The 136,297-nt window shown below is 59.3% G+C and overlaps 7 protein-coding genes across 17 annotated transcripts in view; 3 read left to right on the forward strand and 4 right to left on the reverse strand.

Annotated features, from left to right (window-relative positions):
• Positions 1-4,926: 4,926 nt before the first annotated feature.
• On the forward strand, positions 4,927-13,585 carry TMEM222 (transmembrane protein 222). The gene is made up of 6 exons (XM_074926195.1): positions 4,927-5,054; positions 7,388-7,472; positions 8,202-8,233; positions 8,906-9,002; positions 9,169-9,299; positions 10,318-13,585. The coding sequence occupies exons 1-6, from the start codon at positions 4,942-4,944 to the stop codon at positions 10,403-10,405; spliced, it is 546 nt and encodes a 181-aa protein (XP_074782296.1). The 5' UTR covers positions 4,927-4,941; the 3' UTR covers positions 10,406-13,585.
• A 5,891-nt stretch (positions 13,586-19,476) lies between these two features.
• On the forward strand, positions 19,477-24,632 carry SYTL1 (synaptotagmin like 1). Its single transcript, XM_074926127.1, has 15 exons — positions 19,477-19,638; positions 20,609-20,905; positions 21,247-21,392; positions 21,467-21,572; positions 21,893-21,926; positions 22,228-22,327; positions 22,531-22,625; positions 22,843-22,965; positions 23,045-23,211; positions 23,286-23,388; positions 23,500-23,661; positions 23,736-23,814; positions 23,889-23,988; positions 24,067-24,272; positions 24,377-24,632. The coding sequence occupies exons 2-15, from the start codon at positions 20,658-20,660 to the stop codon at positions 24,514-24,516; spliced, it is 1,809 nt and encodes a 602-aa protein (XP_074782228.1). The 5' UTR covers positions 19,477-19,638; positions 20,609-20,657; the 3' UTR covers positions 24,517-24,632.
• Positions 24,633-24,664: 32 nt separating this feature from the next.
• Positions 24,665-34,645, reverse strand: MAP3K6 (mitogen-activated protein kinase kinase kinase 6). Its single transcript, XM_074925848.1, has 28 exons — positions 34,253-34,645; positions 32,894-33,033; positions 32,189-32,212; positions 31,588-31,775; positions 31,302-31,470; positions 31,066-31,172; positions 30,747-30,917; positions 30,334-30,446; positions 30,028-30,187; positions 29,739-29,889; positions 29,433-29,540; positions 29,311-29,360; positions 29,096-29,191; positions 28,714-28,798; positions 28,499-28,632; positions 28,298-28,425; positions 28,072-28,208; positions 27,774-27,879; positions 27,435-27,592; positions 27,136-27,316; positions 26,893-27,052; positions 26,493-26,658; positions 26,235-26,420; positions 26,044-26,149; positions 25,608-25,842; positions 25,238-25,493; positions 25,040-25,116; positions 24,665-24,917 (listed from the first exon to the last, which is right to left on the reverse strand). The coding sequence occupies exons 1-28, from the start codon at positions 34,554-34,556 to the stop codon at positions 24,665-24,667; spliced, it is 4,149 nt and encodes a 1,382-aa protein (XP_074781949.1). The 5' UTR covers positions 34,557-34,645.
• Positions 34,646-35,973: 1,328 nt separating this feature from the next.
• On the reverse strand, positions 35,974-41,920 carry CD164L2 (CD164 molecule like 2). 5 transcript variants are annotated; one of them, XM_074926096.1, is made up of 6 exons: positions 41,700-41,920; positions 39,986-40,090; positions 39,231-39,308; positions 38,984-39,052; positions 38,112-38,277; positions 35,974-36,485 (listed from the first exon to the last, which is right to left on the reverse strand). In XM_074926096.1, exons 1-6 carry the CDS (start codon positions 41,782-41,784, stop codon positions 36,479-36,481), a joined length of 510 nt encoding a protein of 169 aa, XP_074782197.1. In that variant the 5' UTR covers positions 41,785-41,920; the 3' UTR covers positions 35,974-36,478. The 5 variants fall into 5 exon arrangements, with proteins under 5 accessions (XP_074782197.1, XP_074782195.1, XP_074782194.1 ...); XM_074926094.1 differs by lacking the exon at positions 35,974-36,485 and adding an exon at positions 37,325-37,629 and having other exon boundaries at positions 38,984-39,049; XM_074926093.1 differs by lacking the exon at positions 35,974-36,485 and adding an exon at positions 37,325-37,629.
• A 1,880-nt stretch (positions 41,921-43,800) lies between these two features.
• GPR3 (G protein-coupled receptor 3) lies at positions 43,801-45,649 on the forward strand. Its single transcript, XM_074926168.1, has 2 exons — positions 43,801-43,873; positions 44,608-45,649. Exon 2 carries the CDS (start codon positions 44,624-44,626, stop codon positions 45,608-45,610), a length of 987 nt encoding a protein of 328 aa, XP_074782269.1. The 5' UTR covers positions 43,801-43,873; positions 44,608-44,623; the 3' UTR covers positions 45,611-45,649.
• A 6,324-nt stretch (positions 45,650-51,973) lies between these two features.
• WASF2 (WASP family member 2) lies at positions 51,974-85,407 on the reverse strand. The gene is made up of 9 exons (XM_074925956.1): positions 85,293-85,407; positions 68,369-68,522; positions 64,312-64,446; positions 63,630-63,783; positions 62,404-62,521; positions 61,157-61,287; positions 59,457-59,612; positions 57,166-57,686; positions 51,974-56,672 (listed from the first exon to the last, which is right to left on the reverse strand). Exons 2-9 carry the CDS (start codon positions 68,496-68,498, stop codon positions 56,515-56,517), a joined length of 1,503 nt encoding a protein of 500 aa, XP_074782057.1. The 5' UTR covers positions 68,499-68,522; positions 85,293-85,407; the 3' UTR covers positions 51,974-56,514.
• Positions 85,408-97,042: 11,635 nt separating this feature from the next.
• The window catches only part of AHDC1 (AT-hook DNA binding motif containing 1), a 53,683-nt gene continuing 14,428 nt past the window's right edge, over positions 97,043-136,297 (reverse strand). For 5 of the 7 annotated variants that reach the window (XM_074925931.1, XM_074925937.1, XM_074925936.1 and 2 more), the window contains 5 exons: positions 106,662-106,824; positions 105,542-105,582; positions 100,050-105,131; positions 99,282-99,938; positions 97,043-98,062 (listed from right to left, as the gene is read on the reverse strand). In XM_074925931.1, the coding sequence (XP_074782032.1) occupies positions 100,093-105,131; positions 105,542-105,582; positions 106,662-106,824 (5,243 nt within the window). In that variant the 3' untranslated portion in view covers positions 97,043-98,062; positions 99,282-99,938; positions 100,050-100,092. Of the gene's footprint in view, positions 98,063-99,281; positions 99,939-100,049; positions 105,132-105,541; positions 105,583-105,691; positions 105,808-106,661; positions 106,825-133,394; positions 133,417-136,297 lie in introns of those variants that run through there. The other 2 variants (XM_074925934.1, XM_074925935.1) reach the window with 2 other exon arrangements.

Here is a 136,297-nt window from a genome sequence, read left to right on the forward strand (position 1 = left end):
CTCTGGCTTGGTTTAGAGCTAAGGCTGCAAACGTTGGGGCGAGGGTGAGAAGGGCTTGCTGGGGAAGAGGAGTGATGCACGCATCTTAGGGAAAGATAAATGGTGCTGTAATGGAGTTAGTTTCTCTGAATCATGTTTTGTCAGTGTGGGGGTTAAAATTGATAAAATCCTTGCTGAGTCCCTGCTGAACCTTGGAAGTTTGGGTGAGTGAGGGGGAGGCAAAAATCTGAGTAGAGAGAACAGTCTATCCTTGCCTTTTAAGCTCTTTTTAAAGAGCCTCTTGCCCTGAGGTGGCTTAGTCGGTGGGGCAGACCCAAGGTCAACCTGCCTGAGTCACCACATTACTGACTGATCTTCTGAGTTGTTTCCGCTGTCAGAAACAGCGCATTTATTGCCTTAAAGTGTCTTGCACTCCATGTGGTGTGCAGGACAGCACCACGTAGACCCAGAGATGATCCTGTGCTAAAGAGTATCACAAACTCACTTTCTCCTCTGGGCTCCTGCTGCAAAACCTCCCAAATACTTTCCTGCCCTCCAAGCTGCAGAATGCCAGGCCTTAAGAGTTAGAAAACCGGTTTGCTATTTTCAGAATCCATTTGAACTCTTCTCTTAAAAATTCCCGTTAGACACATTTCAGCTGAAGGCCTTTTGAGGCCTCTTCATTTCAAATCCTGTCTGATATAAATTATTGCTTTAAAAGACAGCTCTGCTCTAACAAAGCAATGTGCATCCACAGCTGGAATTGGCAGTCAACTAATTAGGTCAGATCTTGGACTGAATGGTTGGACAAAGAGGAAGCGTGGAAGGAGAAGCTGAGCATTGAATTGTGGGTGGAAATGGCTAGAAGGACCCAGAAATTGAGTTTTATTTGTAATTTGGGTGAGGGAATTGGGTTGAGGAGGGAGAGGAGCGATATGCTCTGGGATGTGGGGAGAGGAATGCTCGCAGCCCTAGTGATGAGTTCACTTTTCTATGATGTAACTGTTCTCGGTGCCAGGAACGAGTCGGCAAAGGGCTCAAGATGGCTCCTGTCTCTGAGCAAAATGGGAGCAGGATGTCAGAAAATTGCCTGCTGTTGTTGCAGTGAGGAATTCAGTCCTCTGCCTGTTACGCTCCTCGTAGCTTGTTCAGGCCTTACTGCTGCAGGAGAGGAGACTGATCGGGACCCCCTCCAGGGCTGGCAAGGAGAGAAGGTGGGCCTTTTTGTGGGTTTTGTAGCTGAGAAATCGTCGTGACCTGCACTTGGCTCTTTGAGCACTTCCACCTTGTGCCCCTTGTCCCTGAGAAACTGGTGGCTTTTCCTTTAAACATAAAAGTTGCCCTGTGGGTTGGCTGTGTCTGTTGGAGAGGGAGAGAGAAGGAAATGCAGCTTTCAACTGACAGAGGAAGCAGAGAAGACCTGAAGGTTAAAGCTGAGGGGTGAGCTGGCTTAGGGGCATGCTTTTGGGGTGGGTGGCTGAGCCTGCGTATGTTCTTGCACTTGTGAGTAGCACCATCATCAATACAGATGAGAGTGACGTTTCTGGTTCACGCTGAGCGATTAGAGGCTGTCACATTGCAGCAGGCACAGACCACAGGAAGGGGAACAACAAAAAACCGCAAAGCAACCCACCTCCAGGGCGGAGGAAGGACGCCTTGGTGTCCTCCATCAGCCTGTGCCTCGGTGACATTTTAAATCGACTCCTGCACGCGGTGTTGCCTGCTGCTGCCTCGGTTGTCAATGTCAGAAGGGGGAGGGGATCTCTTCCTTGAGTGGTTTGGTTCTGGCAGTCCCTGTAATGTTTGAGCTGTCACAACAGGGAAGGTTCCCAAGGAAGCTGCTTACTGAACAAGAGCTGGCTGGGTGCCTGCTTCTTTCAGGCTCAGAGATGAGCTGGGGTAGAAAGGGGAGGTAACCGAATCCCTTCCAGGCCGAGCTCCAGCTATAGCCATGGTGGTGAGCGCCTGGACAAACCCAAACTGCCGCTCCCTGCAGTGGCCAGGCTCTCCTCTCGGAAGGGCTCTGCAGATCCAGGGTGTGAGTGAGGCACCACCGGCCCTGAGCAGGCAAAGATCCTTGTCCTGAGGACATTTTGGGCCGGTGACGGGAGGTAGAGCTGCTTCCTTGCTGACAACAGGAGAGAGGAGCCACCAGTGGCAAGGCGCTGGCAGAAGTGGGAGCGAAACCTTTTGTTTCTCGTCAAAGGAGAGATTGCAAAAAACAATGATGGCAGTATTCCTGCTCTGTACATCGATCCAGTGTTGTAGTCAGGCAAGATAGCTGCAATAAAAAGCCCGGCCTTTAATTTTATGCATGGAGAACTTCTTACCTGCTATCCCCTCCCTGTTTCCCCCCCCCCCCCCCCCCCCCGCAGTTTCTTTTCCAACTGCAGCTATTTTTCCCTGCTGACTTCAGGTGTTTTGTATTCTGCTTAGATCAATAGCAGTAGAACAGCAGCAGCTTTCCAGTTGTCACTAGGAAGACCCTGCTGTCAGCTACAGCTCACCCATTTTCTGCCAGTGCGGTACTGGGGATGGAGAGCCCTTCTGCTTGCCTGACAAACACAAAAGAAAGCTGTGCAGTACAGGAGCGCTGTATTGATTATTTTAATTTTATTTTGTTTAAATCCAGCCTGGGGAAAACAATGTTCTTCCCATGCTTCAGCAGCTGGGTTTGCCTTCCTGTACTTGGTTTAAGAGGGAATAAACTGGGCTGTCTGCAATGCCCCTGCCCACGCGGGAGGGGAGGGTGTGAGGCAGCACTGCGGGGAGCCGCGTCCTGCTGAGGCTGCCGCTGCCGTCTTTGCTGCGTGGCTCTGCCAAGGGAGCTGGTCCCTGGTGATACGCTGCTTAGCAGCCCCCGAGACACAAGCAGGAAGAGCAAATCCATGGCCTAATCCGACAAACGTGCCAGGACCACGTTAGCTGATGTGAACATTGGCCCCCATTCATAGATTTTTCAACAATCTCTGATATTTATGTTAGCCTGGAGCAAATCAATGCAAGTATTTTTCTTCATCAAACAAAAAGTGTTCACTGAAACACATACAACCTTTGTGCACATCTTCCATCGAAGTGCCAAAGTAGGAAATGTCTGTTGGAAACCAACACACCAGGCATGGCTTTGCTCTCAAGAGTGTCTGTATTTCCTCGGCTTTCTCTCTTTTTGGAACCAGACTGTTTTATGAATTCCCTCACCATCAGATTCCGAGGAGCACAATTTCAGCTCTTGATCAACTCTTGACGCAGTGACACGTGCTGAGACGATGCCCATGCTCAGCTCGAGCGAGTGCCTTGGTGGATGGTTCTGCTTCCATCCAGACGACTTGGAAGCAGCCCTCCCTCTTGTTGGGGCTATCCTAAAACATGCTCTAGACTAGGAAACGCGGTGGGATGTTAGATGATCTCTTGAGGGCTCGGTAGAGGTGAGGTAATGTAGTCTTCAGTGCAGTACTAAGCTAGTTGTGTTGAAGCCCAAGTACTCATATGGCAAGTTAGCGTGTATTGAGGGTGGGTAGGACACCTCCACACTAAACTGTTAGCTGATGCTTTCTACTGCCGTAGCAGCAACTCCAAATTTGTGTCCCCTCTAACTTGTCTCTGCTGTGGGCAGAGGTTACAGATCTCCTGGGCTTTCAAGCTGAAAGCTTCACTAGTCTAAAATTCAGTGAGCGTGTAAGTGCTATTCTGTCCCCAGAACAGAGAATGCATTGATAAATGTGGAAGGCTGGACTCAGTTTAATTATTGAGCAAAGGCAGGTAACGGCAAGCGGAACGCATAGAGATTAAGTCTTTGATGAAGGAGAGAAATTCAGTAAGAAGCGAGGCTGTGATGTGGAAGCTCTGAGTTTGTGATGACCATTGGGAACGTGGCTCTCGCCATCAGCAGGGTTTGCTAACAGCAGAAGCCAGCACCTCGGTGTGCTGGAACCCAACCATGTGCAGGAAGGGGCCAAGACTGTTTAATTAGCAAAACCCGTTAGCAGCGTGCTGTGTACCACCACAAAGTGCTGGAGAGCTCTGGTAAACTGTGGGCCTTGAAGGGAACTGCAGCTCAAGGTCTCGGTGTGAGGAGGAAACGAGCGGCTTCCAAGGAAAGTGTGGAAGGATGTGAAGAGGAGAGCAGGGGCTGGACGCGTGGCAGCTCTCCTGCACATCCTGGGTCTGCTGGGCTGTGGCAAACGATGTCCTCCCTGTTCTCCCCACTAGTTCAGTGCGTTGTCACTCTGTATTTTGCCGAGCGTGTTGTGGTGGGTGGAAATCTGGAATAAACATATTTCTTCTTCAGCTTTCTCGTGTAGTTTGAATTAAACTTCCTAATAAAGCAATTGTTATTTTTCTAATCCGATTCTCCATTTGTAAATGCTGTTCTGCCCCTTGCAGTACCTTGACCTCCTCCTCCTCTCTGGTGGGGGGCTTGGTGTGATGCTTATTTCTGCTTTTTGCAATTTCCTGAGGGGTTCTACCTGCCAGCTCCTGGGGATGACTCGTCCTCCAGCTTCTGATCTTTGTGAGGGCAACAGGGAGAAGTTTGCTGCCGAGGTTCGTGCGGTGAATCTGCCCAAGGTAGGTGCGAGGGGGGGGGAGGTTACCTGCCTGCAGGAGCTTCACCACAGCAGAAGGCTCCGCTGTGAAACAACTCCCGGCCCTTCTGCGCCCCGCGAAGCCGCTGAGGCCCTGGGGGAAGCGGGAAGCTCAGCTCCCCGGGGCAGGGGGGAGCAGCGAGCCAACCCCCCGCGGAGCTGCGGGCTCTCCGTCGGGGCTGGGTGAGCCGCGGGGCCCCTCCCGCCGGGCTTCCCCCTCCCCAAACCGGGCAGGGGGCAACGGGGGGGGCGCTGGGCCCGGCAGGCCGGGGGGAGCCTTGCCCCCTGTGCCGCTTCCTGGTTACCGGCCGTACCCGGAAGCGGGCGCGGTCTCCAGGAAGTGACGCAAAGGCGGCGGCGCAGGGGGCGGGCCCCGGTGATGGCGGAAGCGGAGGCCAAGATGAAGCAGTTCAATGGCGGCGGGGCCGGGCTGGACGCCGAGCGCGGCCGCTTTCCCTACTGCGTGGTGTGGACCCCCATCCCCGTCCTGACGTGAGTGCGGGCCCTGCGCTCCGGGCGGCCGGGCCGCGGCTGCCGGGGGAGGGCCCGGCCCGGGGCAGCCCTCGCCTCTCCCAGGGCCCGGCCCGCTCCGGGGGGTGCCTGGGTGGTCAGCCCGCTGCGGAGCTGGCGAGGAGCCCGGCCGGCTCGGGGGGTAACCGGGGGCTGGCCCACGTTGGGGCGGGCGGACCGGGGGAACCGGCTGCCTGGCCTGCTCCGGGGAGGGCAGGGTGCCCGGCTTTGGGGTGCCAGGCTGCTTCAGTCCCTGGGGGAGGGCTCTCCTCTCCCCGCAGCAGGGGCGTGTGTGCGGAAAGCTTTGCGGTGAGCGGGCTTGTCCCCGCAGGAGCCGGAGTGGAGGGGATCCAGAGAAACGTGGGAAACCTTTCATGCTTTGGGAGGAAGGGTTTGGCTGCGGGGATCTTAGACCACCTTATGCCTTGAGGAGAGTCTCTGCGCTTCGCTTTTAATGAGTTAGAAGTTTATTTGCCTTCCCAGTCTCGTCGGCCAAGTGTAGGCAGGCTCCGAGGAGAACTTTTGAGTTTTTCTCTGGTCGTGGGAAAATGAAAAACTGTAAAATGTGGCTCTGGGGTTAGTCTGGGAACACAAAGGCTTATTTTTATGCCTTCCTCTTCCCCTCCGGTTCAAATCAGGTGACAATGTTTACTGAGCCAGAGGTGAAAGTCAGGTAGAAGACGTGGTGTGGTCTGTGCCAGGATCGGGAATGGCACCACAACTCCTCGGCGAGGGGAAGCTGCAACTTTCCTGCTGCTGCTGCGCATACAGCTACAAACCAGCTTCGGTTTTTACCTCTTTTCTTTTTTGATCGCTTCAAATTTCAACCTTAGTCTTTTCCTTGAGGATTTTTCAAAGCTTTTAACCTTCTTGTCTCCCACTGGGACTGATGAAGAGATCTGTCCTGCTCCCAAAGTCACTGCGCATCCATATTTGTTTGAGGGTTCATTCCGTGATGAATAGTGGCATGCTCCTGTGGATTTTGTTTTGCAGTAGAAATTTTAGTGGTGTTTGGTAAAATTTCTCCTTAGACTCCACATTAGCTCCATTTTCTCCCTCTGACGTTTCCTGTCATCTTTGGAATTGGACACTTAAAAGCTAGTCAGTGCTGAGAGAATTAAAAAAAAAGGAACAAGTGTCCAGACCTTTGAAGGGGCAACGCTATGACAGTGTTATATTCAGCCATACCTTCTGGCTGATAAAACACTGCCCAGGTAGCCAAATTGTTTGGTCGCTTTGCATCAGACCAGATAGGAACATGGAGAGGGTAAGTGATGCAAGTGCAGAACATAAACCTTGCGGAGTCCTTTTTCTGCCTCCCAGAGTTATGTTATCACCGGGAGCCATATGCTGTTTATAATCTCAGCTGTGTTTATCGGTGTGTAGGGCTTGTCTTTCCTCATAACATCCGACCGCCTCGGTCCCTTTGTATTTTGATAGTTTTAGAATTTCTCTGATTGAGCCGTGACTTGTGAATCTGTTTCTGATTAGCGTTGCTGTAATCTCTTCTGAGATATTAGTTGCTGCGTGCAGTCCCTCAGGGAGAGAGGAGTGAGAAATTGGAGAGAGGTCAGCAAACCTGAGAATGCCGGAGGATGTGGGAGAGAGCTGTAACTTGGCCTGAAGTATTTACTTCTGAGTGATGATGATGGAAGGGGGTTGGGATATAGATTTGCTGCTCCCTGGGGCTGTAAATATCCCATGTAGAGGAGGAGGCCTTTGAAACAATGGGATCATTTAGGGGAGGGAATGCTTTCTGCAGTCAGGAGCCCCGTTTTCTGTCTGGGGGTGCTTAAATCTAGTTTGCTGCAGCGTGGATGGGGAGATGGGCAGGGTGACCTTATTTTCAGCTGTTGAAGCAGAAAGTCTGGTTTGATCTGAAGGCAGTTTCTCCTGGACCTGACCTTTTTGCTTGCATAAACAAATGGGTTGATTCTGGGAGAGCAGGGCTTGCCCTTCCCCAGCCAGGGACGTGTGTCATGCAGGCCTTCGGAGTCTTGCGCTCTCCATAACTGCCACCGCTCATGGTAAAACCCCAGAGCCTGACTGCCCCACGGATGAGCTGGCTCTAGGTATTCCCTGCATGTTTTTCTTTTGCTTGTACCTCTTCCGCGTCTCTACCGGCCTTTGCCTGGCTTTGGTTCACCTGCTTTCATCCTGCAGCCGCGTAGCACGCGCTAACTGTCCCTGTCTGTCCCATGCTATGCAGTTGGTTGTGCGGCCGCTCCAGCAGTCTCCTGGCAGCATGTTGCACGTGCTCGGTGTGAGCGGGGGGCAAATAGCTCAGCCTGACGCTTGGCTTGTTGCCTCGGTAGATGGCTCTTCCCGATCATTGGCCACATGGGTATCTGCACATCGACCGGAGTCATTCGGGACTTCGCGGGGCCGTACTTTGTCTCGGTAAGTAGATGATGGATCCAGGTGCTTAAGCAAAATCTGTTCTTGGTCTAGTTCTCACCCTCAGTGGTGACTTTTGAGCCATCCCCTGCCATCTGCAGCTTAAAGTTCTGCAAAGTAATGGCTTTAGATGTTTCTGAAGATCTTTGCTATTACTCTGTGGGCCGCTGCGCAGTGGATGTCATCTGGGGGATATGATAGGCAGTGGCTAGCTTGGTTTAGTGAGCAGAAGGGAAAAAATCTTGTGGACCTAAATTCTCTTACAGTAGTCTAATTCTGAGCAGCAGAAGTTGCCTTCCAACTTCCTCAGCATGCCTGTTACTGTCATGCTGCTTAGCATCAGGTATGTGCCAGTCTTCTAAACTGCTTTATAGTCAGGGGAGTTTTAAGTTGGGATAATTAATGCTCTTAATAGAGTGGAACATTTACAACTTTGAGTTAACAAGGTATTAACAGTTAAAAAAATAAAGGAGGGGGAACAAGGTACTTACACCATACAGCTAGATTATTGCACTGTGTATAGAGTATAAATATAGTCATGCCCAGAACAGGAATATGAAAACAATTGAAATCTAAATCCAGACACACAAATAAGATTGGTGTCTTGAGACTGCTGAGGCAATGTGACAGTTTTATCACTAAGCGATCGCAGGCTGTGAGACCTTCCAGCAAGAGGCACGTCATGAATATTGTGTGGGTTTATCCTCTTGAGACGTTTTTCCTTTTTTGTAGGAAGACAACATGGCATTTGGGAAGCCAGTGAAGTAAGTGCTCTTGTTAGTTTTTATTAAAGGACGTCTGCAGGTCAGTTGGTTAGTTTAATTCACGGAGACAGACGTGCTATAATATTGCTTTTCTTGTTGTTCTGATGCCCTAATTCAAGTGGATGGTTACTGTGTCTCTGCTTTTCAAGAAACCACATTAAATTAAATCTTTTTAGAAGTGTGACAGCAATGTAATGGTATTAATAACTAGAGTCTTTATTAAAAATAAAAGAAAGGCTAAAACATTTTAAGAGAATGTTAACAACAAGTGCTCCAAGTAAATACTGCCCGTGCTGGACTAATGAACTGGCATCACTCGCATCCTGTTAATGATTTTCTTGGGGAAGGAGGAGAGGTGTCTGGGTTTTGTATATCTGTCAGATCAAGTTTACGTTTTGAATGGCCGGAAGGTTTCATATCGCGGGACGTGAAAGCAGTTCAGAGTTTTGTCTGTGCCCCTGAGGTCTGTGGTTTCTCTCTCTGGAGTGCTGAGGGTGCTGAGCAGTAGTTCCTGCTGCCCTCTGCAGCATATACTTGTCTTGAAGAGCTCAGCTCCGTGGACTCCAGAGGTAGTGGATTTCTGTAAAGCCTTTAAACATCTTCCTGCTGGGAAGAGCAAGCAGCTGTGAAGATGCAGCAGTAATGTGAAGGGATCTGTTCTCATCCTTCCAGGTACTGGAAACTGGATCCCAGCAAAGTATACTCCACCAGTCCCAATGCTTGGGACACGGCCGTACACGATGCCTCGGAGGAGTACAAGCACCGAATGGTAGGGCTCGGGTGATGAAGTCCTGTCTGTGCGTGGAGGAATATTTCCCCAGAGTTTGGGTCCTTGCTGCAGGAGTGGGACCCGTGGCTCTGCACCAGCACAGGGTGCAGAACTGGGGAGCCTCAAGACCAAGATTCCTAATCCCCTGCCCCTTTTTCTGTTCCAGCACAACCTTTGCTGTGATAACTGCCATTCTCATGTGGCTCTGGCCTTAAACTTGATGAAATATGATAACAGCACCTCCTGGAACATGGTGAAGCTCTGCTTCTTCTCACTCCTGTATGGGAAGTATGTAAGGTGAGCTGAGGAGCAGTCTAGATTCAGCAGGAAAAGGGGCTTTTCATTCGTTTTTCCTATCCCTCTAAAGCTTCAGCCTGTCCTGTGGAGAAGGGAGAACTCTCCCACAACATGTGGGTGTATGTTGCTGGTAGGTGGTATTGTCACTGCCTGCTGCCTGTTCTTAAGAAAAGAACCGAGAGTGCTTGTTGGGTTGCCCTACATGCTGCTCCCAAAATACTGTATCTGGCAGCTAGTTTAGGGTGCCTGGAATTTGGGAAATGCTAGCTGAAGCAAATTGTGCTCTGTGTTGTCTTGTGGCTGGGTTAGGTCAGAACATAAGGTCACAGAATGGCTTGTCTCCAAAGATTACTGCTTTCTCTTCCCTCTCTTGAATCTTGTTTACATGCAAGACAAACTAATCAGATTTCCCACTGCTGTGGAGCTTCCAGTTTGAGTGGAGAGGGAAACCCTGAGCTTCCCTTACTAGAAAGGGCACTTAATCTCCATTTCAGCTCCTTGTGCCTGAAGAGGAGATTCTATGAGGAATGCCCTGCATAAAGCTTCTGAGTTGCTCCACTTATGTTGGGTCTTTCCTGTTCTGGAAAACAGCTCTCTACCAGGTTTAGTCCCTGTCATCCAGTTTTAGACAGGTTTAGTCCCTGTCATCTTGGTTAAATACGGCAACAGTCTGAATAATGAGGCCTGCAGCAACAGGGTTTCATTTTTTTTGTGGTCTCTTGTCACTGCTCCTGTCTGTGCAGGTCTGCCACGTGCTAGTCTTTGACCTGAATTTAAGCTGGAAGGAGAATCCAGCCCTGTTGTTCATGATATATTTATTCATGGACCTGATTTAGTCTCAATTTTTATCACTGACTGAATCTCCAGAAAGTGATGTGTGGCAGTGCCAGCAATGGATAAGAAAGTCAGAATGGCATCTGTCTCCCTCTGATTTCTCCAGTTATTCTTGCATCCTTCTCTCCCTATTGTCTTTCTCTGCTGATTTCTTTAAACCCTTCCCCTTTTTTCCGTTTTGCAGCATAGGAGGATTTGTGAAGACCTGGCTTCCTTTTGTCCTCTTCTTGGGGCTGATCGTGACCGTTGTTCTCACACTTCATTTGCGGTGATGGCAGCTGTGAAATCCCCGTTCTGGGCACACGAAGGAGGAAACTGTGACTGATCCAGCGGGATGGAGGCATGGGACTCTGGGAGGCGTTTTCCAGGGAAGGTGGCAACTCTACTCCATTGTAACAGCTCATCTTTGTTTCCTGGAACTGGCTTCTTTTCCTTCTGTTTTTGTTCTGTCGGTGGTGTCTCCCAGTGTCAGGGGTCTTGAAGCCTCCTGCTCTCTCCCTGAATATGCTCCCTCTCTGCAGTTTGGTAGGTAGACGCGCGATCAGGAAAGGAGAGGTGTCGCACCTTTCCTCTCAGTGCCAAGTAAAAAGCCTCAAGGAGCACAAGCAGATAACACCTTGTAAGGTTCTCTCTGATCACCTGGTTTCTTCCTCTTGGCAGACTTCATCAGATGCTTCCTCAGATTTCCTGAGTCTCCAAGAAGTTGCTCTTTCCCCGTTGGACGACTCTCCCATAGCACATGTTTCACAGTGGAGGTGTGGGGTTCCTCCTGGGGACGTAGAGTGCCACAGCACTCCCTGACAGTCTCCCCAGTAGCGACGGAAAGGTGTTGACGGTGCAACACTCCTCTTGAAGAGACACACAGAGGAACGCTCTGTGGCAGGGCAGATTCATCTGGTCCTGCTGGTGAGCCCAGAAAGGCAGGAAAGGCCATCGTCTGGCTTGGGGATGGCTCATGGCAGTCTGCACACTTTCAAGTCTGTTGCAGAGTTGGGAGTCTACTGCTAAGTCCCTTTTAGCTTGTGCCAGAAAAAATAGAGCTTCCCTGCTTCTCCTTGTGCTCTGAATATCTAAAACTGTCGTTAAACTTCTCATGAGCCACTCACTTTCTTTTGATCCCTAATACTTTATGTGGCGCAGCGTATGTGAGCCTGCAGAGGTGGCAGCAGCAGGAGGAACATGTTTCTGGGGCAGAAGGCTTAATGTAGGGGTTTGAAAGCATCCATGAGTGCAGCTCCTGAGACCTGAGTTTAGTAGGGCCATCAGAGATTAAAAGAAAAGGTGAAGGGACTGGAAAGCATCCATGTTCTGGTTGGGCTTTGCAGTAGCAAATGGATGCTGGCTTTCTTGAATCTGGTTCTGGGATGGTACACAAGGTCTGTTTATTTCTTTGGTGTGCTTTGAAGAGCACACCTGGGGTAAAAGCGCTTTGCAGGACTGGTTTAGGTGTGAGAAATGCTGGTCTGGCAACGTTGGTGGGCTTGGTGGCCCCTTTGAGCCCTGAATCGGGCAGGACGGGTAGTAGGGGGTAGGTTGTTCTTGAGTGCTAGGCAGGAAGTGAATTTGGACATGACCCAGAGCCTCTTCCAGGACGAGAGGTCCAGGTCTGTGTTTGCTGAGGCTCTGGCCTCCAGATGCTGCTTTCTGTGGGGCTCTGAGCCAGGGGCTTCTTTAAAAAGTGTGGCTGAAGGGTTGTGTGCAGTTGAGCAGATCCCCTCTGACTGCAGCGGAAGATGAGAGTAGCTTTCCCACTCATGCCTTGAAAAACCAGCTCTTTACTCCACAGCCTGATGGATTTCAACCTGCTTGTGGCCAGCAAGAAAGCTCTTCTCGACTACCTGCCATTTCCGTGGCTCCCTCTGACTGGGAAGCCCCTTCGCTGTCACCCCGCTGGCTCTCAGGCCTGTCCTTGTGTGCCTTTCCATCTGCTTCCATCTCCAACTCCTCTAGCCACGTGGGAGGCTTGGGGACTCCTCTTGGGCTTCTCGATTTCTGCGGTTCCTCCTTTTCCTCAGTCACTTTTAAATAACTCCTTTAACCTCTCCCTTTTCCTAGTGTCCAGTTGTCTCTGTCATCTGGTTTTCTCCTTTCTGGGAGGGGGCAGGGGGGAACTGCACAGACCTCGGTGCCCTTCCACGTCTACCTGGGACTGAAATAGTCGGTGTCTGCTCTGTACAGTCATCTCGAGCCTGTGTGGAGAGCAGGCTGGAGGCTGCTGGGCCTGGGGCTGATTAGAAAGCCACAATCTTGATCAAAGAGAACCTTACGATGAAAAGGATGGTGTCTTACCGAGCTACCCTGTGTTGCTGCAGTCTCCGCCCAGCGAGCCTGCTGGATAACGTGCCCTAGGACAAGCCAGCTGAACAGGAGAGATTAATCCTTTGCCTCTGTTTTTAATTTAAGTATGATTTCTCGGAGTGACCCGCCAAGGATGCGCTGGGAGTCCCTGGCCCCAGGGCTGAAGCCAACCTGTCTTACGCAGTAGCAATAACCTAGAGACTCTTAGGCCTGTCTCACACGTTGATTCAGTGTTTTATCGACAAGCTATACAAGCGTTGCCAAAGCTGAGACTTCAAGTTGTCGGGAGAGGCCGGGAGCGGGGCTGCTGGTCACAGTCCCTGCTCCTGGGACTTCTGAACATGTTGAGTGCCATTTCCCACCGTAAAAATCCTCGTCGTTTGCTCCTAACACTTTTGACCGCATCCGGGTTTTGGATAGAGACTTACTGTGAGCAGCAAACGAGATTTGTAGTGGGTCGGAGTGCTGGCTGAACAGCCCACCCGCTCCCACCGACGGGGGGTGGCTCCGGGCTTCCAAAGGAAACGTGGCCAAGGGGAGAGCAAGGCCCAAAGCTGAGGTACGGCCGGGCCAGCCCCCCTGTCCCTGCTGGCCACGCCAGGCTGCCTGCACTCCCACAACACGGGACGCTGCCCGCAGCGGTTGGATGCTGGGAGAGGCGAGTGGTCTGCTCAGATTTACCGTTTTCCTACGCTGCGGGAGCGTCAGACCAGTGCCGTGGGGAGCGGAGGAGCCCCGGCGTGGGGTCCCCGTGGTGCTGCAGCCATCAGCTGTGGGTGGGTGGGGAGTGGGCTGCTTCCTCTGGGCACGGGAGGTGGCAGAAGGGGTGGGTGGGGAAGGAATGTCCTCTCCTTGCAGCTTCCTTCATCTCACTACCGGCTTCTTCGCAGTGCCCCCTTCGACTGGCCACATCAAAGGTTCACCCCATCCTTCACCTTTCAGATGCCAGTTTTGTGCTCCCCTCCTCTCCCCCTTGCACGTGCTTGTGCTGCAGAGCTCCGTGCTGCTGCTCTCCGGCGAGGGCGAGCCCTCCGTACCCTCATCCTTTGTTCTCTTCATCTCTGTGGGGCGCTGGATTACTTTGTAAATATTTAAACTCTGCTTCTGTGGTTTCATAATCCTGACGGTAGGGGAAATAAACTTATTTCTGTGGATGTCTCCAAGCGCAGCAGCATCTCTTATAGTCAAGACTCTTTCTTTCCTTCTCCCAGCCAGGAGCTGGGTTGGTATTCGCTCTGGCCCCTCTCCTGCCCGCAGGCAGCATGTCTGCCTGCCCGCAGGAGCTGGACCCCAAAGCTCCCACGCTTTTTACTTTATGAATTTGCCCTTTGCTCTGCTCCAGGGCAAAACTCACAGCCCTGTTTTCAGACCTGCTGCTGAGAAGGGGGTGTTTTGGGGGCAGGAGAAACCCGGTTGCTGCAGCGTGGGAAGCGTTTGCAGGGTCTCAAAGGCAGGGACCTGCCACTGGCCTTTGTTATGTTTGGGGGGAGAAGGGGCTCTGCCTGCTCTTGCTCTTTGCTGATCCTCAGCCTCTGCCCCAGGCAGCCAGAGCCTGCTCTGGGGAGGAGGATGCTTTTTTAGATGCTCAGCCCCCTCTTGCAGGTTGATCCCCTTTAGCTGTGAATAGTTTCCCTTTCCCTTGAGTCTCTGATGACTGTTTTCTTGGAGGCTGGGGGCATTGGCCTCCCAGCTCCTTTTCCCTGCCAGCACAGAGCCCCCATCTTCCTGCAGGCTCTTGGGGAGGGGACGCGTGTGCTGGGCCTGGGGCTGCCGGGAGCTACTGAGGAGCGGGGAGCAGGGCGGGATGGGAAGACTTGGCTTGGTTTCCCCTCTCCCAGCAGGGTACCACTGCCTGAACTGGGAGCGAGGGGCGCTGGGGCTCTGCTGTCACCATTGCTAATGCAGCGGCCGATTTTCTGTTACATCTGATATCCAGAGGCCAAAGCTGCACCGTGGGGGAGGTAGATCAGCCTGAAAATTAGCTTGTGTACAAGGCTCGGGGATTTAACAGCGCAGCCATCTTACAAAAAAACCACCTGGATCCTCTCCTGCGCAGCCCCTCGAGCCAAACCACGCTGCTCCTGCGGATGCGTTAACTCCAGCCCCTGCTTTGGCTCCGGGGCTGCAAATTGGCAGCGCTGGGGCTGCGGAGCAGCCTCTGAGGGGTTTGTCTGCACCCCTCTGTCGCTGAAACAGGAGGTGAGGATGCAGAACCCCCCCCAGGAACGTGTTCTGCCCAGCCTGCATGGTTCTGTGCTGCTGTAACCATCCCGCTGGCTCCCTCCTCGCCTCCTGAGCATGGCAGGGTTTTTCTAACCCACTTCTGCTGCCCAGGGAGCTGCGGGGACTCGGGCGGGAGGTGCGTGGGAGCTGAGCCGCACGATTCGGGTCATGGTATTTGGGGATTAGATGGAAGCAGCTGGTCTGAATGTGCCAAGATAGTCACACTCGGGTGCCCAGGGTGATCACAGCCCTCCGGCCGTGGCAGGAGGCTGGACTGTACAAACCGTGCTCTGCGCATTTTTTCCTCCTCTCAGCATGGCCAGCCCAGCCCGGGGAGGGTCGGAGGCTGCTGGGAGCCAGAGAGGCTACAAAGCGCAGTGGCAGGATCCATCCCAACCTGGCAAAGGGCCTGAACTGAATCATCAGAGGGACTTTGCTGCCTCCCCCGCCTCTGCCCTCACCCGGGATGGCCAAGCATGACCGACCCACCCCACCCCTGGCCACGGTGCGGGGGCTTCTTCAGCACAGGGAGCGGGGCTGGGGGTCCCCGACCTCCCCGTGGGGACGGGGGAGCAGACACGGGGCTGGTGTGGAGCCGCCTGTGAAGCGGGGTCACTTTGCTGCAGCTGGCCGGAGGGGAAGGGGCCCCCGTTTCTCATCCCCTTAGCAGGGTGGGGGGGCACATCAAAGGGCTCCCTGGGGAGCAATATCAAATTGCACTTGAGCACTTGAGCATTTGCACGGTGGAAGCTTTTGAAGACGCCAGCGGTGGTGGCTGGGCTGCCTGCGGCCGTGGCCCATCTGGGCTGTGCTGCCTCCGAGGCTGCGGCTCCCTCCTCATCCTCGGCCACCCTGTTGTCTCCCAGGCAGGGGAGGGGAAGGGGGGGAAAGAGAGAGCCAACATTGGGGGTCTTGATGTCTGCAGGCCTTGCACATCATCCCCATCCAGAGCTGAAGGTGGAAATGCCACGAGGTCTCTATTCCAGGGATTAAAAATTTTAAAAAATTAAAAATGAAGGGGGGGGGGGGTACCTCCCTGCGTGCCCGGGGAGCGTTTGAGCAGCACATCAAAGGCACTGGGAGGGCAGAGGGCACAGGGAGCCGAGTCCCTGGGAGGGGGGACATGGCCAGATGGCCCCATCGCTGAGGGGGGGACACGTGGGGGTGTAAAAGTGATGGCAGAAAGGGCGGGGGGAGGCAGTTGGGCCTGGGGGCGTGTCTGTGAAAGCCCCCTCCCTAGGTTTGCAGAGATGTTTGTGTCGTGCAGCCTGTGGGGGGATTTAACATCTCCTGCATCTCCTGTCCCAACGAGCTCCATGCGTCAGGACAAAGCCTTCAGCGTTCCCAGGGGAGGGACCCCCACCCCTCCCAGCCTTCTCCCCACCACTGTTGGGGGGGTCAGCACCTCCTGGCTGAGGGGACGCGGGCTGGGGCCGTCCAAGACCCCGGTCCCTCCAGAGATGCTCTTGGCAACTGGAGGCGTGGAGCTCAGCTCCCACAGGAGCCTTCACGGCCCCCGTTTCCCTCGATGCCCCCCCCCCAGCCCAGCAGCCTGCCCTGTGGTCCCATGGGTGCTGCCCACCCAGCCAGGGCACTCACCCAGCCCCACTCCCCCACCTACAAACCCACTGGTGGGTGAGAGGCTGCTGATGCTCCAGTGTATTGAAGGGTCTGGAGCACAGGTCTGCTGGGGAGCGGCTGGGGGAACTGGGGGGGTTCAGTCTGGAGAAGAGGAGGCTGAGGGGAGACCTCCTGGCCCTCTGCAACTCCCTGCCAGGAGGGGGCAGAGAGGGGGGATGAGTCTCTGGAGCCAAGGCCCCAGCGCCAGGCCCCGAGGGAATGGCCTCAAGCTGCCCAGGGCAGGGTCAGGCTGGCTCTGAGGAAGGATTTCTGTGCAGAAGGGGCTGTTGGGCGTTGGAATGGGCTGCCCAGGGCAGGGGGGAGTCCCCGGGATCCCTGGAGGGGTTGAAGAGTCGGGCTGAGCCAGCGCTGAGGGATCTGGGGGAGTTGGGAACGGTCAGGGGGAGGGTCATGGTTGGGCTGGAGGAGCTTCCAGGGCTTTTCCAACCCAGATGATTCTGTGGGTCTGTGATTTTACATGCTCCCTGCCTCAGTTTCCGCCCCCCCCGGGAGAGCCAGGCTTGCCTGCACCTCCTGAAGAACAAGTCCTTGGTGGGGGGAAGCCGGGCTGGGGAGCGGGACAGGACTTGCTTCTCGCCCCCGCTCCCTCCCCACTGCCCGAACACCCAGCGCAGAAATGAGGCAGAACCTGTTCTGTGCACCCACAGGATGCTGCCAGCACCCAGCACCCGGCACCCAGGGGACAAAAGGGGGGGTTTTCTCCTCGGATGCTGCTTTGGAGGTGGCTGGAGCCGGGCTGAGGGCCGTGGCAGCTGCCTGCCTCACTCCACAGTCTCTGCGAGAAAAACCATCCCCCAGGGCTGACCCAGCACCTTGTTCCCGGGTGTCACCGCGGCTGACACAGCCTCTGGCCACCCCAAGGCTGAGGGAGGCACGGTGGGAGGCTCGGCTCCACGGGCACTGCAGTGCCACTGCGGCTGAGACCCAGCAAACTCACTGCCCCTCCGAGTCACTGGGGATGGGATGGGGATGCACACAGCAGGATGTGACCCACTGCTCCCTCACGCTTCCAGCCGTGGGGTTTGGCTCTGTCTGTGCTCAAGGCTACCCCGAGCTGCCTGCCGGTGGCCCCAAGGGGCACTGTCCCACTGAGAAACCCATCACCGGGGTGTTGGGTACTGTCCGTCCATCCCTCCATCCATCTTCAGGGATCCAGGAGCAGGGGATGGATACTGCCACATCTTTTCCCATCCTGGCCTCAGCTGATAAATATTTCTCACTCTGGACCTTGCAGGTACAAAGGGTCTGGGATGCACAGAAAGGGCTCGGAGCCCACCCTGGGTGACCCAGAGCTGAGCCACTGGCCCACAAGCACCCCTGTGGGGACACAACAGTCCCCAAGCCACCGTGTCCCCCCCCGCCGCTGCATTTCCAGAGCATCCATAGCCGGGAGCTCGTCCACCTGGGGCATCTCCCCACTGGAGCTGAGCTCTGCAAGGGGAGGAAGGGGAGGGTGGCCGACAGACAGACAGACAGAGCTGTTGCTAAAGTCTCATTTCCTTAGAAACCACGCTAAAAATAATCCCCTTTTCTTGCGGTTCTGTGCTCGGTGTGTGTGCTGCCAGGCTGCTGCTGCTGCACCCCACTGCAACGCCTTCCCCAGCAGCGCTCCCGTCTCCCCTTAAAGGGTGAGGGCTGGAGCCTGGGGGGGAACCTCACACACACACACACACACACACACACACACACACACACACACGCACACCCCAGCCACTCACCCTCCCGCTGTGATTGAGGGAAACTGAGGCACAGGGCCCTGCTGTGCCAGGGAAGGATGCTCCTGCCCTGGGGGCTGGTTGCCGCTGCCAGGCCCTGCTGGCCTCATCCTGCCTGGGCTGAGCACCCAGGTTTGTCCTGGGTGGTTGGGAGCCCTGACCCTTCAGAGCAAGATGGGATTGTGCCGGGCAAGATGGGAGCTGGGGGGGCTGGGGGGTACCCATGGGATAGGGGATGGGAGGGGGTCTGCAAAGCCCCAGAGACCCCGCACCACCCACACTGGGCTGCTGGGGGAGTCTGCCCAGTCCCCCCAGTAGCTCTCCCAGAGCCACTCTGGATAAGGCACCTTGGGGCCACATCCTGCCCCCCTGTGTGCCCCCCAGAACCCCCTGGGTAAGGCGGGGGGGTGGGGTGTGTGTGGGGGTGTGTGTTCCCCCACCCCATCCCCATGCTCACACCTTTGGTTTCAAGCTTCCACTAAGTTGGGGGGGGGGGGGTGTGTGTCCCACTACCCTGGGGTGCTTCCCCTCTGCACCACCCCTTCCCAGGCTGCCTGACACCTCCCAGTTAAGCCCAGTTCAGCCCAGTTCAGTCCCGTCCGGCGGGTGTTGCTGGCTCCAGTCCCTGCTTTCGTGCCGCCGAGGTGAGGAGGCGCTTGCTGCCTGCGGTTGACTCAGCTCTAGGCCGCCAGCACCCAGCCGAGGGTGGGGACCGGGGGCCACCCACAGCCGCAAGGGTCCCTGTGGGGTGCTGGGGGGGGTCACAGGCCACCGTGACCCCCAGTCCTGGGCAGGTAAGGGCGGCCGTGGAGCCAACACCACCACTTGCCCCATGGTGGGGCTGCACCAGCACCCTGTGGTGTGTTGGGGAGGGGGGGTTTGGGGGGGGGGTGTGTGTGTGTGTCTGACTCCCCTTGCTCTGTTTTGGGGGGGGCTGCAGCTCTGCACCCCACCGAGGAGGGCTGGGGTGGGGGCTCCAGGACCCGAATTTCTGCGGTGGCTTTTATCGTCCCCACTCTGTGCCAGAGGCCTGGCCCGGCCGGTGGGGCTGGACGGGGTCTGAGGCCACGGGGATGGGCTGCAGGGCGGGAAGGAGTGGGGGCGCTGGGGGGGGGGTGCAGCCCTGGGCTGTGGTGAGGGAAGCTGGGGCTTGCCAGTCCCTAGAGGGCTGAGGGGGGGTCCCAGGGGGGGCTGACCCTGAGCCTGGCTGAATTGAAGGTGGGGGGGAGTGTTTAGTGCCATCCATCGCCGCTACCCCCCCCCACCCCCCCTCAATCGCTGCTTGCAAAGAAAAAAGAGGGAGATGTGCACCCCCCCACCAACTGTGGCTTACTGGGGAGGTTTAACTGGTTTGACTGGTCTCCCGTGCAGAGTGAGGGGCCGGGTGCCCAGCTCCCCTCTGCACGTCGGCGGGTGCGGGACGTGGGTGCTTGTTTACCGCCCCCCCCCCGAGCTGCACCCACCCGCGGGGGTCCCCACGGGGGCCTGGGAACGGCGGCAGCGCCTGGGCCAGACCTGGGTGACTTTTCCGGGGTGGGGGGACACCCCGTCTGCCACCAGTAAACAGGATACGAGCGGGCTGCGGCGGGGAGGCAGCGGCAGCATCGTCCCAGCCCCGGTGACAACCGGTACGTGTCCCCCCGAGACCCCCCCACCCAACCCCGGCGCAGGGTGCTGGGGGGTGTCGCTGGCTCCCCCTGCCTAGGGTGGGGAGGGGGGTGCTGGGGAAGGGGGGGTCCAGGTGGTGTGGGAGGACCCTGGTATGTGATGGGGGGGTCCTGGGGCGGGGGGGGGGTGTGTTGGCACCCAGCCCACCCACCGGCACCGGTGTGCTCAGATCCTGCGCTGGGTGCTGGGGTGGGGTCCCCAAGGCTGGGGCATGTGTGAGACGCCCCCCCCCCCGGGGCTGGGACAGGGTCACCCATGGGGTTGGGGGCAAGGCCCCACGGTGGAGGTGGAACCCCCACAGCCGTGCTGGGGTGCAGCCGTGCCGGTGCTCTGGTCCTGGGGGGGTGCCCGGGGAGGCAGGGGGCTGGGGGTAGGGTGGGGGGGGCAGCAGGACTGATCCTGCCCCACCGCTGCTGCAATTTCCTGCCCTCAGCATCCCGCGCCGGGCAGCGCTTTCCCAACGCGGGGGCCAGGAAGGGCAGCGGTGAGGCAACACCGGGCAGTGGGGCAAGAGTCCCTGCTGCACCCTCTGCCCCGGGAGCTGCGATGAGCTGAGTACAATCTCAGCCCGTCGTGGGTGCAGCCAGGCTCCCTTTTGCCACCCGTCTCGGTGTGGTGGCACCCGATGAAACCCGTGGGAAAGCAGGCAGGGGCAGAGCCGGCCCTGGGCAAACACCCTTCGCAAACACGGGCTGCGGGCAGGATCCCGGCAGCGGGCAGGCAGGGCTGGCCCTGGCACAGGGCCGGCAGCGGGGCCTGGCAGCAGGAGGAGCAGCAGGGCTTCCCTGAGCCTGCCTGCAGCCTGCCCGGGGGCTTGCCCCTTGGCATCATCCACCCCTCAGTTTGCCCCTGTTGAGGCTCCCGGCGGTGTTTTGGGGTGCAGTGGAGGAGGGTGTGTGCATGCTGAGCTTCCACTCCATCTCTTTGCAGAGGGTCAGGATGATTCCCACCCCAAAGCAGCCCCGAGGTCCCTCTCCAGATGCTGGCATCGCTGGTGCATGCCCGGCACGCTGAGCCCCCCTGGCTGCAGCCCCCCACTTCTCAGCACTCACCTAGGCCAGCGCCCAGGGGTGCCCCCACCGTGCCCCCCTGCCCTGCCATGGCGCTGGAGCTGGCGGCCGAGGCGCTGCTGGACCTGAGCTTCCTGACGGAGGAGGAGCGGCACGCCATCGCCGAGGTCCTGCGCCGCGACTGGCAGCTCCGCCGGCGCGAGGAGGGGCGCATCAGGTGAGGTGGGGGGGTCCCTTACTCAGCATTACTACCTGGGGACAGCATGAACCCCCTAAGAGCAGCCAGCCTGTGATCTATCACCCCTGGGGACAGAGCAGCCAGGCTGGGGGGGTGTCTTCTTTCCCATTGGGGTTGGGGGGGCACCCATTAAGCCCAGCCAGGGTGAAGCCCCCACGATGGGTGACACCGGCATCGGGGTGTCCCAAACCCCCTGGGAGATGGTGCCTGGTGTCCCCAGGGTGAGTTGTGGTGGCTCCACACCTCGCCGCCTGGGAATGGTGACACAGGGGCTCGATGGCAGCATGGGGGGGGAGCCAACACCGCCCTCCTGCCCCCAGCAAGCTCCGCAAATCGGTGTCGGACCCAGTGCGGCTGCGGACCCTCACCGGGGACTGGTTCTGCGACGCCCGCGCCCAGCGTCACCGGCACCACTTGGGCTCCGACCTTGTCCGCGCCTCCATCCGCCGCAGGAGGTGGCCCCGGGGTAGGCAAGGGACGGGGACGTGGGGTGACACCGGGGGCCAGGGCTCAGCCCGCTGAGGTCCCCGATGTCCCCAGGAGTGGGGGACCCGGAGCGTGGCCCCAGCCTGGGCGAGCTGGAGGCCATCGGTGAGCCGCTGGCGGAGAAGGAGGATGAGGATGGTGTGGCTGAGGCGGAGCAGAGGTGAGGGGGGAGCGGGTGCCCCAGGGCTGGTGGCATCTTGTTGGTACCCTGCTGGGGTGGCATGGCCCTGGGATGCCCGTGGGGGGGGAGATGGAGGTGGGGAAGGGGGAGCAGAGCCTGTGGTGAAGGGGGTGGCACAGCCAGAGCTCCACCACCCTGCCCGTGTCTGTCTGTCCAACACCCGGGGGGGTTCTGCAGCCCTGCCAGACCCCGGCTCTAAAAATAGCTGCAGGGATGTGGGGAGGGGGGTGAAAAAGTGCTCATTAGCTTAATGAAGGCAGAATTAGTTGAGAGAAACTAATTACCGTCTTTTCTTGCAGCCCCCCTACAGCAGAGGCAACCGCAGAGCCCCAGGTTGGTGCCTGGTGGGGGGGTTGAGCTGGCAGCCGGTACCTGACACCCCGGTGATGGGCTTGGGCGGTGGGGGGAGCACCCTGCAGCCTGGGTCACCCCAACTGCCGTGGCCCCAGAGCTGCAATGTCACCCCAGGGGGGTGCTGCCGTTGGGGCCAGCCTTGTGCATGGTCTTGCAAAGTCTGACCCTGAACCCCCGCGGTGGGGACCCAGAGGGACTGGATGGCGGAGGAGCAAGGGGCGGGGAGAGGAGGGTGCTGGGGGTGCCCGTTTTTACCCTTTCCCCATGGGCCACCTCGCAGCCCAGCCCCGCAGGCCCGGCTCTGGAGGGGACCCCAGTGTCACAGCCCCTGTGGCAGGGTGACATCCCGGCGAGGGAGCAGGACATCCCAGCCCAGTCAGGTAACTGTGGGAGGGGGGGACAGTGTTGTTGAGATTTTGGGGGGGGTTGGACCCCCCCCCAGCACCACTTACCAGCCTCCTACCTCCTCCTGGGACCCCATCATGGCCCCCCATCCCTCTCTTGCCTGGTCACTCCTCTTGCTGATAAAAGGGTCCCCCCTTGCTGCATCGGCCCCCCCCCTGCCCACACTGTGCCCTTGCAGGTGACACAGTAGGTGGGAACCCCTTTGGCACATCCAGCACTGAGGAAGATGAGGAAGAGCCCGACTCTGCACGCAGCGGCCCCAGTGCTGGGCAGGTGGGACAGGGGGGGTCTTGGGGGGCCGTGTGGGGCTCTGTGGGGATGGGGGGGTTGTTATGGGGCTGAGTGGGGTGTTATGGGGCTGTCTGGGGTGTGCAAAGCCAGCACAGCACAGGCTGTGCCTGAGCTCTGGGAGCTGAGTGCCCTCAGGAGCCTGTGCTGGGGGTGGGGGTCTGGGGGGGGGTACTGACCCCTCTGTGCTTTGCATTTCCAGGGGCCGGGGACCCCCCAGATGGATCAGGCATCCCTGGGCCGGGTGTCCCCCCAGAACGGCCACGTGCCCCCACGCAACCTGCTGACCACCAGCTCCTCCGTGTCCAGCCTCAGCTCCTCCACGGTACGGGGCTGGGGGCTGGTGGGGTGTGAGGGGGTCACCTCTCCAGCCCCCCCTGACCCTCTCCCACCACCCCCCCCAGCTGAGCGGCAGCCTGATGAGCCTGTACAGCGAAGGGGAGCTGGGCAGCGTGGCCGTGCGGGGCTGCGTCCAGTTCTCCCTCCGCTACGACCCAGCCAAGAAGGAGCTGCAGGTCCACGTGCTGCGGTGCCGCGAGCTGGCCGAGGCCAAGAAGCAGCGGTCGGACCCGTGAGTGGCCCAGCCCCGAGCAGCGATGCCCGGGCGATGCCCACGTTGCAGCCACCCTCATTTTTTGGCTCCAGGTACATCAAGACCTACCTGCTGCCAGATAAGTCCAACCGCAGCAAACGTAAGACCACAGTGCGGAAGAGGAGCTTGGATCCCATCTTCAATGAGACCCTCAAGGTTTCTAACCCCACTTTGGGGTGGTTTTGGGGGGGGTTCCTATGGTTCAAGGGGGAATGGATGAGGGGGGGGATGGATACCCTCACCCTGTCTATGTCCCCTCCCTGTCAGTACAAGCTGGAGAAGAGGGACCTGCAGGGCCGGACCCTGAACCTCTCGGTGTGGCACCACGACAGCCTGGGCAGGAACCTTTTCTTAGGGGAGGTGGAGATCGCGCTGGGCACCTGGGACTGGGCCAACACAAGCCCCGAGTGGTTCAGCCTCCAGCCCCGGGTGAGTCCCCGGCCCTCCCACAGCCCACTCCCCCCACCATCCACTGCCCCACATAACCCCCCCCTCCTCCCCAGATGCCCATCTCCTCGGACGGCCTCGCCAGCCGGGGCAACCTCAACTTGGCATTGAAGTTCATCCCCGCCGGCTCGGAAGGTGAGAGGTGCCCGTGGGCACACGGAGGGGGGTGTTCAGCATGGCAGGGTGCCCCTGACCCCTCTCACCCGCAGGTGGGGGACTGCCACCCACGGGCGAGCTGCACATCTGGGTGAAGGATGCTCAGAGCCTCATCCCCCTGCAGAGCGGCACCGTGGACGCCTTTGTGCAGTGGTAAGGGGCTGGGGGGGGGGCACCCAGAGGGACTCGTGTGTGTGTCCCCTGCTGCCTTCACCCCGCTGTCACCTCCAGCTACGTGCTGCCGGACGACAGCAAGGCGAGCCGGCAGAAGACGCGGGTGGTGAAGCGGAGCCTCAACCCCCTTTTTAACCACACCATGGTCTACGACGGCTTCCAGGCCAAGGACCTGGCCGAGGCCTGCGCCGAGTTCACCCTCTGGCACCACGAAGCCTTCTCCAAGCGCCAGCTGGGCGGCATCCGGCTCAGCCTGGGCACAGGTGAGGGGTGGGGGGACCCCAGGGTACCCCCCCCCCCCCCCCCCCCCCCCTTCATGGTGGCAGTGGGGTGGCCAGGGGGGGTGACAGCGGTGGTCTCTCGGCAGGGAGCAGCTACGGGCTGCCAGTGGGCTGGATGGACTCGACAGTGGAGGAGCAGGGGGTGTGGGGGCGACTCCTCCAGCAGCCCGGACAGTGGGTGGAAGCGCTGCTGCCCCTGCGGACAAACCTCGTGCCCCGGGCATAGCCCCCCCCTCCCCCCCTTGGTGCCAGCGGGACCCTGGCAGGGATGGAGCTGAGCCCAGAGCATCACTGTGCAGGGCTGGGGGCTGTGCCCGGCCCCCCACCCTTTTGGCAGCAATGAAGTGGCACCGGAGGGCACATGTGGCAGCTGTTTATTGCTCTGGGTGCTGTACCCCGACTTCTTCCTCTGGGGTGGGGCTGGAGCCGCTGCAACCGCCTGCTCCCGGGGTGTCCCCTCTGTCACCATCCTGCCAGCCCTGCCGTGGTGGCAGCCCCGAGGCTCCACTGGCTGGGTTCCCCGGGGCTGTGTCACAGCCCTGGGGTGGGGGTCCCCCCCGCTCCCGCTGGGTGAGGGTCTGGCGATGCTCCAGGATGGTTGCCCAGAGGCGGTACGCTGGCCCGCGCCTGCTGGGGCAAGGAGGGTGCTGGTGGGAGGGGACCAAGCTGTGACCCCCCCCCTCGCAGTGCTGCCACCCCACTCTCCCCACCCCAGCCAAGCCAGGGGGAACAACGCAGCCGGGGGGTACCTGATGCCCATGTAGAAGAGGTCATCAGGGGTGGCACAGCCCAGCAGGTCCCGGAGGGTGAAGTCGTGGGAGAGGAGCTGTGGGGGGTGGAATGGGTGTCGGGTGGCAATGCTGGGGGGGTGCTGCCCCACTCACACCAGCGGGGCCTGACCCCCACGCCCCTTGTAGCTCCATGTGGCCAGTGGCCATGGGCCTCACCGTGGCCATGGTGGCCGCGTCTGTGCCGTGCCGCTGCAGCCACTCGAGGAGGAGGGGGTCAGCCCGTCCCGGGGAGTGCTGGGGGCTTGGGGATGAGCAATCCTGCCCTGGGGTGAAGCACCCTGGGGGGGCCTCCTCATGCTCCCCACCGCACTGGGACCGGCTGGGGACAGCGGTGTCATCGTCCCCTGAGTGAAGCACCTGCTGCATCAGCCGCTGCCACTCCTGCTCCTTCTCGGCCAGCTCCTGGAGCAGCCTGGGGGAGAGCGGAGCACCGAGTGGCACCCGGGGGGAGCACGGACTGGCACCCTGGGGGGGGCACAGATTGGCACCCCGGGAGATGGAGGCACGAGGAGCAGTGGAGCCCTACCTGCCCGTCTCCATGCGGAGGTGGCAGAGCTGTGCCACCAGCGCCGAGGATGCCTGCAGGGAGGGCAGGGGGTCTGCCCAGGTGCTGAGCCCCGAATTGGTGCTGAGCCCCGAACTGGGGCTGCCCCGCTGGGGTCGACTCCTGGGGATGGACAGCCTCGGTGGCACGGGGTCATCCTCGTCACTCGTGCCCTTGGGGCTGTCCCCTGCCAGGCAGCTGGCCTTCGGTCCCAGGTCTGTGGGGGCAGAGGCAGTGCTGGGCACAGGGAGGTGCCCGATGGCCTCAGAACCCAGAGCACCAGTGACAAAACAGGGAGCTGGGCCCAGTGCGGGCTCCCCCCTCACATCCCTTTCCCAGCACCCCAAATTCCCCCAGTCCACTCTGGAGGGGTGATGGACCTGGATCCATGTCCTGGCCATCCCCCAGTGCCACCCACCTCTCACCAGCATGGGGAGAGCTGCCTGCACCGCCTGGCTCACGGCATCATCCAGCGCAAACATCCAGTGGGGTTTGATGTGGTGCCGGCGCAGCACCCGTCTCACCTGGAAGGGGCAGAGCCGTGCCAGGGCATCGCCGTGCCAGGGCATCACCCACACAGCACCCTACCGTGCCAGCCGGGGCACTCACCGCTGCCTGGAAGGCAAAGAGGGGAGCCTGGAGGTGGGGGAGGCTCAGACCCTCTTCCCGCAGCCGGCTCTGCAGTGCCAGGAGGTCCTGGCACAGCTGGTGCTGGCTGGGGCACTGGATGTAGCTCCGCAGGCAGCTCAGCAACTGGGCGAGATGCTCCGAGTCCAACCTCGCCCCCGCCGTGCTCTGGGTGGGCAAGGGAGATGCTCAGGCGGTGCCACCGTGCCCACCCTCCGCCCCTGGGCACCCAGCACCCACCTGGCTCTCCTCCAAGGCAGCGATGATGCCCGGCGCCTCGGCGGTGAGGACGCGGTGCAGCGTGGCCCGGCGCTTGCTGTCCTTCCGCAGGAGGAACCTGGCCCCGCTCTCCTCGGGGGAGGACGAGCGCAGGCTGTGGTCGGAGCCAGCCGAGCTCTGGGCAGTGCTGGGGGGAGATGGGCAGGGTTGGCACTGCCCCCCCCTCAAAACTTGGGCATTTAGGAGTGTGGCCTCGGGGTGCCAATGACCTGGCAGAGGGCATGGGGGACCTCCTGCAACCCCCCCCAAGCGGTAAAGGCGAGGGATGTGATGCCCTGGCATGATGAGGGGGTGCAGTGCTGGATACTATGGGAGGCAACCCCGGGGTCCCTGCATCCCCCCCACGCGCGGGACGCCCTACCCCAAGGAGCTGCGGCTGGAGGCTGCCTTGCCGCGGTGGCCCGGGAGCAGGGGGCTGCCCGCTGTGCCCCTCCCCGGGGCGTCCTGCCTGGCCGAGGAGCCTCCCCTGCTCCCATCGCTGCCCTCCACATCCCCATCCTGCCGCCCGACGTGGGGGAGATCTGCCAGGGAGATGATGGAGGTGGAGATGGTTATTTTAGCAGCTCATGTCAGGCTTCCCCCATCCTGCCCCCCCAGGACTCACCCCCCGCTGGGGGCACGGGCCGGCTCCGGGCCCTCCTGGCACCGGCGAGGAAGGGCTCCTGCAGCAGCGCAGCGGCCGTCGCCCGCTTGGCCGGGTCGGCCTGGAAGCAGCGCAGGATGAACGCCTTGGCATTGTCCGACATGGACTCGGGCACCTCCGGGTGCATCTTGAACATGCCCACCTGGAGGGGAGGCACTCGTGGGGCTGCAAAGGGACCAGCCACCCTAAAGAGGGGCAATTTCAGGGTTGGGGAACACCCCCCCACCCCACCCCATCTGCTGCCCCAACCTCACAGGTACCTTGAACATCGCAGCCTGGGGGCTGCCCAGCTCGTAGAAGGGGGGCTTGCCCGTGGCCATCTCGATGACGGTGCAGCCCAAGGACCAGATATCTGCTGGCTTCCCGTAGCCCCACGGCCCCTGGTTGATGATTTCTGGGGCCATGTACTGCAGGGTACCTGGGGAGAGGATGAGGAGGGGTGGCAGGAACCTGTATCCGTCACCCAAATTCTCCCAGGGTGGGTGCTCCTCCTCCCCACGCCGGCTGCAAGGATGCAGATCCCAACGTCTCCTGGTCCTCAGCATCCCACTGCCCCCAAGTTGGGGGGAACCCACCCCCCAGCCCCGGGCTGCCCTTACCCGTGAAGGTCTCGGCGCTGGGGCTGATGCCCGCCAGCCGCTTGGAAGTACCGAAGTCGGAGATCTTCAGCACCCCGCTGTACGTGTTGATGAGGACGTTGTCTCCCTGGCGCGGGAAGGGCACCCCAAAATAAAACCAAGCCACAAAAAGCTCCTGGAGCTCGAGCAGAGCTGTTGGGTATCACCCAGGGGTTTTGGGTACAGAGTGGCAGCTCCTGGCTCCCCAGTGCCCACCGAGATGGGGGTCAGGGGTCAGGCCTCCTGCCCCCAGGATGGGTGATACCCCCCACCCCCTCACCTTGATGTCGCGGTGCACGATGTGGTTATCGTGGAGGTAGCTGAGCCCGTCGAGGATCTGGCGGGTGTAGAAGACGATGGTGGGTTCGTTGTCCTTCAAGGGTCCCCACTTGGAGCGCAGCAGGGACGAGAGGCTCCCTGGAGAGGGAGCACACCCCCATTTAGGCCACACATACAACCATGTGTCCCACTTTGACTCCCCAAAACCCGTCCCCAGCGCTGCCCACCTCCCGGCACCTCCTCCATGAAGATCTTGATGAAGCCATCCTGGCTGATGGAGCCCAGGTACTGCACGATGTTCCTGTGTCGCAGGTGCTTGTGCAAGGCGATCTCCTCGTGCAAGGGCTGTGAGTACCTGCGTGGTGGGGGGACACCGGGGTGAGGGGCTGTGCAGGGACCCCCCCGGGTCCCCCCCGTATGGCACCTACCGGCTGTCCCGCTCTGGGATCTCCTTGATAGCGATGCGCACTTGGTTGCTGAGGCAGCGCCCGGCGTAGACGACCCCGTACGTCCCCCTGCCCAGGACCACCCGCTCGCCCGCCTCCGAGTACTCGTAGCTGTACTGCGGGCAGAGATGCGGGGTGGCAGCCTGTGCCACCTGCTGTCCTCTGTCACCCCATGTCACCCCGTGTCCCCATCTTACCTCCAGGATGGGCTGCGTGGGGCTGGGCACCTCCTCGCTGCCCGTTGCCTGCTCAGCCAGGAGGGACTGGATCTGGTCACAGAACCTGCCAGTGGAAGGATGATGGTCCTGAGCCCCACGGAGGGTGCTGGGGACCCACCGGCCCCCTGCACAGAGGGGATCCTCCTCCTCCTCCCAGTCTGTCCCCCACCAGTGGCACAAGGGGGGCCTGTGCTTTGTGGGACCCAGCTGCAGGGCTTGTGTCCCTAGGACACCCACAAAATTAACAGAGGGAAGAAATTGCGTGTTCCCATCCCTCCCTGCTCACCAGGGCAGGGGCTGAGGGTCCCCATGCCCCCACCAGCAATGTGGGGGTCCCTGAGGCCCCCAGCCCTCCACTCACCACTGGCAGTGCTGCTGGGAGGGGAAGTAGAGCTGGAAATCCTCCTCCGCGTGCATCACGTAGAGGAAGCAGCCTCGTTCGTCGGACTTGCAGATGCTGGAGGGAGAGGACCCCCCTCTCCGTCAGCACCGGGGCTGGTGGGATGGGCAGAGGGGCTGAAGGGACCTGGGGGGCACCCTCGGTCCTGCTGGCCAGGGGACCAGGGACACACTCACCTGACACCCCGAATGTCCGTGGCCGTGAAGGTCCAGCTCGATGCCACTTTCTGCAGAAAAGTGGGTTGGTGGGGACCAAGGTTGGTGGGAACCCTCCAGCCCCCCCCCAGCCCCATCCCTACCTCCTCTGTGGGGCAGAGGAGGGCAAGTGTCAGGGTGGGCTCCTCCGTGCCACCGTGCAGTGCCAGCCGGGCCGGCCGTAGGACCTTGCTGAGCTCCAGGACCAGGACCTGTGGCAGCAAGGGGATGTGAGGTGAGTCCTGCCGCCCCTGCCAAGTTCCCAGCCCACATCCCTGCACCCCCATCCTCCCACCTGGGTTGGCACCAGTGGGCTGCTTGATGCCTCCCCAAACCCCCGGTGAGCCTGGACCACTGGCTGGTGGCTGGGGGTCCAGACAGGAGGGGGTGGGCTCCGAGGGGCCCCTCACCGCGCAGTGTGACGTGGCAACGAAGGGCTGGCACGCCTCGAGGAGGAAGCCCAGCCAGAAATCAGCCAGCTCCTGCCGGGTGGAGGGGACCTGCGGGCTCCTCTGGAAGTGTTTGTAGAGCAGGAAGGTCTCCATGACCGAGACCAGGTACCTGCAGGGACGTGGGAGGCGAGAGAGAAGAGAGAGATGTCCCCAGCGCCCCCTAAAAGCCCCTAAACCCCCTCCTGGGGCACAGACACCAGGGATTGGAGACACAGTCTTGCCCAGGTGAGCGTGTGCCGTGCCGTACCAGCCGGGTGCATTGAGCTTGTAGAGCTTCTCAGAGGCTTGGATGACTTTGCTGAGGTCGTTGGCCAAGATGCCGGCTCCGAGGCAAAACCCCACGTCCCAGTAGTAGCGCAGCTCCCCTGGGCTGCCCTTGCGACCCTGGAGGCAGCTCAGCTTCACCCCTGGACACAGGAGCAGGAGGAATCCATCACTCCTCCACCAGCAACGGGGTACGACTGCTCTTGGGATACCCCAATGCCAATGGACCCCAGTGCCTGGTCCCCATCCCCGGTGGGTCCTTGTCCCCGACCTGTGAGTGGGCACCCACCGATTTGCCGCAGCTGCACGGAGGTTTCAAACTGGTGACCAGCAGCCACGAGGAGGACGGCAGCGTTGATGCCTGCATGGAGGCTGGGCTCCACCTCAAAGGCTTTGTTGTACCTGGGCAGAGATGCTGGGTGGAAGGCACAGCCACTGCCACCCCCCGACAGCCAAAACACAGCTGCTTTAGGGTCCTGGAGCTGCCCCCTATGATGGGGGAGTGCTCCCAAACCAGAAAAAAAACAAAAGAAGTGAAAAAAATAAAAGCCAAAAGGAACTGGCATCACCTGCCTCTGCGTTGCTGCTGGAGGGGATTGAGTGTGGGGCTGTGCTGGTCAGAAACCCCCCAGAGCTCCTGCAAACCCCCCCGGATGGGGGCATGGGCAGGCAGGTGGCCCCCAACCCTGTCCCCAGCCTCACCAGTACAAAGCCCGGTCCCTTGTCTCGGTGTCGGTGAGGCCGGAGCCGATGAACATGTCCTTGTAGATGCGACCACACAAGCAGAGGAGGTCGGGCGCAGCCCCCTCCCCGCGCTCCACCACGGGCAGCAGCACCGACAGAGCCTTCTCCCGGTCCCCGGCACGGTTACGCCTGCGCACACGCGTCCGGCGCTTGGCAAACGGCACCACCAGCACGGCCCCTCGATCCCCTGACCCCCCCCTCAGCTCTATCCCATCGGGATGTTCCCGGGTGAGGGCGGGGGGTGGGGGTGTCCCCACCCCGGCCCGTCACCGCTCACCGGCTGAGGGCGAAGGCGTAGTGGAAGCGGACGTTGTGCTGCTCGGCCACGGCGCAGGCCGGCAGCGCCTGGAGGGTCTCCACCAGCGAGACGATGGCATCGTAATCCTGCGGGGACAACGGCGGGGTTGTCCATCCCCACCTCTGTGGGGTGATGTCCCCAGATCGGACAAGCCCTGGGGGTCACAAGCTCCCCTGGGATGCTGATATGGCCTCCAGAACCCCCCCAGCCCTGACCTGCACGTCACGGTAGGAGAGGAGGAGGTTCACCACGATGTCCAGGCTGAGCAGCTCCACGCTGTCCAGGCGCTGCTGGATGCGGGCCAGCTCCCGGCTCAGCTGCTCCCCCCGGTACATCTCCCGTGCCCGCCGGATATCCCGCTGGATCAGCTCCCGGAAATACCCGCTGGGGATGGGGGGCAGAGGTGTGGAGCTTTTGGGGTGGTGATGATTTTCCGCCAAGCCCTGCCAGCCCAGCTGGGCACGGGGGTTTGCCCGCAGCCGGAGGGGTGGGCAGCAGTACCAGGAGTTGGTGGGGATCCCCTCCAGCAGCTGGATGAGGCGGGCTGCCAGCGGGGTGAAGGCAGCCTCCGGCTCAAAGCTGGGCTGGAAAAGCTCCGTCAGGCCCTTCGTGGTCCCAGTGTCACAGCAGATGACCTTGTTCTGGGGGGTGACCGCATAGGGGATGAAGGTGTAGCTGCCGCAGAGGTCCTGAGGGAGGGGAGAAGGGGTGAGCAGCTGTGCCAGCCAAGCTGAGAGCCCCTCTACTCGTGTCATGCACCAGCCCTGCCTCCCCAGGCCTGTCCACACTGCCCGGACCACACAGACCGCGCTAACACAGCCACCCATCAGGCATTAGCAAGGAAAGGCAAACCAGCTTTATCTCTGAGTGCCATCATTACGCTCCAGAACGAACACTCCCGGTTCTTTCACGACCAGGTAGCACCCTCCATGCTGCTGTGCTATGAGGGAGTGACATCCCCCCCCAACTCAGATTTAGGGAGAGGTCTCGCTCCCTGTCTGCAATGTCCACCCTCTGAGGCTGAAGAGAGGCAGCTCAGGGGGAGAGGGGGGCTCAAACCCCCCCGGCACCGCGGCAGCGAGTGCAGGAAAAAGAGACGCACCGAGTTCTTCTGGCAGATGTCTTCCTGGGGAGAGAGGGGAGGAGGAGGGATTTAATCAGAGTCCCTGGCAAAAGAAATCAGCTGATTTCAGGCTCAGGGATCCGAGTTACCTGGAAAACAGCCAGGGACAGCAAGGGACACCAGGGCTGAGCCGCGAGGGCAGATGGTCCCCCCCACACCATGAGCGTCGCGTGTGGACCCCCCCACCCCGGGCAGGGCTGCAAACAGAGCCCCACCGCCGGCACAGGAAAGGGGTCTCTGAACGGGCGCCTGAGGCTCCCCGGGGTCAGGGCCGTGTTTGGGGACAATTTGGACGAGCTCCCAGCCACATTTTTTTTTTCCCTCGAGCAGTGAGAATCCTTCCTGCCAGCCCCCTCCGTGCGGAAGGTTTCGCTTCCAAGGAATCATTTTTCCCCAGGGAAAAGAGCCCGTTCCCAAATTCCTGGCCAGTTGGGGCCAGGGGAGCATCCAGCACCTCACACCCAGCTCTGGGGCTCAGCGGGGTCCCCAGCCACCCCCTCCTCATCCCAGCCAGGCACGGGGAAATCTCTGCCAGAGCAGGATGCGGCCGTGGGAACGCAGAGCAGGGGATGGAGATTCCTCCACTTGCCAGTGCGGTTGCTCCAGGTGCTTGGGGCTATTCCCACCCTGGAACAGCAGCACCCGGGGGGAGGCCGAGGTGTCCCTGTCCCCATACCCGCTGACCTGCAGGGCCTGGAGAGGGGGCAGCTCGGCCTGGCAGCACAGCAGGACATTGTGGGACATGTTGAAGCTCTCGCGGACGCCCAGGTGGTAGAAGAGGGAGGGCTGGCAGATGGCGTCGCTCAGCTCCACCACGGCCACATCTGTGGGCAAGACCAGAATATTCCAGACCCTGAATTAATGGAGTAGAGGAATCAGCCCCCCTCCCCAGGTTTGGGGGGGTCTGTATCCCTACTGCCATCACAGCAAGGCCACAGAGAGGGGCACCCGCTTGTCCCCCTGGCACGGGGTTGAACCCTGAGCAAACTCTCCACGAAAACCACCCTTCCCGAAATCCCACGCGCGGGTTTAACGTCAGGGAGGAAGACATCCCGGCAAACAGCCAACCACCCTGGAAAGTAAACAGAAGGAAGGCAGAAAAGCAAACAGCAAACCACCCGAGCATGCAGCCTCGAGCCACTCGGGGCTGAGGGAAAGCCTTGGCCCAGATAATCCCGAATAACTGGGATAACCAGGAAGAGCAGAATCACAGAATCACAGAAACATCGAGGTTGGAAAAGCCCTTGTAGATCCTCCAGTCCAACCATGACCCTCCCCCTGACCATTCCCAACTCCACCAGATCCCTCAGCGCTGGCTCAGCCCGACTCTTCAACCCCTCCAGGGATCCCGGGGACTCCCCCCTGCCCTGGGCAGCCCATTCCAACGCCCAACAGCCCCTTCTGCACAGAAATCCTTCCTCAGAGCCAGCCTGACCCTGCCCTGGGCAGCTTGAGGCCATTCCCTCGGGGCCTGGCGCTGGGGCCTTGGCTCCAGAGACTCATCCCCCCTCTCTGCCCCCTCCTGGCAGGGAGTTGCAGAGGGCCAGGAGGTCTCCCCTCAGCCTCCTCTTCTCCAGACTGAACCCCCCCAGTTCCCCCAGCCGCTCCCCAGCAGACCTGTGCTCCAGACCCTGCCCCAGCTCCGTTGCCCTTCTCTGGCCACGCTCGAGTCATTCAATGGCCTTTTTGGGGTGAGGGGCCCAAAACTGAACCCACCCATCGAGGGGCGGCCTCACCAGTGCCGAGCCCAGGGCTCAGATCCCTTCCCTGTCCCTGCTGGCCATGCCAGTGCTGACACAAGCCAGGATGCCATTTGCCCTCTTGCCCCCCTGGGCACACTCTGGCTCATTCTCAACCCCCCCAGTCCCTCTCTGACCGGCAGCTCTCCAGCCACTCCTCCCCAGGCCTGTAGCCCTGCTGGGGGGTGTTGAGGCCAAAGTGCAGCACCCGGCATTTGGCCTTATAAACACAGCCGCAGGAAAAGGGGGAAAAATCAATAAATAATAATAAAAAAAGACTCATCGGAGCGGGTCGCGTCCTCACCTGCATTGTAGAAGCGGTCGAGGGTGCCGGCGTGGCCCAGCGCCAGGGCGTCGAAGCGCAGGGCGTGCAGGCGCGCCCGCAGGGGCCGGCAGGCCTGGCGCAGGCAGCGCAGCGCGGGGCAGGCGCCCGCGTCCTCCCGGCCCAGCACGAAGACGACGCTCAGCGCCCGCCGCCCGCCCGCCCGGCCCCGGGTCCCGCACACCGGGCGACTCGTCGTCCCCGCCACCACCAGCGGGTCCTGCCAGCAGCTCCCGGTGACTGGGGGGGGCCTGGGTACCTCCGGGGTTGGGGCAGGCTGATCCATGGCGGGGCGGGCTTGAGCCGGTATCCAGCACCGGTCCTTACCGGGACACCCCACACCGGGATGCCCCCCCGGGGCTGTCCTGCCCCGGTCCCCCCCCGCACCGTCCACGGGAGACCTCGCCCCGGGCCGTGCCGGTCCTTACCGGGAGCGCTCCCTTAGGGGCCGGCTCGCACCGGGAGGGTCCGTCCCGCTCCGCGGGCTCCTCCCCGGGCTGCCCCGCACCGGGCTCCGCTCCGCCCCGCTCCGCCCCGGGCACCGGGCGCTGCTTCCGCCTGGCCCGGCCGTGAGTCAACGGCGGCTCCGCCCGCACCACCCCCCCTCCGTCCCGGGACCCCCCCGGGCCGGATCCTGACCCCCGACGGGCACCGGTTGCAAAGGGCCGGTTGCAAAATGGGAACAAGGGGAAGGGGAAGTGGGAGGGGGGGGACGGGGACACGGACGGGGGGGGGGTGTGGTCCGGGGCTGGTTCCCCTTCCCTGCACGTGTCGCAGCCAAAATAACGGCCCCGAAGCCGCCTGGGTGGTGGGAGCGGGGTGAAGTGAAACCGGGGTTCACGGGGGGGGGGGGGGGCGCAGGGCTCGGCAGCCCCCACCCCGTATCCCCATCGCATCCCCCTGGCCGGGGTGGGGGCCGGGGAAGGTCCCCGGGGGCCAGAGGTGGGATGGCAACAGCTGGCGGGCCCGGCTGGGGAGCCGGGAGCTGTGCGGGCAGGGCCGTCACCGGGGGCTCACAGTGGAGCGTCCCCGGCTGGGGGGGACTGGTGTCTGGGGGGAGATGCAGGGGACGGGCTGGCGCAGCACCCTGGGCTGGGCTGCCGGGCAGGCGGGGAAGCCACTGCGCAGGCAGACGAGCCACTATGAAGGCAAACAAGCCACCACACCAGCAAAACAAGCCACCGCGCAGGCAGACGAGCCGTCCCAGGGCTGTTTCCCACGGCGGGCCAGGCCAGCTCAGATGCTCGCCACCGCCGGGGGATGAGGGGCCTTAGCCAGGGCTGGATGTGGCCACTTCCCCCTGAGCCCCCCCCGGGCTGGCCCACGCTCGCCCCGAGCTGGGGCGCCCAGCCCAGCAATGCCCCCAGTCCCTCCGGCCCCTGCTGCAGCCCCCCAGGGCCAGGCAAGGGGGTGCCACACAAAGCTGGACATCACAGGGTGAGCCCCCCGGGACAGGAGGGGACCATGTTCTGTTACTCCATCCTCCAGCATGGCATGTCCCCTCCCCATACTGGTTCCCCTGCCCTGGTCACTGGGAGGACTGGAGTCACTCAGGGCCACCCACCAGCTTGTGGCCAGGATACAGCCACGTCCCTTTGCAACCAAAACACCCCGGGGCAGCACCCGCTGCTCGGGCTCCAGGAATGACGGGTGACAATCACACAGACACCAGGAATAAGAGGAAAATCCTTTATTGGGTCTCTGTCCCCCCTGCACCGGCTCAGGCACAGCAAAGGGGCACCCCCACCGCCAGCCCTGGCCACGTGTCCTCTGACCCTCTGGGGTGCCCTGGGTCCCCCGGGGTACGGGTGAGCACAGGGCAGGGGGACCCCAAGGCTGGGATTTAGGACTGGATGGGCCCCCCCTTGCCCAGCTGCACCCCTCCACCCTGCTCTGGGCCCCCGCTCGGGGAGCAGCTGGAGGGTACAACCGCAGCCACGCTGGGTGCAACCCCCCTGCCCCGGAGCACCCCCGGCCGCACCAGGGACAGGGGTCAGGCCTGGGTGACGTGTCCCTCCCTGGTGTCCCCTGGGGCAGAGCCAGCTTTGCATAGTTGTGGTGTGGGGCCCCTGCAGCCACAGAGGTGGGGGGACAGTCCGGCAGCGGGCAGGGACACCAGCAGCGGGCGGGGACACCGGCAGCACTGGCCTCTTCGCCTGCCCCAGGGAGGTCGAGGGCAGCATCTCCCCAGCCCGGGGCGCGGTGGCCTCAGATCCTGGTGCAGCGGACAGAGAAGAGCGCGTAGCAGAAAGGGCCCAGGTGGCTTTGCCCTGGGTGGGGGGTGTGTGGCCCAGCCCCTCGTAGACCCCAGGGAGTGGGGTGCAGGGAGGGTGTCCCCAGTGCCCCCCCCCCCATTGCACCTGTGTGGGTGGCAGTGCCACAGGGAAGGGTTGACCCCACACCTGGGAGTTGGGTAGGAGCTACTGCAGGGGAAGGATGGGGGGCACAGGCTTTCTGCAGCCATGCCCCCCTCTGCACCCCCACCCCAGAACACCCCCCACCCCCGGACATGAGACAGAAACCACCTCGCAGAGTTTAATTGGGGCAGCCCGAGCTACAAGTCTCACCCCACGGCACACAACACGCACCCCGCTCCCCAAAACAACACACAGAAAGGTGCAGGGAGGGGGGGGGGGGTGTGCTGGGGACACACCCCCGCCCTTACACCCCCACGGCAACACAGAGGCACAGCAAAAGCACACAGCAAGGCCCTGGCTCCGCTCCTCTGGCAGGCACAGAGGCTGGGGGGGCCGGGGTGGGCAGGGGCTGGGGTGGGGAGGGGGGAGCAGGGGGCTGGGTGCTCCAGCCAAAATGCTGAAAGAAAAATCACCTGAGAGCCCACTGGGGGAAGAGGGGACCCCAAGTCCCCCCCCCACCTAGCACACCCCGAGGCTGTAGGGAGGCAATGGGGCAGGGGGTGCCTAGGGTGGGGAGGTGGCGCTGGGTGCTCTCTAACTGGGGCCAAACTGGGCCCTGCAGCTCCCATCCTGCCGAGGGTGCTCAGGGGAAAGGGGGGGGGGGGGGGCTGCACCCTGCTGCTGTGGGGCTGGGGGGGGGGTGGGAGAGGGGGTTGGGGGCACCTCGCCCAGGTGGCAGAAGGGGCCGTGCATCGGCTGCATCCTGCCAGGGGCTCCCTGCATGAAAGGGGGGCTCGGGGGGGGCACCCCTTTCCCTTCCTCTGCTAACAACTCCCAGGAAAACAGCAAACCAGCCGGGAAACCCCCTTCATGCAAGCCAGGAGAGAACCACCACGCCATCCCCCCCCGGGGAGGGGCGAGGGAAGGGTGAAGCTCTCGGGGTGCAGGGGGGCAGCCCCCTCCCCATCGCCACCGGCACCCAGAACCTACTGGTTGTCCTCTCTGGCAGCGTGCAAGGAAAGAGAGACGGGGCACAGCCCCCCACGTTAGACACGGCGAGCCCCATGGCACATGGGCACGAGAAGAGCACAGGCCTCCACTTGGCTCAGCCTCAGAGGGACGGACCTGGGGGGCCCCCACGCTCCCCACAGGGCTTGGAGCCAGGATCCAGCCGGGCAGCAGCAGACAGAGGTGGCGGCAGGACAGCCGGACACCGGCGAGGGGACAGGCAGGGGAGGACGAGCCCCTCCATCTCCCAAATCCTCCCCCCCCGCCGGGCGAGGACGGACCGGCACAAACAGCCACGAGAGACAACACTCAGCTGCAGGACAGGACACGGCCAGACGGGCCACGGAGCCCCACGCACCGGGGCTGACCCCCATTTTTGGCTTCAAGGGTGCGTCTGGCTCAAGTGTGAGCCAGCACGGGTGTGGGGGTGTGTGTGTCCCCCCCTCCAATCCCAGCCGGGGGTGCGGGAGCCTTACAGCGTTTGGTAGGTGCTGTCCTTCGACTTGATGAACTTGATGATGAAGAAGACAACGGCTTGGACACTGAGCACCAGCACGATGCCGCCGATGAAACTGGCTGTGTCAAAGCCGGGAGGGTGAAATTCGGGGCTGCCTGTCAACGGGGCGCTGGTGGTGGTGGTCCCTAAAAATGGGGCAAGGGGGTTATGGGTGCTGCTGGCATCCCTGGGTACTGATGCTCCCGCCAAGGAGAGCGGAGCTGGGGGCGGCACAGGGCGGAATGGCTGTTTCCCAGCCCAGGGCTGGGGTGTCCCCACCAACACACAGATGCCGGGACAGGCTCAGCCCCTTCCCATACCGGAGCAGCCGGCACCTCGTGGGAGAGGAGCCAGCGGCAAAAAGATCCCAGTGGAATAAATAATTCAGAGGGCTCCGGGCTCCGGTTACCCGCTGTAATTAGCCCAGTGCTCTCCAGTTCCCGCTTCCTGGAAGAGGCTCCTTCTCCGCTCCCAGCCCCTGTTCCAGCCTGGCCGGAGATGGCACTTCCCAGCAAGGATGGCAGCAGGGCTGGTTCTTGTGGGGGCTGCAGGGTGTTACGACCCCCCCAGTCCCACCCTGGCATCACTGCAGCCCATGGCATCATTGCTGAGGGCAGGGAGGGGGGACGGGGACAGAGCTGTGACCCCGGGGACAGCGCTGGCACCTCCTGGGGCACAGCCAAGGGTGAAGCTCCACGGGTGCAACCCCGAGGGCAGCTCTGCTCATCCCTCCCCAGGGATGCGAAACACGAGGGAAGCGGCTTGTCCCATCCCACTCATCACTGTCCCCTGGGACACCTGGACCCCCCCCCCCATCCCAACACGTTCTGCCCCCCCCCCCGACCCGCTCACGTGGGGAGTGTGTCACCGGCTCCTTGCTATGGGACCGTGGAGGCTCTTCGGTGGGGGACTTCAGCGCTGCTGGAGGAAGGGGAGAAAAAGGTGGTCAAGGGCCATCGCCGGGCACCCCCCACCCCATGTCCCTGTCCTGGGGGTGGGATTTCATCCCCACGGCCCCTGTACCCACGGCAGCACCTCTGTCCCGAAGGCTGCTGGGTGTTGGGGGACCCGCTCTCACGGTGGGGGGGAGCGGGGTTACCTCGACACAGGGTGCTGGTGTTGTAGAGCACACAGGTCTCCCGCGCTGCCGCCCCTCTCTGCACGCAGCTCCCCGTCCCTGCGGGAACAGGGTTTTCCCAGGGAACCCCCCCCCAGACAAACCAGCCCATTTGGGCTCAGGGCTGCCCTGGGCACCCGAGGGTTTGGGATGGCGAGGACTCGTTCCCAGTGGTGGGCACCCACCTGAGGGGCTGCGAGCTGGGGCTCGCACCCTGCCCAGCCTCCTCCTCATCGCCACCCCCGGGGGATGAGGGGCCTTAGCCAGGGCTGGATGTGGCCACAGAGGTTCCCCCTGAGCCCCCCCCGGGCTGGCCCACGCTCGCCCCGAGCTGGGGAGCCCAGCCCAGCAATGCCCCCAGTCCCTCCGGCCCCTGCTGCAGCCCCCCAGGGCCAGGCAAGCGGGTGCCCCACAAAGCTGGACATCACAGGGTGAGCCCCCCGGGACAGGAGGGGACCATGTTCTGTTGCTCCATCCTCCAGCATGGCATGTCCCCTCCCCATACTGGTTCCCCTGCCCTGGTCACTGGGAGGACTGGAGTCACTCAGGGCCACCCACCAGCTTGTGGCCAGGATACAGCCACGTCCCTTTGCAACCAAAACACCCCGGGGCAGCACCCGCTGCTCGGGCTCCGGGAATGACGGGTGACACCATACTGGCATGGCCCAACCCAGCAGCTGTGGATGGGGAAGGCTGGTGGGGGGCCCTCCACGCATACAGCTGAGCCCCCCCCTCACCTGGCTCTTCGGGGGTCCCGCAGCCCACCCAGACGCAGCCGGTGGTGTTGTGTGAGGCGGTGCTGGCCGTGCACGTCTCACAGGACCTCAACTCATCGCAGCCTCCTGCCAAAATGGAGGGAAAAGGGGTGAGGGCAGGACCAGCATCCGCCCCTCCCCATCAGCCGGGGTCGGGGCTGGACTCCGCTCCAGGGAGGAGGTTTCTCCGGGTACAGCGGGAGGGATGAAGGCACCTCTCCCAGCACCAAACCCACTAACGGCCCCGTCCCGCCAGGCTGCGGGGGACTGGAGCACCACCAGCCCTCCAGAGAGGGACCATCCCGCACCCCACAGCTCCCAGCACCCACGGCCACCCAGGACACGTGGAGCTCACCCCACGGCCCGCGCAGGATGAGCCCACCCCAAGCCGGGATCTTTTGGTGGAGGTTTAAAAGAGACGAGGCAGCAGCACCGGCCCCGCTGCTCCCTGCAGCCTGGTTGGGGTTACCCTGAGCAGCGTCACCCCTCTGCTCCCCCCAAAACTGTCCCACAGGACAACACCCCCAACGCCACCCAAGCTCCCCATCGCCCCGGTAATGGCGGTGAGTCACTTGGGTGCTCACGGAGCTGCTCTGCCACGAGATCTTCCCCCACACACGCACGCTCATCATTAATTTACAGCGCTGATGGCAGCGAGGGAGGCTGCGCCCGGGCCCTGCCTGCACCCCCTGCACCCCACACCCGCCTCTCCACCACCCCGGGAAAGAGCCGGGAGCCATTTCCCACCCTGAGACATGTTCCCAGGCTCTTGAGGGACAAACAACCCCCCCCCAGGCCTTGCGAGGAGGGTGCTGGGGGGTGGCACCCCCCCAGTTTTTCGGGTCCTTGTGTTCGGCTGGTAGCAGAGGCTCTTCCCTTCTCCCAGTGCCAAAGCAAAGGGGGTAACTGGTGGCGTAAGGCACCAAGTGGGATGCCTATTGCCATGGTTACGGCGTGGTGGGCACGACGCCGGAGCCCCCCCCCAGCATTTCGAGACCTGCGGGGAACCAATGGGAAAGTAGGACTTTGTTCACAAGGGTTTCAGGCAGGTTTATAATTTAAGTTATTTTTATCGCGGCAAGCACAGGAACAGACGTTTGAGCCCGACGTTGTCAACTCCCGCTCCTGTCGTCAGGTGTGGGGAGGGAGAGGGGAATAAAAGGGGGGGCAGCCCCATCGCTGTGGGTGCTCTGGGAACACGCGTGGCTCCCGCGGGGGGGGGGAAATGTCTCCGGTGAGCAGCGGGGGGTGTGGGAGATGGGGAGCACAAACAAGCCTGGGGTTTGCATAATGAACGCCCGGAGTTGCAGGAGCCCCGGGCAGGAGGGGGACGGCTCCGCTCCCCCCCCCCCCCGCCCCGGGAAACCGCCACGAGTCACCAGATTCCCCCCCCCGGCAGATCAAACCTGCACCCCGCTTGCCCCGCAGCGGCTCAGGGCACCTGTCCCGGCCCTGGGGGTCCCAGCCCCCCCGGTTGGGAGCAGGAGCAGGGCCCCCTCTCCCCGCAAGCCGAGGGAACGGGGCGGGGGGGTCCCAGCCCCATCGGGGGTGAGGGGGTCCCGCGGGGAGCGGGGGTGAGGGGAACACTCCCCCTCCCAAATAAAAAAAAAAAAAGTTCGGTTGCCCCAAAGCTGCAAAGTCCCCTCGCCCCCCCTTCCCCGCCCCGGCCGTGTCCCCCCCCGCTCCCCGGCCGTACCTGCGCGGGTGGGAGCGGGCCCCTGCGCGCACAGTAACGCGCAAAGCAGCGCCCAGCGCAGCGCCCCGGCGCACGGCGGGGCCATGGCCCGGCCCGGTTACGCTCGGCTCGGCCAGGCTCGGCTCAGCTCGGCCCGGCTCAGCTCGGCCCGGTCCCGGCGGGAGGCGTCGCGCTGCGGCACCGCGGGGCTCCCGGGAGAGCGGAGCCGCGGGCACATGCGCGCCCGCGGGAGGCGGCCCCGGCGGGGGGGGCGGGCAGGGGCGGCCCCGCCTCGTCCCGCCCCGCCCCGGGGGTCCGGCCCTGGGGGGGCCCCGCTACCGACCCGCATCCACCCCCCGCCCCTCCCCGCCCCCTGCCCGCTGCCGGGGCTGCCCCGGGCTCGGGGGGGGCGGAGAGGCGGGAGCTGCGCCCCCCCCCGCAGCGCGCACGGACACTCTGGATGCGCTGCGCTCACTGCAGACACTGCACCCCCCCGTGCTCACTGCACCCCCTGACCTCACTGCACCCCCTGCACCCCCCCGTGCTCACTGCACCCCCTGACCTCACTGCACCCCCTGCACCCCCCCGTGCTCACTGCACTCGCTGCACGCTGCCTGTGCACTGCACAAGCTGCACACGCTGCACTCACTGCACAGCGTACAGTGCACCCGGTGTCCTCACTGCACACACTGCACACACTGCACTCACTGCACTCACTGCACACACTGCACACACTGCACACACTGCACTCACTGCACACACTGCACACACTGCACACACTGCACACACTGCACTCACTGCACACACTGCACACACTGCACTCACTGCACTCACTGCACACACTGCACACACTGCACTCACTGCACACACTGCACACACTGCACTCACTGCACTCACTGCACTCACTGCACACACTGCACTCACTGCACTCACTGCACTCACTGCACACACTGCACACACTGCACTCACTGCACACACTGCACACACTGCACTCACTGCACACACTGCACTCTGTTCACACCCTGCCCTCCCTGACTGGGCCCTGCACCCCCCCGCCCCCATGCCCACAGCCGGTTGAACACCCCCCCACTGCACACACGCCCCCCCCCGCAATCCCAGTCCCGTGCCCAGGGCACCGCGACCCTCCCCGGGGCTGCGGCGGGTCCCCCCGCCGGTCCCCACCCCCGTGCCCCCCCCGCCCGGGCCCGGTGCCGGGGGTTCAGCGCCGCGGACAGCTCGGGCTGGGCCGGGCTCCGGGGGGGGGGGGCTGCAGCCGTGCCCAGGGGCACCGGGATGCGCCGACCCCCGCGGGGTCTCGGCAGCGCCGCAGCCCGACCCGGACCCCCCCCCGGGCCCCCCCCGCGCTGTGACAGCGGGGCCAGGACCGGCCAAACCCCCCCCCCCCCCGCGGCGGGGGCAGGTTGCCCGGGAAGGACCGAAACGCACCGGGATGCGCGGAACCGGGGCGGGGGAGGGTCCCGGGGGGGTGCACGCCTCCTCCTCCTCCTCCTCCTCCTCCTGCCCCCCCCGGGGAGGAAGGCTCCCCGCCAGCCGCCCTTCCCGCAGCTCCCCCCCCCCCCCCAGGCCAGCCCTTCCCGCTTCTCCGGGCCATGAATTATTCAGCCCCGCGTGGGAAAGCCGGACCCGCCGGGGGGGGGCTGCGCACCCCCGCCTGTGCGGGGGAGAATCCAGCTTCACCCCCTCCCCCCCCCCTCCCCCCCCCCCCCCGCCCAGCGGAGCCCCCAAACCTCTGCAGTGGGGGGCGGGGGCCCCTCCCTCCTCTGCATCACGGCCCCGCAAGGGCGGGGCGGGGGGACCCGGGCTGAGGGGGGTGTCCCGGGGGCGGTGTGTTTTGGGGGGGGGTAGGGGGGGGTGTCTGTGTGTGTGTCAGTTTTTTATGAATGGGCTGCTCCATCCCCAGCGTGATTACTATGCGGCGCGCGCCTCCGCGGGGCGCTGATTGGCTCCGGCACGTATTGACGTCACGGCGGGGAGAACGATGCTACGGGGAGGGGGGGGGGAGCGATGGTGAGTCACACACACCCCCCCCCCCAACCCTACACATACACCCCACACACACAACCCCCCCCACATCATCCCCCCCCCCCCCCCCCCCGGCGGGGCTCGGTCACTATAACTCGGCGGCGCCCATGGCTGCGGGCCCCCAGCGCAGCCCGGGCCGAGCATCCCGGCAGGTGAGTGTCTGGCACCGCGGCGGGGGGGGGGGGGGACACACCGGCACCGGGAGGGGGACACGGACACCGGGGTGGGGGGTGAATCCGCTCGGGCAAAGCACAGCGCTGGGGGAAAAAGGGTGAGGGGCAGCCGTGCATCCCCCCCCCCTCCCCCCCCGCCAACCTCAACGTTGCGGAGGGGGGGAAGACACATACCCCCCCCCAAGGCAAGAGGGGGATCCCCCTGGGTGGGGGATGTATGGTGGGGCCGGGAGGGCGCCTCTCCCCACCGGGGTGCTGGTCCCGGGGCAGCAGGGCCACCCCCAGCACCTGCTGCTGGGGCAGCCCCGTTAGCTTGGCCCTTGGGGGGTGGGGGCGTGGGGGGAGCCAGGGCTGGTCCCACTCCCCGGTATTTACCCGCCGAAATCACGCAGGGTGCCAGCCCCAGCAGCTGAGGCAGGCAGGAGCGGGCTGAGCTTGGGTGTCCCCCCCCTGACTTTATTCCCATATTTATTTATTTTTCTTTGCTTGCGAAAGAATTGAAACCAAACCACCTTGCCCAGAAAAATCCCCTCGGAACAAAGATCAAGCACCCTCTTAACACACCCCTCTCTGCCCCTGCTCCCAGAGACAACTTTGGGGGGGCGGGGAGGCAGGATTGTCCCTGGCTGGGGGGCATGGGGACAGCTCGGGTGGGTGCCCATTGCGGGCAGCGGGTGCTGAGGGGGGGCTGCTCTTGCTTTCGGCTGCGGCAGGTCGGCCTCCGGCAGCATGATGGAGAAAGGGCCCCCCAACTCCAGCGAAGGCCCGCAGGGCTGGTCGGCGGCCAGGAACGGCAGCGGCGGCTCCTTGGACCTGGAGTCGGTGGTGCAGCCCCTCGCCCTGAACCCGTGGGACGTCGTCCTCTGTATCTCCGGGACCATCATCTCCTGTGAGAACGCCGTGGTGGTGGTGGTCATCTTCTACACCCCAACTTTCCGGGCTCCCATGTTCCTCCTCATTGGCAGCTTGGCCACGGCCGACCTCCTGGCCGGTTTGGGGTTGATCCTGCATTTTGCCTTTGTCTACTTCATCCCGTCAGAGGCCATCAGTTTGCTCACGGTGGGGCTCCTGGTCACCTCCTTCACGGCCAGCGTCAGCAGCTTGCTGACCATCACCATCGACCGCTACCTGTCCCTCTACAACGCCCTCACCTACTACTCGGAGAGGACAGTCACCAGGACTTACATCATGTTGATCCTCACCTGGGGAGCCTCCATCTGCTACGGGCTCCTGCCCATCATGGGCTGGAACTGCCTGAAGGAGCCCTCTGCCTGCAGCATCGTCAAGCCCCTGATGAAGAACCACCTCATCATCCTCTCCGTCTCCTTCTTCATGGTCTTTGCGGTGATGCTGCAGCTCTACGTGCAGATCTGTAAGATCGTCTGCCGGCACGCCCACCAGATCGCCGTCCAGAGACATTTCCTGGCCAGTTCCCACTACGTCACCACCCGAAAAGGCATCGCCACCTTGGCCGTCATCCTGGGCACCTTCGCTTCGTGCTGGCTGCCCTTCGCCATTTACTGTCTCCTGGGGGATTACAGCTACCCGGCCCTCTACACCTACGTCACCCTCCTCCCCGCCACCTACAACTCCATGATCAACCCCGTCATTTACGCCTTCAGGAACCAGGAGATCCAGAAAGTGCTGTGGACCGTGTGCTGCGGGTGCTTCTCCGCCACCATGCCTTTCCGGTCCCGCTCCCCCAGTGACGTCTGACACGTCCTCCCCTCCCCAGCCTCCCTGCACCTTTCACTTACCGATTGCAGCTGGAGGATTTTTTTTTTTTTTTTTTCCCTCTCTCCTTTTCATTGCCAGAGACACATCACAGGAGCTCTCGGAAACAAGCAGCTCTTCCCAGCCCCGTCCTTTTGGGTACAACCCCTTCTCTTCATCTATTTTTCCACTTTTTTGAATTTACAGGGGAGAAAAACATATTTTTTATCCATAATATAATCTATATTTATGCGTGTGCATGAGAGAGAGAGGGGGGGGGGAGATCCTCATATTTTCTTTAAAACTATTTATGATGCTTTATTTTTTTAAGGGAGGCTGATACCGGGAACGTTCACTCCCCTTTTGCTTTTTTTACAGCCTCGTTATTTACCTCAGATAGTTAAAATATATTTTGTACGTTTGGGGAAGGGGAGGTGAGACTCGTGTGCTGGAGGAGGAGGGACTCAAACCCACCCCCTTCTCCCAGTCGTCCATCCGTTCATTTATTATTTTTTAATTATTATTTAATATGATTTGAATGCCGCCCTCCCGCCGGCCCAGCGCTGGGGCTTGCTGCCCTCTAGTGCTCGCTGCCGTCGGGCAGAGGGTGCTGCCAGAGGCTCTGTGCCCCCAAACACAACACCTTGGGGGTCCCCTGGGTGCTGCCCCCCCCTCACCGTGGCACCCAGGGCTGTGTCCTCCCACCCCCCAACGCCTTTCTTTGCACAGGGACTGGATTTGCACTTTTTTTTTTGGGGGGGGGGGGGGGGGGATGGATGCAAAGAGGCCCCTTGGGACCGGGACCCCTTGGTGGGTGCTGCAGAGCAGGGGGTGGGGGGGGCTGCTTCTTGTTTACAACCGTGAAGGGGGCGAATAAAAGTAATTTGTGGTACGAGGTGCGGCTGTTTGATGCTGGGGAGGGGATGGGTTGGGATGGTGCCTCCCGGGGGGGGGGGGGGGGGCAGGTTGAGGTCACCCCGAGTCCAAGCAGGGCCTTCTCCCCGCTCCGTTTCCCTGCGCCCGGGTAAGAAATCCCAAGCGACAGCGCTGCCCCCACCCATCACATCCTGTTAGCAGGAGCCGGCCCTGGGGGAGCAGCACCGAAGGCCCTGGCCATCCTCATCCTCATCTTCCCGCACCCAGCAGGCAGAGGGGCTGTATCCAGCCTCGTGCTGTTCTTGCTGCCTCCATCGCAGCAAGATCACGGGCAGCTGCCTGCACCCCAGCCCCTCTCCGGGAGAAGGTGGCACAGGGTGGGCTCAGGGCTCTGCCCAGGCCCCCCCCGCCCTGCACTGAGGTGTCCATGCTGCAAGAGCCCCCCCCCAGATAGAGTCTGGGATGGCCATTGTTGCTGTTGCATGCAGCGCTCGTCCCAGGGAAGGCAGGGTTAACGATGGCAAAAGCTAATTAGGGCAGCTCGTCCCCTCCGGTAGCAGGGCTCTGCGCCCCGAGAGCCCCCCGTGCCCCTGCCCACCCCAGTCAGGGAGCAGCAGGTTTCTTACAGGCATTTGTGCATCCGCAGACACGCCGGGATGTGGCAGAGCCCAGGGCTGAAGAGCAGCCAGAGCCCGGCCGGGTGCTGCGGTGCGGGCGGTGCAGGATGCGTGCCGGCCCCCGAGGCTTGGCTTCACCTTGGGCTCGGGGACCTGGTGGCAGCCCGGAGGGTTGGTGTTGTTTATTGCAAAGGAAATAAAAGATTTTCCTTCCACTTCTCGGCCGAGCTGAGCACTTGGAAAGGGGTTATGGCAGCAAGCGTCGAGGGGAGATGGGGCTCGGGAGAGGCTGAAGGACTCGCAGAGTGACGTCTCCCGCTCTCCAGGGGCTGGGCTCAGTGCTGGAGAGGGGGTTGGGAAATTTGGGGTCCCCCTGTTAAGCCAGGGGGAAAGGAGCAAAGCTGGGGGGGTTGGAGACGTCTGTCATGGCCCAGGGCTGAGCTCAGGTCTCTCCATCCCTCAGCCAGGGAATAATTTCTGAGCCTACCTCCCTCGGCAGTGAAAAATCTGGTAATTCCCAGCCCTGCTTTATTCATGGGCAGTTTATACCTGGTTGTTCTTATGTCAACATCGTACAGCAGCGTAAATAGCTTTTCCTTCCCTTGTGTTTCCCCTGCTGATGTCTTCAGAGGGAGCAGCCACAGCCCCTTTGGTTCTCCATGGCGGGCAAGCCCAGTCGGTTTGTCCTGCTCCCTGGGGTCCCTGTCCCTTCCCCGGGGGGCAGGGTGACACGCTGGGGGTTGTTGTGGGGTGTGCAAGCATGTGGCATAAAGGCAGCCCCGTGCAGGTCTGTGGGACCCCCCTCAGTGTGGGGTGGGCACAGGGCTGCAGCCCCCAGCTCCTGGCAGGGGTGTTGTGGTGGGATTTGATGCTGGACTGTCGCTGTGAGCTCACCCCAACCCAGCAGCATCACACCACATCAGGCTAAGGGGTCACTTGTGCCTGGCTCCCACCACAACCAGCAATTTGGGGAGCCCTCGTACCCACCACCATGGGTCCCCTGAGAACGTCACCCCTCGCAGTCCCATCCCCTGCTGCCACCAGACACCACAGTGGCCATCGCTCAACGTGCGGCTTCCCAGCTGGGAAACGCACCCTCTGGCTCCTACCTGTGTCCGAGTCCCTCCTGCCAGGATGGATGAGGAGAGCCGAGGGGCTGGAGGAAGCCGGGACCCCAACCCTGCCGCCGTGCTGGTTGCTCTCTCGGCACACCAGCGAGTCCGGAGATGTTCCCGGCTGCTCCAGGCCTCTGAGGGACGGAGCAGGCGCCACTGAGGGGGGAGATAAACAGCCCGCAGCAGGGCCCAGCCTGCTCCCTTTTTTGGTGGAGAAAGATGCAGAAAGCGGAGGTATAAAAAATAGTCAAATCCATCCAAGAAGGCGCCCGAGTGCCGAGCAGCCACCCCCACGCCGTCGATGTGCAGGAGAGGCTCGGGGGGGACCGAGGGGCCCAGCTTTGAGGTTAAAATATGAGCTAAGAGACTGTGAGTGGGATAAAGGCGTGGGCACAGCATCGCCCCAGCTGTGCACACACATCTGGCAGGCCCAGCCCTCCCCAGGCACCCCCTGCCCGGCACTGAGGCTCCCAGCAGATGCTGTAAACCACAGGCAGCCTCTTGCCTCCAAAGCCTGGCTGTGCTGCAGCGAGGGCAGGGGGCTGCGGGCAGGTTTTTCTCCTCTTCCCTCCTGCGGGCAGCCCCTGCCCCGTTGGCAGCAGCCAGGCTCGGTTACAGCTCCAAACCCTTTGCCACCTCGCCGGGAGCAGGGTCACCGGGCGCGAGCGCTGGCAGGAGCCGCGGCAAAGCCAGGGCCAGGCCCCGCCAGGCGAGAGCCCTCCCTCCCCTCACCCTGGTGTCAAAGCCAAGGGGGCTTTTGCCAGCTCGGAGGACAGAGGGAGGTCAGCGCTACCCCTAAAACCTCCCAGCAGCGCCCTGAATGCCGACTGACCTGCCTGGGGCAGAGCCAAGGGCTGCCCATCGCCCACACCACAGCCCAGGGCCAGGTCTCTGCTCCCAGTGGTTTACTGGGGTGCCCGTGATGGGTCCGTCCCAGCGGGGAGCACAAGCCCCAACATCCTCCCTGCGCCATCGGGGCGGGCAGGCTGGGAAGGCCGGGCCATGGGGAGGGCTGAGCAGCTCTGGTTATTGGCCTGGGTTACATTTAAAATGAGAAACCTCAGCCCTGGCTTGGGGGATTTTGTTTCCTTGGAAGCAGGAGCAGGCAGGAAATGAAGAAAACGCGGCCTTGCTCGTAAGCATTTTACCAAATGCCGAAGGCAGCAGGAGGCATTTCCCGGTATGGCTCGGGCTGCGGAGCATCGGCCCCGGCCACCACGGGAGCCACGGCTCCAGGCGGCATCGGCCGGTGCTTCCCGGGGAAAAGAGCCCGTCCCAAGGCGCTGCTCTGGGTGGGAGACAGCAAGCAGGAGGGTGGAAAGCGGGTCTGTCTCGAGCATCCTGCAGCCTCCCAGCTTAGCAACAGCCGATGCAGCAAGCAGCTTCACGCCCCTTTGGGTGCCTGGCTGGGGTGTAGGACCCCAGGGTGGCAGCACCCTCTGCTCGCCCATGGCAGCTCGCAGAGGAGCGTGCTCCCACGCTGGCTCAAGGCTGGGGCTTTGTCTAACTCAGCCTGGCCTAGAGACAGCACTGGGGAGAGTAATTTGGCCCTGGCCGCAGCCCCAGCTCTGCGCCGGCTGCCTTAAGCCCTCCACATGCAGGCGCTGGCCTTTGCGGGAGCGGATGAGCCCAGCGCAGAGCTGCTGCCCTGCCAGACTGCAGAAACTTGAGCTCCAAATACATAATTCCTCTGGCACCCCGTGGTTATTTGTGAGCTGCTGTGAGCAGATGGAAGAGTTACAGATAAAGCCATCCGCAGCACGGGAGCCGCTTGCCTTCCCCACACAACCGCGTAGGCAACAGCAAAGGCAGGGAGGAGGGAAAAAAAAAAAAAAAAAAAAAAAAGGCAGAAAGAGAGCGAGAGAGAAGGAGTCAGCCATTTCTACAGGGGCTGAGCTGCCATCTCAGCACACCTACGTGCAAGAAATGGGGACTCTCTGCTGGCAGCAGGCCCTTCCCAGGGAGTTGGAAGAGGGTAGTGCTCTCCCACCACCCATGGCTGCTTGGCGAAGGCAGGCAGCGCGAGTCGGGGGTGACATTGGCACGGCAGAGCGCTGCCACACACTGGGAGAGCAGGCTGTTAACGCTGATCAGAGCTGGCAGCGCCTGCACTTGCTTGGGTCCCAGAGGGGGAATTAAGGGAGAGAAGCTGACGTCAGTGGTGGAAAGGACACGCAGCCCACTCGTCCAAGGCAGCCGGCAGCATCTTCTGGGTGTTGCTAACACCACCTTGAAGGAGAAAATTAAATAGGTCTTTGGAGACGGGGGCTCCTGTGAAGCCAGAGCCCGGCCAGCTGTGATCCGGTGCCGAGCCCCATGGAGGAGACAGACAGGCAAACACATCAAAGGCTGGGGCCAAGGCCAGAGCACCGAGGCACAGCCGAGCCCCAGAGACTGCCCCAGCTGCAGCAGCTCCTCCGTCGGAAACTGCTGCTCACAGAAAGGGCTCTGGCAGCGCCCGCACAGGATTGAGCCCACTGCTGGGCTTCTCCTCCCTGCACTGAGCTAAACCCTGGGCCAGGGAGCAGCAGCAGAGGGGGGGTCCTCACCCTCCAGGAGCTCCCTCGGCTCTGTAGCTTGCTGGCAGAGGGAAGTGCAGGGGCCTGTGGTCTCCTCACTGGGGGCAGGCAAGCTGCCCGGGAAAGCAGATCTGGGATTGAGATTCCCCTGTCTTTTAGGGGAGTAAACCAGCACAATGCTCAGGAATACGCCGTCCCCCCACTCCCAGATGATTTTCAAGGGCTGGTACCCCAAAAAAGCAGAGGCACCAAGTCAGCCCTAGCCACAGCTGCGCCCCTCCAGACATCCCAGATTCACGCTGGAGCCAAGAGCCAGGACACGCACCAGCAGGGAGTGTGGAAGCCCAAGAGATCCCTCCTTCCCCTGCCCTCCATGCCCCAGCACGACTAAAGGGCTTGCTTGTTCAGAAGCTGGCAAGGCCAATTAATCTAATGAGGTTTTGCAGCCAGGGACTATTGTCAGCCAAGAAAGGCACAGCGCTGCAGAGCGAGCGCACGGGTGTCTCTGAGAAGCCAAGGGAATTTGGCAGAGCAAAGCTCACGGTAAAAGCAGGGATGAGGAGCAGCAGGGACAGATCCTTTTGTTGCTCTCCACCGACCGGCAAGAAAATACACCCGCACAACAGGCTCACGTACCAAGCCCAGACAAGGCACCTGAGAACAGGGCCTGGAGCCATCGCTGCTGCGGCTGGGGCCAGGCAGATTAACTGCAGAAGGGACCTTGAGCAGCTGAAATGGAGGCAAAAAAAAAGCAGAAGCAGCCCCCTCCCACCCCAGCTGCAGCGGCTCCGCTCTTGCAAGATGGAGCACGGGCTCATTTTGTATGGCAGGGAGCACACACCGGAGGCCGGTGGCTCCTCCTGGAAGATGCTTCCTTGGCACCGTTGCCCACCGCAGGCAGCACTAACCACCACCATCGATAATCCTCAACCCACCCGGGCACGGCTGCACTTGGGTACTGGAAGAGGCTTTGGCACGGATGGCGTTTGTGAGAAGGTTTGGGACCTGCTGGCTTTCTCCATCCCTCTGCCCAGGCACCCGCAGACAAGATACAGCTTGGGCGGCCTCAACAAAACACCAAACAGAGCCAGGCTCCCCCCGTGACACCCCAGCAGCCCCCTGAGATGTGCTACTACAAGCTGCACAGGCACAAGCTGCTCACGTAGCCCAGCACCATGCCCTGCTCCTGCAAAGTCACACACCAAGGGGCAGCACCTTCCACGGGCAAAGGATCACACTGCAGCCCCCCAACACACACCCGGAGTAACACACGCAGGCAGGGATTGGATAGAAAGGTTTTATCAAGTTTACCGTTTTTAAAAAAGGATCAAAAAAATTATCTCAATTTTTTTTTTTTTTTTTTTTTTTTTTTTTACACGTACATTACAAAAAAAATATTCGCAACTGGGATCTTCATCCAGGGGTTACGGAGCTGATTACAAAACAAAAAGAAAGCAGCAGGAAAGCCTGGCTTACACAGCGACTGACAGGGAAAAGCACAGACGTTACAGGGGAACAGGGAAGGCAGCGAGGCTGTGCCGGGGTGCACCCGCATGGCCCTGGCCCCGCTCCCCCAGCAGCAGCTGCTTTACACCCGCTGCATCCGCACACACGGGGTGGCAGAGTCTGGCCATCAGTGTTTATTTTGCAGGGGTGAGAACAACCAAATCTACAGTATTTCTACAGTATTTTGCTCATGAGCTGTGGGTTTTTTTGTGCTTTTTTTTTTTGTTTGTTTTTTTGTTTTTTTTTTTTTTAAATCTAAGCAGAGTTTCACTGCTGAAACTCCTTTGGTCTGAAATAACCCCCTGCACCCTGAGAGTAACCGTCAAACATCGCCCTTCTGACCCCCAGTCAGGCTGGGTCCTCCAAGGGCACGTCCCCTCTCTCCTCCCACCACATCTTCTGCTCAGCAATAAACCCCTAAGATACAAGTGTAATAATTATTCTTATAAATATATTTATATCATGTAGGAAAATAAGGCACTTTAGGAGGGTTACAGCTCATCTAATTCTATGACATTCTAATCAGGAAGAAAAATGGGTTAGTTTCTGAAATGAATTAAAACGATTGTTAATACAGTAATAAAAACCATCGGATCCACTTCCCACTTCAAGGCTTTGTTTAAAAAGGAAGAGAAGAAAGCACTCCCCGAAATCCAACAGCAATGAAACCTGACCTGGGGCAGCTGCATCTGCCCCACGCGAGGCCCTGCCAGCTCGCTCCCTGCCAGAGCCCACCAAGGGCAGGTACTTTCAAGAGAGGCACGTTAAGTAAGTTCACGGACTGAAAACAAAACAAAAAGTAAAAATAATATATCCTTTCCCTGAAACGACACTCCGCGCAGTTTCTACGCCATCTGGGATCTCCAGGAGCCCCTTTCCCTGGATCTGGTCTGGTGCTTTGGGCCTGATAAGGAGAGGAGAAAGCAGTGAAGGTCACCGACTGCGGCTGAGGCTCCAGGCTGAGCCCGGGGAGCCGGGACGAGGCTTTCCCTGCGAGCGCGGGAAGGGGGGCGGCGGGGGAGAGGCTGCCGGGAGCAGCAGCCAAGCACTGCGGGCGAGGACACCGGGAGAATGTTTAACCAGGAGCGCGGCGCCGGGAAGGGGAAGGCAACGGCGGCCTGCCCAAACTTGCACGCCCCGAGCAAACGGCTTCCCAGGCCGGGTGAAATGGCTGCTCCGGCTCTGCGTCTCCCCATGGACACAAGTCGGGCTGGAATGGAAAGACGGGGGCTCCTCCCGGGTAGGACCCCAGCTGCTAGCTCCTGCTTTTTGGCTTTCTGAAATGTTTTGAGGTTCAACCCAGCCTTGTGCAGAAAAAGGGGAGGAAGGAGTAAGTTAAGACAAAACCGACAAAGATGGCAGGGGAGTCTAGCACAGGCCCTCAGTCTACATGGGGCAGCAGCCCTGCAGTTACAGCACAGCTGCTCTGTCTTGCAAAGGTTGTTTTTGGCACCTCTCCTTTTCCCCTACTGGTTTAAGAAATATTAAGCTTACTTGGTGGCCCAGTGCTCTGCGATTTTGCAATGATACTCTTAAGACGGTCGCTTTACACCAGTTGTTTCTCAGGGATCTCCACGCCAGGCACATACCACTCCTTTTTGCAATCAAAGAGGATTTAAAAAGAAAACAACCAGCCTTCGCTACCTGTCCACAACCCTTCTGCTTAGGATCCAGCAGTTTTCTTACCTCGGGATGCGAGTTTGAAAGCAGAGGGTGGTTACAGCAGGCTTGCATGGACAAAGCAGCGTCCCTCCCGCTGCCAGGAGGGCCGCGCAAGCAGGCGAGGCAGTCGGAGGAGCCGACTCCACCCGTGGCCATGCCGGATCGCCCACACAGCATCCTTGTGCAACAGGCAGCAGTGGGGCAACCGTGTCCCTAACGCCCCGAGGCAAGGCCCTGCCTGACAGCCCATCCAGCTGGGGCATGGGGAATATGGCACTTTTCTGTATTTTACACGACAGGAACACTCACTCCCCTTCCCCAACAGGGGCCAAGTCTAGTTAAGGCAATTTAAAATTAACCCAGCTTTGGCATTTGCGAGCTCCTCGCTTCCCTGTGTGATAATGCTGTCAACCCGGGTTAGCTTAAAGGTCCGCTGTCCCCAGGAACCTGTCTCCGAGAGAAGCCAGAGGAGGATGCTTAAAGAAAGAGCAGAAAAACAAGAGGCAGCGATTCTCCTCTAGCCCCCCTTACCCAGCTTGCAGCAATAATCAGTTTGCATTTCCAAGTCCCTCCACTGCACAATGGCTCACTGGCACTCGAGGGGTTTGTTCCCTCTTCCAGAACCTGGAAGAAGCACGGCTCAGATGTTCCCAGCCCATCGGGATGCCTCACCGTCTATGCCCTTTGCATCCTGCCCAGCAGCTGATTTGCAGACAAAAATCTGATGGTGCAGCGGTCCAGGAAATCTCTCAGGGTCGCACTGGATCTCAGCTTGATCTGCACCCCTGAAAAGCCCATCCTCCAGGCCATCATCTGCTCTGTCCGAGATTAAAAATGCGCACGCACACACACACAAGAAATCAGTAAGAACTCAATGGCACAAACTGAAGCCATCAATCAAACCCCAAGAAGGATTTTCAGCAACCTGGCAGCCTCGGGCTGGGCCTGGCGTTCCAGGTATCAGCAACATCATTAAATGAGGCAAGCCAGAGAAGAAAGAACAGGCACAGGCTGGCAAAATACTTTACAATAGAAAGGCAAAGAGGTTGGAGACTTGGTCTTAATGGGACATGCAGCTGGTCTCACCCTGCAACAGCTGGACCCACCGTCTCCAAAGGGCTTTGGAATTACTTTCCTGTGACACCCTGATGGAGAGCCATGTCCCAATTAAAATACCAAAAGCACATTTGTAGCACTGGGGGTGTTTGTTTCTAGATTTCCAAGATATGCTTATGTTCTGTGTAAGGTAATATTAAAAAAAGCAATAAAACCTAGGTCAGCTAGTTCAAGTTTGCCATTTTCTCCCCCTGCCAGTACTGTATCCATAGTGAGCAGCCTGGGAATTCATAGGTTAGTGAGGAGAAGAAACATTTTCTTAAAATTAACTAATGAATTATAGCAACAAAATTATAGAAACAACGTAGGTTAGGTCTGATGTAACTGATGGGCAACTCAGTTCACACACAAGATGTTTAGGCACACAAACTCCTCTCCATAGGTGGAGGGGAGGAGGAAGCAAAGGTAATACCAGCATTTTTTGCTACTCAAGTCCCTGTGCAAAAAAAGTACGGTCACCCTGCTAGAAAAAGCACCTCTTCAAATTGACTGCAGCATTGCCCCAAACAGGCCAAAGATCAAAGTGCCTTATGTTCAGAGAACCCCTCCCCACACCATCTCCCTGCTCTAGGCACTTTTAATTTTTTTTTTTTTTTTTCTTTTTTAAACACACTCTCAGCATGAATTGGAGAAATCGGCAAAGCAGAGTTTCGCCACTGCTCAGGGCTGACCACAGAGATGTGTCTCAGTGGGGCAGCAGCTCTGCTCTCCCAGAACCAGGAGAGCAAGCAACCGTTCTACCCTGGCTTTGCACCCCTTTGTGCATGTCTCTTTTGACAGACTTGGCAAAGCTGTCCAGGAGATCTGAGGAAGGTAAAGGCAGCTTTGAACATAAAGTAAGTCCCTCCTCACATTGCACCCAATGTACTTCACAGCCCTAGAGCCAGGAAGCACATCCCATGAAGGGTAGTCTGGAAATAATACTAGGGGGTCAGAGGGGAAAGAATTGTGCACTGTTGCCAAAAACTGATTACTTGACAGTGGGATGCAGCAGAGAACTGACATTTAAAGCCCATTTTCTTGCAGCACTACCAGTATTCACTGGAAAGGAAGAGCCATCAGATCAACCGTCTGCTTTTGCAATGAGAAAACTAGCTGAAAATGTCCTTCATCTGAAAGGCCACGCGGCCGCAACAGGATCATCCATCTTTACTTTAAAAATCCCTCAGGATGGAGGGTTTATATGTGCTCTGCCTGGTGGCAATCAAGAATCTGGAGGTTTAGCTCTCTTTTAAATAAGCAACCGTTGCAGCCCCTCCGGCTAAATCCCAACACCGCATCCTCAGCGTCCGTGAGGAGACCTTTTGGAAAGGCAGAGCACAAAGTCCTGCCAAAGCCGGAGGGGTAGGGAGAGGGGAGATATGCTGCTGGTTGTCTGAAAACCCTTGGCACATCTTTGGTTACGGGATGAAAAAGGAAGTGGTGGAAGGTTTGGCCACACGATTCTTTAAGATGTTAACCCAGGAGAGAAGGGGAAGGAGGAGATGGGACGGTGGTTAATCCGACCATTCGTCCTCATCGAACTCCGAAGAGTCGTCCTCAGAGTCGCTGTACTCCACAGCGATGCGGCGTGACAGGATCGTTGCCACATCATTGCCCACAACGTCCCGCTTCTCCTGTTCCCGCTGCTCCTCTACCTTGCGGAGCTGGAAGCCTGTTGGGAAGAAGGCAACGGAGGGGATCATGCAAAGGCTTTGGTCACACTGAAATCTCCCGAGCAGCCATCCCTTTGACACAATCCTCTGAACAAGGCAGCCTGTCCTCTGCCAGCGAGTATTGGACACGCTGTGGGATAACACTGATGGTGACTGACAGCCAAGACAGGCTGGGTGGGCAGGTGGAATGGGAAGTGAATCGTTTCCGTGCTCCTCCGAGGGGTTAACACACCACTGCTGTTCAATCCACTCGCAAAACCTGGACCACGGCAATGCAATTCCAGCACTGCCGCGTCTCTCCGAAGGTGCAGGCGGAGCCATAAAACCACGTGAAGTTGTCACCAGGGTGTGCAGACAAGGAGGGACCACAAGGGACGGGCCTCAAGCAGCGAGGCAGTCACACCACTGCTCATGAGACAGCTCCCACGTGCTCTCGCTTGGATACAGCGGGGTTTTTCCAGAGGCAAAGTCGGTATTAAAACAAAACCTTACCTTGACGAATAGCTGAAAGCAGATCACTCCTGGCATCGCTAACGGCAGGCAAGGATGACTTGGGCTTGGAGGCGGAGGTGTCTAAGGGTGGAGGAGGGGGTGGGGGACCATCCAGGCCACTGGAAGACAGCGGCGGTGGGCCTGGGGGTGGCGGTGGTGGAGGGGGTGGTGGAGCACTCCCACCGCCCGGCTGCGGCAGCGGAGGGGGGAGCACGCTGGCATATTCGACTGCTGGAGGGGGCGGGGGTGGCGGTGGGGCAGCAAACTCGGGGTGAGGAGGGAAAGAAGGGGGTGAGGGTGGTGGTGGGGTTCCCGGGGATGGGAAGCCCATGGGAGGTGGTGGAGGGGGGGCGCCTCCCATCAGCGGGGGTGGCGGAGGAGGCGCCGGAGGGGGAGCAAAGCCCGGCCTGGCTGCAGAGGGGGAGCCGATTGGAGGAGCTGGTGGCGGGTGACTCGGGCTAACCAGGCTGGATCGTTTGGTCCCTCCAGAACCAGAACCTCTTTGGTTGTCTACAGGGTAGCTGTTGCAACAGGAGAGAGAGAGAGAAGTAAAGTTGTGAGGCAGAGTAGACTGTACAATCTCAACGTTAATGCACATCATGTGTGTGCTGCAGTCCAGACAAACATCTAAGTTCCAGCTTTAACTGGTGTCTCCATGAGACCTCAACTCCTTGGTTCTAGTTCCCTTGCAGTGTTTGTTTTGGCCTACCCCACCAGAACAAAGGAAAGCTTCTGGGGACTGGCAGAAACGCTATCATCTGTCCCATCTCCCAGGCTGACAAGAACACGAGCCATCTCACCTCTCCGCCAGAGGCCAGGCGTCACATCTGAGCTCAGAGCAGCCTCCTGGCTTAAGAGCTCCTGCAGCAACACAAGCCACTACCCCTCCATGCTGAGGCCAGACTCACGACACACCAAGCAGGGATGTCTACTGTGATAAATCGCACAAGGACTGGGGGGTGCGCCAGGAAAGCATATGCTCTGAGCACCTGCTAGGAGCAGATCTCTTCACCGGATTCCACGGTGCAGAGCTGGAGTGCAGCAGCCATGTCTCATAGCTTGCCGTGGGGAGTGAAGAGGAAGACATGGAAACCCAACATGCTCTTAAGGAAAACACCAATTCAGGAGCAACTGAATCTCCCATTTATGGAAGCTGTGTTTATACCAGAAAATACTACTGCCCATAAAATACAGTTAATATCCTACGTACGTGTAAAGGAAGCCCTAAACTGACATCTCCTTCCACAGTAAGACAGAAATATAAGGTACATTTGCTGCAAAAACATCACAATTTTTAACAGTGAACAGTGCTGATCCAAGACAGACTACTGGAGATCAAACTTGGCTCCCAGGGTTCTTTAAAAAACAACCACCAAAACAAAACCAGAGAGGGGAGATCTCTGTGGCTAGGCAGAGATCTGAGTAGCTGCATAAGGCAGTGTAAGCTTCATCTGAAAGCTCGTTTCCGCTCTGCCCTAGAGGAACATGCTGCAGAGTGGAGTGCTTGGTCTCTTTGACACATCAGAAGAGCCTTTTCTGCAGCATTGCTGTCTTTGGATAAGATGGGAGACAAGCTAACGCAGTCCTGTATCAGACATACTTCCTCCTGTTACTCTTGAATCTGTTTTACTGCCTTTAACAAAAAAAAAAAAAAAAAAAGCTACTCTCTTGTTTCCCCCTTTGTGTCTTGAGCCACTGCTAGACCGTAATTCTCATCTCTAGAGGTGACTGGAAGTCACCATTTCATCTGATACAAAGCAGCTGCCCTGAACTTGCACTGAAGTCTTGGGGAAGAAGTCAGCTGGTGTGCTCAAGTCCTTTAAATTTAACTACATCTGCATCTTCAGTGCTCACATTGTGCATTTGTCAAAGATCACATGGAAAATGGTAACAAAAAACAGGAGGTGAAAGAAGCCATTTGCTGCACAGTTCCATCAGGAATGTAAGTCCACATGCTCTGGAACAACTGCACTGGAAAACCCACGCAATGGAGTCAGACCATCAACTGGGACCCCACTCTTCTAGAAGGTGAAACGAGCCTGCTCTAGTTCTCATCCAAGCCCCTTCTCCCCTTCCGCAGGGGAACAACAGCGGTGGCTGGGATTTACGGAGAGCTGCGCTGCCTGTGCCTCTGTCCCTGCCTGCAGTTGCACTTCCCCTCCAGACAGGAGCATTCTGGTTCCCCTACAACACCCGTTAGGAAGTTATGCTGAACTATCTCAGCCTGTCTCATGTCATCCTTTTACACCACCTACTACTCCTTGGTGACAGAAGGGATCCCGTAGGCTTACCTAAATTCCACCGGGGGTGGAGGCAGGCTGTCATCTGGGAATGAAGGAGGTGGTGGCACAATAGAGTCAGTCTGCGGCGGTGGCGGGTAGCAGTTCACGTCCATGCTTTCGTTTGAACCGATGCTGCCGTTCTGATACACCATGTTAGAGGGGTACCTGAGTGAAAGCAAGACAAGCAATTTATTTAAAGAGTTCAAGGCAATGTCTAAAGCTCATTTTTCCCCCTCACTCATAAGAGCTTTGCCTCCTGGAAGGGTTACAACAAACAACTGTGCAGCAGTTCAACCACCAATAGATCAACCTGCAAGATTTAGAAATGAGGTTTTCCAGCAGGAATGGCTTTTCCCGGCACAGTAGGACCTGCCTTTAGGTGGGACCTTATCAACCACCACAACAGGACACACAGAACAAAACCTTAAAGCAACATTAAAAAAAAAAAAAAAAAGGAGAAAGAAAAAAGGTCTCTTTCTCAAAGCATCCTAGATGAAGAATCATGTACAGCTGTATTAATTTGCTCTGCATAATTCTTTGGCTAGAATTTGCCCAGATGCTCCCGTGTTTGTTTATTGCTACCGCACACCAGAACAGCATGGGTATATATTTTAATGAAGAAGAAAACACCAAAATAAAAACCAGGTTTCTTAACATTTGATTATAGAAAGCCACATTTATAAGAGTGTGTTTTGACCAGTTTGGACTTTGAAGACTCCCAGTTACATTGGCTATCATCAGTGACAAAAAAAAAAAAAAAAGGAGGTACTTAAAGATGCCAAAAAATAAGCTTGAGAATAAAATATCAAGAATCACCCAAGAAACAGCGATGCCATTAAAAGCAAGCATCCAGAGCTGAAATAGTATTGAAGGAAGAGATCACTCTCAACTTTCAATGAGCTCATCTCACCGTGGGGTGGTGGAACCACCCCGTTCTTGGGGGCTCTGGACCTCAAGGAAATTCAAATGTATGAACATGCTTACACAAGAAAAGAGAGGAGCAAGAAAATGGTGCTGTTGTGCTGCTCAATTCCTCTGCTAGAAACCAAACCTGCTCTCCTATTAAACTAAAAGCAAGTTTTATTTTTAGCTGAAGAGTGTGATTTAAAGAGAGATTTTTCTTATATGAAAGGAAGCTGCAAGGAGCGAGCAAGCAAGAAGTGCATTGTGGGGAATTCGGTCTGCTTCCAGCCTCGCTGGTGTCAAAAGTTAAATGAATTCCCAAGCCAGAAGCGCTAAAGAGAGATCTGTAGCTTGAAATACTTGGATGGGGACAGCCCCCGCTTCAACTTTAGGGTGTGAAGAGCCATTTGTGAAATGTAACAAAGCAATCGCACAATAGCGCCGCGATGCCACCCCGCTCCTCAGCGTAAGGCCCAGAGGCTGGGTGTGAGGGGAAGGGCACCGCCTGGGGTAGGGAGCCAAAGCTCTCAACACTTCTGTGCCCACAAGACAGGCAGCCGAGAGCAGACTTGCTACTGAAGCTGTTCCTGCCACCTTGTTCAAACCGTGTAGCTCCCTGATTTATTTAGCAAATTTTAAATCAGCAGATGGATTTACTTTGGAGAATCTGATTAGTGGCAGTATCGATCCGCACTGTGCAGCGGATCTGGAGAAGCTGCAGAGCAGGGTGAACTGCATTACAATCAACAACGCCCGCCCGCTCCCCCTCGCCGGGGAGCTGAACAGAGAGCCCCAGACTTGCTTACCCAGCAGGACCGTGTTTGTCCTTTGACTCAACAAATTCTTGTCCCATTTTCAGCTTCTCCCACTCTTCTTTCCGGGTTTTGATTTTCCGCGGATTCACATTTCCTCGGTTCGGATTCTCCTTTTTCTCTTTCTAAGGGAGGAAGAATCAAACAGAAGCCTTATTTTGCTTTAAGCTCACTGGGAATAGGGAGGGATAGGACAGACCCATAGCAGTTTCAGGAAGATATATTCTCAAAGAGGGCCAGGATTTTTAATTTACTTTCCTGATTGCTGCAAGCTCCAAAGATCTCCCATACAAAGAAGCTGGAGCACACAGAGCATAAAGAGACAGACAACATCAGATTTCCCCAGTGTAGCCCAGACACGATGCCATCGCTACTCCCTGGCATGACCACCTCGAGGGCGGAGTGAAAGCTCAGTTTCCCACATCAATTCAATTCTTGGCCTCTGTATCAGGACTGCCAAATCTCACCTTACTGGTGTTAAGTGCTTTGAGGTGCAATATGGATACTCGCCCACTAAGAACTGGGCTTTAGCTAGCCTCACTCTCTGTATTCTAATATGCCCCAAATCTCTCCTTTGTTATTTTGACTGAAAAAATCATGATCTGTTTTGATATTTAATACTTCAGTTTCCTAAAAGCTAAATAAAGTATGCACAGACTAAATCATTTATGGTGCAAGTTTCAGTGTTGGTAAACATGGGTCCAAATCCCCAGGCAACCAAACCAGGAACTCTACCTGGCATTGTCAGCTTAAACAGTTTTGTTAAGCCTCCTGCTTGCCCCTAATTTAACATTAGGGCCTGGTTTTGCACTCCTGAAGGGTCATTTTCTCCTTTCTGTATTCTTTCACAGTAGAATTTATTACACCACTCACCACACCACGGTGTTGGGGCAGTGGGATTTACACCACTTCAACACTGAACAGACCCCTCTCCAGCACCAGAAGCGCAGAAAAAATTCCAACACAACTTTCGATGTTTGAGGACCACAAATTAACCCATTATAACCATACAAAGATGATAGCATTTGGAAAAACAATTAAGGGTATCTTTGTTTTCTTTATTTAATTAAGAAAGAAGAGAGTAAACCAGATAAAAACTTCACTGAATTGATGCCTAAAGATTTTAGGAGAGCAAACCTGAATTTCGGATAGCAACTTTGGAGTCCAAGATTTATTAACACTTCCCACCTCCTATTCTCTGCTGACACGTCTCTGCTGGCAGAGATCTCCCATTTCCTCACCCTATGTTTCCGCTTCTCTTTCATAATATCCTTGGTGTCCTGAAGCATTTTCTCTTTCCAAAGGTCAAAGAAATATGAAGGATCTGTGTAGAATTTAAGCGCCTCTTTGCCATCATCCCTAGAACAGGGAGGGGGAGGAAAAAAAAAACCACACAAGGACAAAGTCACACATTTGTTCGAATCCCAAAGAAAACACAAGGCACAACCCCAGATGACAGTTTAAAAGTCTGCAGCGAGAAGGTCAAACACGCTGCTGTCTCCTCTGTCCCCCTTTTCAGAACAGGCAGCAGACCCACACCCTCCCTTGTCCTGGCTCTCCCACTTGCCATTGCTTTTGCCTTTACACAAACTCTCCATTACTCAGCACCTGAAGAGCTCAACTGCTCTGAACAATCACCAAGACAGCAGCAGGTCTCTCACTTCAACTCCCACTTGTTTGTGTTGTATTTTTGGTGTGAAAAAAACCTTCTCCAGCTCAGGAACCCTAAATCAGACCAGCAGCGTCCTTGAAACTCATGAGCGAGCACACACACACACACTCTCCTCCTACTTTGCAGTGCAGCCGCGTCTGGCAGAAGGCAGCTGCCTCCAGCTATCTGTAATTACTTTTTACCTGTTCAAAAGATATTTATGGATGTGGGCTAAGTCCCTGTATTCTGACCCCCTTTACTCTACCACCTACAAGATGAAATCAGAGCAGGACTGCTCAGGAGAACTGGTTACACAGCCAGTGTAGGTCACATCAGATGTCTCAGACCAGGCACAGAAGGCCACAGAAAACATCTCCAGATCTACAGGAGTCTGCTGCACCCACCTGGGTGAGAGCCATTTACAGATATATGCTCTGCAGTTTGCACTGCGGCTTTCTGGAAAGGAGCCACAGGGCTACAGAGAAACACAAGAAAAATGCATCATCTGCACAACACCTAGCATGTTTATGCAGTGCCAGCCAAGCCTTGCCCCAAGGCAGTCACAAAAGTGACAGCAGGTAACCAAATATATAATTTTCTAGCTACGCTCATTTGTACAGCCCCAAAAGCAAAGTTTCACATAATCCAGAGGATGGAGATTTCCTGGTGGATCTCAGTTTAGCAACTCAATTTCCCACTGGAAATGGCTACTTCAATACAGCATGGGATGGGAAGTGACCTCCTCAGTGGGTTGGGAAGAAGAAGTACTGCTCCTCTGCGAGGGGGCATGGGGCCAAGAAAGTATTGTGGCTGTACCTGTAAGGTGAGAGAATGTTGAGAGGTGGAGGAGTATTGCAGGTCCTATAGGTTTCAAGGACAGGCACGGGGAGGGAATCTCTGTCGAAGAGCTTCTGGTCCTGAGTAGTAGAGCTTTTGAAGGCCTTCCTGGTGTTAATGCCTTGCAGGGAGACTATAAGAAAGAGGAGAGAGCAAGTGAAGAACAGCTTGACCCAGGCCAATGACACTGAAGATCAAGTAGCTAACATCTGATTTCAGTTGGAGTTCTTGGCATGCTTAGCACTTCTTAAGGTCAGGTTCCTTTTCCCACAGATCTCTTGGGAAACCCAGCAAATCTCCGATCACGCCGTGCCAAGATCCACTGCTGTACAGACACGGCTCTCTTGAGAGCTGTCGATGTGGTTTTGAACCCCTGTGACCAAGACTCAAGAAGAGCACTGCTATCAGAGTGCTGAAAAGTGAGTTTCCACATGGAGACTTGCTAATGAGCAAATCTAGACTCAGCCAGAAAGGCTACCCACATGAGCAGCCCGGTGTTTTTTCGGGGGGGGGGGAGGAAATAGTCCCTCTTAGTCCCAGAGAAGACGTTCCAACACCCATCGCAGCATCGTGCTCATTTTATGGCCGTGAACCAACCACGCTGACACAATGAGAATCTTTACCACGCTTGGTCTGCAAGGACTGTGCTCCACTCCATTACCTTCTTCCTCTTTGGGATCCAGCTGAGTGACTTTGACTTGCAAGCGGTCAACTCTTTCGACTAGAACGCTCACCCGAGAGGCAAAGGTGTTGGCTTGAGTAAACAACTCTCCAAATATGTCTTCTGCAAATTTACCTGGAATATGAAAGCATCCACATTACCCTCGTGAGCCACATCAGACCCTATTCAGTCTCCCAGCTTTTTCTTGAAGAAAGGAGAAAGAAAAAAAGAACCATGCTTCTTTTCAAGTTTGCCAGGGTTGAGTTTAACATCTAGAAAGAAAATGCTCTGTTCCACCAAAACCTGACATTTTCAAGGAATCTTCAAGCAATAAAGAAACAATCAAGACATACTTTCAAGTCATTATTAAAGTAAAGAAATAAAGAGGGCTGACAACACTATACTGGTCTGAATCTGGATGGGTCTGTAGGTCCTTTAAGATTCTCTGCTGTTCTGTTTATTAGACAAGCAAGTACAGTTAGATTTTTATTGCTCTGGAGAATCTCAAAGGCTCCCAGTCTCCAGCAGGCCTGCCTCCAGGGTAACTGGCACATATTTACAAGCTCAAAGAACTCTGGAACTAGAGAGCAGACCCAGTCCTTGATCCTAAAGCCTGAGCTGTAACCACAGACGAAAGCACTGACCCTTTTGTTCCTTCAGGTGGCAGTGTCTGAAAAACTGATGCATTCACGTTTATTCTAAATCAAAACCAAAGGGGAACTTCTCAAACAGGGATATTCTCTCTGTAACAGCTTGGATTGCCCAGTGGGCTGCTATGACAAACATCATCCATCGTTTGGACTGCGAGAGCGCCTAGGGGCTTGGATCAGGAGCTCACTGCACCACTTACAAGCTTAACAAGAAGATGTCCTCTGTCCTTAAGAGTTTAAAATCTATGCATGCAACAAGAAATGACCACAGGTAGACAGACAGAGATGGGAGAACTGGAAGAAAACCAAGAACTTGCAATGAGTACTGTCTTTTTGTTCTGCTCTCAGGCATAACCCAAGCCAGGGAGCCCTAACCACACTGAGGACAACACTGATCAGAACAGACTTGGCACCGACAGCAGACACAGGCCCATGGAGTTCCCACTGATGGGAAACATTTCCAGCCACGGCTGTTGAGTACAAGGCTGCTCCCAATAAGCAGTCTGGTTTTGAAGTGCATCATCATATGGTCAACAGTTTGTTCTGGAATCTGTTACTCCTAAAGATCCTCTCCGACATTCAGGAAAGGATAACCAGTTGGAAGTCTAACTTTAACAGCAATTTTTGGAAAATCTGGTTGTCTGCAATGAGTCACATCAGAAAGACAAGCACCCCTTCCACAAGGCAACGCGAGGGCATCCCCCAAAGTCCAGCTGCACAAATGCTTTTATAGCTATCTCACATGACATACCAGCTACTTGTTCATACTCCTGTGCAGTTCTCCTCACACCACTAAGCACGGGGAACCAGCCAGGTTAAAAATCAACCTCCTCCACCCCTTTTGGTGGCAATGCCAGCTTGAAGTGTTTGCAGAAAGCAAATGCTGGAAGTTAACTTCAGCTGACCTCCTCCTTCCACTCTCCTAGACACCACAGACTCCACATATGCTCCATTAACAAGCCCAAAGAGCTTTCCCCAAACTCACGAGAGGGATTTTATTTCTGGAGACCTGAGGACCAGGTAGCTCTGGCTATAGCCAGGTTTCACGAAGCACTCTCCACGTTCAACATCAGCACAAGACCGGCTCTCCTATTTGACCAAAGAGCCTGAACGTTTATCTCCCAGCAACAGTTCAAAAAAAAAAGTAAAGTTGTAATTTGGTTTCTACTTTAATGGGAACAGAAAATAATTTCTGAATTTCACAAGGAACTGCAACAAGCACTAGGGAAAAAAGAAAAGTCTTTGGTTTGCAATGCTGAGTAGTATGTTTCAAGCATAAAATAATACATAAACAGAATTATATATCCTGGTTTTGACCCTGGAGGGAGATGAAGGGACAGTCCGTACTCCTCTGCCTGTGTGAGTGCACCTGTACAGAGTTATCATCCAGCATCTCGCATATCGTTCCGTGTTTCATGTACACTCTTAGATGGGGTAAGGCAGAGATTAATTTTTTGGTTTAGTTATTTTGACTGCAAAAGTGCAGCTTACGATCAGAATTATCTTTGTCATGCACTGGCAGGAAGACAGACAGCATGATTTAATAGGTCTTTCCATCTTTAGCTTGTGGATTCTATAAAATCACACAAACGCACAGTCGACTTATACAAAGTGCTACCAGCTGTGATAGTAACGAAGGGTAAACTCACTGGAATATGAAAGTTTGACAAGATTTATGTTTGCATCTTTGTAAAGAGACTGTGGTGCACTAGGCATGGCTGATTATTCACTTGACAGGGCTGTCACAGCCTACTGAACCTGTTTTACGTTCCTGTAATATTCAACGTACGAGGAAGGAGGGGATTTATTTTTCAGAAGAGAAAAGGAGCGAGGGGGCAGGAGTTTGGTCATTTGGGTGCAAGCGTTCTGTAGCAGTTAGTCTAAATATTGCTTCATTTAAAATACTGCTGACCCTAGGGAAGCAGATAAGAGACAGTGCTCAGCATTTCCTCCCCACCTGCCTCGCTCCCCTCCTACAGACAAGCACGCGAGTGTCAGCAAGAGCCACCTCTCCCGAGTTCCCCCTCCAGCGCTCTCCTCGAGGTATCTGCGATTGGTCCAGCAGCACGCACCTCCCTCCCCACATCGCTGAGCGAGGCTCCCAGGGTGCCTTCCTGACCACGAAACCGGGCTGCAGTTTGGCTTCCAGCACTTCACCCCCTCTGATGAGGTAGAAGCACAGAAGCTTTGAATCTCAGAGCTACGCGAAGAAGGTCTAAACCTGAAGGCTCTTGCTACGGCGCTCTCAACACTAACCCACTGCATGCTGTTGGACTGGGATTAGCTTTCTCCACAGCTGAGATCTGCACAGCTTTCCTGCCTTCTTCCTCATCATTTCACACACACGAGATGGATTTTACCCGCACTCCACAACCATCTTGGCTACGAGACCTAACAAATGAACAAGGGCCAGTTGAACGTGAGCAGAGAGACTGGTCTTGCCTGTGCAGTGACATTTCTCCAACCCAACAGAATGTGATACCGCCTGGCAACAAACGCAGGCCCAGATTTTAGCGACAACCATGGTTTTCACTGCTGCAAGGAGGCTGCACCCAAACTTTCCCTGCCACATTCACGCTATGGCCGAAGACAAGGGGCTTGCTTTGCAGAGCAAGCAGAAGTGCCCGCAGACACCACAGAGAAGCTGAACAATATACGAATTCGATTATCAGAGTCTTGCTTCAAGGGCAGAGGTGGCTAATCAGAATCCAGAGCATTTCAACAGAGGGAAGAATCATCCCGGAGAGACCACAATTAACTCTTTGTTTCTCCTCGCGCATGTAGGCCCGCGTTTTCCCTCCAGCCTTTACAAGGCTACTGGTGAGCCCACCAGAGAGCTGAGCTAGGCATCACTACGGCTCGTGCTGCCATTTGCACGAGCGGCCCCAAACCCCCAATACTCCAGAGGCAATGCTTGGCTCAGACTGGGGACTTTGGGTCTTGCAACGCAACAAACAGCAGGGGCAAACAGGCAGCTCCTGCGTGCGCGCTTTAATTATCTTTCATTAAAAATAAAACTACTGACACACTGTAGATTCAACACAGTCAAGCTCCATTTAGTAGCGCGTGCAATTACAGACACATTCTCTGACACAAGATCCTGGCTGCTGGGAGAGCCTCCCATTTTACAAGCCTGAGTTGTGCTCCATCCTTCCATCTGCAGTTTCGCTGCAGCCTCTCACACACGCACGCACACATACACACCCCACACCCCCCATTTTCTCTTAGATAGGAAGGCAGTGGGACCAGGGATATGAAATTAGCATCAGATTTCTTTAGGAAAACATTTTAGCATTACCCAGGGAAGGCAGATGGGGGAGAAATAGGAACACGAGAGTAGAAAGGGAGCTAAATAAAGAGCACTAGCGACTCCTGAGGGCAACGCACAGGCTCGCCATGGTACTCACTCAGGCTGCCCAGCTGTCGAATGACATTTGCCAGGGTGATGTTGGTCATGCATTCCAGCTCGCTTCGAACGCTAGGCAACGTCTGACGGCACAGGTGCCTTGGCTCAATGTTCCTCGTTACTAACGGCATGGTGGACCTGCTTCAGGCACTGTTCTGAAAGATGAAAAACAACCCAAAAAAGAAACAGGAAAGGATTACTCAACCGCAAATTCCAGGCACACCAGAGCCATGGTGTTCGTTTTTCCTGCTCTCAAATGGCTTTATTTATAAGCTTTCTTTCCCCCCCTCCCCACCCTTATAAAACTGGTTCATCAGAAATAAAGATCCTGCTGTTCTATGACTTGCAGCGACAGCAAAGCCCCACCAGCTCAGGTACAGAGGCAGAGATGGAAAACTACACATCTTCGCCCACACGCAAGGTGCTGCTGGCATCACCGCAGCCGTTGTTCCCTTCCTACCCATCCGCTGCCGCCGAGCAGTCTCCTTCCTCCCGCGCTCACGCACAGTGTCTTTGGCGAGTCTTACAAGCTCTTCTTCAGAAATATCTGAAACTTGCAATCAATAGGTTTGCTTAAACCGAGAGGATGAAGACAGGAGATTTTTTTAAAAAAAAAAAAAAAAAAAAAAAAAAAAGACAACTCAGCTTCTTCCAGCACACCAAAGCATGTGTGGTGCCTCCCTCAGACAGGGCTCTCCTGAAACAACAGGAAGCGCTTGCAGCTGACCAGGAAACTTTCTGGTGACTGTTCCTTATCCTGCAGGCTGCACCCCTCTTCCCTTGGGAAATCCCCCGGGGCCGAGGTTTACACTGGACCATTGTTTTCATGCTACAGCAGTTAAACGTTGAGGGAGCTCTAATCAGGATGCAGGACTAGAGTGCGCTCAGAAAGAAGTCAAGATTGATTGTACAACAGTCAGGACAAACTTCCAGTTCTTAAAAAAAAAAATTTAAAAATAAAAAAAAAAGAAGAAAACATAAGTGTCCAGAAGTTATGCTTTGGACAGAAAACGCTTTTATGTGCAGGTCAGTGCCTTGAACCAACAAAACTCTCTTTGCCAACAGGCTGAAATGTTGAAACGACCAATGTCTCCCCTCTCAAGATCATCCACCTCCAAGAGAAAGGAGGAAACTTGGGTAAACAGCTCAGAACAAGGAGCATGATACATGCCTGAAATCTTTAAGACTAAGTGAAAGCAAATACATCCCAACTTCTTGATTAATTTAGAAGGGGAAAGAATCACTTTTCTAGGTCAGCTGAGGAACAACCCAAGAGAAGCAGCCAGCTCCCATGTGATAGGCATGCTGATCTGCTCGGGCTGGGTGTAAAAATAAAACAGGAAGCTAACAGCTTGGGGAACATGGCTTCCTGTCACTGACAGCAAAAACCCAAGAACCATAAAAAATCAGCTGTTTGCTCTTGACTTTGAGCCACCCTTTGATAGTCTCTGTGGCAGCTGGCAGCTTATCTTTGAGGTCCAGGAGTCCTTCCTGGATGCTTTTCTATCAGGGTGTTAAGAGGAAGAAGTGGGCATTATCCCTCCTAATTACCTCACAAGCCAGATTTTGAATTGCTAAATTTGACCCATTAAGGCAGAGGAGTTCAAGAGCCGCAGCATACCGGGCACACGGATATCTCCCAGACAAGCAGATGTAGGTTGCCATTTTGTAACGCCTCTCCACGAGGGATTTTACCTGCACATCCCTGCGCAAGGAAAGGGTCCCCAAAACCGTACACCTTGTAGAAGAGGGGAGCGAGATCTGCATCCAAAAATATCAAAGCAGACTCTCCAAGGATTGAAAGTCCGTGTTGTTCTTCACTGTGTCCAAGCACTGCAGCAGCCATCAGTAGCTACTGGGATATTTAAAGAACAGGGTGAACTAAGGAAGGACTCTGACCTTCGCTTCTAAATACCCCGTGTTTTATCGATTACAGCCCAAGCCCTACAATCTTTTGTCAGCTTTAGCGCTTTATGCCAGACAAACTTTCCCAGCTCCCCCCAGACTGCAGTCTGCACCAACGAGCAGCTCTCATAAACAAGGCAGCATTTGCAGGCTGCCTGCATCCAGCTTCTCCCCCTTCGTGCTTCCCCAGGGCTCGGCCAGGGAGCACAGGCGGTGGGATCTGCAGAGCCAGAGTGGACAGCCCATCCACCAAGCCTCGCTGGAAACCTTCCAAGGTGCAGGACAGACAGAAGGAAAACAGCAAGAGGGAAAATAAGCCTGTAAGGGGTAGGGGGGAAGAAATGTGAGCATGCATGTATAAAAAGAGACAAAAAACCCCCAAAGATGATAGGTCAGATAGACACAGGTAACACTAATCTCCGCAAGTATAAGGAGAACAGGGAAGAAAATGGAGTAGCACCCCAAATACCCACCAATAAACAAAGGCTCAGAATATGTTGCCTATATACAGCTCCCCCGAAAGTGCTTGCCTTCAAAGCATGTTTTGAAACTAAAGTACTAGTGGTGAAAGACGCTTTTCTTTTTTTTTTTTTTAAATAACAATGGTACAGCACATGTACATTATGAATTTGCACCGGTGCAAGACAGCAGAGATAAGGGCTAAGAAAAACACTCCCTTTATAGCCTGGCTCATCCTGCCAGCCACCCCCACCCTCCCAGCACAGCCTGCCACACTCCACTGCAGAATCAAGAGTTTCGCCCTCGTGATCGCTACGACAGCCCTCCTCGCAAAGAGTACGGCAGCGCCGCTTCTTCCCAAGGCGACAGGGACGGTTCTGCTGCCCCGCTGCTGCTCCTAAAACCAGTCAGGATCCAGCAAGCAGCAGTCCAACTAAAAGAAGAGATTAACCCCGTGGAGCACTGGAGACGAGCAAGGCAGAGAGGACAGGATGGGCTGTGGACAACCACCCTTTGGCTCTCCCGGCAGCCTCTGGGATAAGAGGCATTTTAAAGCAAAATTTCCTCTCCTCTGAGCGGAAGGACAAGGAGCTTCAAGGTTTCAGATGTTTTTGTAGGGTGGAGGCAGGCAGATAGGAAATCTGGGACCTACAACCAGAGCCTGGTGCCAACGTTAGTAAAAAGAGCAGGCCACCACCCACAAGAAGGCACTTCACTGTTAGACCTCATTTTTCCCTGTGAGCCTTTGGAGGGTAGGTATAGAGATAACAGCTAATGGGCTCCTGTAAAACCTTCGTGCCTCATGAGTGGGTGGGACAAAGATTAATAGTCTGGATTGGAAAATAAGTGGTGTATTTCGAAAGCAGCAGCCAGGTGGGGCAGGAAATCAAGAACAGAGAAGGGACAAGGTATGAGAGCAGAAGGAAAAGGAGGAAGCAAAACACTGGAGACAGCACAAGGCACACGGCTGGGGGCAGGGAAGAGACACAGTAAATGAAACAAGGAAGGGACAGCCCTAAAAAAAGCTTTCCAGGAGGCTCTTGCTTTTCTTCTTTTAAAAGAGTCATTAAGAAACCGATTGACAGCATGCTACCAAGCAAGGGCCATCCAGAACCGCTTTACTTTCAGTGGTCAGGGCATAACAGCACAGCAGTTTTCCACCCCAGCTAGCCAGACTGGTCATCAGGCATTAGTCACTGTCACGTAACTACCGCAGACCATATATTATAACTAAATCCTACCATTCAGAAGGAAGCTAAATGAATTGTGAGGCCAAAAATCCCTATCTTTCAAGCAAAGATAAGCGTTTCCACTTGCTTATTAATGCCGAAGATTAGATTTGTTTCAGTAGTAGAGTCTGGGGTGCACACACCTTTTTTTAAAAAGCTGCAAGAATGGCACATCATGGGCACAGAGGACCTGCCCTGATCCCACGGTAACGGGAGAGATCATGTATGTTAAAGGGAAAAGGAAACTGCCTCCAAGAAACAGAAAACTGTCTGCAACAGATTTCTAATGAATATGGAAAACAAAGAAAGGCATCAAATTGAAACACAGCGCTAGCTATGTGAGGAAAGAAGTTAAATGATCTTTGCTGGTTGCAGAATAACGCTGGTTGGGAGAGTCGTAAGGAAACAGGCCGACGTGAAGCCGCTCGCATGCCAAATCCACAAGCACTGCTGCATCAATTGACGTTCAAAATACTCATCCTCCCAACCGCCGAGCTTCACACCTTCTTAAAAACAAGAAGTAAGGGCTTTTGTTACAGTAACAAATGATTTTTCTCTCCCACTTGAATCAGAACCTTCCTACCTGCTCACGGCAAGCATTTCCTCTGAAGTCTCCAAGTCACGGCTTGAATCAAAGGAGGCTCCAAGCCTTGTTATGACGGCAGTGACTAAAAGCCAAACCATCCGAAAAGCCCAGCTTCACCCCGTAGCTCTTTTCCCCTTGCCTCCCCACAGCTGTACACTGCCCCACCTCCAGCTGGGCATTGCCAGAATTCCTCATAATTTCCCCTCTTCCAAAATGCTTACGCATGCGTTGCCAAGCCCTGGCCCGCTCCACAGCCCCATGCCGGCCCAGAAAAAGTTTGCTGAGCACGACAAAAGCCTTGGAAGCCGAGTTCACCGCTCCTACATTCCTATCAATCTTCCAGCCACAACTGGCACCTCTTTTCCAGGATTCACTGGGCTTTTGCTCGGCATCACCCTTCCTTTCCTATGCTTGCTCGCTGCACACACGGTGGTCTCAGACACTTCGTATTTCTCAAAAAAAGCAGGATCCATGCATAGTGCTTCTTCACGTGGCTGCCGATCCAACACCACACACCCTCAACAACAAAGCTCTCACCTTGAATGCCTTGCTCGCCAGTTTTTCAGCAGATCTGACTTTGGCAACTATTTCTGTAAATACTCTCGGGGTGCTGGGGAACAAGCGTGGCACAACACAGGACCATAAAGAGGGGGGAAAAAATAAAATGCAACTTGCAATTTTTGCCTTTCCGAATCCAGCACTTTGAGCAAAGCACGAGGTCAATTCAAGATAAGCATGCTGCTCTAAAATTTCTTATCAGCAAGTCATCGACTGCTCTCCCCATGAGCTCTGCTGTAGCAGATCACTCAGGAATCCCAGTGCTGGATTAGAATCAAGTACAATTGGTTTGTTTCAAACAAGAACTACCAGTCTATAAACCCTTTGCACAAAGCTGCGTCTTATTGACTATTTTTAATAAATAGGGCTGGCACAGTAAAATTGGACAATTGTTACAAACAATAAAGGAGACAGACTTTGATTACAAGTATTGAGAAGCAATACAGGGACATTTTAGGATTGAGTATTTGCTTTCCAATGCGAGTTCTGTCAACTGAAAACAGCAACTCGGAGCAAATACTCCTTAACAAGCAGTTTGGAGCAGAGCAGAAAACAGCACTGCACAGCAAGAGAGGAACCAGCCTTTTTTTTTTTTTTTTTTTTTTTTTACAGCAGGCAGATAGCACAGTCAACACCATGGTGCAGAGGAGAAGGCAGGCAGGACTACAAGGTGAGATGTGTGTATGCAATGCACACAAAGAGCTGTAAATAACAGGCGAGTTGGAGGGAGAGATCTGGCAAGGTTCTTCTCACTGGTATTTGACCAGCTAGCATAGCATTACTGGGAGTCACCTGGGTAATTCCCCACTCAATGTGACACACAACCTCTTAGATCAGGGACCATCTGCAAATAAATCTGGACCCCAGCAGTGATATCATCTGTCATAGTGTCTGGTGTAGCACAAAGCACCTAAGGAGGACAGAGCACATTTTTGGGGAAAGGAAGGGAAATTAGGCTTGATTTTCAAGTACGTCAGGGTGACCAATCACCCTGCCCTCAGCAGGGCTTACAAAATCCTCTGCCTGGACACAAACAAGCAGCACAGTCGAGGAGACCAAGCCTTCAGCTAAGCGCCTTGGAGAGCAGCCTTTAGGAGTACCCATCGGGGGATTAGACACACCAGCAGGTTTGGGAATGAGGGAGAAAGGAGATAATCAGATCTGAAATTCCCATCAGTATGAAATGAGACTTAACTCAGTAGCTTGCCAACGCAGACTGACTGTTCTTTCTAATGTCTGTGACAACTCTGCTTCAAATTTCAAGCTTCTCTCAGCAGTAACTACTCCCCCATGTAGCTGTAATGGCCAGAAAGAGAGTGGCTTTTATGTAACCCCAAAAGACTAGCAGAAAGGGAAGCAGCAGCCACACACACACGGAGAACTGAAAAAAAAAAAAAAAATTCAGCAGAAGGCTCTGCTGAGTGCTCAGGGCTATATCCAAGCTCACAATGCAGCCACAGAGAAGTGGGATGCAGCAATCAGAAATGCTACAGTTCCACACTCGGAGAGAGACCTAGCAATCAGTGCTGCATCCGAGCAATAGGGAGTGAAATTATAGAGCAAACTGCCATGTGATGCCACAAACTACTCCATCCCGCCAGCTGTAACAAGTATTCATTCCCAAAAACGCGTCACAGGCTCATCTGTCATTAAGAGCCCAGCCTGCCAGCAGCTGAGCAGGAGTCAGCAGTGAAGGGCAGCTGCAGGGCTGCTTCCTTTCACAGTGGTCTATTCTCCCCAAAAGCCACGGGGGAGACACACGGGTAAAACCCCCTGGGCGCCAGGGAAAACGTTGCCCACCATCTCTTACCAGCCGCTAAGACGGAAAGCGCAGGCTGCGTTTTCACCCAAAAATCGCACAAAAGCTTTCCTGAAGCAGGATCTACCGCAAACACGGGGCCTTCAGGAGAACATAGTTAGCGAAGCACAAAAAACCACACACACAACCCCTCTGTATATTAATAATCCACTTCAATCACCAACTCGAGAACTTCGCAGATACGATCTGCCGGCATTACGAAAGAGGTGTTTCGGCACTAGTGTGGGGCAAGAGCAGTGCTGCACATTTCCACAGCAATGTTCTGACACTAGGAAGCCTCAGCCCTGATCTCGCAGAATAACAAAGCATTGTACAGCACACTGTGGAGTCCTTGAGACAACAAACATCCAGCCCGCTCAGTTCCTGGAGTAAAAATACTCTTTAAAAAATTTTTTTTTTTTTTTTCCCCTCCCATTCCCCCCCCCTCCCACCTCCCTCCAGTCTGCTGGCTCTGAAAAATGCAAAAGAGGCTCAGAAAGCCATTTTCTGCGTTTTTTGTCTGGCTCGTGCATTATCATCATCATTTACTGCCCTCAAGGGGATTGCACAGGTGTGACTGAAAATTTGGCTCTTCCTTTTAAACTTTTGTTATCAGCTTTACTGAAGATGATCTTGCTGGAATAAATGCCAGCCTGCTCTCCTGGAGAGGGACTTGCTTGAAGCTGCTGGCAGAAATCAAGCTGGGGGTGGAAGGATGGGGGTGTCACTAACAGGGAACATAGAGATCCTCTTAGCTTCTGTTGCGAGTGCAAATACAGCCAGCAGTTTGACCTAGACTTTTTTTTTTTATTCCTAAAAAAACCCACCATTGCCCTAATTAATGTTTCCATTCATTTAGCTGAAAAACAAGTTAAACAAAGAGGGTCACCTGGTGTTCCTATCAATGCCTGACTAGGATACAGGCAGAACAAATGCATTTAAATAAAACTTTAGAAGAGATGTGACAAGAGAAATGCAGTTTAGCTCAATTAAAGAGAGTTGTCACAGGGATTTGATTCTCAGAATACAGAACTATTGATTCAACAGGAATTAAAGCTCTGAAACAGAAAGGTTTCAAGGTCTTTGCCGTGAGGATATACATCAGGAGAGAGGCAGGGCTCCTTCAGCGCCAGAAGAGCTCTGGCTTTGTTGCTTCCTAGGAAACAGGAGCAGCAAAGGGAACAGAATGCTTTCTGTTAGACCGACGATTAATTTTGGCAAGGATACAAGGTCAGTGACGATACCAAGTAGTATCACAAGCTTCAATCAACAGGTAGCTTTGGTGTACTCAGGTACAGAAAACCCACTATAGGTTCTCAAATATTTTAGGAGTATGTGGGGAGAGGCTGGATCAGTGGGTACGTTTCAGTCCATCGGCAGGAGGTCTCCAACAACACCTGGTCCGAGCCCAGACCACTGTCCAAAGTCAGTGAGACTGTTCAAAGAACCGGTCCCAGGAGATGGGTCCCCTGAGCAGTAAGAACCACTGGGGTGAGCAGTCAGCAACCCAAGAGAGAGATGTCTACTAAAATGGGATTGCCACCCTGCCCCAAAAGCCAGTCCTTCAAGGTCAGCGTTGAGGAGCTTTCACTCGCCACGTCATCCATTTGCTTCTGTCCCAATCCAGGCAAAACGAGCTCTGGATAAAAATCACAAGATTTCATTTTCCAAGCCTCCAAGTCTGTAACAGCACTGAATTCACTTCAAAAAGTCTTGACTAGAAGAGATGCAATTTAGGTGTCAACACGAGCAGCATCGCTCCCAGCAGCTTCACTGGGAGGGCCTGCAGGGACCCGAGCCTCACGCCGGGGATGCCTGCGCAGAACCACAGGCCAACTTCTGCAAATGGTGTGCGGCTGCTAAAGCAAACACCGCTGAATCGCTCATTCCCAGGCTGAATTACTGCTAATGAGGATAGCATGTTTTCTTCCTCTCCTTCACACCAGCCTCCTCCAAGAAGAGGGAAGGCTTGTGCCTGTTAGCACTAACAAAGCGCTTGGTGCAAAGCACAACTCTCACAATACATCAGCACATTTTCATTCTAGGGCAGCGCTTGGTAATTAATACGGAAAGAGAGGGTGTGGTTTTTTTTCTAAATGACTTATTCCTGAAGTCTGAACATACTTTAACCTTCCTTTTCAGCAGATAAACTCTGTCTCATTTGCAGCTAAGCTCAGCCTCCCCTCCTTTAACACACACTAAACTATTTTGATTAATGAAAGAGTAGGAACAAACCAGTTCCAAGTGTTTTCTATACAGCTCAACTGCTCTTTCAGTTTCAACTCACGCCTAGATAATTATATCACAGCTCTGAGTGCCCCCACCCTTCTGCTGCACTTGGGGAATACTGGAAAGATAAGTCTTTTCTTAATTATTAAATGTAAATAGCTCATTAAATATAATCCAATTACTTTAATTGTAAGAAAAAGGAAGTAATTACAATATGTACATGTATTCTTGCCTGAACAGTTTTAATATCTTAAATGAATCTTTGCAGCATTAATATTTTAAGTTAACCTTTGACACAAGGAGAAAAAAAAAAAGACAGTGACTCCCTGATATTTTCCAGAAGTGTTATATCTGCTGGGATTTCTGTTCACAAAAAAACAAGAGAACAGCCTTGAGCATCTAAATTAAAACGGTTTATGAACAGCGTCTTAATAAAGTCAAAATAACACATGGGTTTTCTAACGCTGAGGAAAAAAAAAAATTTACATATGATGCCACATTAAAACCCAAAATATGCTTTTTGGTTCTCTGGAGTCAAGCGGGATGAGTACAAACTCAGGGGAACAGGCAGGCCCCCACCCCCCCAGTACCAAAAGCCACCACGTAAGTGGGGTTTTCCAGGCAGTCTGCCTTCCCCACACCTACGGTTTGTCCTGTCCGAGGCTGGGAAGAGGAACCAGGGCTGGGAGGAAGGGGCCTGCCCCACGTCTGGGATTACCCAGCTCTTCCGTAGAGGCGCCCAGCGAGGGGACCCCACAGAAACACCAAATCTGGTTTTTGTGCGTGCACAAGCCATCTGTGCAACGTACGGGCACGGCGCATGATCCTGGGCTGCCATTTGGGATTTGCAGGCAGAGCTGCAGGAAGCTGCAAGGAGCAGTCTTCTGGTTTTGCTCAACAGCATGACAATCCTTGGACTCACTTTCTCCATCCATGCAGCCAGCGGGACCGAACAACCTTCCAGGCAGACTTCAGCAAGGCCCCACTGTTTCAATCAGCCCCCCCTGGTCTGACAGAGCAGGGTCAAATTTCAGCTTGGACGTGGTGACAGATGCCTGTATAATCTCCTTGGGACAGTCAGAAAAATATTCTTTTTAAGCTGTAGTTGTTTCCATTTTGCACATTCTGAGCCCAGCAGTGATCTCACCTTATGTAATCTACAGCGCAAACTCCAGGCTCTGGACCATCCAAAACTATTTCAGAGTGTTTGAAACCATCACTTTACTGAACCAATCTTTTCGGGAAAAGAGAGATTAGACCGTATTAGGGATGCTAAAGATGCAAGTCTTTCTATCAAAGCTCACCACAAGGTCTATAATAAGCTGCTTTATGGAAACCTCTCATGTGAAGCCAGACCCTAGATGTAACCTCCTTGATACAATATTGAATTCTCAATAGCAACCAAAAGGCTATTTTGTATAAGTTAATTACATGCGTTTTTAATTTAGCCTCCAAAAGGGAAGCGGACAGTTATTTCATGCTGCCCTAGACAGAAGGTAAAGGTTTTACACAAGCTGTGTTTATAGCTATATGCCTTCCTCCAGCAAAGGACCGGCTCAGCAGCTGTTGGTATTGAAAGAACAGGATCTGGGTGTGTGCACGGTTCTCTCGTGCCTTTTTTTTTTTTTTTTTTTTTTTTTTGCAGCTGCAAGGCCAAAACCATAAGAGTGTGTGCTTTTTCTTACGGTGCACAAAAGCAGGGTGCCTGAAAGGGAACTCGCTTCCGCTCTGGCAAGCACTCAACCAACTATTTGCTGGGCTAAGGGGTGGTCGGGGAACTTTCACCCATCCATTCAGCTAGGGCCGCTATTCCCCCTCCCTCCCAATTAAATCCCATTTTTTGCACTCCATGCATGAACCGCAGCTACACCAATACATCAGATATTGTGGCTGATAGCCTTCTCTGAATGCCACTTAAAGCCCTCCAGTGCAGAGCTGCCTGAAAGCAAAGCATCGTTCATTCTTTGAGCAACAGAAAAAGACTTCTGCTATACAGAGACTTGAAGTAAGACTCTAAGAAGTAGGAAAAGGGCATCCAGTGAAAGAGGAAATGAGAAATTAAAACCACATTCAATCTTATTAGCGGTAATACAATAGGTCAACAAAGTACTTCGCAAAACTCCACAGCATGTGAACAATTTATGCAGAACTTGCTCCTATGTGATCAGTGACACCAGCTCATTTGGCTATTACGGAAAAAAACAAAGATTTTCAGCAGTTCTTTTAAATAGCCCAGCTGGGAGGGGAGATGGCTGGACATATTACCTCCATGCCTTGCAGGAGAGTACACTTATGAGATGAGAATGGAAGGAATATTCCCCCTCCTCCTTTTCCATCTGAAACATTTTCTCTCTCTAGGGATTTCCAGCATCTTAAAAGCGAAGCCTCTTTGAAGTACCACAAAGTGGCATTGCTCATCATTTCAGTAATGATAGTAAATAAGCTCCAGTATTTTGTTGATCCTTTTCCTTTTACTTTACAAACAAAAGGTCAGAGTCATTAGCCCAGTTTTATGAGCAGAGAGAAATGGAGGCTCGGAAGAGGCAGGTTGCTCTGTAACATCATCAGAAACGTCAGTGAACAAACAAGAGAAAGAAATCCTAAGCCACAGGACTTAAGAATAGCCATGCTAGGTCATGCAGTCTCCAGATAAACCAGCATCCTCCGTCCATCAGTGGCCAGATATCAGGTGCATAAAGAAAAGAGCACGAGAACAAGGAAAGCACAGAGCAACATTTCTCCCTGCTGTCCTTTTCCATGTTGCAGCATCCCACAGCACCTTAGGACCACGGCGAAACAAACACTAATTTAATTGTCCTTTATGGATTTCACTTCCATAAACCGGTGTCATCAGTTTCTGAACTCATCTAAACAGTTGGCATCTATGAAATCCCAGGGCAGCAAGTCCCACATTTATCAGACACTAGGTGAAAAGATGCTTCCTTTTATGCCTTTCACTTTTAAATCAGGAGATTTTAATCTCAAATCTATGTATGTCTTTGCTTCATAAAGAAGTTGTTCAAATAAATGCATCACCATTCATATTAAACAAGCACCTTCCGAGAGAAGGTTATCTGGCTGCATCAGACAACACAAGAGAAGCTCTCAATTCTCTTATTGAGCACTTTCAGCAAAAACCAAAATAATAAACTCATGGTTTAGCTTTGATTTACGGCAGCAGTAAGAACAAATTGTTTTTAGCAGACAGATCTTTGCGTGTTGCCCATCCCGTTCTCCACTGCCGCCACTTCCAACAGTAACGCAGGAGAATCAAAACCTCCAAGACAACAGGTCACTAGAGATCTCAGAGCAGCTCCTCTAAAGCGGTGGCACAACAACTGCCCCGCGTGCAGAAATTTAAGCCCTCGAGAATAAATGCCAACTGCTGCTGCTTCATAGGCACCTCCCTTCTTCCTCTCTCGGCATCACATCATCCCTTAAACCACCTCTTCTGCCCAAAACAGGTCTGGGATACTGCTCTGTAAGAGGAGGCACGGGTGTTGAAGGAACAGAGCAGGTCGCCACTGACTCCCTTTGTGGGAGCCCAACAGAGATCCCCAGTCCTTTAAATTTTCTTCATCAAAGCCCCTGGCAGATGCATACTCAAGATATATCTGTGCTCCACCACTTCTCCCATAGCAACATAATACCAGAAAGCTTTACCACGATTTCAAGAATTAGGGTAGGATCCAGAGGAACTATTTCCCAGGCCCATCACGGCAGTGAAGGTGAGCTCAGGATGGAGAATGTGATTAACACTTTGCGCTGGCGCTGGGCTGCTCAACAGAATAATGTGGAAGTTCACATTTTGGTTCTTCTGGGAGGGGACCTCTCCCCTACTGCCTCCCAGGCAGGAAAAAATAAAAATATCCTGCAGACCTTCAGATGGAAAACCAAATCTTCTGTAAATCAGAATCAGGCCTGAATCTGATAACCTTCTGTAGAAGCTCCTGTTAGCAAGCACACCCTTTGCAGTGAGGCCTGACTGGCAGCACTGGTAGCCTCCCCTCTTCAAAAAAGAAAACACCCAGTCTTTTTATTACACAGAGTTGCAAAAATATAAAGGAAGTAAATGTCACCAGGGAGGTTCTGTTCTGAGCAGACATTTGCTTATTACCCAGAAGCCATTTCCACATGCCTTTTTTTCAATCCAGTGTTTATAAATACCTAAAATATTTAAATAAATGTTAATCTGTGGTAACTAAGGGCCCGATCTCACAAATATTTATCCTTGCACAGTGAGAATAAATACTCAAATACACAGTTTCTTACTACAGATCCCCTTAGAAGCAAGAGCGCTGCTGAAAGCAGTAACACACCATAAGACAGGCTGGGAAAATAGTTGCATTTTGCTTTCCTAGGTTTCCACCCAGTAAAAGCGTCATTTTTGGTCTGCCTCCTGTGCATTTTGCACAGCATTACTTTAGAAACTATATAAAGGAGCACGCCCAGCGCTGAGCCTTCAGACAGTGGCCTTTTCTGGTTATTTTAACCTTCAGAAGGAGTTTTTTTGGCAGTGCGTGTTTTTGCCAGGTGCTAGTGTCCCATACTGTACAGGGATGGCGGGAACTTCATACACACCGCACGCAAACACAATTGTTATTCAATCCTTTTCCTGGTTTGTGACTCGTACGGCACACGCAGCAACTTATTTTGCTCAGCTGAATGACCAAGGGCTAAGTATTATCACCAAACCTAGCAGAGACAAAACAGAAACCTTACATTTAAAGTTATTAAACATCTGAGTCTAGTAAGCCCACAGAGAGAAACTATCTAGAAGGATTAAAGCTGAGTCTTAACACTTGTTGAAATCTTCCTTATTACAGTCTGTCAAAAAAAACTAACCTGATTTTGTGGAAACATTAATCCTAACAACCTGCTTTGTTCTTCTACCACCACAAAAATACAGAAAACCAGGAGATGGATTTGCTGCTGTAACTGTATGCATATGAGGCAATCACTGAAGTTTTAACCCCTCCACCCACACTATGTGATTATCTAAGCTTTGTGAATGAAATCAACTTTTCCTAGACCAGCCCTGAAGAATGAGATATATTCAAAGCATGCTGAGAAACTGGGTTGGTAGTTATCATAAAAGTTGTATTCTTTTTAATGAATCACTGCTCACAAATACCTTCTGAGCTGTAACTTAAAAATGTATCATTTCTGTTCGGTGTGTCACATCATTCACAGGGAAACCAGTTTTATACTCTGCTTAAAAGAACTTTACTATTAACTCATTACTTCAAACCGCAGCAGTGTTATCTCTAAAGCCATGAGGGCTGCAGTTCCAGCCTCTACCCTTCTTCAGTAAGCCACTCACTTCACAGCACATTTCAAACAGGACTTGTACAAAATAAAGGAGACAGAAACACATCATATTTCCTTCTTTGTTTCCTGCAACCTTAGCCTGCATCCTCCTACCCACCCCCCAGCATAGTTTAGTAAAACCAGGGCTTGAAAGATTTGTTAGGAATGTAAACCAGACAGAAGCTAAATCGAGAAACAGTGTGAGCCCGCAGCCTGAGATCAGGCAGAGGCATCACACTGCTGCACCGCTGATTTTTTGCGGGACAGGGGTGTGGGAGTGGCGAAATGAAGCGGGGGTCTTGCTAACATCACCGTGCAGTGCTTGGGAAAACCCGATCAGCAGCAGACACCTTGGAAAGGCTTTCATCTTCACAGCTGTGAGGAGGAAGGAGTCTGACAGGCATGAGCCATCAGAAGGTGGGTTTTTTTTTTTTAAATGAAAAAATGGAATGTGGGTCATTTACTTTTTGAACTTGTTACCAGACAGATTAAAAAAAAAAAAAAAAAAAAATCACATTTCAAAAGCAGTGAAAATATGCACTTTAGAGAAAAGTTTACATTCAGTTCAGCCCGGGAAGTTTATCTTCTTACAACCCATACTGATAAAGTAGAGGAAGGCTTCACCTTGTCTCAGCTGGGCTACACAGGGAGCTGGTAAACCTGCTCCTCGCCCCAAACAGAACGAGCAGAAATGGATGCTTTGGAAGGCAGAAATCCCAGATCTCCACCATCACCAACCCACCCCGGGACAATACTGACAACTGTAGCTTAACCAAAGATCAGCGTTAGAGGGGTATTTAAAGCTTGGGTCAAGCTCTCTCACTCAAACTTCATGCTTTCAAGCACAAACCTTAAAAAAAAAAAAAAAAAAAAGCAAAAATACACAGAACTGGAGTGCCTGGCGTACTCCACCCCACTTCCTGGATAAAGCTCGTCCTTGGCTGTGAATGCAAGTGGATTTTCAAAGTCACTCTATCAACATGCTGTCTGTGTTTTCAGTGGGTAGATGTTAGCTTTGGTTTGTTTTTAACGAAGTTTTGGATTAAACTCTGTATCGGTTTCTATGACAAAAACCTACTCAAGGTCAGTAAGGGGCAAATCAGAATGAAAAGTGTCGCAACGCAGCATTTTAAATTCCTGCAGTATTTAGTAGCAACTGATTCTGCAGATGTTTAAAACGGGTGGAAAACATAACTATTCCTCCTTCATGTGACCAAGCATACAGACTTTAGTACTTCCCATAAAGTAACATTTTGCATCCATCAGCTTTGTCACAGGGAAGCACATGCACACACACCCTGCCAGTTTCTGACATATTTTACTTTCAACTTTTCCATCTCACAAGTCTTTGGGAAGGACACACAAGCATGAGGGCTACAGAAGGCTCCGTGACCCTGTCTGCAGCAGCTGTACTTAATAAAAGTTTTTTTACCATTTTCAATATAATTTCACATCTTTCAACACCTGCAGTGCTAAAATACTTAAGACTTTCAGTGTTTTCCAGTGTCTTTATCAAACAGGCCTACTCCTGGCATGAACACATCATACAGTCCCACCAGTGGTCTGAGCTATGTAGAGGTACCCAATTCTGTTGTTGCTACTAATGAATGTAAAAGAGTAATGCCAAACGTGAAGCTTTTGGCAAGAAAAAAAAAATCCTACCACAAAAAAGTCCTTGAGGTCAAATAATAGCTAACACAGAGGAGGTGCAATCTCTTACCTTTCTCCAAAGGACACAGGCTATTTGTATCCCAAAAAAGTAAGCCCGACACAAACCTAAATGCTGCTAAGGCATAACCTCAAGGATAGTCCCTAACAATTTACTACTTCTCTGGAAGAATTATAGTCTGAGATCACCAGCAGGTCAGTGCATTTGACCAAACTACGCAACCATATCCCATTACACCCTTCACAGCTTCCTTTCAGAGAGCGCTTAGGGATATAATATTGGGGAAAACACTTTCCAAAGCACACTACAGCACCCAGACAGTCTCACTCCAAGTAGTTTTATATTTTGTGTGCCCATAGGTAACAGTCAAGGGGCTTACACACACGCTTATAGCGCACCCAGACATACTGAGGGATGCATCCACTCGTGGGGCAGGAAGACAGCCACAAAGGAGAAGTTGCTTTCACAGCAACACTCCATGAGTGCAGTCGCCAGAATTTGCACCAACAAGGGCAGCCAGCTCACACGCAGACAGACAGACTTTGTACACAGACACGCACACGTTTTCACAAGCACTGATGTCAAACCCAGACACCAAAGACTGCAACCAACCTGGAAAGGCAGGGACCCCCCCTCTCCCAGCACAGCACCACTGCCTCTCCCTCAGAGGGGACCCTGCAGCACCCCCCTTTCTCCCCAGCTTCCCCAAGCCATTCCCCGCTAAGTCAGACCTCTGTAACAGCCCCAGGACAGCAGACACCGGAGAGGCCTCGGAGTTGCCCAGCAGACCGGCATCTCCCTACCCCAACACAGGGCTCTGTCCACACCCCCGGGCAGGCCAGCCCTCGCCCTACACCCCAGCTCCTCCGGCCAGGGCACACGCCCTGCACTGAGCCATGGCCCCTGGGAGGGGCTGGGCAAATGTCAGCCCGGGGATGAAGCCATTTCCTCCTCCTCGTCCTCAGGCAGGGGTCAGGCCCGCCCCAAACCTCCCACCCCACGGGCACCAGGGCCCACACCACCGGGGACTCACTATGTGGCAGGAAACAGTGCCCAGCTCGGCCCCACAGCTCACTATTTAGCAAGGGCCTAGCGGCCCACCCCAGCGCCTCCGCCTCTCTCCCCCGGGAAGAGGCAGCCTGGGAGGCCCGAGGAACCACCGCTCGTCCCTCTCGTACTCACCCCTCTCCACGACTGTCCCCTCCGGCCCCCTCAGCTCGCTACCACCAGGGCGGGCCAGCCCGGCCGTCCGCCATTCCACAGCTCCCCCTCCCTGCCCTGACTGAGCCTCGCCCCGCCTCCTCCCGGCCGCCGGTCCGCTGCACCATTGGCTAGCCCGCCAAAGGCGCTGCCACGCTAGTGGCTGTATCTGGCTGTCTATCAAGGCCGCCCTACGCCACTTGCGTACGAAACTGGAGCAGGAAAAGAACCCCACCCAAGCCGGCCGCGCAAAGAGAGTAAACAGAGAGGAACGTACTATTAGGGGAGATAGGTGGGGGGAGTTCCAGAAAGTTTTGGGACAGATTCCAGGGGAAAGGGGTTGAACTGTGACACCACACGCAGCCACGACATTTTAAAAATATGGAAATGAGTCCATGAGGGCCAAATCTCAATATTCTTCCGGGTGGATTTGGGGGAAAGGGGGTCCCTGTTCCTTCCGCTCCCCCCTCCGGAGAACTCGCCCTTTGGTGTCGCCTCTCGCCTCTATGGTCTGACGCCCTGCGAGGAAAGTTCCACCTGGGGGAGCGGGGGTGTCACTCCAGGGCGGGGTGGGGGGACAGAGGGCAGAGCCTGGGGGGGACACCAGGCTGTGGGGTCCGGGCTGGGAGCTGTGGGATAGCGTGTGGGGCGGGGATTGTGGGCCAGGAGTGTGGGGGTTAGAGGACAGGACGGGGGGGGGGGCAGGAGGAGGAAGGCCTGCAGGGATGGGGGTTTTGGGGGGGGGGTGGCGGTGGAGCAGGGGGGTGCAGGTGACAGGGACGGTGCTGGCTGGCGAACGGGACTGCAGCCTGGCAGCTGCCTGTCCTGCCGCAAACCCAGAGGGTCCCCATTCGCCTCCAGCCCCCGAATGAGGGCAGGGGGTCCCCAGCCCCCCATCCGCCTCCAGTCCCCAAACCAGAGCAGAGGGGTCCCCAAAACGGGGGTACCCGAAGCTGGGAGACACGAGGACAACCCGCTGCCCTCCTCACTGGCTGTGCAAGGGCGATGGCCGCTGGAAGCAGCCAGGTGACGGCGATTTTGGCTCCCGCCTGGGTTTTTCCCCATGGGCTGACAAGGCGGGGAGCAGAGTCTGGGCTTAAATGAGCCTGGTTTAACGAAGAGGGCTGGCAGGGGGTGTGTGAGGGGGACATAGGATGGGTCCCGCTGAGTGGACATGGCCGTGCATCCCGGTCCCACAAGGATGTCGCGTGTGGTTGTGGCAGGCAGAGGTCACACCGAGATGGGCAGCATGGCCGAGCACGCTGGGGCTCGGAAAAACCCCAATCCCTGCCCGGCCTTGGGCTCCGGTGACCTTGGCAGCCTCCTCTGGCTCAGCCTGGTCCTTGGCAGAGCCAGGGCGATGCTAACGGCCCCCTCAGAAACTGCGGGAGCAAAGACTTGATCAAAAATTACCAGCACGCGGCATGCCGCATTGCTGCCTGTGCACCTGGATATTAAATCTTTCCTCTCTTGCCTGATTATCAACATTAAGCGCTGGGTTGGTTTGTACCTACAGAAGGGGGAAGAGGGAGCAGGCGGGGGCAGGACGAAGGGCACTGGGCTCAGCTATCTATCTCTTTGGTGCTTAGAGTGCTCGTGCTTTAAACCAAACCGCAGGGAATAAATCACCAGCACTCCCGCCAGGAAGCAAACAAATCCATGTCGGTGCTGGCGAGAGCTGCGACCGCAGCTGGGGAGGGCACCCTGGCCACGGGCATCGGCGACGGGCAGAGCCAGCAGCCCCGGCTGGAGCAGCCCCGGGGTCACTCTGGTGCATGCCATGCTTGCCCGTTCTGTCTGCAAATCCTCCCCCGTGGCATAGCCTTTGCCCACTCCTGGGGTCTCCCCGCCCCAGCCGCCATCTCGTTTGTCTCCTGGACAAAACTGGCACACGCACATGTTGTAAACAGCCATTTCTTGCCCATTTTGCATCGCTCCCCACCATGCACGGCTGCCTTGAGTGTGATGCTCAGCACCTCTCGGTGCCCCCAACACTCACTGGCCCCCCGTCCTGCCTCAGCAGAGTGCGAGACGAGCTGAGGTGCTGCTGGAGGCCGTTTGGCTCCAGGTTTTCCAGGCTGCCAGCGAGCCGTTCCCTTGAAGAAGATCTGCTTCTATCTCAAGGTGTCACAGCCTCAAGGGAACCACCTAATCTGTATCTGCACTGCAACCTTTATCTCTCCCCGGCTGTGTGAGAGGCTCTGTTTATAGCTGCCAAATAATACCTGCTAAATTGCAGGATCCAACCCCCCCCCCTCCCTGCGGTACCCCCTGACACTTGTTTCTCTGCAAGAGGGATGCTCGCGCCTGCCAGGTGCCTCCCTGCGTTTTGCTGGAGGTAAATGATGCTCCTGGGGACAGGGAAGGGCAGCTGAGCTGCTCCTGCCTCCTGGCTGGGCTCCAGCCACATCCAAGCCCCTGATAACCCCAGACAGACCCTGGCACAAATTGCTGTCACCTCTGGCTTCATCCCAGCCCCACTTCCCTCAGCTCGGGCTTTGCTTCTGCTGAAAACAAGCTGGGAACCAGCAGGTCCAGCCTCATCCTTCTTCTCTGTGACCCAAGGATGGAGGAGCAGACATCCTCCACGGGAGGGAGGAGATGGCAGCTTATCGCAGCCTGTGTGCTGCACCAGCCTTGTGCAAGGCCGTGGCCATGTCCTCACCCAGGGACAGCAGCCAAGCGGCTCTCTGGAATAACCCACCCTGAGCCGACAAGTCTTGGGTGCCCCTTCCCTGGCTAACTGGGTGCCCCTGTCCCAGCCCTGCTGTCCCGCTTCCCCTGTGTCTCACAAAATGGCCGAGGAGCTGCCGCAGCGTGTTAACGTGGCACAAGGGCAGAGTGGCTCTGGCTGCACCCCTGCTCCCTGTGGGAAAGGAGCTGGGGCTGTAAGCAGAGGAAGCTCTGGAAACGTGCACCCAAGGGCATGCTCTGGGCTTCTCTTGCACCCCTGATTCCCATGGACCGTGCTGCTTGGGCATCAATCTGGGCCGCAGCCGTGAGCTGGGGAGCCTGTGTGCACAGGGTGCATGGGGCACCTGGATGTGCCCTGGGGATGCGTGGGGCATGTGGGATGCCCAGGGTGCAGGGGGTGCCCGAGGTGCCCGGGATACACAGTGCACACAGGATGCAATGGGGCATGTGGGGGGAATGGGGTGAACGGTGAATGGGGTGCTGGGGATGCAGAGGACACATGGGGTGCCTGGGGTGTGTGGGATGCATGGGGCATGTGGGATGCTTGGGGTACACAGGGTGCCCCGGGTGCATGGGGCACGTGGAATGCAATGGGGCACACAGGATGGGCAGGGTGCACAGGGTGCCCGGGACACAGAGGACACACGGGGTGCCCGGGTTGCGCGGGATGCGCAGGGTACCCAGGCTGCACAGGACACTGGGGGTGCCCGGGGCACGTGGGGTACCCAGGTCGTGTGGGATGCCCGGGACACCCGGGATGCAGAGGGGCACACGGGATGGATGGGGTGTGCAGGGTGCCTGGGTTACAAGTGCACACAGGCCGCGTGGGGTGCCCGTGGTGCCCGCTGCCCGCCGGGTCCCTGAGCCAGCGTGGTGGCGGGCAGTTGCTGCGCCGTTGACATTTACTAATCAGCTCTAACCTCAGCTGCACACCCGCTCCGTCTCGCTTGCTGTCTTGTCTCCATGGAGACTCCGCAACCTTTGCTCACTCGTTAATGGTATCTCAGCAAACGAAACTCCAACGCCACCCAGCCTTCCCCTCCCGGCCCCGGGAGAAATCCTCGCCTCTCACCTCCATCCCCGTCCCCTCCTGCCGATGGGGATAAAAGGGACGAGTTCTTGTTAACGAAGGACCCAGCCATGCTGGGCCGAGCCGGGGGCAAGTTCTGACGGTGGCGCGGGAAGGAGGGAGAGCCGCCATCCTCCTCGCCGCCAAAAAAACAAGGCCGGGGGATTTTATTGCTGCGGCAGCAAGGACAGGCTCTGGCCATGCGGGATGCCAGCCAGCAACCCCTTCCCGGCTGATTTATTGAGCCACGAGGCTCAGCACAAGCTGTTGTGCCCAGGCTTGTGTGTGCCCCCTTCTGAAACCCACCCCCTGCCCAGCGACCAGCACCCACTGAAGCCACCAGCACCCAAAAATCATCCAAAGGCAGCAGCAGCTGCCGGGAGCATGCTCTGTCCCCAGTGTCCTGCTCTCACCGATTCTGTTTTCAAATTAACATGGGAAAGATGCCCATTACCTGCTTCCAGATAATGACTATGATTAGGCAGAGCTCTGCTGCCAGGCGAGATCTGAAGGATTTCTGTGCACTCCAGCAGCGCTTGCCGGTGCAAAAACAAGAGCAATAAAGTGTAAATAAAAGACTAAAGAAAATAGCGTGGTCCATCAGTGGAAAGGGTGTGCGGAAGCAGCTCTAATGACGGGCTTTCTGCGGCAGTGGTGGTGGCTTCAGCCTTGCTACAGGCAAGGCAAAATTGAAGAGGGGCTGCCCTGTGCCTGCACCCCATGTTTGAACCTGGCTCGGCCTCCGCTTGCTGGAAACTGGGGGTTTTGAAAGAAAAATTCAAGATGCGCACTTGTAAGCTGCAGTGTAATGAGTGAGGCTGTCCTTGGGGGACTCCTGGCCCAGCAGACAGAGCCAGAGGCTTAAAAAGGGGGAAAAAAATAGCCTGAGATGGCTGCTCCAGCTCCATCTGCTCTGCCCGGTGGTGGGCCATGGCATCTGTGGAGCTGGCCAGGAGCAGGGCAGAGGTGGCCCCTCTGTGTTGGGTGTCCTGGGGTGTCTCCATCCCCAGCCCGCTGGAGCCCACGGGGCAGTGGGTACTCACAGCCCTGGGGGGCTCGGGACGGGCAGGGAATGGCACAGGACCCACAGTGCCCACAGGCACCGGGCAGCTGCCCCATGCAGCGCAGCCCTGACAGGCACCCGAGGGGATAGGATGGGGTACACGACCCTGCTGTGAGGGGGGAACCCCAAAACTTGGCTGTTCATGGGTACCTGGCCCAGCTAGACCCTCTTCATCCTCCTGCTCCCCTGCCAAGCTTTACCAGGGGCAGGTGCAGGGCTGGCAGAGCCCACACTGACTTCCAGGGTCTCCCCTGCACCCTCCCATGCCAGCATGCCCCGAAACACCCCAGTCCAGCCCAGCCTCCACCCCCTGCACCCGCAGGGATATCCCACAGCACTTTGCCCCACGACGTGTCACCCCATGGCACATTGCCCCCATGGCAGGTCGCCCCACCGAGCCACCCATCTTCCCCAGCAGCCCTGGCTGGGGTGGTCCCCTCTGAGTTGGGGCCGGGCAGGGCTGAGCTGGCAGTGGCGTCACCCACCGCCCACCATGCAGTAGCTGCAGGAGGAGGATGAAGGCAGCAGAGAAAGGGGAGGAAGGGCGACTGACATGTCCCAGTGCCGCGGTGGGGAGAGATTTGCCCGGTGGGAGCCTCAGGGCTGCCTGGGCATCGGTCTTGGCTCCCCCCAGGGCTCCATTTCCCACCCTGTGGCTCAGAGGGGGTGCAAGAGGGGGTGACCACAGCCAAGTTTGCCCTCATCCTCTATGCTGGCGTGTCACTGGGAACACTCGCCCTTGTCCTGATGCCAGGACAGACACAACTCCCCTGCCTGTGCTGCCAGCTGAGCTCCTGCTCCCCCCAAACCTTCCAAGATGCCCCCACTGTGGCTGGGGGAGATGGAAAATCACGACCACAGCCATGAGCTTGCCCTCGCCAGCAGCCTTTGAGACAGCTCTTGCCATCCCCGGGGCAGAGCATCACTCCCAGATTGCCCTGCACTGAACCACAGGGCCAGTGACCCCAGGACTGGGGTGCCACTGCACCTGGCATGGGTGACAGTCCCCACGGTCCCCCGGGGGAGGCTGGAAGAGGAGCCGCCATTTCCTCCACCAGCTGCTTCGGGCAGTAACCGTCGCCTCCAAAATCTGGTCCCCCATGTGGCTCACAGGCGAGGTGGCTCCTTGGGGACCTGGCATCCCCATGTCACCCCACTGGGCTCCTGCTGCCAGCGAGATGGGCACAGGACAGCCCCCCCAGACCCCCATCCTGGGCAGGGGCAGCCGCAGCCCCGGTGCCCACAGGAGCCGTCCCAGCCCGGCCGGCCAGAGGCAGGGAGCTAATCTCTGCTCCGATTAGGCAGAGTTCCCAGCAATGGAGGTTTCTTCTTTTTTTTCTCCCCCCTCAGCGATAACAAATAATAATATAATCCCCTTAATCCCTCCCCGAGGAGCCGGCGTGCACACCCGGCCGGGAAGCACCGTGCTTCTGCCGCCGCTGATAACTCACACCGCCAGGGCCCCCAGAAAAACAAACACTTCGGCTCACGCTTTGCCCCCCCAAAACCCTGTGTGCTGCCCCTTGGCTTCCCCCTCCAGCACCCCCAGACCCCCCACCCAACCCCACTGCCAGCCTGGGGGGAACTGGCATCGCTGCCGGCTCCTTCCTGCAGGACACATCTGGGCAAGGCCACCATCACCCTGCAGAGCCCCCAGCCGGGGGGGGGCCCGACTCCCCCCTCCTCAGGGGAGTTTCATCCAGGGTCCCCCTGGGGACTTTGCTCCCCCCAGGCTCCTCTTCCCTTTGCAGCTGGGACAGGGTGAAGCTACTGGAGACTGAGACCCATGGGTGCCCTCTCCTTGCACCCTTCTGGTCCCCAGGGGGTTTAGAGGGGATCTGCTGGGTGTCCCCACCCCAGGGGGGTGTGGAGCCCCCCCGACACACCCCAGCTGTGCCCCAATACTTTGGTTTAGGAGCGTTGGTGCGGAGAACATCGCCTCTCACCCCAACCGAGGCCCCACCGATGGCCATGCAGGACCCAGGGGTGCTGGCGTGGATCCTGCCCCCCCCTCCCCCGCCATCACTGGGTGCCAGGAAGGGACCCAGGCCAAATCCCCCTCCCTTCATGGAGAGCCCAGCCTGCTCTTTCCCCACGGGGTGGGCACGCAGCCCACCCCCCAGTGCCGGCTCCCCCCCCGCCATCATCAGCCAGCAAATATTAATAACAACCCCTGCAATAGCCTTTGCTTTTATTCCCTTGCTTTCCTGGCCCCTGCTCTGCTGATCTCAGCTCCTCCGGCTCCAAAACGCCTTTTAAAATTACTGGAGAGTGGAGACCTCTGCAAACACTCTGCCCTCGGCTGCCCCTGCCTCCCCCTCCGCGCCGGCACCCGCACCGGGGACGGCAGCACCCATGTGCCATGCAGGGAGCTGGGTGCCATCCGCCCCGGTTATTTAAAAGGCGCCAGACTGGGCTTGATTAAAACCAAGTAAAAGCCAGAGCCAGGGCAGAGAGGGGGATTAGATCGCTCGAGGGAATGTTAATGGACTCCAGAGCTTTCTGCCCGGCCGATGGCTGGGCCGGATCCAGCCCGGGGTAGCTGGGGACGGGCAGACACAGCCCTGCGGCGGGTGCAACGAGTGCGCCAGGGCTCAGCTGGAGCGGGGAGCGCATGGGGAGCCCGAGCTGCTGCTGGCGGAGCGGAAGGAGGATGGAGGGGGGGGGACGGGACACGGAGGGGAGGGGGGATGGTGGAAATATCTTCCAAGGGCCTGGCCCTTCCTCTGGGAAAAGCAGGGGTGGTCTGGTCCTCCAGCTGGGCTCCGCGCCGCCCCCGCTGCCGGCACAGAGGCCGTTCCTACGGCGGGGACGCGGCACGGCACGGGCTGCCTGCGGCGGGTCGGTCCTGGGGGGCATCGCCATCGCCCCATGCCCCCTCCTTGGCTGTCCCAGAATGGGGGACAAGGGTGACACCAGCCATGGGGGACTTCCGTGGGGCTAAAGGGGCTGGTTGCTGCTGCTGGGAAGGGCCAGTGTGGCAGCAGGGGAGCCGGTGGTGGGGCAGGGGTGCCGGCAGCCCCCCGGCAGGAGATGCTCCCCACCCCAACTGCCAGATGCACTGGATTGCAGGTCTGACGTGGGAAATCGCCTCCCTTCCTCGTTAGCTTGTGATTAGCATGTCAAGTGGTTGAAGTTGGTGGGTATAAAGGATGCGAGCTAAGAATAATGGCTTCAATTTTCTTCACGGCACAGCCATTAATTTGAAGGAGAAGGGGGTGTCCAAACCTCCCGGGCAGCTCCAGGCGGCTCAGCTGGCCCCAGTCCTGTGGGGTGAAGGAAGGGTCCCACCGCTGCCCCCCCGGGGGCCAAACCCCAGCGCTGGGGTGGGCGACGCGGCCCTCGCCCCGCTCTGGGTGCTGGCACTGGGGTGAGCTCGGCACGGGCATGGGCATCCCGTGTGCTTCCCCAGGCTGGGGTGATGGTGCAGCCGGGGCTGGGTGTGCAACATGTTCATCCGTGCACACCCTCCTCCGCCTCTGTTTTCGCCCCCCCGGAACGGGGCATTTCCCCAACCTCGCTCCCCCTCCCTGGATCCCCCCCCATGCCATGGGCAGAGGGAGGAGGGCAAATTCCTGCCTTGTTTCCAAGGGGATGGAAAAAGTCGAAATGGCGGCAAAGCTGCCTTCCCCCTGGCACATGCTGGATTCTGGCAGCGGCACAACGAGCCTCCTTACAGCCACGCTCCCCATGGCACCTGCGGGCAAAGCTCCGGCTCGCCACAGCACGGCAGCTCCGGGGTCACCCCTCTGCCAGCGCCCGGGACGTGGCACATCCCTCCCACTGTCCTGCAGCATCCCCGGGGTTCCGAGCACCGTTGCCTGCTCCGGCATCGTTAGCAGGACGAGAGGCCAGAAACCTCCTCCCAGCAGAGCTGCTTAATTAAAGTAATAATTTCCATCCCGAGGAGGCAGCGTGGCCGGGCAGGTACAACCATGGACCCGGCTTTCCTCTCCCGATTCACCCCACGTCACCCTGGGTGCTGCATGGCACCGCAGCCAGGACCTGGGTGTCCCCACAAGCAGCTCTCAGAAACCTTCGATAAGCACATGCCCCACAAAAGAAGTAACAAAACAACCATTTCTGCACCAAATTTTGAAGTCTATTCTCCTTTCCCAACCCCTCCCCAAGCAGCCTCTGCTGGCAAAACCCAGGCTAGAGCCGGGCGCAGCGGCGATGCTGGGCTGTGCTGATAAACCCCCAGCAATCAGCCCAATCACGAGGCTTTTCAGCCTCAGAAATGGCACATGCTGCTTGATAGATTTAATTGAGTCTTAAAAAAAATAAAAAAAAATAAAATAAATAAAATCAAGCTGTGCTCCAAGCAGCCGGCCATGCCCGGCAAGGATGAGGCCGTGCCAGGCGATGCCTCCCAGTGGGATTTACCTCCCGGGGGGATTTACCTCCTGGCTTGCTCTGGTGCCGCCGTCGGTGGTCTCGTGTTTGTTTGCATCCGCCTTGCCTGGGTGTTCATCAGGCCTCAGTGGATTTTGTCCTTCTTCGATGCTGGTTTTTGTGACTTGAAATGAAAGAGGAAAAACAGGGGGAAAAAGAGCAAATTCAATGCTCGTGGGAAGCATCGCGCTGAAGCCAAGGTGGGAATGGTCACGCATCCCTCTAAAGAACCCCAGGGGGGGCAGCATCGGCAGGATGGGTGCAGGGAACTCCCCCACCCTGCTACTGTGCCTCAGTTTCCCCACGGAGCGAAGTCACGGCTGGGGATGTTTGGTGCCCACCAAGGGTGAGGGCGTAGCATCGGGGTGGCCCCCCCACAGGGTCCCCTTTCCCCCCACTCTGTGTGCGAGGACCGCAGGAAGGGGTGCTCCAACCTCCATCCCCTCCCCACCAGCAGCCTCCCAGCGCTGTGGCCACCCTGGGGTGCGGGTGTCAGTGGGGGGGGTGGTGGTGTGCCAGGGCAGGGGGGGGGCACCCACCGACTGTGGGGTTCCTACACCAGCCCAGCCTGGATGAGGCCACCGGGTGCCCAGAAGGGACCAGCCCATGGGGAGCAGGCGGAGGTCGCTGGGGGAAGCGCTGATGTGGGGCATTAGAGGGGCAAGTGGCCCCCCCCCCCCAACCACTCAGCACCAGCGGGGTGTGGGGCTGCTCCCCAGGCACCCCCAGGAGCCCAGAGTGGGTCCCTGCAGGGTCCTCTGTGCCGGGAGAGCCCCCCCGGGCCCGTACCATCACCTCCACCCGCAGCATCTCCCCCAGCTTGCCCTGAGGGCCCTGCCTGATGTGGGGGGGCACGCGGGGCAATACCCCTCCCCTCATTTAGCCTCTGCAGAGCTGTGATTGCACTGAGGGACCCATCTCGTCCCCGACAGGGACACCCCATGCACACACACACGGCCCCACTGCCAAACTCCCCCCCTCCCGATTTGGGGTGGGTCTGTGACCCACCAGCACCCAGATTCGCCCCCCCTGCTGCACTCAGGGGCACTTGCAGGGCCCTAGGGTGGGGAGAGATGGAAATACAGCCCCCCCCCCATGCCCAACTGCCTTCACCTGGGGCACAGGGACTGGCAGCACCCCCGGAGCGCGGGGTGGGGTGTGGGGGGTGTCCCATGTGCCCGGTTGGGTGCTCAGGGTGACCCTCTCGCGCTCTGTGACAGGGGGTTTGGGGGGGGCTGCACTGAACCGAGCTCCCTTGGCACCAGCCAGATACCGGGGGGGGGGGCCCTTTGCTGGTCCCCTCCAGCCCAGCAAGGAGGGGGTCCCCTAACATTCCCCCCCCCCCCCCTCCATCTCTCCCCGCACAACACCGACATCTTCCCAGGCTGCGGCGCTGGCAGCCCCGCTCCCCCCGCTCCCCCCCCCCCAGCCATCAGTATGCACCGTGTGCTCTTCTCCATAGCAACCTCCTGCCTCCCCCCCCCGGCCCCCCCCGCGCTGCACAAGCACTTCGCTGCAGCAGCCCTGACCCCGCCGGGATCACTAACCTCTCCCACCCACAGGTAGCTGGTGTGTGTGTGTCCCCCCCCGACAACCCCCCCCCGTCTCCTCGCCCGAAGGATGCTGCAGCCTTCATCTTCCCAGTCCTGGAAGTTGGTGGATTTTTTTATTTTGATTTTTTTTTTGGTTTTTTGAGGGGTGTTATTTTTTCTCCCTTTTGCTCCTTTGCGGTGTCGGTGCTTTCCCCATCCATCAGTGAAGCTGCCTGCAGCCCTGTGCCCCCCCCGCCATGGGTGCCAGGGAGGGGTGGGTACCCATCCTACCCCACGAAGCGCCCCCCCCACCCCCCACCCCAGCAATAACTCGTGCCACCGGCCACCCTGGCGATGTCCCCCGGGACCCCCGCTGCCATCTCATCGCGGGGGGACCAGCAGCGGGACCCCCCCGTGCCACATCGCACCCTCATTTGCACCAAAACTCAGCTTTCTCACTGCAATTCCCACCATAGGCCGGATCCTGGCAGCCCCCCCAAAATCCAGAGGGGGGTGTGTCAGCCTCCCTCCAGCCCCTGTGTCCCCCCCCCCCAGCACAGCCAGGCCGTGCCACCCCCAAAGAGAAGCAAGAAAGCAGCGGGCATCGCTCAATATATAGGTTTCTTTTTAATATAAAAAAAGTGCCTATTAAAAATTCCTTCCTAAATAACACAAAAAGACCAGTCGAGGGGAAGAGCGGGGGGCCGGGGGGGCCGGGCGTGGGGGGGCTCGCCGGGGGGGGCCGCTCCGGCCAGGGCAGCACAAGCACTGTGCAGGTCAGCTGGGGAGGGGCAGCACAGGAGGGGTGGGGAAGGGGGGGCTATTTTGTCCAGGTGGGGGGTTATTTTCCCTTTTTTTAAATTTTTTTTTTTTCCTTTTTTTTTTTTTTCATTTCAGGGTGTTTTTTTCTTCTTCTTTTTGTTGGCTTTTTTTTTTTTTTTTTTTTTTCACAATCCACAAAGCTGTACAGAAGTTGCCAAACCCTGGGAGGGGGGGACACACAGGGGACTGGGGGGGAAGGAGAGGAGCCCAAAGCCCCCCCCTGGCACCCACGCACGCACCCACACCCTGAGCTCATCACTGCCACCACACCGGGGGGCCACGAGAAAGCTGGTGGCCCCCCCTTTGCCCCAGCCCGCGCCCCGGCCCCCGCCCGTTTCCCCCTCCCCACCAAGAGGGTGTGTGATTGATTTATCTTTCTTTTTTGTTTTTGTTGGTTTTTTTCTTTTTTTTAATTTTTTTTTTAAACTCCTTTTTTTATACAAATTTGGATCTTTGGGTGTGTACTGCCAAAAAAAACCCGCCTCGTTCTTCTTAATAATAATAAAAATAAAACTCAAATCATCGTCATCGTCATTAAAAAAAGGCAACGGAAACCCAAGGAACCCATGCGGAAGTTGCACACCACAAAACCACAGCAGATGTACAGAATGCAATATACAAGACACGATTTATAATAAAACATTATATACAATAAATAGGTTATTGTTACTTTTTTTTTTCTTTTCTTTTTTTTTTGTCGATCGATCTGTAAATAAATTTTTCTCAGTGCATACTGGTGGGTTTTTGCTCTTCTCTCCTGCATATTCACCTCTCGGTCGCTTTAGATCTCTGTTCTCCATCACTTTTTGATTCTCCCTCCGGTGCGTGGCTCTCTTTTCTTTTTTTTTTTTTTGTGAATTTTCAGCTTTTTAAAATTTTTTTTTTCCTTAAACTTTTTTTTTTTTTTTACTTCTTTTCTTCAAAAGTATTTACAATTGCTGGTTTTGTGCAGAAAATGAAAATTAATAAAATAAAAAATAAAAATTAAAGAGTCCCTCTGCTTCTGGCCGGGAGGAGAGAGAACGCGGCGCCGGCGCCACGGCCGAGGCGGGGGCCGGCGGGCGAAGCGGGGGGTGACGGGGCCGGGGTACCCCGCCGGCAGCGGCCCCCTCCTCTCCTCTCTGCTCCAGGACGGGTGGGGGGCGCGAGGCCGAGGGTGCTGTGGCTGGCGGGCAGGCTGAGGGGGGAGAGGTGAGAGAGGGGTGAGCGTCCCCCCTCCGCAGCCCCTCGCCCCGGCTGGGGGTGCTGGGAGCGAGGTTGGGGCTCAGCTCTGCATCGGGGCACCCACTCGATGTGGCTTGTGGCAACCAGGTGGCAGGGAGCCCTCCGTGCCCCGGCTCCTGTGGTCGGACGATGGAGATGCACCCCAGCGTCCAGGGTCCTGCTCACCCCCCATCCAGCACCCACGCACCCCAGGGTCTGGCACCCACATACCCAGGGGTCTGGCACCCATGTACCCAGGAGTTTTGGGGTCCTGCTCACCCCCAATCTGGCACCCATATACCCAGGAGTCTGGGATCTTGCCCACCCATCTAGCACCCACACACCCAGAGGTCTGGCACCCACATACCCAGGAGTTTTGGGGTCCTGCTCACGCCCCATTCAGCACCCAAGTACCCAGGGAGCTGGCACCCACATACCCGGGAGTTCTGGGGTCCTGCTCACCCCCCACCTGGCACCCACATACCCAGGGATTTGGGGTTCTGCTCACCCCCCATTCAGCACCCATGCACTGGGGGATCTGGCACCCATGTACCCAGGAGTTTGGGGTCCTGCCCACCCATTTGGCACCCATGTACCCAGGGGTCTGGCACCCACATACCCACAGGTCCAGGGTCCTGCTCACCCCCCATCTCTCACCCACGTACCCTGGAGTTTGGGGTCCTGCTCACCCCCCCATCCAGCACCCACACACTCGGGGGTCTGGCACCCATGTACCCAGGGGTTTGGGGTCCTGCCCACCCATCCAGCACCCATGCACCCAAGAGTCTGGCACCCACATACCCAGGGGTCTGGGGCACCCCACACTCCCCCAGCTCTGGCACACTTGAGGTCCAGCACCCAGCACCCCACCACCTTGGGGTCCAGCACCCAGCACCCCCCCCCACCCTGGGCTCTGGCACCCCACACCCCAGGCTCCAGCCACCCACAGACCCTGGGGCAAACGGGGTCCCCAGTTTTTTGCTTGGCTGTGGGACAACACCCGGGGCAAGTGCTTGCAGCCCAAAAGGGGGTGAAGGCACCCAGTGGGTGAACCTCACCGGCTGCATTTGAGTTAGAAACCCCACCAGAAAGCTCGGAGCACCCAGCGTACCCCTGCTGCCCCCCCTCCCAGCCCCACACCACCCTCCCAGGGGACGGGCATCGGGCAGCGAGAGGGCTTGGGTGGCACTTACCGGGTGACGGTGGCGTCTCCGAGCCAGAGCCTGGTGGGGGTCAGCTCTCCCAAACACCCCTCGGCATCCATCCGGCAAGAAAAACACCCCCGGCAAGCGAGCGGACGGGGAGGGAAAAGACAAAAAAAAAAAAAAATAATCCCCAAACAGACCCCCCCGTTGGGGGCGGCCGAGGGGGCTGCCCTCGCCCCCCCAGCCAGGCTGCAGGCAGGGGGCACCCGGCTGCTGACCCCCAGGCCCCACGGCCGCCTCCTGCCCAGCCTGCTCGCCCTCCCTGCCTGTGCCCCTGCCCCTGGGCTCGGCGGGGGCCAGCGTCCGTCTGTGTCTGTCCGTCCATCCGTCCGTCCGTCTGTCCGATTGTCCTGCGGGGTGGGAGGGGGGGGGCGGCAGTCCGGAAAGCAGAGCCAGGCGGTCGGCAGGTGGAGCGGGTTTGAGTGCGGAGGGGGGAAAAAACGGGGGTTTTTCTCTCTTCGTCCGTTTTTTGTGGTTTTTTTTTTCTTTTGTTCCACTTATTTTTTAATTTTTTTTTCCTTTTTTTCCTTTTTTTTCCTTTTTTTTTTTTTTCTTTTTTTTTTAGAAAACAAACAAACGGTTCCAATCCCAGTTAAATACAGAACTTGAAAAGTGTTCCAGAAAAAAGTGCTGGCTAAATTACCTCTGAAAGAGAAACACAACACGGAAAGGGGGGACACAATGAGAAGGGCCCGGGGATGCCCTGTCTCCCCCCGCCACCCCCCAACCCTCGCCCCGAGGGGCTGCCCCACCTACCCTGTAACAAAACCTCGTTGTCCGGTTGGCACGTCAGCAGACACTACAATGAGGTGACCGTAAAAGTGTCCTCGGGGTGTTGTTGCTCTACCATGGGTCCCAAAAACCCGCTCTTCTGGGTGGGGGCCATGACGGGGTGCCCTTGGGGTGCAAAACTGGGGTACCTGTAGTTGTCCTGCAGCTGCAGCATTGAGTCTCTCGGTACGGGGGAGATGTTCAAGTCATTGATCAAGGGACAAGCGTAGGGTCCTCGGTGGTGAGCCCGGGACATCTCCAAGGGCTCCTTCTCGCCCTTGGAGGGGTGGGTGCCACTCGGGCTGCTCAAGTGGGGGTTCAGACACGGGGGGTCCGTCCTGCCCATGAAGTCTACCAGCATCCCGGCCCCCGCTTTGCCGTCGTACGAGGGGCTACGGGTGCTGGCGTTGGGGGAATACCAGTACGGGGGGTTTTTGCAACTGGGGGAGTCGTAGTGCGGTTGAGGCATGGGGAGATCGCGGCAAGCCAGGTGGGGGGCGTGCGGCAGGGCCCCCCCCTGCATGCTGTGTTTGAGCGAGTCGCAGGCGGGCAGCTTACGGATGTCGCCCGCCCGTAGGTCCTCCTTGAAGGCCAAGGTCGGGGAGCAGTTGGGCGAGAAGGCTTTCTGCAAGCCGGCCTCAAAGACAGTCTGCTGGCCGGGGGCTGCCAGCTGGTGCGGGAGAGCAGGGAAGTGCTTGCTCTCCAAATCCGGCTGCCCCAAACCGGGGGAGTCGCTCTGAAAACCCTGGACGAAGGTCCCGTCCGAGGGGGTGGAGGGGTTCATGGAGTAAGGGCCGGCGTAGTCACAGGGGTCCCGCTCGCCCACCCCAAAGCCCCGGGACTGGGAGGGCAGGGGGGACATGCTGCTGTCCCCGCTGTAGTAGTCCAAGCCCAGGTCCGTGCTCTCCTGGAAGAGGGGGTTGACCGCCTGCGACTTGGTGGGGAACTTGGTCTTGCCCGTCCCCCTCTCCTTCTTAGAGGCACAAGCCCCCCGGGACCCCCGGGGCTGCCGGGGTCCCGTGCTCCTCTTGGAGGGGTACACAGAGGAGGAGGAGGAAGAGGAGGAGAAGTTCAGGTGGGAGGTGTCAAACATGTCCACCTTCTTCCGTCGGCCCCGACCGGGCTTGGAGTTGCTCTGGAAGAGGACGCTCTGGTTCCAGTTGTAGCCTGGGGCAGAGGACGCCTCGTTCCAGTCCATCATCAGCTTCTCCAGGCTGGAGAGGCTGGACTGGCCCTCGCTGGAAGAGGCCTCGCTGTTGGCACGCCGGTAGCCGGCCGGCTGGTTGAACTGGGTGCTGTCAGAGGAGGATTCGGAGAATGTCTCCGAGACCGTCTGCTGCTTGGCTTTCTGCGGGGTGTAGTTGGAGATGTCCAGGATGACGTTGGGCTCGTTGAGGTGGCACTCGAAGCCCGGGTTGTAGAGTTGGCTGAAGGCCTCCGAGCTCCAGTCCAACCCACCGTAGCCTTGCCGGAAAGCCCACGGCGCGGCGCTGGGGAACTGCCGGCAATTTTCGGGTGAGGGCTGAAAGGAGGCCGAACCCTTGGGCACCATGTAACCGCCGGGTGAGACGGTGCTGGCCCGGCTGTCACAGCGCAGCGGGGTGTGCGCGGCGCTGGAGAACTGCCCCCCTTGCTCGGCGCTGTTGAAGAAGGCGGCTTTGCCCAGCGGCAGGCTGGGACCGGCCGTCTGCGGCGCGTAACCGGCGCTGTGGGCGCTGCTGGGGGAGGACGGGAGGCTGCTGCCGCTGCCGTAGGCGAAGCTGCAGTCCTTGCTGTTGGGGCAGTCCTGGGCCGACGGGTACTGCTTCCCTGGCGGGAAGACGCTGGCGGGTGCCACACTCTGCCCAGCGCCGTAGCTGCCGTACGGGGAGTAGCCGGGGGTGCCGCTTGCTGCCGGGTGAGCCGTGGGCGACCGGGAGACGGCTGAGGGTGGCGCCAGCTTGGGAAAAGCCTCGGCCCCCCGACACTCTGATGACCCTTGGGCAACCCCGTAGCCGGCAGCGGCGGCGGCGGCACGGCCGGGTGGGAAGGCTGGTCGGCCCTGCATCGCCGCGTGGAAGGCAGCCTCGGCGCCGGGGGTTGCCGCTGCCACCTTGCCACCCCGGGCTGGGTAAGCAGCCAGGCCCCGCTGGCCCGACAAGGTGGCTGGAGGAGCCGTGTAGGTGGCCGCTGACTTGCGGGACTCGGAGCGGGAGGCTGAGAGGGCGAAGTCCAGCAGGTCGGAGGAATCATCCGAGTCCAGCAAGGAACGGAAATAGCCGGTGAAGAGGCTGTGCCTCTCCGGGCCGGCCTCCGTCTGCGAGGATGGCGCGCTCCCGGCATAGAAGCCGGCCCGGCCAGAGGAGCCTGACTCCAGCCCCGCGGCATGGAAGGGTCTCGCCTCGGCCCCTTGGTAGCCGCCATTGCGGCCAGCCTGGCCGCCGGGGTGACCGTGGTGGGGGGCCCAGGGGCTGCCCTTTTCTCCCCCAGCCCACTCGGCAGGGCCATCACCAAAGCTCTGCCCGGGGTTGGGCTCAGGGAAGAGTGCCCCGTTCTTGCGGGCCCGTCGCTTGCGCTTGGGTTTGCCCACGGGGTCGGGCTCTGGCCGGCCCCGCTTGCGTGGGTGCACGGTGTCAGTGTGGAGGGCGGCGGGGGTTTTCTTCTTCTTCCCGATGCCCTCAAAGAAATCACTGAAAGAGCAACGGGCCGCACGGGCAGCGTGGCCCCCCCCACGCCCGCCGAAGCCCCCCGCCTTGCCTCCACGCCGGCGGAAGCCCTGGACACGGTGCAAGAAGTGGGAGATGCTCTGGGTGTCGGGGGCTTGGTGGATGGACTCGGGCTCGCTGGGGGTCCAGCAGCGGGGAGGCGAGCAGCGCCCCGAGCACTGGCTCTGCCGGTTGAGGAAGGCCAGCTTGGCCAGTACATCCGAGTAGTCGGCCTTGCTGTCATTGGTGTCGGCGATGTAGGAGGGCTGGGGCGAGGCCAGCTTCTGCTTCCTCCTCCTCCTCTTCTTCACCTCCGGGGCGGGCTCCTTGGGCTTGGCTTGGCCCAGCAGCAGGTTCTTGGGAGGCCTGCCCCGCTTGCGCTTCAAAATGATGGGCATCTCGCCGGGGGGGAAGACCACCACCACGTTGCGCCCGTTGTTCTTCATCTTGAGCAGCGGCGTGGGCTCCATGGAGCTGCTGGCCGCCAGCTCCTTGCCCTCCAGGTTCAGGTTGCTGCTGAGCGATGACACCTTGTAGGTGGTCTTGTTCCTCCTCCCCAGGGACACAGGGATCTTGGCCATCTTCACCACCATCTTCCTCACCCCCCGGCACTTACTTTTCTTCCCTGTCGCGGGGGCCTTGGGCACCTCATCGGAGTCCAGGGTGGTGGGGGGCGGCGGTGGGGGGACCAGCAGTGGGGCGCCGGGCTCCTCGGGTCCGGGGGGCACCTCGGTGGGCAGGGCGAGGGGGGACAAGACGCGGCTCTCGGGGGTGATATCCGCCCGGCGCCCTCGCCCTGCCCTCCTCCGGCGGCACAGCATCTTTGGCTTGTCTGTCCGGCGCAGGGCATACTTGCGGTGGTCCTCGCCGCACCGCCCGGCCCCCCGGCCCCCGCAGGGACCCCGCTTCACTACCCCACCCAGGGGACATCCCCCCAGCCGGGGTTGCAGCCCATGGGGCCGCAGAGGGTCCCCGGCACCCGGCTGCGCCTCCAGCAGCTCCGACACGGGCCCCAGCGGCTGCGGCTCCAGCAGCGAGGGCTCGGCGGGCAGCAGCGGGGCCCGCGCGTCCAGCAGCGGCGGCTCCAGGGCCCCGGGCAGCGGCTCCAGCGTCTGCAGCCCCAGCGGCTCCGCCAGTGGCTCCAGTGACTGCAGCTCCAGCGACTCAGACAGGGGCTCCAGCGACTGCAGCTCCAGCGACTCAGAGAGCGGCTCCAGCGACTGCAAGCCCAACGGCTCCAGGTTTTGCAGCTCCAGAGATTCTGGCAGCGGCTCCAGACTTTGCGAATCGAGCAGCTGGGGTTGCGACTCGAGGGACTGGGAATCCAGCAGCCGGGACTGGGAGTCCAGCTCTTGGGCTGGCAGCAACTGGGGCTGCGGCTCCATCGCCTGGGACTCCAGCAGCTGCGTCCCCGGGCACGCCAGGGAGGCCAGTTCGTTCAGGATGTCCGCCTCGGCCAGGTCGGAGTAATCGCTGGCATCAGGCTGCGAGCAACCGGCTTCCTCCGCCGGTGCTTTGGAGGCCCCCCCAACACTCCCGCTGTGGCCGGGGGGCTGCGGGGCACTCCCCCCGCCACCGTCAGCTTCTCCATCGCGAGCTGGGGGCCGGGGATGCCGTGGCGGCTCGGTTTTGCAGAGCACCCCCCGTTCCTCGGGGCTGCGGATGCTGTTGGCCAGGGAGGGCGAGGAGAAGAAGCTGTATTGGAGGTCACGGTCGGCGGGCAGGAGGCGGTTGTCCTCGTGGCTACCGCCGCTGCCGCCGCGGAGGCTGCCGCAGTCCAGGTGCACCCCGCTGCTCTTGAGGTCCTCGGAGAGGCGGTTGAGATCCTTCATGATGTCGATGAGCTGCACCACGGGGTGGAGGTTGATGTGCCCGTTGCCGCACTTGCTGCGGAGCAAGGCGAGGATGCTGTCGACGTTGCAGCGGCCCGAGGCCAGCGTCGCGTTGGGGAAGGTTTTAGGCGCCCGATCACGGGCGGCTGCTTCCTCCGCGCTGCCCCCCAGGATCCGGGGCTCGCCGGCACAGCCCAGCAAGTCCTCTGCCGCCTTGGTGCCCCCGTGCACGCTCTGGCACCGGTCAGCCGGGTCGCCGTGCAGCAGCGAGCCTGCCTGGTGCTCCCGGCCGAGTGTGGGGCACGAGCCTTCGGGGAAGCTCAGCACGCTGCAGGATAAGGCCTTTTCTGCCGGGCAGGCCGGGGGCCGCTGTGCCGGGTGCCCCGGTGGGTAGAACTTGGGCTCTCGGACGTAGTCAGGCGAGCCACGTACAACGCTGGTCGTTACCACTGGGCCCGGGGGCTTCACGCGCATCCTGACCTCCTCCTCCCCCGCGTGCCGCTTGGCCGAGCAGTTGCTGACATGGGGGTCAGGGAAGGTGAGACCGGGACCTGCGTGGGGCAGAGAGGGGCACGGTGAGGCTCCGAGGGCACCGCCGGCCGAAAGCAGCCGGCGGTGCCTTGCTCCATCCCCGCCACCCTTGGAGAGGGGGGGTCCCCACGTTCGTCCCCCGGTTCGTCCCTGCCCTGTCACGGGCGAGGACTCGGCTGGCACCGCGAGAACGTGCCCCTGCCACCCCTTTGCCCACCGCAGTGGTGGGGAAACGGGGTCTGGCCCCCTTCCCCTGCTCGGGGGGGGGCTGGACCCCCTCCCCACAGCAGGACCACCCATGCCAGCCCCTGCTGGCACCTCCGAGGGGAAGCAGGGTGGCTGTGGCTGTGGGGCTCCAGGCTGCCCCGTCCCCGCCGTGGGGCAGGTCTGGGGAGTCCGGGGGCATCGCGGGGCCAGGGCTGGGACTTACCCTCAGCTTTGCTGCTGCTCCTGCTATTGCACTTGAGCTCTCTGCAAAGGAAGGGGTGCGGAGGGTTAGCCCCGAGCGGGGGGGGACAACCTGGGTGCCCACCGCGCCCCCACGGCTTCTCCACAGCACCAGTCCCTACAAGGGACATACCGGGGGCCGATCCTCCCGAGCTCCCACAGCCGAGGGGGCAGCGCCTGCCCATCACCCTGGCGTCGGGGCTGCGAGCGGGGTGGGGACGGGGAAAGGGGGGGGAGGCTGCCTCCGATCTGGGGGACAGAGGGGACAGATTTACCCCCTCCCCCCCCCCCTTTCCCCAACCACCACCACTAACCCCTCCACGGGGCCGGGGGACGGGGGGCGGTAGGGATTTGGGGGGGGCCCCCGGGGGGAGGTGGCGGGGGGGGGGGCCCTACGGTCGCGTTGCCACTAGGTGTCCCCGGCGAGCCGCGCTCCCGCCGCCCCAGCCCGGCCCCCGCCGCCCCCCCCCGCCCCGGCCCGGCCGCCGGACACACCGGGCGAGGCGGGGACTGGGGGGGATGATGTATGTGCTTTGCCCGCGGAGGTGGCTCAGCGTGTTCCACACCACACCCCCCCCCCCCCCCGCTTCCTCCTCCCCGCCCCGTGGACACCCCACGCACAGCTGCTGCCCCCACCCGAGGTGACACCGCCTGGTGCCAGCAGCCCCCGGGCCCCCCCCGCGTCGCGGCTGCCTCAGTTTCCCCTCGCTGGCAATGGGGGCACAAGCGAGGTCTCTCGGAGGGGTTGGGGGGGGGTATTGCACAGGCACCCACGGGTGGGTAGGGGTGCCCAGCACCGGGCAAGGGGCCCACGCACCCACTGCACAGCCCACCCTGCACCCCACGGCGGGGAGGGGGGGCTGTAGGCACCCCTCTTTGCCCACCCCCACCCCAGCCGATCTTTTTGCAAAGCTGCAGAGCGCCCCCCCCCCCCCCCCTCCATCCCCAGGGACGCTTTGCAGCCTCCCCCCCCCCTGCTCCCGCCAAGGCAGGGATGGGCAGAGCAGATTTGTTGTCCCCCCACTCCCCCTCCCCACCCCTCCACCCCCCCCCCGGTGCAGCCCCCGCTCCCCGTTCCCGGGGCGAGGGCCCCCCCGGGGTACCTGGGCCGGGGGTGTTTGCAGTGCAGGTTCACTTTGAAGCTCCTGCCGTCGCCGTCGCTGCCGGGCTGGCGCGGGCCGGAGCCCTGGGCACAGGGGAACCACTCGGCTGGCGGGCTGGCACCGTTCTCCAGTGCGACGGGCTGGCAGGCGACCGAGCTCCCATCTGCTCCAGGAAGAAGCACAGAGACCCCCCCCAGCTGCGTCAGTCCCCAGGGACCCCTCCCCAAGGAGCAACCCCCTGCCCCGGGGTTGGGTGTGGGTGCCCGCAGGGCTGGGCACGCGCTGGGCCACCCCCTCCGAAGCCCACGGGGACACCCGCTGTCCCCTCCGCCCCTCAGGATGGGGCCCATCACAGGATGTCTGGGGCACAGGGTGGCATTTTAGGGTGGGACACCCCTTTCCTCCCCCTCCGAGGCAGGAGATCTCCCTGCCAGGCTGCGGGCACACATGTGCATCGCCAACGCCTGCGCGTGTCCGTGTCGCACACGTGTGTGCACGCAGGGGGCCTTTGCTCCTTTGCGTCACACCGGTGTGCCGGGGGCACCCAAGGCAGCTGCCCAGCCAGCACAGGGGTGCGCAGTGGAGCCCCCCAAACCCATCGCAGTCCCCCCTGTGCCAGCGTGTCCACCTCTTTCCCCCTCCCAGAGCCAGAGCCTCGTGTGAATCCCTGCCTGTTGGCTCCCTCCCCCAGCACACACCCGCAGACACACACACGCACACACACACACACACACACACACACTAACGCAGCCGCTCGGCGTGATCCAGGCTCTTCCTGGTGTCTGGATTAGCGTGACAACTTATCAACAAGGCAGGGAAAGAGAATTCAAACCTGTCAGTCCATCCGCATCCCCCCTCCCGCCGCCCCGCTCGCTCCCCATCTCCCCCGCCAGCCTTTGGGCGCAGCGTTGGCACTGGGGAGATGCGGGCACCTCTCCGGCAAACGCCGCGCGCGGTGTAGAGTTACGCCAAGGGCAATGTGGAGCAGGAAAATATGTGCTAGAAAGACCGGTCTAGTCTCTGATGAAGCTGCTAATGTGCCCGGAGAGCTGTTGGAGGGGAGGCAAGGCAGGAAGGAAGCAAACGGGAGGTTTTCCAGAACAGCCGCTGGGAGCCGGTCCCTGCCGCACACGCTGCGCACGGCTCGACGGGGAGGACCGGGGCGTCGCGGGGCGCGGTTCTCCCCCCCCCACCCCCCCCTCCCCAGTCTCTGCGCCGGTGTCTCCCCCCCGCAGCGCACGGAGCTGTGGATGGCTCGGTAAATCCTGCGGGATGCTCGTGGGATCCCCAGTGGGGTGCGTGGCACCCAGCGGTGCGCGCCCACGGGTGCTGGAGGCACTAGTCACGTCTCCCCTGCCCGTCCAAACTGCTCATACCCCACCTTGGCTGGTGTCAGACCCCCCCCCTCATCCCCAGCAGGGCCACGTGTCCGGTGACAAAGCGAGGGGACACTCCCCACACGGTACCAGCACCCCGGCTGAACCCCCACCACCCAGCTGCGCCCCACAGCAGGGACCACCTGCACAAACCCCCCACACACACACCACGGACACGGGCAGCACCCCCCACCCTCACACTGCCCCCCAGCCGCGGTGGGGGGCGCAGGCCGGCAGCCCGGGCGGTGGGGAGGGGGCGGCGGGGGGGACGCCGGGATGCTCGCCGCGCCGCCGCGCTCACTTTCACCTCCCTGCTCAGCCCCAGGCAGCCGCCACATGTTTCGCATTAGGGCTCTCCGGACTTCGCCATTCCTGGCTTGCTCGCCAGGGGTAGGGCCTTTTTCCTTCTTCTCTTTTTTTTTTTCCCCCCCATTTTTTTAATTTTTTTTTTTTTTTTTTTTCCTCCTCACTGGTTACAAAACACCAGCCGAGACCACACAAGCGAGAAGGGATGGAGGGAACGAAACAAGAAGGAGAGATAGATGGGCGCCGCGGGCGGGGGAGAGGCGGCGAGGCCGGGTGCTGCGGCGGGGCCGGTGGAGGGGGGGGGGTGGGGTGATGGAGGGGGGGGGGAAGCGGGCGAGATTGCAGTCACCTCCGCTTCCCACCTCCTGACCCCGCAGCCCTGCAAAGATAACAGCCCCCGAAGACTGCTGACTCGCCTCGCAGAAATCCAATATCCTCGCCTGGTGAACTAATCGACTACCTGGGCTCGCCACCTCCCCTGCCCGGGCTTAATCCTGCTGCTGCAAAGCTTTAATTAGTTTAACGGTTTCAGGCTTGACGGAGGTTGGCGGCAAGTGGCATGGCCCCCCCCTCCCCTTCCCAGACAGGCTTCTGGGGGGGTCCCGCTTGGGTGGCAGGGGTGCTGTGGGGTGGGAGAGGTGGCACTGTGAGGGTGCAGGGGGGCTGCAGACCCCCCCCACCCCCCCAAGGTCTCCTGAGGCTGCTGGCGCCTGGCCCTGACCCCCAGCGCTGGCTTGGGGTTGGGGGGGAGCACTGAAGCACTCGCTTGGCACCGGCGTGGCGGCAGCTTGCAGCAGAGGGATGGCCTCACAAGCCACGGCCGTGGTTTGGTGCCCGGCTCTGAGGCCACCCAGACGTCAGGGTGGGGCCGGAGATGCCACCGGGAGACAGGCAGGCGGCGGGGACCCAGCCGCCACACAGATGGGGACACGCCGGCCCGACGCCTCCCACCCCGCCAGGGCACCGTGCCGAGCTGCCCGCGGCGGCAGCGCCGGGGACGGGGGGTCCTCCCCATCACCCCACCGCCTCCTGAGTCCCTGGGCACTGCGGGGTGCTGGGAAGGGTCAGGGTGGCCCTAAATAGCCCCACGGGGGTGTGGTGGGGGTGTCTGGACAGCCCCGTCACCGTGCACTGCGTGCACAGCTGTCCCGTGCGTGTGCGCAGACACATCTGGGGCACCGCAGAGGTGCTCCCCCCTCACCTTTCCCCTTGCACACGCACATGATGTGGCATCACGGGGTGTCCCACTCCTTGTGTCTGCACTTGCACAAGCCTGGGACTGTGGCCAGTGCCTCTCCCTTGCACACTCACACTCACACAGCCGGGGCGGGGCGGAGGTTTTCCTCCCTTGCACATGCACATCTGGGGGTACCCCGGAGGTGCAGCTCCCTTACACACACACACACACACACACACGGGGGGTGCTGTCCCCTCTGTGCCCTGCCCCTCACATGCTCCCGCACCCCCTCTGCTTGCTCACACCCCCCCGCCCCCCCCCCCCCGCTGCCCCGTGAGTCCCCCCCAGAGCCTGTCCTGTGCCTGCTGACACCAGTGGAAAATCCCCTCCAGTGACAGCTTCCTGGCAGGCGCTTTCCGAGGGTTTCCGTGTTCCCCAGCCAGCCACCTCCTCCCGCAGCCATGCGGGGGGTCGGGCAGGCAGGACGACACCCCCCCCCATCTTCGCCCCCGCCACCCCAATCTCTGTGTCCACCCCTCAATTCAGCATCACAGCCCCACCCCAAAGCATGCATGTCCTGCTCCCTCCTGTTCCTCCCCACACCTTGTCACCCTGCCTGCACCCCATGCATCAGGCACCCTCCTGCCACTGCTCTGCCCTCCTCCAGAATGGGGGCACCCTTCAGCATCCGGGGTGCTTTGAGATCCCACCTAGAAACCCTCCCAGGGCACCCACCCGCCTCGGGGACTCACCGTCCTGCGATGCCACCAGCGCACGGGTTGGGAGCAGGGCAAGAGCTGGGGGTCTAGAGGGTGGGTACAGATGGGTGCTGGGACACAGGGTGCTTGCAGGCAGGGGTGCAGGGTGCTTGCAGGCAGCCCTGACCCCTCCCTCGGTTGTCACCCCGCTCCCGCCCTGCCTTCTCTGTCGCGCTTGTAATTAGGAGACGGAGCAGATGGCGCCTGGGTTTCATCTTAGGTAACGGGTCCAGCCGAGCCGTTTGGCCACTGGTTCTCTTCACAGGGCCATCAGTTACCAGGGCAGAGGTTTTTCGGGGTCCCCCCAAGCAGGGAGATGATGGGGGAACACATCCCCCCAGCGCAGTGCTGGGATGCGGTGCCACTGCGGGAGGTGCCGGCGGTGCCTGGGACAAACACACCTGGGAGACGTGGCCCCAGGGGAGAGCTGGGGCTGGGAGCCACCTTCTGCCAGCACCCCGGGGTGCCATGTCCCCAGGACAGGCTCAGGCAACCCCCCTGGCACTGTGGAGGAGGCTCTGGGACCACTGGACTATAAGCAGGGTGTGCCTGCAAGCCTCAGCATCCTCCAGACACCCGGTGCTGTGGCAAGGTGAGGCGGGAAACATTGCCAAAGCAGCAGGGACCCCGGGGACACAGATGTCCCCACACTGCTGGGGACGATGCTGGGCGGGGGGACACAGCTCTTCTCTTGGGCCTGGTCCCAGGTCTGCTGCTGTCACCAGGGGCTGGTGGCACCTTCTAGGCCTGGTGGTCCCCAAGCTGGTGGGACCCTGGATGGGTTCAGCCCTCAGCGCCGTAACAGGTCACGGTGCCCTCAAGGGGGGGCAGGGATGGGGGTGCGTGGTCAAGCCCCTATTCCCAGCATTGCAAGAAACCATCTCCCCCGCAGGGACCATCTCCCCTGCAACAACCATCTCCCCCACAAGAAACCATCTGCCCTGTAAGAACCATCTCCCCTGCAATGGCCATGTCCTCTGCAAGGACCATCTCCCCCACAATAAACCATCTGTCTCGCAGGAACCATCTTCTCTGCAAGAACCATCTCCCCTGCAAGGACCATCTCCCCCACAAGAAACCATCTCCCCTGCAACAACCACCTCCCCCGACTGACCATGTCCCCGGCAGGAGCCATCCATCCTGCAGGGATCATCTTCCCCTGCAAGACCCACTTCCCCTACGACAACCATCTCCCCCGCAATGCCCATTATCCCCCGCAACCATCTCCCCCTGCAAGAAACCACTTCCCCATGCATGGCTCCTCTCGCCCTCCACCACAGCCCTGCGTGCCCATGGGTGCGGGAGTCACGCTCCCCTCCACGTCCAGGTGCCCCCAGCCCCAGCAGCATCATCCAACGCGGACTCAGCCCCTTTCCCACCCCAATCCCTTGACCCCAGAGGGATCTTGACCCCCCTCCCTGGCTGGGGGGGCGCAGGAGGCGGCGGTGGGGCCGGGGGGGGGCCGGGGGAGGTGGGGCGGTGAAACCGCTCGACAGATGGACTGCAGAAACGGTGGCACCTCGGCCGGCTGGAGCCCAGAGCCGCAGTTCAGAGCTAGCAGGGAAATGGGCTAAATTTAGCTGCTTTCCTCGGTGCCAGCTTTGTTCCCCCGCCCCGTCGAGCCGGCGCGGGAGGCGAGCAGCCGGCCTGGCCCCCTCCTCTGCCCCCTCCCTGCTGGGGGGGGAACACACACAGACCCCCCAGCACCCATCCCTCGGGGTGCCAGGTCGGGGTGCCAAGGGCTCCTCGGGGTGCCGGCTATTTTTGCCCGCACGCCTCCGTGCGATGGCTGTTCCTGGCGGTATCATGGGGCGCTTCGCCCCAGCGTGGTGAGCATGCCCTGGGGGCCCCCCTAACCCTCCCCCCAGCAGGCCTGAGGCTGCGCAGACGGCCGCAGCCCCCCCTCTCCAGGCTCCCTGTTATAGCCACAGCATGAGTCACAGCTCCGGTGTGTCCCTGCCCAGTGGCGGCCACGCCGGGTCATGTAACACCCGTGGCCACCCTGGTGTGGAGAGAGGGGGCCCGTCCCCTTCCCACAGCCCAGGGTGGCTCCGCAGCCCCCCGACACCCTGCTGAGGGCCCCCCGTTGGGGGCACAGAGGCCACGCTCAGTTCCTCGCCCCCCATCCCCAGCTGGCTGCGAGGCCGCGGTGCGCTGCGGGTTAACGCCGAGCAGGGCCGGGATCCTGCGAGGCCAGTAACATTTGGAAGGCGCCAGATGGACGCGTGCCCATGCCGAAGGCTCGCCCGGCACAGCCGTGCTCCCCCGGCGCTGGAGCTGGGGGGCTGCCCAGGGCGGCAAAGGGGCGCCCGCCGGGATGCGGGGGTGCTGACCGTGTGCCCGCCGGGGTCCCGGGCCACCCAGCACCTCCACAAACCCCAACTGCCCCACCACGGCGGGCACCGCCGCCCCCCTCGCTGGCAGCCCCGCCGCAGGGAATGGCGGGTCCAGGTGCTCAGGGCATCGCCGCTGCACCCCTTCGGGGCCGACACCGCGCCGCGGCGGCCAGGTGGGGATCGGGGCGGAAAGGGGGGGGGGGTCTGGGGGGGGAAGAGCAGCAGTTGCCTCCCTTGGCCAATTTTAGAAACTGGCTAGACAAGAAAAGCAGAATGGGCCGGGCAGGATTAACGGCCAGGCTGGTGTCAGGGTGGGTTGGTTGGTTTTTTTTTTTTTCTTTTTTTTTCTTTTTTTTTCTTTTTTTTTCTTTTTTTTTCTTTTTTTGTGGGAGGCACACACGAGTTGAGCGGAAACTCCTGGCTGCAGATCCTGTTTCCTGGGAGATGCGGTGTGGTGTAGGGCCGGCTGGGGCCGAGCTGGGGTGTGGGAGCCGCTGGGGACGATGCCAGTGCTGGCGTGCCGGGGCAGGGGTGCAGGGCAGCCCCCCACTTTGTGGCATCATCCCCCCGCACGCCGGCAGCCTGGCACCCCCCACACAGGTGGGCACGGAGGGGATGCACCCACCAACAGACAGAGGCGCAGGCGTGTGTGTGCACGGGGCAGCACGTGCGCGAGGCAGCTGTGCACACGCAGGGGTGTGCACAGGTACGTGCACAGCGGGCAGGATTGTGCACACGTGGGTGCACCCACAGGGGCAGGATTGTGCACACGTGTGTGCACCCATGCAGACCAGCACGGGTACAGGTACATGCACACCTACACCACTGCAGGTGCACCCACAGGTACAGAACATGCCTGGACACTGGCATGCACCCAGGTGGGGGCACATGCGGGTGCACACGGGTACACGCACATGGGTACACGCACACAAGTACACACACAGAGCTGTGCCAGCACATGGAGGTGCACATGCAGGATCCCACCCACTCAGGGGTGCAACACCCCGCACCCCGCCAAGCACCGCTGTGGCCCGGCACCCTCGCACCCCAGGCAGCACCCAGGGACTCCTGCCTTGCAGGGACCCCTCATAGCTCCCCAGTACACCCAGGCTGGCACCGCGGCCCCCCAGCCCACCCCCTGGCAGTGGGAGAAGCAGGAGGCCACCAACAGCTTGTGCCAGGGCGCACACTGCGTTTTGCCCTGATCAGAGCGGGTGACCCCAAACCACAATTCACCCTTCCCCTTCCAGAGGCCGTGCTGGCCCCCAAAAAGCTGGAGGTGCGAGCGCAGGGAAAGCACCTGGGGTCTGGCAGCGCTGTGCAGCGGGGGCATGGGTATGTGTGTGGGGAAACTGAGGCAGGGAGCAGGGCAGGCAGTGCCCGGGGTGTGGATGGAAAGAGGGAGCTGCAGCCAACTCTTCCAGAGGACCCGGGTGTCCTGCGCTGCCCCAGCCCCCCGCTCCGCTCCCACCCAGCTGCCCTCCCGGCTCCGGTTACAGCCGCGGCTGGGCCAGGCTGCGGCACGGCGCGTCCCGGGGGCCGAGCTCCCCAGGGCTGGGGGATCAGGGCACCCAGCTCTCCCTGCACCCACTCACCACCCACCAGCATCACTGATCCAGCCACGCATGAGCCTCAGAACACACGCACCTATAGATGCGCCTATTTTTTTTCTCCCCCCCCTCTTCGCCGGGGAGCTTTCCATTAAAATTGGAAGAACACAACTTGCCGGCAGAGCCCCGGCGCGGATCGTACACAGCCTGTCACTCACACATCACTTTGTAGATGCCCATAAATTGCTTCATTACCTCTTCTAATTGAGGAGAACGCAGCTGCTGTGGGGCGGTGACAGAGCGCCTTCCCTTTGAAGGATGCCTCGCTCTCCAAAGACGGGTCCGGCAGAGCCGCAGAGCCCCACCAACATCCCAATAATAATAATAATAATAATAGTAATAATAACGATAATAACAGTATCCAAGCAAAATCGCTTGGCAAAGGGCAGCGGGCCTCACGTGTGCTGGAGGCCGCTTGCGGGAGGGGGGTGAGGTGCTTGGTGGGCCCTGCACCGGTGGGGAAACTGAGGCACGAGGGAGGTTGCACCACGCATGGGGAGAGGGTGGGGATGCAAACCCCTGTGTGGCACCAGGCCCCGGGGCAGGGGGGGACCATGGTGCGGACAGGGTTTAGGGACAACTCCACGCTCAGAGGATGGAGCATCTCCCTGACCTGCAGCAGAGATTCGGGGGGCAAGGTGGGGGATCCACAGGGCACAGCGCTGCCGAAATCCCCCCCGTGGGGAACTTCCCACCCTGGTCAGGGGGTTACATCCTCGCAGCTTTGCCGGCATGAAGCCAGGGGTGCCTGCCACCCTCCCGTGTCCCTGTCCCCTGCGCCCCGTCCCCGCATGGGCCCCCCGGCTTTGTCTGGCAGGCGGCGAGTGGCTGCGGCTGGGCTCGGTCCCCTTGCAGGATACTGCAGAAGGATTTACTGTATTGCAGCTTGTGCTGGCTGCAGCCCAGCGCACAATAGATTAGCTGTAGCCCAGGGCAGCACGTTGCGGGGGAAGGAAGGTGGGATTCATTCGGATGCAGATTGCAGGGCATTTGCTGCAGTATACTGCAGGATCCGGCCACTCGCCTGGGACCCCTCATCAGCTCACTCCAGCCCTGGCCGAGAGGCTTCGAGGGGTTCATGCGTCCCCTCCCCATCCCCGCACCGTCTCCCCTGCCAAATTTTATGGCGTGGATGTTTGCTCCGGCTGTGTGTGCCCGCGCGGGATGGGGGAACACCCTGCTTGTCCCCCATCTCCACTGTGGGGGGCTGGAGGGGCTGCGGTCCCCAGCGGCACCCGGGTGCTGCTGGGGACATCGGGGCCCCCCTTGCCGGGTGCGACGGCACAAAGCTGGTGCAGGGAGGAAGCCGGGGACTGCAAGCAGCACTAATTGATCGCGATTAATTCAGCTCCTACCTCCCCGGGTGGCAGGGAGAGATGCTGAGACACAAACCCAGCCCACAGAGCTCCCCAAACAGGCTCCGTTTTCCCCGCGCCCACCCCTTCCCCCAGCGCGGGCACCCAGGCCTGGGGGACCCACACGCTGCCTGTCCCTGGGGACGTGGGGGGCTCTGGTGGGTGCCCAGCTCCTGCTGCTGCCCCAGAGGTGTTGGGTGCCCATGGGTACGCGGGTTGGGGACGGTCCCTTGCGGTGGGACCCACCTCCCCGGGGTCCTGCTGGCACCTCACACCTCTCCCCACCCCTCCGGGATGCACATGGGGGGCACACAGGGGGAGACGATGCTCAGGTGACGGCACGGGGGAGCAGAGTTGCCAGGGGTCACCGACAGCCTCGTGGTGACACCGCAGCACCTTTGGCAGTGGCACCAACCTGTGGGTGCAAACCAGGGGACCCCAGGAGTGCTGCTGCCACCTCCTCCAGCACCCTGCCTCCACCCTGGCGGGGACAGCAGGCACAGGCAGGCACAGGCAGGCACCCCGTGGGCAGCACCGCCGTGGGCACTGCGGGCAGGAGGGGGCTGGTGGGTTTGGGGGGATGGCCCAGTGGCCATCTGAATTTTGAGGGGAGTTTGCAGCCTGCAGATTCAGGCTCCATAATCCTACGTGGGATGCAGTTTCCACAGCAACAGCGGGTCAGAGGGCAGCGAGGGGAGCCGGCTCCTCCGCTCGGGATTGCAATTGTGCCGCCGCTGCCGAAAAGCCACCGGGGCGAGGTGGCGGGCTGGCCGGCGGGGCCGTGGCGGTGAAGGCAGGCGGCGGTGCGGGGGCCGTGCGGGGCGCGGGGGCGGCCAGGCTGGTGCTGCTGGGGAGGCAGCAAACGGCTCAGTGTGGTGTTGTCAGCAAAGATGTCACTAATTGTCTGCAGGAGCAGCAAACTCTCGTTAACCCTTGGGCAGCCGGTGGCGGGCGTGCTGCCGAGGCCAGGGGTACCCAGGGACCCGCTGCTGAGCACCCTGGGCCAGTCCCACCTCTGCCACCGACCTGCTTGCATGGCCCTGGGCAAGTCACCTCACAGCCTCCACACCCAGATTCCTCCAGTGTGGCTACTGGGACTCCAATGTGTCCCAGTTGGTGACCACGGCCAGCGGGGTGATCCTGGGCAGCTTCTCTCCTTGTCCCACGGGCTCTGGCTTTGCCCCCACTGCCTGCGGATGTGACAGCACTTGGCCAAGCAGAAACAGGGAGGCAAACGCTGGCTGTGCCAAGGCCACTGGGGCAGGGCCACCTCCATCCCCGGCCACCTCCATCCCCAGCCACTGTCCCCACGGGCACACCCAGCAAGGTGCATGGAGAGGGGGACACAGCACCCGCACCGTGGCCACCACCCAACCCGTCCCACACTCCACACCTCGCCACAGCCCCATCCCCACAGGGAAAGGGTGTGTGGCCCCGTGGTGACACTCGGGGACGAGGCACGAGCACCCACCCTGCCCCAGAAGGCTTTTGCCATGGCTGGCGGAGGCATAAGCGCCAGGGCAAAGGCAGAAATGGCTTTTCCACCTCCCAGCCAGCTCCTCTACCTGGGAGCGCTGCCGGGAAGCGCTGACGTCGGCAGGAGCGGGTGGGGGCGGCGGGGGGAGGCCGGGGCCGGGGCAGCCGGAGCAGGGTCAGCAGAAAGCCTCCGGCTCCACTCGCCCCTGCCAGCCACCCCGCAGACCTTTTGTTCCCATTCAGCACCTTTCCCAGCACCTCCTGGTTCCCACCGCCTGCCAGAGCTCTGCTCCGGGGGGGTCAGGGCAGGGCCCCCCTGCCCAGTACTGTGGGTTTTGGTGAGCAGATGCCTCCTGGGCGAGGCAGGAGGTGCCCACCGGGGCTCACAGGGGACCCATGTGGTGATGGGGACGTGGGCACATCCTGCCCCAAGGGGGGGGTGACTGGGGGAGGTGGCAGCAGCTCTGCATGGGGGAACTGAACCTGACCCCCAAAACCTGACCCCCTTGATAGCACTGGGATGTGGAGGAGGGTGGGGGTGAGGGGAGGAAGGCAGCATGGCTCCCCATCCCCATGTCCCCAAGCATCACCCAGGTCCCCAACTGCTGCCCCACTGCCCAGCCAGGCCACTGAGCCCAGGGGAGGGGCCGGATCCTGCACTGGACAGTGGGTACAAAACCAGTGCTCCCACTGCAGACAGGCACGGGGACTGGGAGGACGCAGGGCACAGCCCGCTGCCCCCACCCACAGCATCCCAGCAGCAGGGTGGGAACAGCAAAATGCCACCCCCGGGCAAAGGCCACCCCACCGGGTGACAGCACTGGGGACCCCAGGAGAGCCACAGTGGGTGCAGCTCTCCTGTTCTCCCCCCCCACCGCAGCCACCGCTGGTGCCCGGGGAGGAGCCGGGGCTGGGCAGGTTTGTGCAAGGCCAGGGACTCTCCCAGCCTCCAAGGACTTTCGTTCGGGATTTCCTGAGCGGGACGCGGGTTTGAGGATGTCGCAACACTCCTGGATTTGTGCTCCATGAGCTCCTCGGACCCACGCAGGCAGTTGGGCTCATGCGTGCCCACGGGTGGGGAGTCCCGTGGCTCTCACCTCCTCCCTTGCTGAACCCCCCCAGGCCAGCACGACGCCAGCGCTCGGTGAGCACCAGCCCCGAGCCGGCTGCTGGGGCCTTGCAGAGCTCCCAGGGTAGCACTGCCAGACCGTGCGGCATCACCACCCTGCGCGGTATGGCTTATTGGTCATACTGGGGCATCCTGCAGCTGGCACCGGCCCTAAGAAGCTCCCCAATTTCAGCACTGCCTGGGGACCTCCTGTCCCCCAGCATCCCACCGTACATCCTCCAGCTGGGGTGCAAACACATCCCTGGGTGCAAATTCAGCCCTGGATGCAAATCCATCACCAGGTGCAAACCCACTCTTGGATGCAAACCCACCCCTGGGTGCAAATTTACCCCTGGTACAAGCTCACCCCTGGGCACAAATCCACTCCTGGGTGCAAACCCACACCCAGGTGTAAAACCACCCCAGGGTGCAGACCTGGCCACAGGGCCCTGCACCCCATTACATCACCTTTCAAACAAGCCCCAGCACCCCTCTCCTTCCCTGGCTGCCCCAGCCCCGTGCCACCCTGTCCCCCCATGAAATGCCGCAGGTCCCCCCCCCGCTGCCAGCCTCGCCCTCCGGATACAGCAGACAGGTCTCTTCCCCCCAGGCTCCCTCGCTCGGCGTCTGGCTGAGCTAAGCGTATTTAGCGCTTTTAATTGTTCTTAATAAATCAATCCCGCCAGCCCCTTAAATCATTTTTGTGGCTTCCCTCTCAGCCGTCCCCGCGGCCATGCTGGTGTGGAGCCTGATGTCTGCAGCGCTGCCGGGGGCGGGGGGGCGACTGACCGGCACGGTGAGGGGGGGGCAGGATGCACCCTGCCCACTCCAGCACCCATCTCGCTGCTCCTCACCCACGGGTACAGCCCAGGGGTGGCTGTGAGGCCTCAGCAAGAGGAGCACCCACCTGGGAGCTGGGTGAGGAGGTGCTCTGCCTGTCTGGCAGGTGCCTGTGCCTCAGTTTCCCTCCTTTCATGGCCTGTTTTAGGGATGCGCCAGCTGCTCGTCCTCTCCGTGCTCTGGGGGTTCAGTCACCCCAAGATCGCTGTGTTTTGGGGGACACCGAGGGAGCACAAGTCCTTCTCTTGCTGTGCTCATGGCTCGGCACTCCACGCCCCTCGGGGCTGGACGCAGCCCTGTTGGCCCCCTGCCCATGCACCGCGGTGCCTCAGTTTCCCCAAAAGGCCCTGACAGGCCGAGTGCTGGCGCTGAGGAGGGGCTTGGGGGGAAACCACATTGCAGAGGGACCCCAGCGGGTCCCTCGCTGAAGCTGAGCCTGTGCCCAGAGGTGGTGACAGTGGATGTCACCTACGTGGCACTTCTGTCCCAAGCTGGCACATGGTGGTGCCCAGCGTCCCCAGCACAGACGGACACGCGTCTCCTCCCCCAAGTCCCCCAGTGCCACCACGGACCCCAGGGACACGCGCCGTCCCCCCAACCTGTGCCCAGCCATGGGACCCCCCAGCGCTGAGCCACCGAGGGCTCAGGCTGAGGCTGGCCCCACTCGTGTCACCCCAGGCGGGCTCAGCGCAGCCCCCAACGCTCTCTGAGTAACTGTGACACCCAGTCAGCTGCCAGCACTCCTGTTTTGGGCGGGGGACACACCACGCACCCACACCCCCACCCTGCAGCATCCCCCTCCATCCCACCACCCAACCCCGCACCCCAGCCATCACCCCACCAACCGCTCCAGCCCCGCTGGCATTTTTCGCGGGGAGGATGAACACCCAATACCCAAGACGGCTGCGGGGGGGATGTGTCACCGAACAGCCTGTGCTGGCTTTGGGTGAAAAACAAACCCGGCAGGGCTTGGAGGGAGAGAGCTAACCTTGACACAGTTGCAGCAGTCACTAATAGCAGGCAATATGCCTGTTCTTGGGGGACTGTTGCAGTTGCTAAGATACTGGCAGCCGTGTGAATGGAAATGGGTCAGTAAACCTGTGGAGAGATAGTGTGACACTGTAACCGGCACAGCTGTTGCAGCCTACATCGAAATCCCACCCTTTCAATATTTATCACTCTCCGCCTTCGGTTCCTTCCTCCCAGCAATTTTCCACATTGGTTTTTCCCGGGGTTGGGGGAAAGCACCCCTAAGACTTGAATGGGAAGAGAGGTGGTGGAGATGGGAGATGGGATGGGGTGGGAAAGGTGAGTTGCTGATGGATGGGGAGGGAAATTAAAGCCCCCCGCTTTGAGTGGGTGTTGTCCCCCCCCCACTCTGTGAGCAGGATGGAGCCAGTTCTTGGAGAGATTTAACAGGAAACAGGCTATAATCCCCCTGGTAGGAAAACGGGTTAAAAGGTCAATTTACTTCTGTCCCTCGTTTAGGCACTGTGGTGAAATTACACACTCGCAGGAGCCGCTGTGCACGGTCGGGAGAGGAGGGAGGGGGCTGCTGTGTCCGTCCTCGGCCGTCCGTCCGTCCGTCCCCTCCTGCCGTGCTCCCGGCTCCTTCCCGAGGTGCCCCGGGAGTGCATGGCCGGGACGACGTTCCCGCTGGAGCGCGAGTTGTGTCCGTGCGGCCCCGCGAGCAGCACCCACGCGGCCCAGCAGCTCGCCCCGTGTGCCTTGGGACACGCGTTGCACACTCATGTGCACCCGCGAGGAGCACGCACGCACATGTGTGCCCCATCCCGACCCGCCTGCCCGCAGCACCCCCACTGCCAGAATTCAGCTCTGCTGCCTGCCCCAGGGCAGATGTAAAGCGGGAAGGAGCACTGTGCATCCCCCAAATCCACCAGCATCCCCCCTAATGTTCCAGCACACCCACCTCAAATGTGCCGGCACCCCCCTTAATTCTCCAGCAACCCCCCAAATGCTCCAGCATCTGCCAAATGCTCCAGCAGCCTCCCAAATGCTCCAGCATCTCCCCAAGTTGTCCAACATCCTTCCTAATGCTCCAGCACCCCCACCCCAAATGCTCCAGCAGCCCCCAAATACTGCAGCACCCCCCCATGCTCCAGCACCCCCACCCCAAATGCTCCAGCATCCCCCTAAATGCTCCAGCATCCTCCAAATGCTCCAGCATCCCCCCAAATGCTCCAGCACCCCTACCCCAAATGCTACAGCATCACCCCAAATGCTCCAGCATCTCCCTCCTAATGCTCCAGCATTTCTCCCAGTGGTTCAGCACCTCCCAAATATTCCAGCAACCCCCCCAACACTCCAGCACCCCCCAAATATTCCAGCAAATCCCCAATGATCCAGCACCCCCCAAATACTCCAGCATCTCCCGCCATGCTCCAGCATCTCCCTCCAAATGCTCCAGCCACCCCTCCTAATGCTTCAGTATTTCTCCCAATGTTCCAGCACCCCCCAAAATGCTCCAGCATCCCCCCAAATACAAAGCCCTGGTGCTGCAATCCCCGCCCCAATGTGCTGCCCCACGCACACACGGGATGGAGGAGCCCTGGCTGGGCTCAGCTCTCTGACGCATCGGGGGTTGTCGCAGCCCAACTGGAGTGGGCCAGGTTGACACTGGGGAGTACTGGGAGCCAGAGCACAGCCACACGGGAGGCTGCCATTAGCTGTCCCCTTGTCCCCGGCTGCCGTCCAGGTGTGGGGCAGGAGGAGGGATGCTGGCAAGCTGCGGCTGTCCCGGCGCGGCCGCGGTGAGCTGGCTCTGGCCTGGACCATGCCGGGGGGGGGAGGAGGGTGAGAACATCTGGTCGCAGGGAAGAGGGACAGTGCGGGGAAATGTGCAGAGCTGTTGGAAGAGGCCCTTGCTGCTGAGGCTGGGGTGGAGCGAGCCCCGGCATCCCTCCTGTGCCGCAGCTGCGCCGGGGCTCGGTGGGGAGCGGAGGCGTCCGGTGGGTGTGGGGACACCGGCCCAGGTAGGGGTTTGCTGCTCCCCAGCCCCCCCGCTGCGGCGAGGGGAAACTGAGGCACAGCAGAGCCAGATGGTGCAATTTGGGGTTGCGTGAGTTGCCAGAGCCAGGGTGACCCCCCATCTCCCAGGCGCATCCCAGGTGGCTAGAGGAGCATCGGTTAGCGTCTGCGCCAGGATTTATAGCCCGGGGCCTCGGACCCTGGGGGTGAGCAGGGAGGGGAAAGGGAGGCTGAGGCAAGCGGGCAAGCAAGCAGCAAGCGAGCGGCGAGCTCTCCTCCTCCCCAAAGGCACTCCCTGCCACCCCCCCGCAGGTGGCTGGAGCAGAACGGTTGATATGGAGACAGGGAAGCACAGACTGTCTGGGTAAGGTGACATTCGACAGATGCCAGGTTCAGACTCGCTCCAGCCAGTATCCCCCCCCCAACACCGCCTGCCTCCGGCCCCCACGCCTGGGCGGCCTCCCCACCAGCCAGCCCTTGAGCAAAGGCATGTGCAGGCAAGAAGGTGGGGCACGGGGGGGGACAGGAGCACCCCGTGATCTGCTGGTTGGGTTTTTGCAATGTGAAATGTCACCTTGTCCCCATTCTGAGGGCAGGTACCAGCACCCTGCCTGTCCCCTGCTCCGGGTGGAGGAGGAGCAGGCTTGCCCCCCCCCTCCCCATTCTGCAAGCCAAGGTGCTGTGTCCCCCGTGGGCAGCTCACGGGGTACTCAGGCCAGGCACCCACCCCAAGTGATGGGGGACACTGTTCTGTGCCAGAGAGGAACACCCCAACCTTGGGGTGAGCACAGGCTTCGCATCTCCTGCCCAGACTGGGTGACACGGGGCACGGCAGCCCCTTGTCCCCAGGTTCATTAGCCAGGGAGGGGGCCCGGGGTGCCTGACACCCCCCAGGCTGCTGCCCTGTCTCCCTGCACCGCAGCCGGGCCCCTCTCGCCCTCTCACCCTGCGGGGCTGGAGATCAAAGGGCTGCTGCCGGCTCGGTGAGCAGGACCTGGAGGGATTCCTGGCATGCAACCGGCCGAGAGAGACCCTGCTCTGGGACGGACAGCGCACTGGCATGTGGGGGGCACAGGGACACCCCCTCTGCACCCAAACCAAGAGCTCACCAAGGTCTGCAATGAAGGAAATGGGGTGCTTCAGTGGGGGGGGGGGGGGGGGGGGGGGGGGGAGGGAGGAAAACCCACAGCGGAGTGAAGTGCTGGGTGGGGGGACCCCCCCTGACACCGCTTTGCTGCTCCTGCTAGATCCCATCCAGTGCTGCTGCACCCCCAGACTTGGAGACAGGCATCGCAGGAGCTGGGCCAGTTTGTGGGGGCTGGTGAGCAGGCTGGGGGGGCCACCAGCCCACACAAAGCGCCTCCAACCGTGCTCCCCGCACCCCCCCCTGCCCCAGGCTGCTGCTCTCTGACCCCCAGTGCTGGGGGGCTGGAGCCTGCTAATGAGCTCAGCCCTTTCTCAGCATCCCCATCCCCGGCGGGGCCCTGGCAGGTGTGGGTCACCGCTCGCCCAGGGATGGCGGGGACGCCGCGGCCTGGAATCGGTGAAAACGGGAGGCACGCGGTGAGGGGGGGGCTGCAAAGCCTTCGTCATCGCCTGGCTGAGCTCCAGCACTTGCTCAGGGACTGCTGCCTCCTCTTCATCACCCTTCAGTCCCCCCTAAACGCCCCCAACCCGGTTTGCTGCGATGCTTGGCAGAGCCCCAGCTGGGACACAGCACCTACCTGGGGACACCCAGCACCCCAAGATGGGGGGGACACACAGCCCCTCTCCCTCCTGCTCCCTTCACTTCATCTTTCTCCTTCCTCCTCCTCCTCCTCCTCCTCTCTGCCCTAAAGCAAGACTGATTTCACCGCTCTACTGAGCAACAAACTCCACTTCCAGATTTTCAGTACGACCTTCTGGCTACCTGGATCCGGCACTGCAAGATGCCCCCTCTGATCTCCCCTCCCCTCCGGCCCCCCAGCATCCCCGGGGGAGCCAGGGCTGGATGCAGCCAGGAGCTGGATGCAGGGGGGAGCCAGGGGTGGCCGAGGAGGAGGGAGAGGTCGGGCTGCACCTGGATGCAACGTCGGCCTCCGGGGCTCTCAGCCTGCCTGGGGATTTTGGGTTGTTATGTTTAACCCAGCCTGGCCCAAGGAGAAGCAGGAGAGTGGCCAAAGGGCGCCTGCCAAACTCGTTGCATGTGTGGGAGGCGCTGCCATGGCTTCTCGGGCAGTGTTTGCCCTCGCTGCCTGCACGGTGGGTCCCCCCGAAGGGCCCCCCGCTCTCTCGTGACACCATCCCACAGGGATGTGCCTGTTCTCCAGGCTGCTCCTGGCTCCCCGAGCCCGGATCTGGCCCCGTGGGAGAAGCAGGGGTCTGTGGGACGCAGCCCCATCCCCATGCCCCGCCATCACCGACCCCCGCGTCCCCCGGCGTGGGGAAGGACGGGAGGAAAGATGTAAAACCCCCAAAATACACCAAACCTCTGCTCGGGCAGGGAGCGGGCAGGAGGGAGAGGGGCCTGTGGGTGCAAGCAGTACCACGGGGCACCTCCTCCCAAAAAAAAGCAGCAAAAAAAAAAGGCAAAGAGATGGAAAAAGCCCCAAAGCGCCACATTCCCCCCCACCCCGCTGCCCCCTGCCCTCGCTGCTCTCCCCGCCGGTTATTTCAAGCCTTTTGCATCCCCCCCTCCCTCCCCACCCCGCTCCTCATTCCCTCCCCGGCACCCTGCTCTCCTCCGCTCGCTCTTGCATTCTGGTATTTGGTGTGTTCCTCAGCTGCAGGAAATTCCTGATGCTCTCCATCATGCAGCCTGCGCTCGCATCCCCCGCCCTGCCGCGGCTCCCCTCCAAAGGACAGCCATGTGCTGGACAGCCAGCACCGCCGCCGGCATCGCTCCCCTCCCCGCCGGGGATTTGCTTCTCCCTGTTTTGCCTTCTCTTTCTCCTTCAGCCTTTTTATTTTAAACTCTAACCCTGCAAAACAAGCCCCCTCCTTCCCTGCCAGGGGTCTGAAGCCGCCCAGCCCCGGCCGTTCCCCTGCCTGCCTTTCCCTCTTCGTCTTCCTCTCTTCGCGAGACCGCTCCTGATCTTATTTTAATTCGTCTCAGACGGTGTTGGAGTGTTATTTTAAGAGAGAGGATATGCACAGACATTGTGTTTTCTGCTTTTTCCTGGCCCCAAGCCAGGCTCTCTGGGCTGTCAGCTACCCACTGTGTTGCAGTCACGTGTGGGAAGAGGCAGCCAGAGCCAGCCTCACAACTCCTGGTAGCAACATGGAAATCAAGTGTGCACTTTCTTCCCTCTGTATGTGTCTGTATTATTAATAGCGTCTCTCTCTGCGAGTTATCCATAATGTATCTTAATACCTGTCCGTCTGTAAATGATGTATTACGGTGCGCACACACAATGGCGGCGGTGCCCGCACCCACGGCTCCGCGTGCCGCAGGGGGGAAAGCGTCGTGACGGTGCTGTCGTCACCCTCGGGGTGTGGCGTGGGGATGGGGGACAGGAGAGAGGGATGGGGGGACAGGATCTGGTAGCCATGAGCGGCTCCAGCCATGCCCCAGCCCGTTGGGAGTGTGGTGAAATGGCCCTTGCAGGGAGCGGCAGGATGCTGCGGGGAGGATGGGGCTGAGCGGTGCCAGGACGGCGCTGAGCGATCCCCATCACCGGCCACCAACTCCCCCGCCATGGATGCCAGCTCCTACAAGCTCTTGTGGGAAGGCAAGGTGCCACCCGAGCGACCGTGGGGTGAGGCTTGCACACACGTGTGCGAGGTGAGGACGCGGGCAGAAGGCACAGGATGGATGGACGCGGCACGGCGCGGCGCAGCGCAGCGCTCGGGGCTTGGCTTTGTGGGACACAAACGTGGCCTGCGAGGCTCCACTTTGGTTGGGAGAGTTGTGCTGCCCGGAGCAGTCTGGGGGGCTGCCAGCCCCGGGGGGGTGTGCAGGACTCCCCCACAGCCACAGGGTTTGTGTGCAGCACCCAGCACCCCGATCCCTGTGGGCAGGGGTGGCTGGTGCTGCCCCTCTCCGAGCTGCTGGGGTTCCCTGTCCTCTCCGTGTCCTGGGGGTGGGGACATCAGAGCAGAGACCGGACCAGGAAACACCACGGGACTGGGGCCCTCCCAGTGCACACCAGTAACACTGAACACACAGACCACACTGCCCACACCCCGCTTATACCGACACAGCGCACGTGTCTGTGCGGGAGCGCTTATATATGTACATCACACACCCACCCCTGTGCACCATCTAGACGCACAGATGTGGGCAGATGTTGTCTGAAGTTGCCTGTGCACGGTGCTGCCTGCAATATCTCCTGCCTGTGGTACTCCCTGCCTGCAGAACCCCCTGCCTGCAGTACCCCCTGCCCACAGTACCCCCTGCCTCCCGCACAACGCTGCTGGCACGTCCCCAAACACCGCACACCGTGCACACGTGCTGCAGCGTGCAAGGATGTAGGAGCAACCCAACCCCGGTGGGGGGTCTGGATGGGTCAGTCCTGCACCCCGACACAGTGGGAGCAGCGTGGCTGCCCCGTGGCCAGCACCCAGCCAGCATCCCGAGGCCACGGGGAGCGGGAATCCAGGAAGGCGAACGGGAGCTCAAGGCTTCGCATTTCTGGATTCTGGTTCCCGTTTCTGCTCCCGGCTGTTTCCATGGAAACTGGCGTCGGACCTAGGAAAATAAGGTTAGGGTTTGCAGAGGAGGCCCCTCCGCCAGCGCCTGCCCGCCTCCGCGCCCCGCCGGGGGCACACGCCCGGGCACCCCCCCGCTCCCTCACCCAACGGCGATGCTCAGGTTCGGGGGCTGAGTGGCACAGGCACCTTCCAGCATCCTCCATCCTTCTGCCCGTGACCCCGGGGAGCCTGGCACACGCTGGGTAGTTTGGAATCCGGCACCGCTGTGCAGCTCCCCGACACCCTGGTGAGGGGCACCGGCTCTCCCTGGGTGCAGCCAGTGTTGGGACCCACCAGCCCCACAGACCTTCCCTGTCATCCCGCTCTCCTCCCCCGGCGCTCCAAACCCGGCACAGCTCAGCCTCGACAGGAACTTTCCAACGATGCCCACATACCCGCGACACCCCATCAGCCCCTCTGGGACGGGGGATGCCGGGACTATCTCCAAAAACCTTGCTGCCACGTCCTCGGGTTTTACAAGGACCCGGTGTCTGCTGGCAGCGTCATCCCCCCCCCTCCCCAGCTCAGGATCCCCAATTGCTCCCCGGAAGGTGGGGAGTCGAAGGGGAGAGAGAACCAGGACATGACACCTCGGGGGAGCTGTGAAGACTAATGAATGGAGGCTTTTAAAAAGCACTTTGAGTGAGAAGTGCTATAGTAGGAACTAATTATTCCTCCCGCCTGCGCGCACACTCGTACGCACACGCGCGCAGACGCGCGTCCCGTTCTCTCCCAGAGTCACGGCTGCAAAATCCCAGCCAACCCGGGCACCCTGCACCATGGCAGCCGCCGCCTCGCCGATCGGCACCGCCTCAGCCGGCAAAGATTTCCTCCGAGGCTCTGCTTCTCCTCCTGCCCCCCGTCTTTCTGTCCCCCCAGTGCAGCTGCACACCCCCTCTTTGCTGCCATCGCCCCCCTCCCCGCCCTGGCAGAGCCGAAAACCCCAGGCTGGGGGCGCGGGGAGATGCTCACCCTCCTCCTTGCGCTTGGGTTTTTGGGAGGGTTTCCTTTTTTATTAAAAAGACGCCATTTTACAGCGATGGAAGGCCGGGCGGCTGGTCCCCGGGGCTGCTCGGGGATGGACGGCACCTGGTGTGGTGGGGTGGGCGGCGGAGCTGGCAGCCCCCCCCCACCCCTCCTCAGCCCCTTGCAGGTGCGACCCCGAGCCCCAGCACAGCCCAACTGTGCCAGGCCAGCGGGACCGGCCCTTCGCCGGCGCAATTAGGGGCTGCCTTGGAGCGCAGCCCAGCTCCCGGCAGCAGCCGCGGGCAGCAGGCAGGAGGCAGGCGCGGGGGCCGAGCCTGCTCCCCATGCATCACCCCAAATCCTCGGCCCCACTAAACCCAGTGGGTCCCTGATGCTGCCCAGAGCTTTGGGGTGGCGCTGCCATCGCTCCCCATCCCTCTCCGCTCCTCGAGCAGGATCTGGCACAAGCCTGTCCTGCTGTCCCGGCTCTGCCCGCTGCACCATTTTGCATTCTGGTGCTGGCCGGCCCCGCTGCCCTCCCACTCCCACCCCCACCCCGGGCTGCGTTTCAGCTGTTCTTGAAATCTGTCCAGGCTGGATTCATCACAAGAGCCCTCAAGCGGCTGCAAACAAACAGAAAAAAAAGCGAGCAGGAGCGAGCAGAGCGATCGATCGGCACTGGGGGGGCCTGAGTCCTTTCGGTGACGCCAAACCAGCCCCAAATTCACCATTTCGAAGAGAAAAGGGGCTGGGGGTGAGGGGCAGGGAGAGGGGGATAGAGACCACAACTGCCACCACCCCCTGGACCGTGGCGGCGAAGCCCCCGGTCACGGTGCCGCGGGGATGGGCGGCAGCGTCGTGGCGGCTCTCCCTTCCCGGTGGAGCTGGGCTCATACCGCTCCGAAACTTCCCTCTTGTGGTTACTGCAGTTAAAAAAGCAAACAGGAGGCTCGGGCGCATTAAGAAAGAAATAGGAAATCGCACGGGGTGGATTGGATTGGTGGGGGCACCCACAGGGCTGGTGTTCACCCAGCACCGGCAGCACTGGGGTCAGGATGGGTGCGGGGTCAGGGTGCCTGTCCCTGGGGCTGGGGGAAGGAGCGAGCCCCCACCCCAGCAGAGCAGAGGGGACCAGGCGGTGGGGACATGGTGGCACGTGAAGGGCAGCTGTGGCCCCGTACCCTGGCCTGGGGACGGACGGTAATGGCAGGGGAAGCGAACGCCAACACTGCTCCGGTGGGAATTGCTGCCACTGGAGCCCGCGGGGTTGAATTGCTGTGCCTGGGTTTTTAAGAGGGGCTGGATAATTTTTACCGCCACTAACAATCCCATCTGTGCCTGACACGCTCCAGCTCCGAGCCCAGCGCTCCGGCAAGGCTCCCGCACCTCCCTGCCCAGCCGCGCTGCCTCACCTCCCCCTGCCTTGGGGCACGCATACGGCCCGTGCACGGTGCAGGCGCCTGGTCCGCGGCACCGATACGGCGATGTGCCGGGCGGGATGGCGACGGCAAAGGGGCCTTCAAACAGCAGCGTCCTGTGCCAAGCCCAGGTCCCGCGACCTGATGAGACGCACACAGCGATTTACTGCTAATTACCCGCACCGTGGCTGTGCTCACAGGCCTGGGCAGGATCAGGGCACAGCGGGGCTGGGGGAGGTATGAAGGGCAGCCGAGCTCCTCGTGTCTCCCGGTGCCACTACTGAACCCACCCGTGGCACTCGGGGGGACGGCGGGTGACAGTGGGACCCATGGGGTGGCTGTGAGGTGTGCAGGACCCAGCGGGGATGGGGTGGCAGTGACAGGGGATGCTGCACAGCCTGGGGACGCCAAGGGACCTCTCCGGGGTGCACACGTGAGAAGTGGCTAATGGGGGTTTTTTTTGGTGGCGGCCCCTTGCAGGGCTCGGGGCTGCTCAGGGGGTGGGTGCAGGGTGCCACGAGCTGTCCTCGCTTCTCGGGGACGAGGACCCTGGGATGTGCTGGCACCAGCCGCTCTCTTCCCCGCTCCAAACAAAGACCTGCCAGAGCACGCTGCTTTTTGGGGAGGGGGTTTGCAGCATCCTGCAACCCATCCTCCTCACAGGACCTGCCGCTGTCCCACCCTGTCAGGAGCAGAGGGGCGCAGGGCCTGTGCCTGTGGCGCAGGGCTCCTCTCCCTGCAATGTCAACCTGCTGCTCCGCATCCGCCAAGGCTGTCCTTGGAAAAGCTGTCGGCTGTGCCGGCTGGTTTGCCAAGCCCAGGACAAGCTCTTTAGCTCGACTCTGCCAGAACAGATGCCTGGGCGACTGTAATTCTTCCTAGCATGGATGGGGTGTGTGTGTGTGTGTGTGGAAAAAAACCCAACCTCATTTAAGCATTGCAGCGGCTGCTCCTCCCAACCCCACCCGCCGCAGCATCGTGGCCTCGCTCAGGGTCCCCCCAAAAACTGGGAAAGCGGGGCGGGGGGGCGAAGCGAGGTGGCAGGGGGGGAGGCTGGGTGACGCGGGGAGGCGAGGCGATGCGCGGCGGGAGGGCGGCGTTGCGCGGCGCGCGCCGCCGGAGCCAAACGCGGCTCCGCTGCCAGCTGGGGAGGAGAGAGCGACCCGCTGCAAGGACAAGTGGGAGCCGCAAGCTCCGCGTGCCACCGGTGTCCTTGCAGCCGCTCGCCTGCTTCGTGTCGATGCTCCCCACAAAACAACAACCCCGTTCTCATGGCAATGTCCTCTGCAAAGAGCACCGCACAGGGAGGAGAGCACCGGAGGAGTGGTGGCCGGTGCCACGCTGGGGAAGGTTCACGCTCCTTCTCATGCTCTCTGGAAGTTTCCCCTTAGGCCAAAAGTCTCCTTTTGCACCCAAAAGATCCCTGGGCGTGGGGGCAGGAGCTCCCAGCCCAGCCGGCCCTGCAACAGCCATTGCACTGCGCGGAGGAGGCCAGCAGCATTTCCACACAGATATTTTCTTCCATTGGCTGCAGTTTGGGGCTGCCAAAAGCCAAAACAAGAATGGAAACATCCCATTTTTTTGGCAAAAATTCAACGCAGGGGTTGTTTTCTTTTTCTTTCTTTTTTTTTTTGGTTTTGGTTTTTTCTTTTTTTTTTTCTCGTCTTTGGTTAGGAACGGAAATTCCCTGCCATAAAAACATGACGAAACCCCAAACCAAAACACAGCTTGGACCGAAACCTTCACCCGATTCCCTGGGGATCCCATGTGGGGCAGGTCCTGGTGCTGTGGCTCACCCTCACACAGCCCTGGGACATGGGACTGAGCCCGGACCCCCAACGCCGGTGCCGGCCATGTGCGACGCGAGGGGACATTGTGCTTTGGGCATCTCTCCAGCGACCTGATGTGATTCCCGACTTGGGACGCACCACTTCCCAGCCCTGCTCTGCACCACTCTGCCTCGACGACGGCACATGGGAGCCAGCATCGGGCCTGGCAGGGCACTGGTTTTCCCGTGGGGAAGCCAGTCCCTACGCACGGGGCCAGACAAGGACAGGGATCACGGTGCCGGCAGCTCCGAGCAGGATGTTATGGCAGCGTTTGCTCGTGGTGCTCTTGGGGAGGTGCTGCTGCCTGCCTGCCCTGAGCTCCCTGTGGATCCCAGAGACCTCTGGGCTCCTTCGCAAGAGCAGCCGGTGGGAACAGCCTCATCCAGCCCATCCCAGCGACTCCAGATACAGCCAAGCCCCAGGGCTCACCCCGGCAGCACCCCCGGCGTTCCCCCCTCCCCAGCCCTGCTTTTCACCAGATGTTGGGGCCGGAGGATGAAACGGCTCTTCCCACCCCAGTCCCCGCAGTGTCTCTCTCCGGCTCCCGTTCCGGAGGCTGGATCCGGCCACGCAGGCTGAATAAGGCTCTGCCTTTGTCCGGCTCCCCCCGCCGCGCTTCCCCTTATCTAGCCCAGCCGCCTTGCCAAGAGCAGGCAGGAGGACGGCAGCGCCGAGCTGGCGAGGGAGAGGCCGTTAACTCTTCTCCTCCTCCATCTCCAAAGCCCCCCGGGGCACCCCTTGCAAATCACCACCAGAGCCTCTCCTCCATCCCTGCCCACTCCCCAAAACAGGAGGACCCCCCGTTATTGCCCTGAACAGCCCAGCTGGGCACAGCAGCACCCTCTCTGCATCCCCCAGCTGCTCCTCTACCCTGCGGGGGTGCGGGGGATTCTGAGCATCCCTGGGGGGGTCTGAGCATCCGTGGGGGGCTGCAGCCAAGGCCGGGGCTGGGTGTGGGTGTCCCGGGGGCAGCGTGGAGCCGGGCTATCTGTCTGCAGAGCTCCGCGCGCAGCAATTAACCTCGAGAGAGCAGCCGCGGCTCCTGCCAAGAACCACATTAGGTGTGTGTGGCAGCGTCTAGACATGCGAGAGACCAGAGGCCTTGATCTGGAGGAAGGCGGCTCCATCCCTTCCCCCCCCTTTCTCACTCGCTCCATCCTTTCCCCCCCCCCCTCCAAGGGACCCCCTCACAGGGGTCCAAGCATCGAGCACGGGCGGGGAGGGGGATGCGGGGATGGGAGCATGAGGTTGAGCTCAGCCCCACGTCCCTCTGTGTGGGTGTGGGTTGAAACAAGCTCCATGCTGGGCTTTTAAACCGGCGCTTTGCCACTTGGCACGGCACGGCGTGGCACGGCATGGCACAGCCTCACCACCGCAAGCTGCATCCCCACAGATGCCAGACCCTCAGGTCCCCAGCCATGCGTAGGAGGAGGAGGAGGAGGAGGAGGAGGAAGGTGACCACAAGCAGTACCAGAGCCACCTCCCAGCCAGGAGATGCAACCCCCATCCCAGGGAACCGGCGGCAAACCCCGGGATGAGCCCCGGAGCCAGGGACGGAGCTGGGAAGAGACCCAGCCCGCCGCCTCCCGTGCCCATCCCAGCAAGCGGGCGGGTGCCGACAGCCTGTTTGCCTGGGCAGGTTGACGCAGGCGCAGCAGAGCTGGGTGGGCACTGTGGGGGCCGGGCACCCTCCCCACCAGTGCCCCTCACACCCACGACACCCCCTTGCTCCTGCCTCCCGGGTGCAGCCACCCCAGACGGCTGCAGGATGCTCGGGAGAAGAGATTTTCCCGACGTTAATTAATTAAAATAAACAGCAAATTAAATACAGCAAAATTAAAATAGCTCCGGAAATTAATTTTCAACAAAACCCACCTGGAAAGGCTGGATATTTAAAGAATTAATGGAGCCCTCTGAGACCATAAAGAACCGTCGAGCTCCCAGCATCCACCAACCCCCCTCTGAGCCCGCCTGGGGACCCAGGGCTGTGGGGAAGCCAGGATGGGACACTCGATCACCCCGAGCCGCACTCCAACGTCCCCGTGGCGGACATCTCCTCCGCACGCTGCCTGCGCGTCCCCACGCGCAGCTGCCTCGCCTCGCCGCTGCCTGCACGTGCCTGCACGCTGCTGGGCTGGGGATGCAGGCGAAGGAAGGATGCAGGCACGCTCACCGTGGTGCTGCTGGTGGGAAGCACCCGCCCCAGCCCTGGCACAGCTCGGCACAGGGCTGCCAGCCCCCTCCCCGGAGAGGCTCTGCCGGGTTCTTGCCCACTTCACCCCACGGCTGGGCAAGACGAGGGCAAACACCAGCGGTCCCCACTCAGCGGGACCCACTGAGGTGTCTCTGTCGCCCTCCAAGCCATAAAACAGCGGCACCAAGGGAAACCCTGACCCCCAAAAGTCAGCCGGCAGCCCCTGGGTGCTCCGGGCCCCCCACAGCTCTCCCCACGCGTAATCCCCCCAGCCAAGGCGGGATTATTGTGCAAACTGGCTGCGTAGCTGGGCAAAGCTCCTTACCAAGCACGACGGGCAGATCGATGGGCTCCCGAGGGGCCCGGCAGGGCACGGGCAGAGTGCCGGGCAGGCAGCGAGTGGGGTGAGGTGCCGGGGAGCATCCCCCCCTGCACCCAGCCAGGCTCTGGCCTGAGACCAGGCACAACTCGTTGGACGGTCGGGGAGCACCGAACCGATAGTGGCGGGAAGTCCCGTCCGGTGCACGCCAGCCCTCCCACGGCACCGGTGGCGTTTCCTTTCCCCGCGCACGGGTGTGTGCACAGGCGCAGCGACAGAGACACCGGCGAGCGAAAAAGGCTCCGGAAGGAAATAGAGAGCAAGAAGCCGGCAGGTGGAGAGCAGGAGGGGCCACGGCCACCCCCGCCCTGGCATGGGGTGCAAAAGGGCATCCGGGGCTCCCCACCTCGCCGGGGTGCCTGGCTGCACTGCCCGCACCGGGCTGCTCTGCTGGCGATTCCCCACCTGTGGAAACTGAGGCAAATTGGCAGGCAGGGAGCAGCTCCGCACCCCCCGGTCTGCACGGAGCCCCCCACCCTCCTGGGGAGGGAAACGTTCCCTCCCGCCACGGCCGGGATGACACCAGCTCCCCGGCCTCCTCCCGCTCCACCCTGTTCCTGCAGGAACCCCGGAGTCCGGGCTCCGGGCAGGCAGCCAGCACCTCCCTCCTGCCTGCGCCTGCCTCCTGCCTGCGCCTCCCGCCCTGCCTCCCCTGCCTGCACTGCGGGCGCTCGGGGCTAGCTCTGGCCCTCGGCACCCGCATCCCCAGCACGGCTCGCACCGGCCTCGCTCCGCGGGCACACACCTTCCCACGGCGTGTCAGGGCGACCTTGGAGCGGTGCCGCGGCTGCTCCGCGCCAAACTTCCCGCTGCTCGGTGGCGATGCCCGCGGCAGAGCTGGGGGTGACGGAAAGGGTGGGCAGGGGGACTTTTTTCCCCCATTTATTTATTTGTTGGGTGGGGTTTTTTCCCTTGCCGGAGACAAAGGCAGCCTGCGCGCCCGGCCGCAGGGTTTGGAGGGTGCCGGCGGTGCCGGGGCCCGGTGGCGATGCCGGGCCAGCCACGCCAGGGGCTCTGGGTGGCCGGTTTCCTCTGCACACAGATGGCTGTTTCGACTCAGTCGAGCGCTTGACCTAAATCTCCTCCTGATCCACGGGAGCTGCAGTCCCTCGGCAGCACAGCTCAAGGCGAGGAGGAGGAGGAGGAGGAGGAGGAGGAGGAGGATGAAGGGGGAAGGGGGGGGACTAGGGCCAGCTGTGGACCGGCGGGAGGGTCATGCCGGAGGGCCCCCACCCCGGGCTTGGCAGTGGGGCTGGCGGAGGCGGTGGTGGAGGGAAGGAGGGAGGGAGGAGCGGGGCGGGGGGGGAAAAAAATCTCCCACGCTTCAACCTCCAGAGCCGGCTGCCCGCGCCTGCGTGCTGCACCCGCCGAGGCCAGGGCAACCGCCCCGCCGGGCTCGACGCCCCGGCAGACCACTTCCTCGGAGAGGGGCCCCGGCGGAGGAAGCTCCAACGGCTCGAAAGTTTCGGCTGTGACTCAACTGCTGGCTGGGGTGACCGAGCCAGCCTCAGCAAAGGGGGGCCCACGGGACCCCAGGGGTTCGGGGCGCCGGGGTGGGGGATTTTTTTTTGGGTTCCCCAGACAAGGGTTGTCTGCGAGGCATCGCGCTCCACCCCCAGTGTCGGAGCAGCCCAAACCGGCTTCCCAGCGACAGCAGAAAGCTTTTAAAATCCCCTACGCGCGGCATGACTCACTCCAGAGCCAGTGCCCAAAACAAGCTCCGACACGGAGAGGAATGGCGAGAGCAGAGATGCTGGGGGCGGGCAGGAGGGGCTGGGGAGGGCCGGGGAGGGGGGAAAGGGGGAGACAGAAGGAGGGAGAGAAAAGAGAAGAGGCAGAAATAACAGCATCTGAAACTCTGCCTGCTGGAGGCTAATTGGTTCCGGCACAGCCTGGTTTGTTTGGCAATGTTTCCTCTAATCCTTCAGGCTTCGAGCTCCCAGCCCCAGGGACATGGGGACATCTCGCCGCCCGGCACCCACCCCCCGGGCAGCGCCTCTGCGGCACTCCCAGGTCAGGGTGTCCGTGTTCCTCTCCACAACCCTGAGATGCAGAAGGGTGATGCTGGGACCAGCTCTGCCCGCCCTGGGGTGCCCCCCTGGGGCTGCACCCCTGCCACGGTGACATCCTGGGGACAGTGTCCCCTTACGCAGATGTGAGGATGCTGGGAGGACCGGGCAGGAGATGGCTGGGGCAGCGGAGGGAAGGGAGGGGAAGGGACGGGAAGGGAGGGGAAGGGAAGGGGGGGCCCCACGGCCCAGCATGGCCGAGCCAGAGCACTAGCCAAGAGTCGGCAGCTTTGTTCCAGGTGCCGGCTCCCTTTTTTTCATTAGGCTAATGGGATGCGGATGCATTATTCCATTCCACATGCTGCTAATGAACCACTCAGGCCAGTGCATTTGCATTAATGTGCAAAGCACTGGAGGAGGGTGGAGTGGCTGCATCTGGCCAAGGCTGACCTTCGCCGTGCCGCCCAGCCTCCCCGACGCGCGGCCCCGCAGCCCCCAGAGCCACGCCGCGCTCCTGCCGCTCCGCCGGACCCTTGATCTCCCCGGGACGGCTCCGACGCACATTCCAGGACACATTAACCAGCCCTGAGCCAGCCCCAGCCTGGCCACCCCAAGCTCGCTGCCCACTGCCTGTGTTACTCTCTTGCCTGCGCCGTGCTGGATCCCCCACCCCTCCCCATACGGATCGCGGACAATGCCCCGCTGCCAGCACCCCGCTCCGCACCCCAGCCTGACACCCCATCAGCAGAGGGGACTGCAGCACCCCTCCTGCACGCCCCACCGCTTCCCAAAAAGCCATCACTCCCCTGTTCTGCAAGGAGACCCACTCGGCGTGTCCCC

Source organism: Athene noctua, chromosome 24, assembly GCF_965140245.1.
Source record: "Athene noctua chromosome 24, bAthNoc1.hap1.1, whole genome shotgun sequence".
In the NCBI taxonomy this organism is placed as follows: Eukaryota; Metazoa; Chordata; class Aves; order Strigiformes; family Strigidae; genus Athene; species Athene noctua.

Coding starts and splice junctions, on each gene's coding strand:
- TMEM222 (XM_074926195.1), top strand. CDS start 4,942: ATGGCGGAAGCGGAGGCCAAGATGAAGCAGTTCAATGGCGGCGGGGCC. Junction 5,055..7,387: donor ACCCCCATCCCCGTCCTGAC/GTGAGTGCGGGC, acceptor TTGCCTCGGTAG/ATGGCTCTTCCCGATCATTG. Junction 9,300..10,317: donor CTGTATGGGAAGTATGTAAG/GTGAGCTGAGGA, acceptor TCCGTTTTGCAG/CATAGGAGGATTTGTGAAGA.
- CD164L2 (XM_074926093.1), bottom strand. CDS start 41,784: ATGGCCCCGCCGTGCGCCGGGGCGCTGCGCTGGGCGCTGCTTTGCGCG. Junction 40,091..41,699: donor GCCCGCTCCCACCCGCGCAG/GTACGGCCGGGG, acceptor CCATTTTGGCAG/GAGGCTGCGATGAGTTGAGG. Junction 38,278..38,983: donor GCCGGTGACACACTCCCCAC/GTGAGCGGGTCG, acceptor CCCCATTTTTAG/GGACCACCACCACCAGCGCC.
- GPR3 (XM_074926168.1), top strand. CDS start 44,624: ATGATGGAGAAAGGGCCCCCCAACTCCAGCGAAGGCCCGCAGGGCTGG.
- WASF2 (XM_074925956.1), bottom strand. CDS start 68,498: ATGCCGTTAGTAACGAGGAACATTGAGCCAAGGCACCTGTGCCGTCAG. Junction 61,288..62,403: donor AAGAGAAGCGGAAACATAGG/GTGAGGAAATGG, acceptor TTCCTCCCTTAG/AAAGAGAAAAAGGAGAATCC. Junction 57,687..59,456: donor CCACCCCCGGTGGAATTTAG/GTAAGCCTACGG, acceptor CTGTTGCAACAG/CTACCCTGTAGACAACCAAA.
- MAP3K6 (XM_074925848.1), bottom strand. CDS start 34,556: ATGGATCAGCCTGCCCCAACCCCGGAGGTACCCAGGCCCCCCCCAGTC. Junction 32,213..32,893: donor CCCCTCTCCAGGCCCTGCAG/GTCAGCGGGTAT, acceptor CTCTCTCCCCAG/GAAGACATCTGCCAGAAGAA. Junction 29,890..30,027: donor AAGCTCAATGCACCCGGCTG/GTACGGCACGGC, acceptor ACGTCCCTGCAG/GTACCTGGTCTCGGTCATGG.
- SYTL1 (XM_074926127.1), top strand. CDS start 20,658: ATGCTGGCATCGCTGGTGCATGCCCGGCACGCTGAGCCCCCCTGGCTG. Junction 20,906..21,246: donor CGCGAGGAGGGGCGCATCAG/GTGAGGTGGGGG, acceptor TCCTGCCCCCAG/CAAGCTCCGCAAATCGGTGT. Junction 22,966..23,044: donor CCAGCCTCAGCTCCTCCACG/GTACGGGGCTGG, acceptor CACCCCCCCCAG/CTGAGCGGCAGCCTGATGAG.